Consider the following 144,179-nt stretch of genomic DNA (forward strand, 5'->3'; position numbering starts at 1 on the left):
ATCAAGCGCTGTCTGAACTGCCGCCACGGATTCAAAGGTTACGTATGAGGCTCATGACCTACTCCTACACAGTCCACCATGTACCCGGTAAGACACTACATACAGCTGACACACTTTTTGCACCAGTAAACAATAGCACCAGAGCCAGCAGCACAGCCAATAGCCTAATGGAGGACACTAACATTTATGTGGATAGCATCATGTGTAACTTACCTGCCAGCGCCACTTACCTTGCAGATAGCACCTGTTCACAAGTCATGGCCATGTGCCAAAGTGGATGGCCAGAGTATAACACACTGAATGCAGTCCTTAAGCAGTACTGGTGAGAAAGAGCAGAAAGGCAAAAGATCCTTACCTGTCACTGCTTGCATATAGAGCAACACCACTAGCCAATGGCTACAGCCCAGCACAAATGCTGATGGGGCGCAGGCTCAGGACCACTGTCCCGCAACTTCCTTCTACATTGCTTCCCGAGCTTCCTGATCGAGAGAAGTTGGCTTCTACAGAAAGGGAGAGGAGACAGCAGGATGTGGCAGCGTTCAACAAAAGGCACGAGCACGCGACCTGAGGCCACTCACACCCGGCACTGAGGTGTGGATGGCGGATGTGAAAGCTGAAGGGACTGTTCTGTCACCTTATTCAGCCCCCAGATCGTATCTAGTGGAAGGACCACAGGGAGTAATGCGCAAGATCAGAAAACACCTCTTACCTCTAGAGGGCGCAGCCAGCCAACAAGGCGCATCGGAGGGTCCTGCTCAAGTGCACACACCTCCACAACAGGCCCCTTCTGTGCCACCTCAGCTACCTCTACACTCAGAGTCTGCCACCAGAACTAGGAGTGGCAGAGAAGGAGTGAAACCCAAGAGACTGGATTTATAGAGCAGAATGCAGTTTTATTTTTTCTCTTGAATAGTTTAAAGTTAAATACTTGAATTCAGTTTAAAGTTGAAGTTTGAAGCAATCTAAGTTTAAAACAGCTAATGTGAAAATCATTACAGCAGTATTATGCAGTATTATTTCAACAGTCTCAGTGGTGTGTAACAATATAATAACAGAGTTCTGAAAAAATCAGTTAACTTTAATAATATCTTGCAGATATTTCTTACAAAGGGGGATGTTGTGTGATTGGTTTAAATACAGTGACGTAGTGACGTATGAGATATAAAAAATATATATATCAGTTACGCACCTCAGTAAACGGTCAAACGTATTACTTGTGTAGCCGTGTATTTTTTCCCTGCACCAACATAACATCTACCTTTCCCCTGTCTGTTGTGTGTGCATGTTTTACTGCAGGACATGGCTGGCAGGTCAGGTCCCGCCTCCTCCTCTCCTGAACACACCTGCATGCCATTAAGACTCCTGAAGAAAACACTTCAGTATTTTGAGATCTTTTACCTTGTCTGCTTGCCTGCTGTCCTGCCATCCTGACTATGTATGTATGATCAGAGGCACTTTAGGCTAAGGGACAGTTGAAGGACATGTCTTTTGAAATGTTCATTACTGAATTATGTAATGTGTTTGACCATCCAGACCTTGTGGGGAATGTCTATGGAAGATTTCTAAATTTGAAACAGGGAGTCCCGAGTGTTGCAGACTATTTGGGGTTCTGGACCCTGGCAGCGGTGTACTAGATGGAACGAGGAAGCACTCACCTATGTTTTCATCAGAAGTTTGAACGAACAGCTGAAAGACAAATTAGTCACCAGGGATTTTTCCCTAGACCTACAGGCAGTGGTCAGTTTAGCAATCAGGTTTAAGAGCTGAATCCAGGAAAGACAAAGAGAGACTCTCTAACTCATCTGCTCCTTCCTCTCGCTCAGTGATCTCATCCACCCCATCGTTAAGGCATTCTCCAATGTCTGAAGAAATGGCTTCTGCTGTCACCATCGCCAGAGAGGAACCCATTCAACTGAGGAGAGTCCGACTGTCTTTTGAGGAGAAACAGTGTCACATACAGGCAGTTGAATTTTTGTATTTTGTAGACTCAGGATACTGCGTTCTGATTCAAGAGATTCAAGATTCCTTTATTGTCATTGAGCATGACATGCCAATGAAATTTGCAATGTTAGAAACAAGATAATAAGAAAGATAAGAAAGATTCTCAAATAAAGTTAAGATACTAGAATAAAATAAACCAACATGCAGTAAAAATATTCGTAAATGCAACTAAAAATATACCAGAATTGAAAATATACTAAGGCAATAAAAATATACTAAACAATAAACAATTAACAATAAAATATACCAGTGAAATGTACCAACAGCAGCTGAAATATACTAAAATGTATTTAATTTAGTTAAGTGTGTGTGTATACCTAAATGTCAAGTACACAGAAGGTGCAGGTGGAGGTGGAGGTGTAGGTGTAAAGTGCGGTGTGCAGTGGTTCACAGTTCTCACAGTCTCTCACTGCAGTGAGGGGCTGCTGGGGGTGATAGCTCTAACAGCTCTGGGGAAGAAGCTGTCCCTCAGTCTGTTAGTGGTGGTGCGGATGCTCCTGTACCGCTTTTCCTGATGGAGGTGTTCATGGACCAGGAGAGATCTGGAGGAGTTGTCCACACGCTCCACCAGTTCTCCGCTAATGAGGAGGGGGGCGTGATCCGTCTTTCTGGACCTGAAGTCCACAATGACCTCCTTGGTCTTCCCTGTGTTCAGCACCAGGTTGTTGGCTGAACACCACTGTGTGAGCTGGCGTATCTCCTCTCTGTATAAGATGTGACCCACTACTGTAGTGTCGGTGATCTGTCCTGTCCAAAAGACTGGACTCACCAATAGCAGTAGGGGTATTGGGCGTGTCTACCCACAACTAAGACCTCACTTATGTCGAGGCTGCAGGTACCTGCTTCATCTTCTCTTTATCCCAAAGCTCTAATTTCTGCTCCGAGGAGCAAGGATCAAGAAGCGAGGAGGGATCTCGGAGGAGCCATAAGCAAGGATACATGAGTGCATCCTTCCTGGAAGTCTTTCTACTGAACTGTATGAAGACTCCGCCCCCACAGCTGGCACATTTGAATGAGGTGAAGAAACTGTTTAAGTGTAAGTATCCTGCAGTGAATGGCTGTAATTCAGACGTGCCGAACTTAACGTTACGTTCTCCAAAGATAAAGTTCAGGTCAGAAAATTACCACCTGTTCACCAGGAAGAGGCGTTCAGCCAAGAGAAGTGAGGGAAACGTGGATGCTATTTAAGAGAATCGGAATGTACCTATAGTCTCCAGTCCACTGCATTTCCTGAGAAAGTCTCCTCAGTCCGCAAAGCAATAGAACCAACAGACCTATCCGCAGTGCCTCCTAAAAACCATGATCTCAGTGAGATGTTTAGTGAAGAGTTAACCATCTCACTACCCCCCCACCACCCATATGACTGCTCCATCAATCTCCTTCCCAGAGCCCTCCTACCAAGTTGTCTCTACAACCTGCCACGCCCCGAGAGGGAGCCAATGGAGACCTACATCAATGATTCCCTCACAGCAGGCATCATTCGCCCCTTCTCTTCACCTGTTGGTGCTGTTTTTTTCTTTGTCTCCAAGAAAGATAAGTCTCTCTGTCCTTGCACTGACTACCGTGGCATCAGTGTTATCACTGTTCAAAACAAGTATCCCCTGCCATTACCCTCATCTGGTTTTGAGAGAGCCACCATCTTCACCGAACTGGACCTCCTGGATGTTTACCACTTGGTGGCAAAAAGAGAAGGAGATGAATGCAGGACAGTGTTCAACACACCACTGGGGCATTTTGAATATCTGGTAATGCCATTTGGGTTCACCAATGCTCCCGCCCTCTTCCAGAATCTGGTAAATGATGTCCTGTGGGATTTTTTTAACTGTTTTGTTTTCATCTACATGGATGATGTTTAGATGTTTTTCCAGGAGTCAGGAGGAGCACACTAGACACATGCAGCAGGTTTTGCAGAGATTGCTGGAAAACAAGTTGTTTGCCAAAGCCAAGACATGTGAATTTCATTCTGCCTTTGTAAGTTATTTGGGTTCTGTCATTGAAAGTGGACTGGTGTAGGTGGACCCAGAGAAAATTGAGGCTGTGGAGGAAAGGCCATGTCAGCTTTTACTGAGGACCATAGCAGGGTTGGGGTCCCCTTGACCAGATGACTTCACCTTTCTCCCAGTTGTCCTGGTCCTCAGAGGCAGCTGCTGTGTTCTCAATGCTGAAGGGTTTGTTCACATCAGCCCCAGTCCTCATTCAGCCTGATCCAGCACTCAAGTCTATGGAAGATGGATGCTTCCGACACCAGGGTTGAAGCAATGTTATCCTAACATTTTGGCTCTGACCAGAAGCTTCATCCTTGTGCTTTCTCTTCCAGAAAACCAACACCTGCCAAACGGAAATACAAAGTCGGTGACAAAAGTGCAGAAGTCCTGAATGGAGGGCAGATTGGCTCCAATGATATTATCAGCAGTCCTTATAGTGTGCTGCAATCTGTTGTTGGCCTGTTTGGTGGCAGACCCAAACAAGACGATGATGGATGTACATAGAACAGACTGGATTATTCCTGTGTAGAACCGGATCAGCAGCTGACAGCAGGGACTACCATGCAAGGTGCCACCAGCTCATCAGGAGAGATAACCATTCACAGACACTTACACAACAATGGCACAGCCTCCAGTAAGTTGACATGGAGACTGCAATGGGATCAAACCACTGACCTTCTGATTAGTGGGTGTGGTAGTGGGGTGCGGTTTGTGGTCAGCTGCAGGAGAGCGTTGGGGGAGCGGCTAATGGGAGCAGTGCCAGGAGTTTAATTGGCACAGGCGTTAGCTGTTGACTGATTACACTCAGAGAAGTATGGCTTTGTGATTTGGTTTGGAGTTAGAGAGTCTGGTCTTATGCCCTTCTGAGTTACCGGCAAAGCAGTGGAGGATACTAAGTATCTGAGGAAGGCTTATGTTGTGATGTAAGTGGGAGTGTAAATAAAAGCAGGTTGGCAGGACACAGACACATTCCTAGTCTAGTGCCACGGGGGAAATAGAGATGCAAGTCCACAAGCAGGGGCTGTGTTCGCCTTCAGTCCACTGAAAGATGTACACACTCTAGCTCCAACCACCAGTTAAACTTTCAACCGCTGTTGAGGGGCAAACAACAGCCACTACGTCACAGCCACAGACAGATTCCCAACAGTTATTGCCTGATGACAGTGACTAACAACGTGATAGCCCTGTTTCTTCTAACAACATTGCTATTGTTGAAGGCATTGAAGTGTGTGCTTTAATTGACTGCTCCAGAAAGTTATCCATCTCTATCCTGCAGTTTCTTTAAGAGTGATCCATTCACCACATATCGAACCTTCATGTTACATTTCAGTTAACAACCTATTGTGTTTGACTTTGTAGGTCTGAAAAAAAAATTATTGTTTTGGTACTCTTCCATACTGGTAGATTTGGGCTGTGGTTGATGTAAAGTCTGGTTTGGGACCCAGAGTTAATCCTGGGTGAAAATTTTGCAAGTTTTACAGCTGATAATGTAGCAGAAAGTGGCATGGTCTCTTTGCCTCTATTCTGAGCAACATTTCTTTAGTATTGCTGGTGGCTTGTGTAAAATGTGATTGTGTGTCTTTGAGCTTCGTACAAAGCTGAGGTTATCTCATTATCATAACAATGCTTGGCCAATTTTTTGGTCTTGTAATGCCTATATGATTACAATGCAGGCTACATGTTGTCTGGCAGCACTGGTGAATCAAATAGTAAAGAATAGTATTTGCCTTAAGCACTAAATCTCCTCAGAAATCATTAAAATGTCTTTTCCAAATCTATTTTCGCTGTACATGCTCTCGTTAGGTGTGTTCAGTGTTTTCTTTCAGCGTATTCGCAGTGTAAGATCTCTATGCAGATGATAGGGTCATCTGGACAAGGGAATGAGATGCCCCAAGTCTATTTGGTAAAATCAAGGAAGCAATAAAAAAAAACAACAAAACAAAAACAAAGGGCATTTAACAGGTCATTTAAGTTGTGCTACCTGCTTTTCACACAAAAGGGTTATGGGAAGGGAAGGGAAGTTATGTAGAGAAACCATGGGAAAGATGTTTAGATGAAATGGGTACGTGGAAAGATCTGCTGTACACTGATGTGTATATGTAGTGTTAATGTTTTAAGGCTCTACTGGAGACAAAAAAAACACTAGAAAATAAGGGTTGAAATCAGTAGTCCACAATGTTTATTACCAAGATAATTGCCATGGTTTCAAGAAGGAAACAAATTACAACATCTTGCCTTTAAATTACATTAAATATTGCACATTGAAGTACCATAAGTAGTCCAAACAGCTACTCACATTGAAGGTTATTCAAAAGACACATGACAAACACCTGGATCAAGGTAAACATGTTTGGAGACAAAGAGAAGGAAGTCCTAATCCAGACCTCTATTTAAAGTGGAGGTACTACCTCAAGTATGCTGAACCAGCACTTAATGCCTCCATGTGAAGAGTGCTTAGAATTTGCTCCGGTGCAATAAGGTCAACCTCGGAATGTAGCAGATTTCAAGTTAATTTTTTTGGCCGTGTAACAAATATTAAATAAGAGGCTAAAGGTAACAAAATATTTGTTTTAGCTCCCCTAACCCTAATAGTAATAGATCAGAGATATACCTTTTGGTAAAAGAGAAGCTAAGTTGAAGCTCAAGAAACAGACATTAAATGCCAGGAGAGATGAAGCCGGGACAATAGCAGAAGAGAATATTAAAGCGTGCAGAAAACTATTCATGCACAAGATGGGATTAGAAGATATAGGAAGAGACAGTTTTAACCCGACTAAGTTCCAACCACACAGGATTTAACAAAACCCTGTTTCTGCTTTATGAGATGGGTGCCCTGAATGGAGAGATACAGAGAATGGAGAACATATGCTCAGCACATCTAAAGCATAAGGGGAAAAGGGTAAGACTAGCTCCAAGGAATGGTAAGGCTAGAAATGTGGCACAAGTAGATAGGAAAGGAAAGCTTATCGATAGTCAGTTACCATAACCTTTGTAATAGACTGAGGTCTGACATATTGAATGCTATAGATGGGATGACATGATGACAGCATTTCCACTAAAAGCTCAGCACACACTGGGTACAAAAGCATGGACAGTTATCAGATAGAATTAGGCATAAATAGCAGTGAAATAGAAGAAGTGAAATAGCACAGTGGTAACATAAAAGCAATCAGTCATGAAGAAAAAGCAACTTCTAGCAAAAACATTGGGGAATGTGCTAGGAAAGACATTATGGAAAATGTGCATTAGTTAATTGATTTATTAAACAGGAATGATAGAAATTATTTAGTTCTGTGTTCTGTTTTTTTTTTCCTGCCAATCGACTGTCCACACTCCAGTCCAGTAGGTGGCTTATAAGGGACATATAAGCTGGTTTGCCAACCATTAAAAGTCGAAGAAGAAGAAAAAAGTCGTCACTGGTGTAGCATGGATGTTGCTAACAACCCAGCACAGTGACTTGGCTGAGTTAACTGCTGCCATTGATGAACTGTTTGATTTCTTCAGCAGGTGGGCCTCTTTTCGCTTAGAATGAACAGCCTATTCGGCTGTGATTCGGTCGGGTCAGATAACTCGGCGGTGTTTCTCCATTAATGTAGCTGTTGTGTAGCTGATGTCAGGTGCCAGTTGAGGTCAGACACGGACCATGAAGACGATCAAAACAAGACTAGAGCGCAAATTACGTCTCCATTTTATTGGTAGTCTGTAGTTTTAACAACATGAAGGTTTATGCAAAAGATTAACTTGGACTCAGACCTGGTTCCTCTCGTTTGTTATCGGCTTTATGAGACGGTAACGGTAACGTTTGCGATGGAAAAGAAGTGACCCTAGACCTCTAAAACTGTTACTAAACTTGTTACTTACTGTCCAGCAGATACGCAGACACTTTAGGCCGATCGGCCAGTCAGACCACTTTATCACTCTGCCTAAATTCCAAAATATAGATTTGAGTGGCACTAATGTGAAAATGTAACAGAAATCCAAACAAACTATTTTATCTGTGTATGTGTGCTGATGTTTAGCTGAAGCATGATGACTGCTGTCAGAGCCGCCAGGTGTTCCCTCAGACACTTCAGGAGCATCTCTAATTCTTCCATGGACTCAAGTAAAACACAAGCACACTCATGCATACATCTACTGCTTCCCTTTGTATAGGATTGGCTGCTATTGTTAGGGATGGTAAAGCAAGCACTTTAGAGATGAGTTTTCAAGGGTTTGGATTGTTGCAAGTAAACGTACGGGTTTAAATCAGCTCAGGAAAAAGTAAAAAGTTGCTAATTCAACAGGTACTAACTGGAACAGCATAGACTACAATTTCAGATGATGGTGATTTTGTTATACTATAAGAAGAAGTTATGCTTAGTGTTGTTTTAACTGTACCATTTCTCAGCATTTCCTGACTTTATTTTGTTTGTTCTCGTCTCTTTTCTCTGGCATGCTGTACTTGCCTGTTTCTACTGCAGAACCGACAAAATGTTGATGTAAATTATAGAAAATTGTTGAAGAATGATAATCGATTGCTGAAAATTGACTGATAGCTTATTTATGAATAGTGGCCCTTTCTGCACACATAACTAGCAGTAACTTTTGCGAACCACTTAACATTTATGTTTTCTCGACCTCCAGTGCAGCAGAAAGGCTCTAAACTATAGTTGAGTTTGAGTTCTGTCATCCCACATCCCTGAGTCTGCAAGTAACATACATCTGAAAGCTTCCTGTAGGTGAACAGAGCCACTGTCTCTGTCTGCCATATTTCCAGAGTAATGTGAATTCAGTCATTCACTCAACAGTTAGTAACAAATTCAAATGGGAGTTTATTGCAAGTACAGCAGCTTCCACACACAGGAAAATTGGAGAATGTTTGATGGTACTGTGCATGTAGTAGTTCTCCCTTTACCCCTTTCTGCCTCCTTCTCTCAGTTTTTTTAACTGTATCCAAGCCTTCTTTAGTCGATCATTAACCCGAGTTAAACTGATAAGAACATACCAGAGTCTTGGACAGGAGAGAGTCAGCAGCAGAAACCAGTTTGTCAGAGAATAGAAGAAAGTACACCTAGTAAGAGTTGGAGTACCTTAAAAAAGCATGTCTTCTGTTGTAGGGTATTCGAATCATTTAAATTCTTTGAGTCCTCGTGAGTTGAGGCTGTTGATCAGGCAGGAAAACCCCAGGATAAGAACGACAACTGGATTAGCTAACGGTAAGAACCAGTGTATCACCTGCAGGGCTGCATGAAACTATTATATGATGTGCTTAAACCTGCTTACACTAAAGTGTCACTGCAAAATTCTGACAACTCTGTTCACTAGCTGTGTCTTACTTATATTCATTCAAGTGTTGGGCTACCTCATCAAATAGATCACCCACTCCTTATTTTACCAAACATCTCACCATGTTAAACCACAATGTACACAGACACAAGCATGCATGGAGTGAGCATCATAACACACAGTTAACATCACTTACCTCCAGCTGATTAAATGTCCCTGTAACAGTTGTAGCCAGTCAAATCAAAAGTTGAACTTTCCTTTACTACAGTTTGTTGAGACCCTGTTATGTAAGTTAGAATTAAAAATGGGGCTCTTGCAATTTAAACCACTAGATTTGTCAGTGTTCTTTCATTTCTATCATTACAGAGCCTGGTATGTAGCACTTTGACATTGGCTATGGCAACTAACACCGTCAGAGCCATTATCCAATAGATTTAAAAATCCTGTTCCAGTGACTGAGAATTGTACATCTATTGCAGGCTGACTATATGCCTGTATGTTTGCCATATGTGTTTGTAGATTTTGACTAAAAGTACACAGTAGTATTGAAATGTTAATCTGTATACAATATTAAAGGACCCTTTTTTTCTTTGGAAGTTTACTGTCTTCAACCTGCATACTGCTTGAAGATGCACAGAGTACCCCCTTTCATTCTGTTAAAATATTTGTTGCAGCAAGAAAGAAGGCTGCCATCTGAATGAGCACGGCCATGTTCAAAAAATGCAAATAAGAAATCAAATGATTTGCATATCCTCTGAGAAGTACAGCAGCATTTCAAGAAATGAGAAATTGACTCTCTTCCTGGGAGCAAATGATGCTTGTTTCTATTAAAACAAACATAATAATTGTGTATTTGTGTGTCTGTCTGTCAGGTTACCAGCAGGCTAATGTTGTCATCCTGCCCAATCATCTGGCCAATGACTTTGAAGCATTCTGTCGCCAAAACCCTGCCCCCTTGCCACTCCTTTATCGCAGTCAATCAGGAGAGACTTCCTGTCTGCCTCTTGCTGAAAATGCTGACATAAGGTAGAACACACACAGGCACATACACTGCACTGAGCAGGTATTCACAGTATTATTATTATTCTTTGACATTGTGTGTTGATATTGTTGTTGATATTATATTGTTCTTCTTCTTGCTCCAGTGTGACAGTAAGCTTCTACATTGGTTGTGCAGTGTTCAATTAAACATTTAAAATGCAGAAAACTTCTGCCTCCTACTTCGTCAAGATAAATAAGTAACTGACTTATTCCCAACCGAATCCCAAATGTCAAAGTCTACATTAATTAGTCCACTAAGCCTTAAGGTGAATCTAGTTCTGCTCATCCCTCGTGATGAATGATTCACCTCTGTATAAACAAATGTCAACAGATTTCACATGTTTATGACTTTATTTTACATGTGTCTCTTGTTTACCGGTGTTTGCGAATGTCAGAGCTGATTTACTTTACTTTACTTTAAACATGTATGGGATAGAGATAAACCAATCAATTTATCTCTGTGCTGTCCTTTATCTTGCTGACTGTACACTTAACAAACCTCAACATGACACATAAAAAATGTGTGTCTTCCTGTGTCTCCAGGACCGATGTTTCTCAGTACTGTGTGTATGAAGAGGGTTGCCTGGTGAAAACAGTCTCTAATCTGCAGAGTTACAGCACTCAGTCAAGGTATTTTACCAAAGACAGCAGAGTGCTGGAAACTTGGTTGATTTCAAACACACAGACGAAACTATGAAGTGGACTTTAATCAGGATAACCGAATTGGAAAAGATCAATAGTTCATAGCTTTCTGTTACATTTATACATTGATAAACTCAGATAACCTTATAACCTCATGCACATTAAGTGAGATAAGGGCTGGGCTGCGATTAAAATAGGTCTGATACCTTGTTTTTCCCTTGAAGAAGGCTAACAGGTTAATCTGGCCATCGCATAGTCCTGTAGTGAGCGTGAAAAGAAAAATAAGTATGCATGGTTGAAATTAGATTAGGGTTAATTATGTTTTAATTGCTTATAGTGTTGCCTCAGTTTTTAAGACTCATTTATATTTTATGCATCTACAGCACAACACCTTCATTTTTAAACTACTAAAAATACATTTGTTATGACTTTAATTACATGACACCCTGTACTGGTCAGACTCTGCATTACCATTTGGTTAACTGGTAGACTTTATTTTCCTACATGTATCAAAGTAAATCACATCTCAACTTGATTTTTTGATCCTACCAACCTCACTTCTCTTTTTATTGTGCTCCCAGTATTGCACCAGAACTGCAGGCTGCACATCATGGCCCATGGTCAAACATGGTGTGTTTCTATCTGGGCTGCAGCTTTGGCTTTGAGGGCCGACTGAAGAAAGCTGGAGTCCCTGTCAGGAACGTGGAGCAGGGCACAAATGTCAGCATGTACAGGGTATGATACAAGTAATACAATGTATGTGTAGCCACACACCACTGTAAGAGTGACTAGTGAATTAGAGTACATCCTCTTTTTATCTTGGCCAAATAATTATCTATATATATATATATATATATATATATATATATATATATATATATATATATATATATATATATATATATACACAGAATGTGTGTATATATATATAGATATAATTATGTGTATATATACACAGAATGTGTGTATATATATATAGATATAATTATGTGTATATATACACAGAATGTGTGTATATATATATAGATATAATTATGTGTATATATACACAGAATGTGTATATATATATATATATATATATACACAGAATGTATATATATATATATACAGAATGTGTATATATATATATATATATACACAGAATGTGTATATATATATATATATACACAGAATGTGTGTATATATATATAGATATAATTATGTGTATATATACACAGAATGTGTGTATATATATAGATATAATTATGTGTATATATACACATTTTACATTTTTTGAAAAACAATGCAAATTGCAATTTCCTAAAGCCTGATGTGTCTTTTGAATAGGCCCACATCCACATGGAGAGAGTAGCCCGCCCCATAATGTAGGTCAATCAGTAAATGTAATGTGATTCATTCTCAGAGTTAACTGAGGGGACGGATTGGGCATCTCGACAGCATTCATTTGGCAGAAAACTCAAATTTTAAAATAAAAATACGGCAATCATTGTACCATGGGCCATGTCTATCAAGTAAATTTACATACGACACTAGCAACAGACACACATACCTGACTTGGCACACAGCGAAGGGAGCTTTTTTCTGACAACAAAACCAGCGGATTTTGTTATGCAGTATGAAATGTGGAGATACAACTTGAAAAAACAGTTGCCTACATCCAAGCTTCTACTCTTGTTATTTATTTGGCTTCAAATGATGTTCACACAGTTCCTCTTGAGTGTCCCTCTATATTAAATATACCAACATTGCTGCTCCAACGTGTTGGTCCACAATAGATGCTACCGGCCACATTAGCTGCAGAGCATGCTAACACCAAATTCAACGGGGTAACCAGCAAAATGAACAGTAAAGCAACATAAAAATCACAAAACTTAAAAGTTCTTAGTATCAGCTTAACTTATGAAAGACACAGAAGGCTGCCACCACACTGAATATCACTTTTTTTGCCTTTTTGCTGTGTCTGCAAAACTGGGATTAGGATGGGGATAAAATGGATACGTGAGAAAGATAATTTTATCGACCCTGTAGCAGCAAGTGTACAAGTGCTGACAACTTGTACAGTGCTTTTATGCACGTAGTTACATCAACTATATAGCATAGAGCAGGATTTGGCTGATACCCTGCCTTGGATTTGACCTGTCTTTACTTGATCAGCTGTTGAGCCTCCCAAACCAGCTTTATGTAGCAATGCTTCTTCCTGGCACAAAATCGACATGAGACCAAAAGCATAAACTCCAGCTAAGACTTGCTCTGACATTGTCCAGCACAAAGGGAAATCTAGTAAGAAGAGAGAGAAACCTGCGAGATGAGAAAGCACAAAGACTCCAGGGAAGAAGCCAGGTTAGTAGCATGCCTTAGCAGGACATGATTGCACACAGATGGAGAGGCAGAAAAGAACAGAGGAGGTTGGTGCATGGGAAGTCCCCTGGCAGTCTCAGCCTATAGCAGCATAACTAGGGGCTGGTCCAAGGAAAGCCTGTACCAGCCCTCACTTTAAGATTTATCATAAAGGGAAGTTTTAAGCCTACTCTTACTTGTAGTTAATGTTCTGTAATATTGTTTGAGTCACATTACTACTCTTTAAATTGCATGCTTGCTCACCAGTACCATGTCATCTGCTTTAAATAATGTTTGTCCACGAAAGGTTAAAAAGAGTTCAACGGACAGAATCTCCCCATGGTTGAACAATAACAGTGTTAAAGAGATGAAGAGGATCCATTGAGCAGCTGAAAGAAAATGAAGGAAAACTAGGTTCACATTTCACTGTAACATATACAAAGAAGCCATGGCTTTGTGTGATACAGCAACACAGCAAGAAATGATTAGTTTTCCAAGATTATTACAGAGAATGCTGGAATCTAGAATATTATTCCCAACTGTTGACCATCTACTCAGCACTGCCTCCACCTGTCCACAGTTCTTGTATTGTTCTACAGTGAGAAAATTACTTTGGTTCGAACTCGCGTTGCTGCTGATGTAAACACTCATGACCCCAGCAAACCCTAGAAAAAGATGTCAACTTGAAAAAATTCACCTGTAATACTTTAACTGAGCCCTCCAAAAGCTGTCACAGAGTTGCTTTGACCTTGACCCTGCAACTACAGCATTTTTACAGCAGTTGTTCAACGGTTTTAAGTCATGTCCTTTAAAGTCTCATTGTGGGGAATCGCCTTCCCTGTGGGGCAAAGCGGAACTCCCCCATAAGTTAAATCACTACATTTTAGCTTGAAAACAAGTTAAGGTTAGGGTTTTGGTTTGAGATAAGATGAGGTTTCATTAATCCTGTGCCGGATAAATTCACATGTTACAGCAGAAAATTAAAAAGAAGAGGTAGAAAACAGAAAAAGTAGAACAAATAGATGATAAAAAAAGATACAAAATGAAATCAACAATAAATAAAAAGATACAAAATAATATCAACTATAGAAGACTATGTACATTACATATATAAGAGTGTAAAAACAAATACTGGGTCCTTGGGTTACAGTATACATTGCAAGATGCTTTCTATATATTGCACAGTAGGAGTTGCACAGATGTGAAGATATTAGCATATGATGACATAATTAAGTAGTAGTAGTGCAGAAACTAGGTTTGTGATATTGTGATGTGTAATTGCAAATGCCACCACAGTCTCATAAAATGCTCTTAACAGTGTCCTGCACACTCCGAAGGACCTCAGCCTTCTCAGCTGATGGAGTCAACTTTGGCCATTCGTATACAGGATGTCTGTGTTGTTAGTCTAGTCCAGTTTGTGGTTGAGGTGCACACCCAGGCATTTGTACTATCCCACAATCTCAATGTCCAAACCCTGGATGCTCACCGGTGCAGTCTGAGGGAAATCCTGTGGAAGTCTGTTACCATCTCCTTTGTCTTGCTGCCGTTTATGTGCAGGTGGTTCAGTCCACACCATTTGGCAAAGTTGGTTATGACCTACCTGTATTCTAGTTCTTTCCTATGTGATACACATCCAAAGATGACTGTATCATCGGAGAACTTCTGGTGGTGACAGCAGTCAGTGTTGTGTCTGAAGTCCGATGTGTAGAGGGTGTATACTGCAGTCTGTCGGTGAGGTAGTTGATAGTCCACGCAGCTGGGTGGCAGTCTGCTCCAGCTCCTTCCAGATTCCCCCTGAGCAGTGATGGCTGGATTGTGTTGAAAGCACTGAAGAAGTCAAAACATGACCCTCATAGAGAAGTTAAGGCAAAGTAGTGGTTATGGTCATGGTTGTGGTTAGGGTACATCTCTAGTTAATGAAAGGAAGTCTATGATAAGTGATGGAACACAACTGTTTGTGTATGTTTGTGTCCAGACTGCAGTTCCCTGTATTCCTTCAGGACTGTTCAGCTGCCCTTTAGTGGTCACAATGCGTCCTGTTCCAGCTGGCATGTTAAATGCAGCAGTGGAGGTTACTCATTTCAACCCACTGGCACATGGAGCTCCTGTACACATAGGAGACCCAGGTACACACAGACAGACACACACACTCACACTTTTACACAGGGTAGTAACCTTAATGTACCAGTACATTACTACTCATTTGTGTATGTAGCTCTCCTAGGTATTCGTGACCTGTCCAGACCAGACTATGGAGACCCAGTAGATCTGCAGCCTGGTGATGTCACAGTGTTCTGGGCCTGTGGAGTGACTGCTATAGAGGCAATACTGAACAGCAGTGAGCAATATAATTGGCTTATTCTGTATTCTCCATGACCTTCATGCAGTGATCATGCATACAGTCTTCATGTTTTGTCTCTTTCCAGAGCCTTCTTTGGCATTTAGTCACTCACCAGGCTGCATGTTCCTGACTGACATTCCAGACTCCTCCTCCTCTTCCCAAACACCTTCACCCTCTGACAGTGTAAATCCATCCATCACGGACCCCAGTCCTGAACTGATCCCTCTCTGCTTTTTGGTATCCCATAATCCCTTATTGTACAGTTTGGCATCTCAGAGGGCCGTGGCAAAAATCAGACACCTGGAGACGATTATTGGAGAGGACCCAGGTAAACACGTGCAAAGTGATGTCAAGTGTTGCTTGAGCTTCACCTCATTGAATTTTTATTTCAGCAGCGAAACACTCAGCTGCTATCTATGTTTTTTTCATTGTAGCAAGGCTAATGGTGTGGCTCTAGGGTTGGCAGTGTTGTTCAGTCCACAACATTGGATCAGACTAAAATATCCTAAGAACTGTTGTAATAACAATGTATGTACAACAACTATGTGTATTTTAGTATATGTATATGTTATTATAAAACAGTATGTGTACATAATAACATGTGCATAATATTGATAGGAATGTGACTAATAATCAAAACCTGCCGGTTGCAGTGGGTCTCAAGTAGAGCCACAGCAGTAGGACTAACTGTGATCCACAATTCTTTTGCGGCTGGGATCCATAGGGCCTATTAAGCGTAAAAGCGCAAAGACTCTTTGGAAGAAGCCAAGGTAGTATCATGCGTTAATGGGACATGAATGCATATAGATGGAGGTGGAGAGGAGGAGAGAGGGGCTCAGTGTATCATGGGGAATCCACCGGCAGTCAAGCACAACCAGGGGCTGGTCCAAGGCAAACCTGAGCAAGCCCTAACTGTAAGCTTTGTCAAAAAGGAAAGTTTTATGTCCACTCTTAAACAAAGAGGCTGTGTGCCCCCGGAACAAGACTGGAAGATGGTTCCACTGAACCAGCACTATGTGCTTTACTTCAGTATCAGGTTGATTGTGGACAGATGTGAGTTTGTCACTTTCTGCCACCAGGTGAACGAGGGATTAAAGCTTTATTTGTTCAGGATGAACTTCTGAGCTCTTGTCTGGCACTTTCCCATGCATCCTCTGTTGCCATAATAACCGGCTTCCCTGCAAACTACGAGTACAGGTACCTACACATATACATACACTTCACACATAGATATATTTACAAACTGTCGTGCAGTGGTTCTCAAACTCATCTTAGAGGTACACTTTTCTGCAGCTCAAGGCACACTGCTGAAACACTCAGTTAATGATTCAGTGTGTGACTTGTTTGGTGCCAAGGTTCTGTTTTGTATCATACCCATATAGCATAACTTCTCTTAATCTAAACCAAAAGTGAGAACAGAGGGAGATCAGGCACAGCGCTCATGCGAACAGGTGAATAAACTGTGAGTCTGACATTTCTTGATAGTTCAAACTGCCAAAGTTGGAAACATTCAGCCCTAACCGTTACATCAGCTGAAACAGGAAGCAGTGCCACACATAATTTTGAGTTTTTCCCTTTAGCCCTCCAGAAGAGACTGACGGCCCGCCTGGAGCCATTGCCATGGCAACCATGCTGCTATCGCTAGGGAAACGGGTGACAATGGTGACAGACAGAAGAACCCTGGACATGAACCAGGCCATCATTGATGAAGCTGTAAGGACAGGTGGGCTGTTTTAAAACAAATCTGTGAGAGCTGAATAGAGGGTACCTCTAACCCTCTGAACCCCAATCAGCTTCTGGGCATTTTTACTCACATGGGCGCATTTTCACTGCAATATCCTGAACCGCTATGGAAATAGCACAATCATGGCTAAAGTAGGAAGAATCCAAAAATGATACTAACTTCAGAAAAAAATGGGGCGCCGCATGCTATACATTATGAAATATTTACATTTACAGCCTCTACAAATCTCCTATCTTCTCTCTTGGCTGCTAGCTTCTCCTTCTGCGTCTCAGTCGACTTTGCAGTATTTTTGTAACATTGACTGTAGATCTCAGTTTAATCATTCAAGGCTTTCCAGTTGCACTGAAGAGCACGACATTTTATGTTTTTACAGGATCTGTGGGTTAGTGCAAACAGTTTATTTTTGTAAAAACTTTAAATGAGACATATAGAATAAAGTGATCTTAATGAAATATCATTATTTTAAGGTTAGATCTGTTTCTGTTCATAGCACGATTTGTTCAGTGACCTGCAGAAATGTGAGAATCTGACGATAATTTCTGTTTTTAACAGTTTCCACCTATAATAAACGGTATAATTTTGATGATTTTTATTTATTTATTTATTTTTTTTACCTGCCTTTAAGCCAGCCGTCTGGTTGTGGGGTTCAGAGGGTTAACCCACAAGCAGAATCAAGAATGTCATTATTCTTCATCATTCCCATGATCCTTTATTGTAATTATTATCCTTCATCATTGCTCAAAATTAGATCTGTGTTTAAAGACAAAGCTTCAACTTGGTTTAATAACTCTGTAATTCCACTCTCAGGTGTGCTGAAAACTGCAATCCCATTGGTCACGTTTGAAGACAGGGGCCCAGATTCTGCACTTCATTTCTTATGTCAACAAGGAGACCCCAGCAAACCCAGGTTAGCTGACCTGTCGTGTGTTAACTGGAAGGAAAAGGACACAATAAATTACCTTACTACCCATATAATGAAAAACTATTTTGCATGATGACTGATTTTCTAGATTAGTCTGTTTGTTTTAGTATATTGTGTCATTGGTATAGACATTTGTCAGTGATTACATTGGACATTAATGTCCTGCTATCAAACATTGATTCTTACAATTTCAGTCCAGGTAAGCGGTCTCATCAACAGCTCAAATCTATTATCTAATCATGATTGTCTTGATTTTCTCCTTTAGAACTTAGTCTTTAGGTATTTTAGTTAGTATATACATGGAAATGCACTGGGCAGTAAGCATGTAATCTGAATTTTTTTTCGTAGACTTTTGAGTCATGTAGTATGTCTCTCAGTGAAAGTAATGTGCTGGTAATACCAGGTACGACCACCTTGTGGCAATAGAGCGCAGTGGACGTGCTACAGATGGAAATTACTACACCATGAGAGGAGTAAACGTCAAATATCTGGTCGATCCTATTGATAACTTGTTTATTGCTGCCCAGAATCTACCAGGAATTACTACCACAGGTAGGTGACACCTAATACATTTCACTGTCTTCACATTACTTTAAGATAACATAAGATAAAACTTTATTTATCCCCAGCTGGAGAAATTTGGGCAAAAAAGATAAAGTTTTGTCTATTGTTATCTTATCCCTTACAATTTGAATCCTTAAACTATGGTAATAATAAGGTAACATTAAGAAAGTAGTGATGAGGATAATGGATCAGTCATGTTAACAATTTCTATAGTCTGCCCAACAAAACCAGACTGAAACGTTTATTCTGTGTGTGATATTCATATATGTATCTTCATATAGTAATATTATTAAATAATGCTGTACCTCATAAAATCACTTCTCCTGCTGTTTATGTCAAAGTTAAGATTCAACATTAGTGCAGACTGATAAATGTTCTCAAGTTGATTGAGGATGAAAACTAGAAATTGGGAAAAACAAAAAAAAAATCCTGTTGATGTGCAATTAGAAAAAGTAAACTTACCGGACCACTATGGCCCTCTCCTCAACTCTGTTTGAGGCCAGCAGCTCCAGGCTACATGAGCTGATACTAGCATACCACACCTGAATCTTGAGTTGCATTGTGGCTAATATGGCAGGTTTTGACGAGAAGGAGGACCGACCATGCTACAGAAGAACAATGCTGAATTGGCGGAGCAGTGTTGTCACTTGATTTGAGAGGGACAAACAGTAGCAGCACCACTGCCTTTGTCCTCCCCAGCTGAAAGATCCTGGACTGCGTCACTTGTTGATTATTAACTATATACTTGATACATTCATGATAGATCTGTGATCTCTTTAACTGTGGATATAGATCATAGTTTTTAGCACTTTACTTACTTACTTTTAGCTTCATTTTAAATGGTTTTTTATGATGAATGGAAAGACTATGAGCACATCTGTTGCTCAGCATGCTCTTCAGCAGATACTCTTCTCTGTGTTTTGTAGGAATCGGTGATGGTGGTAATGAGTTGGGGATGGGTAAACTGAAGGAAAAGGTGAAGGCCCTAATGCCCAGTGGGAGTCTCATAGCCTGTGATGTTCCTGCTGACTACGCTGTCACTGCTGGTATGGACTTACAATCATCATCCTAGCTGTACAAAGTAAACACTGAAGTGTAACACTGTTACTGGTGTTATGGTCCAGCACAAAGTGCTTTTAACACACGTTATGACGTTATGACCACAGAATGCATATGCAGTTTATCAACTAAAACACCTCAACTTTTTTGACTCAGTGTGTAGTCTGAGAAAGCGCTTGTCAAAGACCAGAAGTGGTCAGAAAGTACATGCAGTCTTTTAATTATTAGCCATTTCAGCTCTACAAATGGGGAAGTGAAAACAAAAAGAGGAAATAATCGAGAAAAAAAACACTTTCAGCTTTTTGTCTCAGTGATGCATTTGTAGATAGTCAGTACACGAGTGAGGGGATCTACAACCCCAATTCCAAAAAAGGTGGGACACTGTGTAAATCATAAAAAAACAGAATGCAATCATTTGCAAGTAAACTGTTTACCTACAACAGTTTTACAAAGTGTTCCTGAGCCCATGTATTCATCTCCTTTATACAGTCATGTGATCACAAAGTGGTGAACATGATATTATAACCTGTTCACCTGTGGAATGATCCAAACAGGTGTTTTTGGAGCGTTCCATTAACTTTGTCACTTCCGCCACTTTGTGAGTGTTTTGCTGTTTTGAAAATTTGATGAGGTAAAATATTATTAAATAGTTGTATTGCCTTTGTACTTTTTTCAGTAGATTTGTCAAGAAGGATGAGCAAATTATCACATTCTGTTTTATTTATGTTACACAACATCTGTAGCATTGTCAGAGTGTGATCATTCAGTCCTTTTGCTGACCAGAGTTTGTCTATGGATTCATTTCCCTCAACCCAAACTATGGCAATATTCTGACATTTAATGCTAATTTCCCCTTTCTATCGTGGTTAAAAGGGTAAGGTTAAAAGACTGATGAGATAAACTATTTAGGGCCAGTGTGCTTAATGTTTTGGTGTCTGTCACCAAAGTGTAATCCTAAAGGAAGCATTTTATTTTACCATGTTACAGTTGTCAGTACACTTCCTTCTTTTTATTACATTTATTTTAAGGAAATACAGCTTTGAAAGGCCTAGAAGCAAACTTAGGGGTTTGTCTTGTTGGGATGTGCTAATGTCTCTGGTTTGTTCGCCTTCTCGCACTCTCACCGTCGTCCCTCCATCCTGCAGGGGTGTCTAACTGGGGAGGATATGCTGTGGCCTGTGGGCTCTACCTGCTCCACACCTGCCCTTCCCACCAGCGATATCTAAAGAGAGGACTGGGACTGGAATACACAACCCCCCAAGAACAACTCCAGGACTGGACTGCTAACCTGCCATCTGTGGACAAGGTGACAGACACACGCATACACACTTTTCTTCAAATATTACCCTGAATATCCTCTTTTTTTGCTAATTCCTTCTGTTTCACTTAACACAATGAATCATTTTTGTAAACCACATAGAAAGCCGAAAGCTTATTTAAGATGGGCTTTATGATCTTGATTTACATTCCATAATTGTATTTAACTGTAACTCTGTTCAGTAACTCTGAATTCTTGTCTGTTTAATTTACTCTGAAGTTGTAAACTAGAGCCAGTATTTGTATGCTTACGGATGCTATCATTCACACATGTTGTCACTGCTGTTCTCAGTTTAAGACTGCAGAACTGAGATCAGAGTTTTAGAACTGCGTAATTCACGTGTATCATGTATCATACATAGTTGTTGCATGTAAAAAAAACTGGACAAGGACTAAATGAAAATATGTAGCTGCAGTTCGTGGTTCAAGCCCTTATGACCTCAGCAGACGAGCAGCAACCAGCAGGCTCCAGGTTAGCAAAGTCAATTCAGCTAGTTTCATTCTGTTAAAGTGAGGAGGGAGATCAATCACTAGGTTGTTTCATCATCAGAAAGACTGCAGCATTTGCACACTCAAACTTCTATCATTTTCTTTATTGGATTTGAATGAAACTCACTGTGGATTTCTCAAAGGCATCTTGTGTTACAAGCAAATATGCAATAGGCCCCACCCACTGGCACCAATCATCGGCACAAATCCGACAGGTTCTATTCATATTACTATGTTTCAAAAATGGCAGAAAATCCATCATGGCAGACTATTCTGATTTAATGAGTTTTCTTTTGTAGAGCACGTAGAGCTGCATTTGTGTGTCCAGTTTCAAGCAGGTGTGGCCTTTCCAAAACTGCAAAGCTTTTTACGTGCAAAACCTGCACGTAATTTCCAGTTATGTGGCCAAGTTTCACATTTCTATTTAATTTCGGCTTACAACAAAGTTCAGTGGATGTGGCAGAAAGTAATAATAATAGTTAATAATGATAATAAACCAGTACAAACACGATAGGCTCCTGCCCCTGCAGGGCTTGAACCCTAGTGATGGCCTCATTTTAAAGCTTTTTGAACTATGTACAGTATTTTTCATCAAATGACTATGTTTAATGTGAAAAGTTCTCCCAGATAGATAGATAGATAGATAGATAGATAATTTTAAATGAACACCTGGCTCTACAGTTCCCCCAGGCAGCTGTTATCAATGACAAAGCTTTAATAAACACTGTACACAACCTGCCCAGTACCAGCCATCAGACAGACTAAGTTAAAGAGTAGCTGGTCAAATAGTGGAGCATTCATCAGCCAGAGACAGAGATTTTCCTCAAAAACTGGAGGAGATAAAAACAGAGCTAAACGGAGAGTAGTAAATACTGAACATTTGGCAAGTGGTGGCAAGAAAGACAGCTCCAAATGAAGAGTAATGTAAATATCTGTCATCACATTCTAACATGTTCACCAGAAAGACGTTGATATATAAATGTTGTGTTTTCAGCGTGTTCCTGCTGCCCCCAAGTGGCTTAAAGATTAAGGACTGCAGCTTAAAGATATATAAAAACTTCCTTTGATGTCACTTAAATAAATGAATGGAATAAAATGAAAAAATGTCTACAATGCCATTTACACACTTTCTGTATTTCTCTTTATCCTCCAGGAGGAGTCTATCCTTTCCACTCTGATGAGTTTTGGGATAAGGAGTGGAAAAACTCGTCACCTGGCCATGGAGGTGGATGGTTTGACCTTTCACCCCACGCACTCTGACATCATCACCAGACTACTGGAGGTCACACTGAGCTCCACCACTTCAAACCCTTAATAAACGTATCCTGTCCATTGTCAGTAGTATCATTGTAGCACACAGCTGTATGTACACCAAGGCGGTCACAGTGATGCTGCTGGTGATTTTGTGTTTTGACTGCTGCAATTTCCCAGCTTGGGATAAATAAAGTATATCTATCTATCTTGACACTCCAAGCATAGGTCCAGTTTAGTTGCAGTTAAATTCAGTTAAATCCTTTTAATTCCAGTCTCTGCATTTGCTCGAGACAGGCGTCATCATCAACACATTGTCACTAACCCCTCCCACATCTTATTACACCTGGCATTAACATGTGACCGGTGGGGAAACTCCAACCCTCAACTGACCAGTGGTGTAATCATCTGTCACTTAGAAAGTCAGTGACAGATGTTCAGGTGTATAGGGCTGGCCACTTTAGTGCGGTCCAGCCAGAAACAATAGAATGCATGGCAATATTTAGGAGCACGGATGTGTCCTGGAGACTCACTCAGGCATAGGAGGGATATAATTACAAATGCAACATGTACCCTGACTCCAGCATTAAAGAAGAAGAAACAGATTTGCATGCATTGCATACAGCTTACTTTCTGCACATGGCTGCTCAATAGTGTCAAAAAACATCTTAATATTCCAGCATATTTTAAAGGACTAACCATGTGGCCTGCTTATAATGCAATAAATAGTGTTTTTATTTTGGTGATGATCAAAGGTGAATGGACTGTATTTATGTAGCGCTACAACACAAGCCTGCATCCACCCATTCACACAATGGTGGCTAGGCCACCTGCTCATTGTGAGCATTGACACTGATGCACAGCATCAGGAGCAACTTGGGCTTCAGTATCTTGCCCAAGGATACTTTACAGCCTACATGTCAAAGTATCAAGGGATCAAACCACCAACCCTCTGATAGTTGATGCTTCATGAACAGGCTTTTAATGTGAAGTCCTGAACAACACTTTAACAGTGCCTCAATCCTAAAGCAAACATTTCACCTGTAAAAGAGGGACCTGGAATATCTGCCACACACAGTATGTGATGATGAGACATTTTTAAAAATGGATGCTTATGATGCAGCTTACAAAATGATTGTTTCTTAAAAATGCTCCTTTTTACAGGCAACGTTGTGAATTGTCATTCAGTAATTGTTGAATGTGGTAAAAAAAATTGCAGGAATCAACACTTAATTTCAATTGTCAGGAAAAATATTTAGTACAGGTTATAATGTATTCTCAATAAAATACTCTGCCACTAATCTGAAGTGTTTTTTGTGTGTTATTTCTCTGTTGAGCTTTGATGATCTTTTCTGCACTTAATAGCAGTTGAGCTGGATTCTGTCACCCCTGCCTTAATTCATGAATGATGGATATGTTTCTCTTTGTTAAACCAAAAATACCTTTGCTTGTCTGATATGTGCAGGTGAACCAACTTTCCCAACAAGACAATGATCTAATGTGGGTCCGAGAGTTAAACACTGGAGCACCATGTGTTTTGTTTCCACTTGTTCAATATTAAATATCAAAGTCATAACTTACTACTTTTTGAGAGACATTTTTTTCTTCATGTATTTGCAGAGGAAGGACATCAGTAGCTGCAAACATTCTTCGTTTCTCCAGAAGTTGGACTTGCATGATCATATTCTACAGTATGTGTCAGTAATAAGTGACTCCAGTTCCCTTTGTGATTTGGAATATTGATGTTTCAACTGATCTCTGTAACTGAGTTGAGCCTCCAAAACAAATTTAACTGAACATCATGGTTTTCTCCCAATAGTTCCTGATAACCTTTCTGTATTCTGCAAATGCAATACATGACAAAAGGAGAACTAGCATCTTTCCTCATGTACATCTCAATGTTTCATCGCTTCCGGCTACTTTTCGTCTTCTTTCTTTGGCTACTTGCCAGGTGCTCTGTTGAGCTCTTGATGCCAGATTGCCTCACTTATTACAACACAATCCAATATGATAAGGTACTTCAGTATCTTTTCCTCTCTGCTTCTGTTTTGTCATGTTGTTCTTATCTCCCTTCATCTCCTCCTCAACTGTGACCTTTGACCCCCACATGACCCAAGTTTAATGCGACTTCCTGCAGGATGACAGCAGCAGCCAGAACCAGCTGATAGAGCCAAGATTAATACACACACATTCACATGCATATTCTGCCTACACAAAACACATACACATCTCTGTCTGGACTTTTTCACTCTGAGGAGACGCACATGCATCGTGTGTCAGCAGAGGAAGGATTCTGGAACAAAAACAAACACAATGAGACACTTAGATCACTTGTTTTCACACACCAACATTTTCATTTTCAGCTCCTGATTCAGCTGTATTTATTAATCTCCTAAAACCAATAAACACTAATAACGCACAACCAGCCAACTATAACATCACTTCACCAAGTACTGAAATAATGACTCAAAATACTGTAGCTGTTGAGAGAACCAGATTCCTTCAAAATGAAACGCTGCATTTCAAACCTGTCCTGTCCTGGATTACCTTGTATATGTGTGATTTTACAGAAAGATGAGCAGACGAGCATTTAAACATGTATTTGTAACATGTGACCTATAGTTCAGTGTTTCTTTTTGTAAAGTCTTGGAGTGATTTGCTTTTTACGAAATAAAAAATGATGATTAGGAAATGCAATGTCCCTGCAGCATAGTCTAATTAATGTGGTCAAACACCTGTTAGCTATAGCCAAAATGTTATTTTATGACAGGCTTAAGAACCATAACAGTGTTTTATCACTGGTTTTATGTCTTTAAACCTAATGATTTGCAACATTTACACATTTTCACCATAAGTTGATTTGAGCTACCATTTGGATTTGTTTCTGTCCATCTCATGAAAATAAGTCCAATAGTCAGTCTCCTTTTAGCCCTGGTTTGGTTTCCACCAACCCCTGAGAAAAATATCCATTTAGTTACTAAATGCTCCACTATGTCCACCAGCTAGTAGCTAACAGTGTCTGTCTGGATAGATATATAATCAAATGTTTTCACATAATTATGTTTCCTTAGGCACATAATTAATTACATAACTAATTAATTACATGATGAATCAACTCATTGATTAAATAATTAGATCCTTAATTGTCACCGTAAAGTCACAAATTAAATGAGGCATTAAATATATATATGTTATATTTATTTGTTTATATTCATTATTTTTTACTTATTCACTTATTTATAGAGAGAGCGAGATAAAGAGAGACATTGAGACAGAGAGAGAGAGACATAGAGAGCGAGAGAGACAGAGAGAGAGACAGAGAGAGAGAAAATCTCGTACTCATAAGGTCAAAAAGACTTCCCTCTGTTGATGCTGGCAGCATCAGAACAGGAAGGCTGAGGTCAGACTGAAACCACACAGAGACATCTGTACACACACACACACACACATATACGACACAATGATTTGACCATAATATTTTATCTCTGTAACAATTCAATCCTCCACTATGAAGTCACAGTTAACATTTTTGCAATTTGGACGAAAAAGTAATATTTCCACAGCAGATTACATTTTGACAATAATTTCATACTTTGATGACATTTTATGTTCTGTTATACTACATGATTATGGAGCAAGATTTTGTTGAGTTACTTTAACAAATGAAGTTCTGACCTTGATATACTTCCAAACTAATTTTTCGACAAATTTTATAGATCCATAACAATGCAAGTGGTGAACATAATACTTTTGTTAACTTGTAGATTCTTAATATAAATGATAATCACTACAATATAGTTCCATTCCCATGCATGCAAGTAGCCACATGTAAACGTTACAGATTGTTTCCTTTGATATTTATTGTCTTTAGGCACAGAAGCAGACCTGGACAGATGCATGTCAGTCATCCTAAGCCTCATAATTTCTTAAAGTATTTCATAGAATATTGAACCCAAAATAGCAACACTTTCTTTTTAGAAAATGTAAGGAATAAAAACCTTCCTTCCATGTTAGGGCTAAAGTTGTGAAACAATGACAATGGAAGGACAGTCCAGTCAATTTATTTAAAAATTAATGTTTAAAGCCAGACTGTGTAACTTCTGACGAAGCAAATAATAATCTTCCTCTTACAAATTCAAAGTTAAATTCATAAGCACTCAGTAGTTTGCAAGAGGTGTTTTTCTGCTACAGCCTTACTTGGTCTGGTAATGTTACCAAAACTTTATACAGCTAATGCTGTGTGACAGCAACAACACTGGCATGCTGTGTACTGACTCAGTTTGCTGACTTGAATGATTCTTCTTTACTTGTGCTGCAGTTCCGCATGTTTTAGCATTTATATCAAGTATTGGCATCGTTTGCTGTTTACACACAGTCTTGCTTTAAAGCTAATGATTTCTCAATTTTTACTTCTTACTTACTTACTTCTTGCTAAAGTCTCAACTCCATGGTTACACTGTGATGAACAAAACACTGTAGAAGGTTGGCAGAAAATAAGATTTCGTATTCAAAATTTCCATGGCATGCACCAGTTTGATATGGAAGCCCATGAGGATGCTAATTTCCTTCATGCACTGATCAAAACAATTAGCCACCATGCACTTAGGATGTGTCTAGGTCAAGCAGCAACATCCAGGTTTGACAAATGAAGCCAATCCATAGTGACAACAACTGCAGTTCCTCGAGTGGCCACTTGAGGCTGGCTCAAAAAGCTCCATAGACCCAATAAAAAATGGTCCACTTTACAGCAGAAATAAACACTATGGTACAAAAAAAGATTTGGGCTGTACAGGTGGGAATCCTTTAGTAGTAAGCTGTGTTCCAAGCGGGATAATGAGGAAGAATAGAAGCGTGTCAATGTCATCCCGTCAGGGTTTATTTCTCTATAGGAACCTGCTCACGCTACACTATCACTTACATAACTCACTCATTCAAATTATATTAAAGCTTTAAGTTGCGCCTAATTATGGTCATTTTTTGATCATTTTGATCGACAGACACTAGGTTTCAGCAGCAGTTTTTGTTTGGCGCAGTCTATCAATATGGGTGGCTAAACCCATGGATTACATCACAGATACTACATCATGTTTTATATAGTCTGTGATCTAGTTGTGATGTGGTATCAGCTCAATCCAATTCAATTTTATTTATATAGCGCCAAATCACAACCGAAGTTGTCTCAGGACACTTTACATTTAGAGCAGGTACAGACCAAACTCTTTACAACAGTATCAGGACCACTTTCAGGCAGTGCTGGTTATACCGCCACACCCTCCATCAGGTGTTATGATTTTTTTTGTTTGTTCACGCCGGTGCCTGTACTGTAAATTAATTAAATACTAGTGATACTAGTGACAATATGGTTTCTAGCCACGCTACTGCTGCAACTCAAACATAGTTGATAATCCCTAAAGCACGAGTGGGTGATTTATTAACCATTAATAAAGCCATTGGTTACAACTAACTTTATAAAGGGTACCTTCTTAGAAAGTGGTACTAGTTAAATACAATTAATTACAAGTTCAACTGTGACCTCTTGATGCAAAAGGATCTTTTGTCAATCTCAAACTCCACCTCCAATTAGCTCCCATGTCTAGAAAGCAGAGAAATGTAAACAGGGCATTGAGAGTGTAAAAATAGACCTTGGATTCATGTTGAGCTCTCACATCGTGTCTGCTATATCAGAGCTCAGAATAAACACTTCAGAGAGTTTCAGTCCAATGCCATTGAATGATCATGATGTAAACGCAGCTGGGATAGACAACCAGCTCTCATCAGGGTCACTGCTACACTGAGGCTACACTTGTAGGCAGGTTAGTTGTGGTGGGTCTCTTGTGCATTTTCTACTCACTCTTATCTCAGTTCATCTAAAAATCAGTCTTGTCGTCATAATCCCACCACCCCGCAGCCTGGACTGAAATGGTTCCTCGTTGTTCCTTGGATTATATTAGCTGGTGTTCTTGTCACTCTCTTCGGTATTCTCTGTCTTTTGGCAATGCTCTTCCATGGCTATGACACAGCTGGGCTCCACACATTTGTCAGAGAGTCTCTCATTTTGTACAATTAAGGGTTTGCCAGTTTTTTCATCAGTCTGTGTGATTAAAATTGAGTTTTCCCTGGAAGCGTCGGTTTTTAGGTTGTTGAGTGTGCTGGTGTGTGTGAGCAGCATCACAGTTGGATGGCCATTGTTCTCATCGGTGGCGACTTCATGGGAATCGGTGGCTGGGTTGCCTGGGCTGGCATTGCCACGGCGACAGCAACAGCACAGTATCCTGGCAACAGGCCGCAATATGGCGCTGTACAGGCCACGGCGGGCACTTTCGCTTACAAAACAGTAGAGAGCAGGGTCAGCCACGCAATTCAGGCTGGTCAGCAACAACGACAAGTGGTAGTAGTTAAATATTCCTGGAAATAAGAAGACAGGCCACACGGTTAAGTGAAGCAAGTTTTCATCCTTAGTCACTGGATCACTTCTAGAAAAGAAACTGTACCTGCGATGAAGTTGCAGTCCCGCTCCAACAGGGTGCGCACTAGCAGAAAGATGTGGTAGGGAGAGAAGCAGACGAGAAAGATGAGGATCGTGCTAGTGACTAACTGCCTGACCCTCGTCTTCTGATCTGGCTGTGTCCCAGCGCTCCGACCCACGGCACGAAGGACACACAGGTAGCTGATCTGGAAAACATGCACGAAGATCACTGTCAGCATATCAAACTCAAATTGCAGATTCCTTTTAATCTCCCTCTCTCTTCTTCTCTGAATGCCTCTTTTTTTTACACAATTGAACTGAAAGGTTCAAATAAGGTAATTAATCAATTCATCACACAAGGCTGTAACTATTTCACTTTTTCTGATGTTTTTAATGTGTCCAAGTAAGAGTTTTGGTAAGGCATTAGGATATGGATTTCTGTGTTCAAATTATGGAATTCTGCATATCCCCTCTACCAAACAGCTGCAGATGTGGCCATAATTGGCACTTGTAATCGTTACTGAATTTCTTTTGATTTCCCAAGAGTCTCTGAAATCTGTCGCTTTAAGGACATCACCATTAGACAGTCTGACTGAGAGAGAGTGGAGAGTGAGACCACAGGCTGGGAGGAACAAACGCGTCTGCTGGTCCGGTGCATTTGTTACATATTACTTTTGCAATGAAAGCATGAAAATATTTCTGTGACACTACACTACTCTTGCAGCTCCCTTTACAGCAGCTAATGTAGAGAGGAATCATAAAGTCTGTGAACTGACTCAGTAATGTCTTTCAATAGTTTTAAACCTGGAATACAAACACACTGTATTAAAAGTTCTCCTCAAAGGCAATCCAATTTCACAGCTGATGTCAGCTTCCATCCATTATCAAAACCAACTTCAACTGCTTTTCAAAGACATCTCTGCCACTGGTTTGTCTGCCATCAGTGTGTTGGTATTGTTCCTACATCATAATTAATGTTGCTCCGGGACCATCATTACAACTGACAATGGGGAGCAGGTCATGGTGGATAAATAGGTGAAACATAGGCCTTTTAATTGGGAGACTGGAGTTCGTCCCCATGTGGAACATATTGTTGACTCTGTCACGATGTTAACCATGTGTTAGAAAGGCTGACTTCTCCCATCTGCATATTTTTCCAGTCTTTTTTCCAACTCACAAAGCTTTGACATCAAAACGGCATGGTTGGTCAGGTGCAATGATGGTCCTGGAGCAACATAATTGTAATGTTGTAGAAACAACTCCACCACAGTGATATCAGATAGTGCATCTCATCCATTTTCATAATCAGCCTCTTCTATGGCCTCTCTTGCCAGTAGCTTCTCTCAAAATCACAACTGAAGCATAATGTTAGTGATGTGTACATGTCCTTCAATAATACATATTTAATCTAAGTGCTGAATTTATATGCTCCTCTGAGTTTTCTTTTATATAATGCAGGGATGTTCAGAGCATTGCACTTTCACCCAGGTATCTGATTACAACCACCTGACTGTGGTCACTTAATTCACTGGTCACTTAGTCACTAGATTAAGTAACATTTAACTCACCGATAGAATGGCCAGTGGGAACATGAAGCCAATAGTGAAGCGGTAGTAGTTGATTGGATACTCCCATGGCTTCATGGGGTAGTGCTCGAAGCACACTGATTGGTTCTTGCGGTCTTGGCTCAGCTCTTTATGGCGGAAAAAAACCACACCCACAGCGATCTCTTTCAGCCAGATGATGGTGCTGACGAGCCACGCTGCATTCATAGACCGGAGAGAGGTGAACCTGGAGACAAAAAAAGAGATTAGGTCATTAGCATTAAACAAATTATAACCACCTTTTAATTTGATAAAACTGCATAATCACTGAGGACCAGTTGAAGGAACTTCAGGTAACAGTGGTGGTGACCTAGTTACCTGTGACCTAGTGCTTGCCAAATCAACATCACCTTAAAGGATGGACCACAGCCAGGTAGCGATCCAGACTGATACAGCACAGGAAACCAATGCTAATATAGATGTTCTCATAGAGCAGGAAGCCACACAGCTGACACAACCATTCCCTGTGACGCCAGTCATCATCCTGAAACAACAATGCACATGAAACTGGACTCTAGGTGGATGTACAAAACAGCAGGCAAGTGACATGTGGATAAAAGAGGAAACAGAACTATTGCCTCAATAAATCACAACTAAAGGTACAATTAGACTAACAGAACATTCAATGATTAAAATAAAATATGCATACAGTGTGACCAAATATAAATTGGTGTATAATAACTTTTAAGATATTCACAAGGCATGAAAATGCTGCATGTGGAATCTGATAACATGATAAGTGCATATGCAGTAATGTCATAACCAGCCTTTAATGTAATGCCAAAAACATGATGGCCACAGAATTACTTTTTGTATATAATGTAACAACTTTTACATTGTGTGATTGTTATTACATTCTGATTTTAGTGGCAAGTTTTAATGGAAAATGTGATATATATTTCAATAATAAAAACAGACAGCTTCCCTCCGGCCAACACCACTGGCTCTGGTGTTCCAGGTAAAGCAGGTGAGATACGGTTATAATTTGAAGTGAGTTTAATAGAATCATTAGAATTAGAATCAACAGTTTGCACTATCCAAACTTCTACATTCAAATCAAGCTACTGAAGTTGGAGCATTGTGGTCCTTTCTTGACAAGAAGAGGATAATTAGTTTACTAGGGAACCATTGTTCAGCATGAACAGAACATTTTTAAAAATACTCTACATGCTAAAAGAAAACAGGAAATTGCCATGTTAAAGAGCTATATTCAAACTTAATTAAGTTTTTTTGTATTTTACTGTAACAAAGAATTCTTATGTCATTATTATAAAGAAATCTGAAATGAAAGAATGACTAAATAGGAAAGAAGGCACTCAGCAAATCACATGACAAAATGAATGACAAAATAAATGCTTTGTTTTTAGTTTACCTGAAAGATGTACTGTAGCCAAAGTGGTAATGATGCCAGGTATAACAGATCAGACACGGTGAGGTTCATTAAATAAACTCCCAGCTCATTCTTCTGCTTCAGCTGCAGAGCAGCGTGGTATAAAGAGTACAGGTTGGAGGGAACACCAATCTAGAATCAAGATCATTAACTGTGATTACTTTGATTCTCTGACACCAGGCCGTTTTCTCAACACTGCCCTTTTCATTCATTTATTACTAAAGTACATGTACACATGCCTCCCCTCTGCACAGATAAGAATGGCACACTTTTTACAACATCTGCACATGGCAACTTTGCGTTTATATTATGGTTAGAAGTTATGGAGAGATCATGTTCATGGTAAATAATCAGTGGCAGGCTGCCATTAGCCAACCCATGAGTATGGGTATGGTCATGGGTCTGTAACAGAACACAAGCTCTTGTCTTCTGCATGAAAGTAGGATTCATCCACCACGCTGATCTCCACACCTCTTCACATAAAGGGCACACTTCTCACTGTTTCTAAGGTTTTGGCTCAGATTTGATGCCACAATCCCATCTATGCATGCACCCACTTAGTCTTCTCACACTCTGTACTCAGTGACTCAGTCACATAGAGATCCCAATGCGAACTAAGGAAAATCAAAACAGATTTTTTTTATTTTCCTTCAATTTGTATTTTTGTGAGCCAACAGATATCTACTTTCTGCTCGTAATGCTAAAATGTTTGGGTTCAGTATTTCCACAGACTGCGAGCCATTGGCCTGTACGATGGACAAATGTTTACTTGTCAGGGCAGAAAATAAATCTCTGTGGGTTGACAAAAACACCTTTGAGGATGCAACTGACTGGGGGATAAAACATAAAAAAACACTTTCCCCCCTTAGGTTTGAGTAGGGAACACTATATCACCAAATGACAGAGTAAAGTGATACAGCTGATCAGAGTGCTGAAGTCATAGATGGAGCTAGCTACGTCACCAGGCCATTACAGTTTTGACTCAGACAAACACATCAGAGTCGCAGGAAATTTCGATGTTCAGTTCACCTAACCAGCATGTCTTCAGATTGGGGGTGGAAATGGAGGCACACAGAGGAGGCCCCATAAGGCTAACAGGTTTAAACCCAGGACCTTTTTGCTGTGATGTGACACTGTGGCATGTCACACCTCATAAACTCTAACTGACTAGTCAGGAATACCACAGGGACCATTCTTGTCTACCAAACATGACCCCATCTGCATTAGCTATTACTTTTATAAAGTATTCAGACACCTCAGCAGTTCTGTTGTAGTGGTGATACTTACCAGCAGTACGAGGATATAAACACAGGAGAAAAGGTACTGGTGGATTTCATGGCTGATAGTGCAGTTAATCACGTCCTCCTCAGACATAGTGAACACCATCACCCCCACTCACAGTCACGCTTATCATGCACACACTCACATGAATGTTTTCAGACATGTTCACACATACAACTAACTATAATGTAACAACACACACAAATCACACACACAAATCTTTGTGTTGGTTGCAGCACTCAATGGCAATGGATTGAACGTGTCTCATCCGGTTGAGTATTTGTCTTCTCTGATTGGGTAGTCCACAGAATTTGGCCACTGTGGAACAAAGAAGAATTCAGCGTATTAGACATTTTACTGCATATTAGATATGATCCTGTCACTGCAATGCTACTTTGATATAATATGTGTGCAGTATGGTTCCTTTCAGAGTTCACATTTGACTGACAAAAAGTCTCAAAAGTCTAGAACCACCCAATCATCATAAAAGTAGCCAACATACAGTGGCACTAACCCTCTGACACCAAAACATCCACTGACTGGCCAGTTGTCATCCAATAATGCTGTAACACTTAATTCATCACTCACCTTCTTTCTGTCACTGTCAAAATAAATACCTGCAGATTGTAAAAATTTATTAAAAAGTTTATTTTATATTTTTGCACAACTGACTTATTGTGAAGTCTTTTGGTTTGTTTTGTCTTTTTGTTCTCGTTGAGCTGTGTGTCCTTTTTTAATGCAAGTACATTAAGTGTTTTAACAGGAGTCCAGTTCCTTGTATGTGCACACATACTTGGCCCAATAAACTGATTCTGATTCAGCTCTTGATTCAGCACTCATTCAGTAACCATGTCCACTCAATTCTGCTTTATTTTAACTTAATTTCATTTTGTCAGACTTTCACTGGTGATCATGTCCATGATGAAAATGTAGCACTGCCTGTCATTATAGAGTTACGCATGCATGCACGGCTATTAGCATGTTCAAAAGCAGTGATGTACAATTCATACTGTCCCTGAATGCACACACAGATGAGTCGGAGATACAATGAGAAATGGTTTTTGCTTTTCAGGATCACATTACCAAACAATAAATCTAAAAAAAAAAAATGCACCATTCAACTAACTGAGAACAAAAAGAAAATCCTATACAAGCCTCAAAGTCAACAATAAAATCAAAGTCAGGATGTTGTACCGACTGCTAGACCACATTACATTTACATTACATCTGAGGTCGGGACCCTCCAAGGGATCGCAGGGTAAATCTGAGGGGTCTCGAAATGATTAATGAGAAAATCTGTGTTGTTGAGTAGCAAAAAGACAATGGCTGCAATGCAAAAAATCTGCTGCTACAAGTGCTACATTTTGAACAGTTAGAGATTTTTTTATGGGCCAAGGACCAGTCCGAGCAGATGTGTAGAGTTTCTGCTGTCCTGATGTCTGTGGGGACAGCAAACAATCGTGACCACCCTCATAGTGAGGAGGTAACAAACTGATTCAGAGTAGCAGACCATATTGGACAGGCAGGGGGTATGTCCACACCATATTCACAGAACCAGTGTCTTGAATAAGATAAGATAAGATAAGATAAGATAAGATAAGATATTACATGCAGCAGGTAATGGCAGTTAATGGCAGCAAAAAAAATAGCAACAGAAATAGAGAAATACAAAATACAAAATAAAAGCTTATACAAATTGCACAACGGTGGATAAGGTGACTACAGCATTTCTGATATTGCACAATAATAAATAGATATATATGTCACAGTAGAATACCAGTATGTACTGATAGGTAGAGTACTCAATGAGAGTGACTATAGAAAGTAATTACTGCAAGGTAATACGTGTATAATAAATCATAAATCAGTGTAAAAGACAGTCTGAATATGATTCAGAACAGAATCAATCTGGACTGTCTGACGACCAACAACACAAGCCTACCATTACAAGCATTAACACAAACCCCAATGTACAGCATCAGGAGCAATTTGGGATTTAGTATCTAGAACACTTGTAGTGCTGCCATGGCCAGGAATCGAACCACCGACCTTCTGATGAGTGGACCACTCTACCGCCTGAGCCACAGTGGCCCAGAGCAGTGTAGTGTGGGGGGGGACCTGGGAAAAAGAGTTGCTGGGCTGCTGCATTCAGGATAAGTCGGTAATCAGAGGTTGGTAAAGCACGAAAAAACTATAATTTTGAGAAAAAAGGTCTAGTAAAGAGGGGGGGGGGCAACCTTTTCGGTAAAAAGAATATTTGACAAAACAATCCCAGCTCCACCTCTAAACGTATTTGGTGGGATACCTACATCAATCTTACAACAACCAAGCTTTACTGTACTTTACTGTACTTATGATGTTTTGGCATTTCTCTCCTCTTTAGGGTGGAGTAGTGGTGCAGCAAAAACATGCAGACAGAAAGTTATAGAGTAGAGTTTTACATCTGTTTCTGCTCATCCTCTGTGTGTTTTATCTCGCTAACATCAAACAACTGACACAGCACAATAAGTATTTGTTTTCAGTTACTTCTGTTGACACTGCTGGAATAAACCGTTGAGTGAAAATGAGCCATGTTTATGAATAGCATCGAAAGGCAGTGTTTCTTCTTTTCAGCAAACAGCAGCTCAAATGTAAGAATGGAGTAAGTCAATGAACAGTGAAGGCTCTGAGTATAGCCTCCACTATATTTCTTTGCTTTGGCATCCCGAAACTTTAGAATGGCTCCATAATAGTATACTATAAAACAATTTAGAGCCACTTTAACACAACTCACTTAAACCACAAGCATCATCTCTCGTTCTCTCACCCAGCCTGCCCTTCAGTGTGACTCTCTCTCTCTCTCTCTCTCTTTCTCTCTCTCTCTCTCTCCCTACCTCTCTCTGGTCCTTCAAAATGAAACAGTCACATTAAGGCACTGTTGGATACACTGTAATATTCATTACAACCACTACGAACCAAATTTTTTAAACCTCACTCTTTAACAAGGTCACTGCAATAAATTAGTATTTATGTTTGCTTGTTTATGTTACAAACAAAGACTGTGACATTTCCTCTTTTGTAGAAAAATATATTTGCCCTGCACAGCTTCACTTGTTGACCCTGCTACACAGGAATGAAATGGGTGGTAAGTACACAATCTGACCATAATTTGTGCCAGAGTAATGTAACCAGATGTTGGATGCAGATGTAGATAGATCTAGTGAGCAAAATGTGCAAGTACATCCAGATCAGCTCAGCTCTATAACATACAGAATTATACTGAGATGATGACATGCAACCACTGCCAACATAACACCAGTCATCTAGTACCAGCTATAACACGCACACACCTTGTACCTTGTACAATCTGTTCAAGTCACAGATGGATGAGATATTGGAGATGACAAGGCAGAAGGACTGAAATCAGTCCAGGGAGACTGTCACAGGAGGCAGGGAAACAGAAAACTGGTGAAACACCACCACAGCAGACTGCTGCAACTCAGCAGGATGAGGAGATGGCTGCAGGAACTGCCAACGGCTGCAGCTCTGGCACAGTGGCTCACTGGAGGACAGGAACAGGGGACTACTGCAGCTCCTGGGAACCAGTAGCAGATCTCAGCCGGACTGCTGACTGGAAACCAGGAGCAGATGTTGACCATGCGCCAACTGAGAAGCAGGAGCAGGTGTCAGCCAGCCTGCCAATTAGAAACCCGGAGCAGATGTCAGCTGGACCACAGACTACAAACCAGGAGCAGGTCTTGTCCTGGCCACCAGCCATGAAGCAGGTGCAGGCGTCAGCCGGGCTACCAACAGCAAACCAGCAGCAAATGTCAGCCACGACACAGACGGAACCAGATACAGCTGTATGCCAGACCGCCTGCAGGGAACCAGGAACGGTTGTTGGCTGGGATGCCAACAGGGACATGGTGTCAGCCAACCCACAAGTTATAGAGATGTCAGCCAACTCTGACTCAGAAATAAGAAAGATGCCAGCTGGGGTACCTCCAAGGCTGGGCAGTATTCAGGATGAGGAGCTGGGTTGTGGTGAGGATGAGGAGCTGGGCAGCTGAGAGGCACAAAGGTGGTGGGCACCACACTTCTTTCTGGAATCAGAAGGTGGCTCCAGGGCAGGATCAGGCAGAGAACTGTCTGGTTTCATGCTAGCGACTGGTTAATAGGCTAGAGTCTAGCAGCCTGGGTGCAGTCCAGCTTTAGAGCTAGGTCCAGCAGAGAAGAGACCAGAAAGCTAGACAACAGGGATAAGAGGGAGCCTTGCTCTCTTGTGTCGGCCATTCTGATAGCCGAGAAAGGAGACTCCTGGGAATCGTCACAGGAGGAATCCAGCAGGAAGCTAGCCAACTCAGAAACAGGAACTGGCAGGAGGCTAGCAGCCCAGTGGTTAGCCGATACAGATGTGTAAGTGGGGGTGCAGAGAAGCCAGGGATTGGACTGAAATGCACGACTCGAGACAGACAGGCAAAAGAAAAAAAAACTGAGGAAGCATGAATGCAGTTCCGACTACTCAGTTGAACTACAAAATCTAAACTAAAAACTACAAAAACTAAACTAAAACCGACAAAAACTAAACTAAAAACAAGCAAGAATAGCATACAGGCAGGAATACAGATAAGCAACTAAAGCATCTGAGGCATCCATGTTTGTCTGGTTTTCAGGCTCTTCCATATTATTAAGTGCCCAGTAGGCAGCAGGATATATCTGAGCATCATAATTGTGACTTGGATGTTGGCATGAATGCAATTTAGAAGTCAAAAAAAAAAAACAAAAAAAAAACAGAAATGCTGATTCTGGAAAGATGTTTTTTGCATTTTGTGTGTTGTGTTTTTTTGTTTTTTTTTGTGGGTGAACCACCCCTTTGAGATCAGAGCAATAACACACAATACACTAATACACATGACAGGAAGCGTGACATTGGCAGTGGTGTGCTGACAACACCAGTGTACTTCTGACACCATGTAAACAGCATACTGAGTTTTCTACCTGTGAGGGATCAGTGACTGCAGATGCATCATCCTTCACAGAAACCCGGAGTGTACTGCAATTAAATAAGTGAAAACAGCCCCATACTATTGACCTTTTGCAGGAGAATAATAACTCTAGTGGATCTCACTTGATATTTACAGTGTAAGGTCTGCTTGACAGCTAACAAAGAAAAAGAACAACTTGGAAATTCTGAGCAGCATTTAGTGAACTGTTTACACATTGTCAACACAAAAAAAAAAACCCATCCATCCTTGTCTCTTTCTAACATCCCATACCATACTTTGAAGAATTCCAACATCTATCTTGATGCCTTCAAGGTACCGGTGCTATAGGAAGTCCAATTCATTACATCTCCCCCTCAAAGATATATTTTTAGAATAGCAACAAACTCTTTTTTCTCTCTCTTTCTCTTCTTTCTTCTCTCTTTTCTCTTATAAACTGAGAAATTGGGAACATTACTAATGGTAATAAAGAACTTTTCTCTGTCTCTTTGACAGTCTTTACATGTGACTGCCCTTGGTTACTTCATATTTCACCTTTAACAGTTTATATTACCTCACTAACTTCTGAAACAGTTCTCACAGTATATTCATAACCCAACTTCAACACTTAGCCAGTAATTATTTTATTTTGTGAACATTTTTTTGTTTTTTGTTTTTTCACTTTTTTTGTTTTTTTTCACAAGCCAAGGAGGTGGTTTACTCACTTGACCGGAGTGAATGACAGTAGATGTCCCCCGTGAGCATATAGCAGCTGATCCAGCCAAAGAGTCTGCCTTTCTGAGATCATTGTTTCAGTCCCAGAATTCGCAGACACCTCTGCAGTAACCTGCTCCTTAGATGTATGTGAATGTTACGGTACTGTGGGTTTCGTCTGTACTGTCTCCCTTGAGCTGTGTTTAATGACAAAAGCTCTAGGAGAGGACTGCCTCCTCTGACAATGTCTGATGCTGTCCATTGTTTTTTAAAGCCCAGTTTCATGGGAACATTGTCTCCTGGGCTCAGTTCATCTTCACAGACATGGGTAGGTGTAGGGTCTCTAAGTACTTGGAGCAGTAGCCTCACAATACCAGATAGGACTGCCTCTTGTACTCACACAGATATATGCCAACTGTTTGCCATGCCCTGGAAGGTAATGCAATTGGAATGTGTGAATCTTTCCTCTGTGTGCTTTTGTTCTCTCTGCAAAACTTGCACATACTTATTGGCCACCACACTGACTGGTTGGCTCACTCCCTGCATTTCACTCAGCCTTGGTGACCATTGTGAACCCTTTCTTCAATTGGTGTCCTCACAGAGGTGGGAATCACAATGTGGTTTCCCCTGACTACCAAATGAATAACCACTGTCAACTCTCATCTTGAAGAAGTTCCCGACTGTTTCAGTTATTCTCCTGTCACAAGCTGGACAACCTGACTGGATGAACTGCCTCACTACCTGGAGCTGGTGGTCTGTGGCTGTGTAGTCTCTGAACTTGCATGCTCTGTGTTGTAGCTGGGACGTGCAGCAATGTCATTGCTGGACACCTCATCCCTAAAACTCCCCGAAGAGAGCATCTGCTACTGTTAATGTCTTTCCTGGTGCATGCAGCCTCTGCATTTAAGCTAGGAGTCTCATCAAAAGCCTCTGGCACCTTATCCGGATGGTCAAGGTTTGGGTACTGGGTTCATTAAGGTTACCAGAGGCTTGTCATTAGTAATCTGTCAGGGCTCATAGAGGAGGTGGACTCACCAAGCAGTCTCGACACAAATGAGGAGTTTAAGAGGATTTAATGTCTCTTTAGACAATGACAGTACATCCGACAAACCAAGGTATCCAATGGCAAAGGCAGAGAGAATAGACAAAATCCAAAAAGGGTCACAAAGAACACTGAAATCACTAGAAAACACTGGATAAGAACACACACAGGATGAAGATTATCTGGCAAGAGCTTTCTCTTGGCTAGGCTACGTTTCAACTTACACATAGTTGGTACAACCCATTGCTGGCTTCTCCGGCCTTGAGTTTCCTGGAGCAGTAGGCCACAGGTTTTCAGTCATCACCATGCTATTGCTGCAGGGCATCAGCCGACACCACAGTGGGCCTGGTAGTATCATAGAAGGGGAGTACAGGTGTAGATGCTAAGGCAGACTTCAGTCTCTCAAAGATGGTCTCCTGTGTACGTCCCCACAGCTGTCAAACCTTCACCTTCAGCAGCTTGTAGAGTGTCCTGATGTAAAGAACTCTGGGAATATGGGATGCACACCCAGACCCAGAGGAGACCACTGGCCATGTGCCATGTCCTGCCTTGGACCACTCCCAAACCATTTTGGAATGAGTCTGTCAGGCTTTTTTAAGAGGGAGGGGTGCATTTCCATTGTTGAGACTTATAGCCCTTTTATCCAGGCTTACTACCTCACTGACTTTCCCCAGATAATGAAACTGTCCCATATTCTCTGTGACTTCAACCAGTATTTTGGAATGACACACTCATGCACTTTAACATGAAAACTTAAAAGCATAGTGCTGGTGCCACAGCTACCACAGGTCTGTGCATTCTCAGGGATGCTTGTTACTTCTAATGCAGTGTTTTATTTTACTGTGTTGCTTCCTTTTCCATCTCCCATCAATAATATTAGCCACCTGCAGCCTTAGTGGGTTGGGCTGGAGGCTAATTTGTTGTTCACTACCAGTCTTCCTCACCTGGTAACTGCCTCCTTTGCATGCCCTCTCATGTATTAGGAATGAAGTTGTCATCCAATTTCTTCAAAATGGCATTGTAGACTTTCTCATACTAGTCTTTAAACTCTGTTGAATATCTTTTTTTAGATATATGGCATATATTAGCGGGCAGCAGCTGGATTTCCCTGTCATCTCTGTTTAACTTGGTAGCTATCCTGAAGTGTAAAGTAATTCAGTCTCATTACTTTACACTTTAGGAGTTTATTTCAGATAATTGGAAGGTGGTTAAACTTTGTTTGTCTGTGTAGGTGTGTGTGCATGTGTGTGTTGTATGTACACAGTAGGGGGTGTATCTTTCTTCTACAAACAGTTTTACGAAGATAAATTTGAAAATTACTGATGTTATCACATAAATATACCAGTACATCAATGCTTTAAAAGGTTTTGAGATCTCCAAACTGGTTTTCTTTGGAACTTCACATTGATTACAGTCATTGACCTAAACCATGACAACTACATGCATGATGTTAGGCCACTGCTCAACAGAATTCTAAGGAAAAGAAACAGAAAATCAGATGTAGCTAGCAGATGTCGACAGTGTTTACTGGTCCGGATCAATGATATAAGCTGATATTGCTTCCCTGACTCTCATTCTTGTACTTCTGACACCATGTAAAGATCGCTCCAGAGGTGGTTTTGTCTTTCTGGCTGTTTAATGACAACTCGTCAACTCAACAGCACAGTAGGTACACTATGATCGAATGCCCCCCACATCTCCTTGTCTTCCTGTGTATTACCCTTGATTACCGTATATGACACAATACATGCGCAGTCGCATCTATGACCATATATGACGGTGGGAATCTTCAAGAAGTTCAAACCAAGTTGTCAAAGAAGACATAAACAAGCAGTCCGAGATTTAATGCAGGTGCATTAGTGAGGTAAGCAGCCTGAGAGATGGAAGGTTTCCAACCTATCTGGTCCCCTTGGACCTCGTTGACTAAATCTGCAAACACCACTGTTGTGCAACCTTCACAGGTACATCGGACATACAGTCCTGGCAGTGCAATTCTGATTTTCTGCATCTTGAGAGCCAAATCCCCATAGCAAATGTGCCAAGGTAGCATGTCTATTAAAGATGAGGGAACAGAGACAAGAGTAGAATGGCCAGCAATCAATGGCTTGTCAGCAAAAATGCCACTGAAGTCCTAATGTCTTAAGGCCACTATGATACAGCTATGATTTAACCCTACCAAACAAGACAGTGCAAGCCACTGTGCACATTGATAATGTTGTTCTCCATCATCTCAACGTTGACAGACATGACTTGGAGATTATGGATGCATTCCGAGGTCACAACCTCACAAATGATGACAATTGGTTCAGTTCAGTCTCAAACCATCTGGACTTCTGCCACATTTCCTAGTTATGCAGGTTGTCATCATTGATTGCCCTCGGGCTTCTTCCTAGCACCTCCTCCACACTTGCTTGTATTGTATAGTTATAGTTGTTTATTGAAGGATTATTGTCTCACCTTCACCATAAATTTAGCTGAGGCCGGACAATGGGCTCCTAGTTTCCTTCAGCCACTTGTATAGCAGCATCTGATAAACCATTACCACAAGAGAAGGAAGAAAAATGTCTTCGTGCAAGGGATAAACCCCCCTTGCCTTAAAGGGTGAAGCCTGCACTCATAAAGTAGAATTTGGAGTTACAATACATAACTTATGTTACGACAACAAGTAATTAGTTAATCAGGTACACTATTGTTTACAGCTTGCATTAGCTTTTGCAATTTTGTGATTTTGGTTTTGGACAGATGATAAAAAAGACATCAACCATCAAAATCTTTGTATAGTAAGTATCTCTCTTACTCGGGCACATGCAGACATGTGGACACATCAGAAGAGTGACAAATATGCTGTGCTTAGTTATGGTTGCTAAGCTATTATTGGCCACAGGGGGCAGCAATAAGCCCATTCCAGCCACACTCCATTAATAGAACTTGGACAACGCATCTCAAAAGAGCATCACAGAGAAGACTTCCCAAACTTTTTAATGTAATCAGTCTGGCACTGGCAATAGGAAATTTTTTCCTTTCCCTTTTTGTTCAATTCTAAGCTACTTAAGTGATTCCATCATATGCTACTCATTTAATGCACATGCTGAACGTGTATCATCCACGGCTTCAGCTGCCATCATGCCAAACTATGCAGCTCCAGTTTTCCCAGTAAACAAACCTCTAACTGAACATTGATAACCTTAATCGTAATCAATCTCCCAGACACCAGGAACAATGAGTTAACAAAATACCCTGTGATCAATACCTTAACTTATTTCCTTAAGGCAGCTAGAATGCCATTGCTGCTCTGTGATCAGTTACCCAGGTACTGGCAGCAGTAGCCATAGCAACAGCAGCAAGTTGTAAATCAGGAGCTAATGAGGGTCCTGACACTGCTACAGGGACCATACTGGTACCACAGCTGTTGTCTAACTCTTTCCCATGACTTAAATAATCTTCATCCCTAACTATTAACACCTTAATTGCCTTTACCTTCATCATCATCATCCATCATAACCAAATATCTCCACCACTATCATCCATGATTATCCTCAGCGTCATTATATAATCGTCTATTAGAATATCGATGCAACATAATCTACTAAACACGTTCTGATCCCACAGTGACAGACATATAAACTCTTTCAGATCACAGAATGTTTGTGTGTCACTCTCCAAAATCGTCACTTTTCACTTGCTTACTCCAACTTGGAAACTTGAAAGCAAACCACACACTCAGTGTTTGTTTTAGTCCACCAGACAGCAACAATTATGCCTACAGTTCTGGAATGAGAAGTTTTATAAAAACACCGGCTGATGTGAATTTAGGCTTTGGTCCCATGCAGTGGCACAGTTGTGAGCTTATCAAGATAAGATAAGATAAGATAAGATAAGATAAGATAAGATAAGATAAGATAAGATAAGACTTTATTTAACTTTATTAATCCCCAGCTGGGGAAATTCAGTATTCATGACCCCAACCTAGAATCAGAAGACTTTATTGATCCCCAAGAGGAAATTAGGTCTGATGCAGTTGCTTCCATTGTAAAACATGTAAATAAAACAGAAAAATGAAATAAGAAATATCTGTTTCATTTAATTGTCCTACAGTGGGAGCAACTGCAACTCCCATTGCAGAACAAGTAAATAATAAAAAAAATGTTCTAAGGCTGATAGCATTAGCACAGTATCAGTTTAGATCATGTAAAAATATGTGTAATTCTAACTACAAATTTGACTTTCAGGATGATTATATCTTAATCACCCCTTTTCATTATAATCATCTCATAATCCTTCATGACCAAAATAAAATTATTTTCTAAGTGTGAGATGTAACCAATGTGAAAATAAATCAACAGCTGTATGGTTTCCTCCCTCTTCCCCTCAAGGGAAATCATCTTTGCTTTGTCCAGCCACTTGTTTTTGATTTACAGTCTGCTTGTACTCCATTGTACTGCTCATCCATCAATCAAGAAACACAAGTTCAACATAAATGTTGAACTTGTGTTTGTGGGTGATAAGTACTCTGCTGGTCTGTCCCACTGCATCCACACATGTGGAGATGATCCATTCTTAATCAGGCATTTAAAGAGTCAAACCACATAGTATGTCTAAATTCCTTTACTGTAAAGGTAATCAACTGAAATGGTGTTTTTCCTCCTGATGTTGTATCCCACAGAGATCAGACTTTAAAGACGTGCTACATTATCATCTATCTCCACAAACCCTTTTCATTCTGTTGTTTGATAAATGATTTCAAATAGCAGTGCTTGGCCATTGCAGCCAGATGACTGCCTCTGAGGCTGCTGAAACCGTCACTCTGAATAACATCAGTCTATTACTGTTTGCCTTTTTGATGTACAAAGTCAGTGTTTGCTCTTTGCAGATTTTTTTCTGATACAAGCTACCATGGCATCAAACTAGTGTGGAATTCAGCATCAAAAATAGCTGTTGGTGTTTTTTGAGGCTGAATTCCACCCTGTTGGCTTCAGAGTATGTTCTTTGTTTTTCCATTCCATCAGTGTTTAAAATCAGAGGTCCTTACCATTTGTGTGTTGAAAGGCCCTTGCCATTTAAATTTCAGTTGAAAATACAATATAGTGGTCAATAAAGTAGTCCACAGTCACAAACACATCTGCAATTAATGAAATGCCCACAGATTGACAGTCTGAGAAACACCACCAAAGCCCTGCAATTAGCATAGCTACAATAGCCTCAACATAGCAGTTACAGGTCGAACGCAAAAGTATTTCAAAAGTAGTAAGTTTAGAGAATAGTGGTCAAATTCAACAGTTCTCATTACTGTCTAAAATCAGAGCAGACAATGTGGAGTTACAATTGGATCAAAAATAACAACCTCTGATGGTGAGTACAGTCAGCTTTAATAAGATATGTCCTTGCCGGTATTCAGTAGGTGACGTTTTGCCAGACCCTCTACAGCTTTTTGTTTTCATCTTTTCTGCTAATTATTGTGTTTTGTTTTGTTTTTTTGCATTTTCCCACAGAACATCTGCCCACAAAACAGTAGTGAGACACTTTTTCTTTCTTTCTATCCAAGATGCAATTATGGCATTGTGTTAACTGTTTGCACTCAAAAGATGAGCTATATATAATTAGGATAGTCAAGCAGCGACATTCTGTCAAATAATTAACTGGAAAGCTCCATAGAGTTGAGTCCTGTGGTGCAAGAAGAGCTTAGTTCTTCAACCTAAGTACTGTTGTAAGTCACAATATCACAGTGTAAAAATATTCTGTTACAGATCAAAATTCAAAATTCTACTTAACCAAAAGTACATAAGTATGACCAGTAAAGCAAAAAGCTTGATTAAATGTACTTGTGTCATTTTCTGTGGGCTTGTTTCGACAAGTGACCCCATTCACCTGAATACAGTCCTACAGATCAAACAGATCTTCAGGGTTCGTTTCATTCGATTCAATGGTTTGAAAAATGCAAGTGGAACTCTGTTCACCTCCACAGTCTCAAAACTACAACCATCAAACATCATGGCTGGACACCAAGTGCGAGTTCATTCTTAGCATGTACTGTGGTGAAGTGACCCTTAAGATATGGTCCAGTCATCCATTCACTTAATCATCAGCCAGTTACTTGTCTTCTGAGAGTAATCATAAGCTAAAACAGCATGTTTCTGTTCAGCAACACATCAGTCGGTCCTGTGAGGTCTGAAACGAGCTGCTGAGGTGAAGCCGCAGTCATCAGTCATCTCTAACCCGGAGCCCAACTTCCTGTGAGCAGAGCAGCACTAACACTCCCAAATCAACACAATACAACGATTAACAAATGCATGTGTCTGTGAAGAGAAGCTTAGCTATTCTTATGTGCAGTAACATCCCATCATGTTCCTGTGATATTCCTTCTAGAACTGTGCTTTGCCTGAGATCAGCAGCAGCTTGTTTCCAGCTGTCTATCACATTGTTATAGAAGCATGTCTGTAAAGTTTGATATAGAAAAGGACAGAAGACCGATGAGGCACATGCTGTGCTGCTCACTTCCTCACCAGCAACAGTGACTCTGAGGGAGGATCACACACACACACACACACACACACAGAGAGAGAGAGAGAGAGAGAGAGAGAGTCCATCAGCCTGATAACTAATAATGAGAAGAGGCGTTTGAGCCGCAGCCGCGTGCTGCAGCTTCACTCACTGCTTAACATCACTGATGAACTGCTGTGAGGAGCTTCTGCAGGCATCAGGAGCATTTCACTCCTCAAAATAAACAAATGATCACTTCTTCGTTTCATGCGCTCAGTAATGTTCCGTACTGAACTGGGATCAGCTGGTCTGTCACTCCAACTACAACAACCAAATGTCGAAGACTACCGCTGATGACAAATATATCATTCAGCTCCACAAACAGCAGTGAATACAGCTGACATAACTCTGTGAGAGGCAGCGACACACACACCAGCTCTACTGTGGGAAGTTCAGGCAGTTATTTACAGATTGAAATGAATTTAATACGCTGCTTACCGAACCTCTCCGGTCTGAAGCTCTGCATCAGTCTGACCACCAGCTCCGTCCACCTTCCCTCTGTGTGTCTGTGTGTCTGTGTGTGCGTGTCTCCATCACACACGCGCGTGGTTTGTCTCTTCCTTAAGCACGCACTCTGCCTACACACACACACACACCGCAAATGCCAAATATGTGTCAAATGGAAACCGAAGCATCATGTGGGTAGGCAGTATAGACCTTGTATGTCTCAAGAAATATGAAACGTTTCTATATATTTTGACTATTCTACACACTAAACACACTAAAATATATACTGAAAACTAAATGTGCAAAATATCCTAACATCACTATCACACTAATATGTGTATGTGTGTGTGTGTGTGTGTGTGAGAGAGAGAGAGAGAGAGAGAGAGAGAGAGACCTTTTTCATGAACTTCTTAAAGCTGTATTCATTGATATTGTTTGGTGGCTTGAGGCAGGACAACATAATGTGACCTTTTCAAGTCGTTGCTGTACGGTGAACAGTTGTCTATTTGCACATCCAGCAGACACAGGGTAACGTTAGGTTCATTCTGAGTCAGATGTCTGTCCACCTGACGAATGTAAGACCAATACTCACTAATATGCCCTCTCTGTTAGGATGCCTGTGCCTCCTCCTCCTCCCTTTCCTTGTGTTTGCCTGTGGTTTTACTCTGTCCCTTTGTGTCATGTTGGTCTTCTCCTTGTGTCTGTCCTTGTGTGTATGTGTGTATGTGTGTGTGTGTGTGTGTGTGTGTGTCTGGACTGGGCAGTTCCTCCACGATCATGGCCCATTCTCCTTTAAGCTCTGTTTTGGTCCCTACCAACTCCTGAGAAATATACCTGGCTTTTTCTGCTAAATGGTCCACTAAGTTCACAAGCTAGTCGCTAACATTGTCCGGTTGCTTTTTAGTCCTGGGCATTTATCGTTAGACAGCTAGCTGTGACCAGTGAGGCCGAGGACAGCGCTGAGACTTGACCGAAACAGTAAAGTTGTGCCCCACAAAATCAAACAATTAGCCGTTAAAGACCTCTGATTAGTGCAGCTTTATATCCAGCTGTGTACAGACAAATATTAATCCTACTTTCACAGAGACGATGATGTTCAGTTTTGGTAAACTGTTAAAGCTGCATTTGTTGAATTGCGCTGTGTAATACTCAAAGAAACAGCCCATGTATGTATACTAAGTAATTTTATACACAGATATTTATTTCAGGATGACACAGTCTGCCTGTAAATACAGCTTTAAAATTTACTGTATGTTTGCTACAAGTTACACATTAGGCCTGTATAGCTGTGTGTGGCTCTCCTAACGAGAGGGGAAATAGTGTGAGGGAGCTCCAGTGATTCAGATTTTCACAGATCAGTTTTCCGTTGCAACACCTCTGAACTGTGAGTCTGGGTGCTTTCCCTCCCATCACCTAAGTCAATTTCTTGTAACCACCACACACACAGAATTAGTCATCTCTCCATTTCTATTGCGTGGACACATACTTCAAATGTCACACTCTCCTCTAGTGGAGTGTCCCAGTATGTTGTATGTAGGGATGTAAAAGCAAGTAAGTGCACATCAACATCTCTAAATCACCATCTGTAGCATCCTGGGAGATTGTGCTGTCAGGTGTTCTGGGAAAAATTAGATGTTACTTCCAACTCCAGGAATGAGGAACTCTTGAATGAAACCTCAAATCCCAACATGTGAGGAACAGAAAGGAATTTAAGGTATAAGACCAACAAAAGTATGGTGAGCGTTTGTTCCAATTTTGGTTCCTCTGGTGGCGATTTTCCACAACTGAAACTTCTTGGTTAGGATTAGGTTTGAATTTTGGACAAAGCTCCATTAAGGTTTTAGTCATGGTTACACCCTTGTCTCATATAGTTCTACTTCATACTAACAAACACTCAGGCTCGAGGGTTTTGGACTCAAATGCAAAACTCAAAAACACCAAGGATAGAAAAAGCTCAAAGGCTGGTTTTAATAACAGAAATCTCTCACAGATTTGCAATGAAGAACAAAAGTCGCTTGGTCATCAAAAATACAAACAAAAGACACTAAGGATATCATTTAATGAAAAAACTAAGGTAATCAAGAATCATCTAGGCAAGGCAAAAACTGGCAAGGTCACGAGACAGGGTGCACAAGGTTCACAAGACAATCAGGCACAGGACAAAGGGAGACGGGGACTATATATACACGAGGTAACAAAGAACAGGTGGAAACAGTCAGGGCGGGGCAGACAATCAGACAGGCGGGAAGGACACCAGGAAGTCAAGGGTCTGAAACGAGAGGAGAGTGACGTTTCACGATAAAACAGGAAGCGTAGACAAGACATGATGCCAGTGAACAAAGCACATTTTCAGTCACGACGAGACATAACACACACATATCATGCAAAAATATGACATTTATAATAATGCAATTAAGTATGTAATTCTAGTGATATCAGGCTGCATTCTACAGAATTAATTCAGAACTGCATGCACCTGACAGTTTGTATCCAGCATCCAACTGATGCTGATTTCGAGAAAAACTGTCTAATAACATATTAATAAATAAACAAAATACAGTTTGTGATGTGTCTGAGTAATATATGTCACAGCTGAAGACTAAACTTTACAACTGCAGCTAATGATTGTGTTCATTATCAATTAATCAGAATTTTTCATGTGTTTATATTGCTTGTTTTGTGTGACAAGCATTGAAAATCCAAGTATGTTCAATGTACTATAACAAGGTCAAGACAAGAAAGCCCTGCAAATATTCACATCTGAGATCCTGGTATAAGGGATTTTTTTTTTTTTTTTTTGCCACTTTTGCTTAAAATCAAGGGTCCTTCTATTGTGCTGTATATGGTGGTTTACTGTCACCCTTGTTTACTCTGACACTTGAATAGAATTAAGCTATGTCTGATGGAATATGAATACCAGAAGCACTTTCTTGTGTGAAAAAGAACTAGTTGCTTGCTAATTTAGCATTTAAGCTCTGTTTATAAAGTTGTCTTTGGCACCTTTGAAGAGCACCTAATAGAGTCCTAATAGAAAGACACTCTGTTAAACACACCAGCTGACGCAATGAAGAAGGAGCATCAAGTTTATAAATCTTTATTACCAAAAAGCTTTTGGATGTAATAACATCAACCTCATTTTCTATTTAATCACACTAGTCGCCTTTTAACAGTAGTCACATCACAGCATAGCATTCAGCAAGTCATAAGGTGAACTATAGTAGCAGTTATTCCAGTTACAGCAGGAACTATCAGTGACGTCAGATCCACTTTAACTACTGCTTTCACTTCTCTCTTTCATATGACACTGCGTTATACTGCAGCTGTCTGCTGTCCTTTGTCGTCATCCTTTTATTCAGTATGTTGCACAATGGGGCTGAAACCCACAGACAGACGACAGCAAGATTTAGGGAAATTGGCCTGTTGGTCCACTGAGCCTGAAGCATCAGTCATGCTGATGATTTTGGTGAGGTTTCTCTCAACATTGAGCAGGTGAGTTGACCAAGAGAGACAATCTCCCCTAACAGTTTTTATTAGGATGCAAATAACGGGCCAGGTCAACAGATTGACAGACAGGCAGTCAACAAAGCAGACAGACACAAGCGTGCACACACAGAAAGCCAATGGCATAGTAATAATGTGAGACACGCACACAAGAGTGTGTGATGGTGTCGCAATAAAATAAAAATTGCTTCTGGGAATCTAATATAAATTTCTTCTCACAGGTAAACAGGCAGGCTGCAACACTACTGACAGCATCAACCTACAGTGCTTCACGTCATGTCGCTTCATCTGCTGCCATGATCTTGCTACTATTATTTTTTAACTATTTAAAAACAATCTACAAATATTTAAGTTTTACAGTGGAATCACAGTTGTTGTTTTTTACCAGTTTACAGGAATTGATCTGGATTGGGGATTTTGGAATCAACAAACATTTTCAAAATAAAAGTCTTAAATATTTGACCAGTTTACAAAATCTAATGACATGCACAAATGTTACAGGTAGAATAATTTAGCTCATTGCATATTGATGTTTTTTCAAAAGGCGAGTGGATGGATTCCAGTCAAATCTTCATTTTCACATGTCCAGTGTTACATCTTCCTCCTCCTCATCATTATTCTAGTGTTTCTAGTGCTTTTAGGGATGCCTTTAGCTGTCAGTCATTTATAATGCAGTAAGTAAAGGTTTGCATTACAAACAATAGTGATGGCGTTCAATTCAGTGAGCCGTGTTGGAAATGTAACCAAAACGTCACTATGTCCAACCTCACTGAATAAAATACAAGGTAATCATGATGTAAAGTCATCTTAGCACGAATAGTATTCCAGGACACTTTGATGATTAACATGATACTGTTTGCTGGGACATTCTTTTCTCACAATAATTGTAGCATGAAAATATAATCCCTAGTTGTGACGTCTATGTAAAAGTGTGCTTATTCAGACATGATATCAACATTAAAATGCCATCACATTTACACAATGCTGTGCATTTCTGAAAGAAGCTTAAGTTGCCATGTTACCCAATACAGCATGTGCCAGAGTAAAATGTTAGCCTGGTGCACCACAGTCAGAAATTCACCAGAGACACTTGGATTACTTAGTCTTACTACATAATGGGTCTGTTTGCCAGGAAAGTGATCTAGCAAACACCTACATTAAGTTGCACCAGTTGTACAAGTTCAAACGTGGCCTAGTTTAAACATAATATCAAATTCAGGACGGCGTTCCGTGCTACTAACATTGTAAAGGTTGCACCAGCTGAAATAATTCCAATGTAGACATAAGTTACAACTTAAACTTTACACCTAGCCCTTAGTAGATGTAAAGTCCTCCCTTAAATAGGGGTTGGCATTGAGCATTGTTTTGAATGGCCGGCTAACTTGAAGGATGACAAGCAGCAAATGATACTAATTGTTTTGTGACGTGTCCTGCTCCTTTATCAGCACACAGCGTAACACCAACATAGCACTGCACTATGTTATAGGGCTACCAAAGATGGCGACTTGATTACATTTGACATTGCATACTGATGTTATAGTGTTGGCAAACAAATATAATGGGTACAATAACTTTCTCATTAAAAACTACTAGTTTATAACAGTTTGCCAGTGTAGACTTTTGTGACTATTTGTGTTTTGTTAAAGTGTTACAATTTCATTTGCCCAATAATAGGGTACCGTTATACTACCCTATGTTGTAATTGATGATTTCACCACTTGATGCCACTGTTGTTACTATGCATTAGCTGTAGATTAAGGCTGTGTAGTTATGGCCTAATCGCGATGCTTTGTTACCTACCTTTTCGTTTTTGTTTGGTGATTACATTAGATCTTTTTATTTTTTTAAGTTATTCTATTCACTATTATGAAGCAACTGTTCAAATACGATTGGTCAAGAGAGACAGACACATGATAATAAACACTGCATTTAGAACAGTGCTTTTCACTGACTGGCAACAGGAAGTACAAATGTAATTTTCTGCAACAATATTTTGGTTAGTTTGGATTTTACGCCAGAGAAATTAAAATGAACCTTACGTCTGCGTGGTGCAACCAAACATTGAATGTTTTAGTATCAAACTAACTAGTTTCAACATGTCTTTTAGCACGGACTTTGCACACTAACTTAGGAGAGAACTCAACAAACTACTGGTGTATTTATTCAGTCATAAAGCTCATAACTTTTGCCAAGCCTAATTCATTACATGCAAACTGTTAACTATTCTGATCACACTGGGTTTGAATTCAACTTGAGTCTCTCTCTCTCTCTCTCCCTGTGCAGTGCTTACAACTGTCTGGCTAACTTAGCGTGCAGCAGTACACCCTACCAAAACACAGTGGTTAACCCAGTTGTGTGTGTGTGTGTGTGTGTGCTCAATGGTTAGCAAAGCCACAACCAGCCCCCTCAAGGACAATGCCTCTGTGTCTGTATATATCATTATATAGATGTGTGTGTATGTCTGTGTGTTTGTGAAACTAGCGTTGGCTCGAGCCAAGCCCCATTTCCAGTAAAGTGTCAGAGTGTTGCATGCTGGGACAGAATCTAAAGATGGAGGGAGAAAGACTGTAATTTAACTGGGAGGAGTCCCTCCATCTCTGTCCTGTTTATCTATTTGTCCTCCCGTCACTATATCTGTCTCTCCATCTGTCCACCAGTCTCTCTCATCCCTCCAGCTATTCTGATCCACTATACCCCTTTCTCCTTCACGTTTTCTGTGCCCTTCCCTCCTCTCTCGTCTTTGCCTGTGTTTGTTCTGGTAAACAGAGGACAGGAGGACAGAAAAAGGAGAAGACCTCGAATACATTCAGTTGCTTTGGTGCTTCCAGTCACTTTTAGTTCAATCACCCCTCTCAGTGACAGCTTTGCAGAATTGGTGGCATCCAGGTTTAGATTAGCAGGGCCTGACAGTGTGTCAGTCAGCAGGCGAGTTCCAGCTCATAGACTGAGCCCTTAGTATTCTATGCAGTTAGTACATCCTCTGTTCTGGTCAAAACATGCACAATTATTTTTTCAAACAGCCAGTAATAGCAACAGCATTTAAAATAATAGGGTTTTTTTGGTGGCTCCTTTGCCCCAGGACAAAAACCTTCAATGGGCTCAGACTGTTTCCTGAATCACAGTAAACACAGTGATAATATAAAACAGCAGAGGCCATTGACTTCTAGCATTCTCAGAGACCAATAGTGTTGTGATATTCAAATGAAGTCCTTCAAAAGACCATCAATGATTGAGCTCAAATCTGTGTTAATCTGTGATAATAAATGGTGAGAGGAAACGGACTTCAGTAGCTGAGGTGTGACCGACTGAAACGTGATTGCTTGTATACACAGTTGTTGAAATCCCTGTGAGCTCCTCAGTTCCTATTGGGAGGCGGCGTCTGGAATCAAGTTTGTTTGTCCATCTCAAAAAGTTTGTCCCAGAAAATACAAACTGAATCCTTTAAGCAGAGATGTTTGCCAGTTTGTATTTGTTCTAAAAACTTATTTATCCAAAATACAAAGAGCACAGTCCAGAGACTGGCTACTTGTGTCTGAGGCTTTGGACGCAGCGCATAAAGCTCCAGTTGCAGTATTTACACACAGCCATACTCATACCACACAGTCTGGGGGTCATTGTTGGGGTCAGGGGAGGCCGGTGTACTTTTTGGGCAATCGACAGATCCACACCTCACTCTCTCACTTTCTTTCTTTAAGTGGGAGGAGTCACCTGACCACCCCTCCCTTAACACCTCCCCATGCTCAGAGGCTTCGTCCGGCCGTGTGGCGGGCACAGGCCTGACAGGGGTTACCATGGCAACCTCTCCACGGTGGTGGTAGGGGGAGGATGAGGAGGGGCCGTTTCGAGAGGCGGCAGTCCTCCCTCTTTCTCTTTCTCTCTCTGCATATCTCTCTGTTTGCAGGTGGAGAGAAGATGAATGGTGAATAGGCGGGTTTAGGAAGCTGCCATCTCCATGCTGATCATTCGGACCAGCCAGGCGAGCGGAGAGAGGCCGTTCTCTCCCGTTAGCCTCTCCCCCTTGTCTACGAACGACGACATCTGACTGGCCTTCTTTTCCACAGAAACTGTCAGGTCCGTTGGCCCGGAGCAAATCAGCTGAGGCCAGGCTGAAAGCCCTGCTCAGTGACTGGCCAGTTCTCTGGGTGATGGGCTGGCCTGAGGCGGGGGATTGGCCTACAGGCTTGCGGGGCGAGGGCTTGACGCTCTGACCCGGCCTCTGGTTGGATGACTGTACAGTGGGAGTGACATAGCTGGTCGGAGTCGCCTGGTCTTTGCCAAGTGGCGCAGAGGGGGGGGGGCTTCTGGTGAAATAGTCTGCCATCAAGTCCTCCCTGCTTCCTGTAGACACCTTAACAAAAGGAAAAACAAAAAAGAATGGAAAGAATAAATAAAGGAAACTTTGTTTTTATAGGGTTTAGCTAACACTGATGGTCTTGAGTGATACCGACATTGAAAAGCAGCTAATGGCATGTGACACGTCAACAGCATGTCACTCATATTCCACTGGAGCACACCACTGCCCACCAGCATATATTGATAACAGACATATGCCATATTTGACCACTGGCCTGCCCCTGTGACTCATTTTGACTTCTTTCACTGTACATCCTGTTACCTCCAAGTTCCAAGAGGCTAGTGCTCGTATGCTGGATAACACTACTCTCAGGTTTTCAGTGTATAAAATGGTTTGGAATAATTTGGGGTAATAATTAAAAGCAATTTAAATAAAATTAATCTTAATCTAAGTTCTTTTTTGAAAGAAGTACTAAATGAGAGACTGCATTGAGTTACAGAGGCTAGAGAAACAGAGGCTAGCCCGGATGTCATATCATGACTTTTGGCTTGTGTAAAGTGGGTGGACGGCTGTCAATGTTGAACAATATACTTTTGCGTTGGTTAAATAAATGGGCTGTAGCTATGGCTAATTAACATTATGTTGGATCATGGACTTGACTGACAAATCTAAAAAATGACCACATTTTATGGTAAAATGGGTATGCAGGGGGCGTCCTCAGGCTCAGTAGTTCACAAGCATGGGGCGAGGTTCACCACTATGTGAAACACATGATTGTACATGATTGACACCGTGTTCATTCATTTATTATACTAATTTAAATTTTAGTAAACTTCAGTAAATTTTAGTTTTAATTTAGTATTGTTAACTCATTTTTCATAGTTTTTAGTCCTGGGAATATGTCTGTAAACGTATCCCTCTCCCTCTCATCAATAAGCAGTATGGCTATTGAAGTTCTTGAAGTAAAACAGGGTATTGGACTTAACACATTGAAGACAGGTAAGATGTTCAGTGACTTCAAGTCAGTAATAGTTAGTAATCACATCACAGTAATAGTCTACCACTGATTTCACATCTTATATATGCAGATGACAGTCAGGCTGGCATGAAACATCTGACTTCAGGAGTCAGCTGTGTGATCTACTCTGTAGTGATACCTATCATGGAAGATTAAAATGGTCTTAATTCTAATTCATTTTTTTTACTTGTTATCAAATCAATCAAAAGCCAAAAAAACTTTGAAATACTGGAGCATCATTTCCACCATAAAAGCTGATCTAAAATGTTCATCTCTTTATGGCTCATTCAGAATGATTCACGATCTAGAATTCCTTCCAGTTTGTTAATGGCTTTTTTGTTGGTGACTGTCCAGTTCAAAATTGACTCCAGCTGGGCTAAAAAAACACCATCAAACACAGTGAATTTGTGATTCACACAGAATACATACTCTACTGTTTTCTTTTAAAGTGACTCATTCCTAATTTCTCCTTCTCCCAGATCATTTATCATTTTCCCTGGCTTGACCTGTGCAGATACCCCTCTGAAGGAAATCAATGACCCATGGGAACCCTTTCATAATGATTTGTCCTCTCTCACTAGTGACTGTTTGTTACGTTCTGCAACGCCTTTGACCAAACTTGCCACAGTAACTGCTCTAAAAGCCAGAATAAAGAGGTGTGTGCATATCAGAATACACATATCATCAGTTTTTATTGTGTCTGAAGATGAAAAGTGGAAACTGAGTGTATGTGTTATTATTTCAGTACATGAATAAATTTCACAAACACATATATATGTGTGTGTGTGTGTGTGTGTGTGTGTGTATAGTATGTTTGTATAATATATACATACTAGCATCGAAAGCAACGTTTTTATGATGTATGCATATATTACCATCGGAGGTGACTGTACGTTGCTCTCTTGCAGAAACTCCTCCAGCGTCACCATCTCACTTCCAGGAGAAGACGGGCGGGTCTTAATCCTAACCCCAACTCCACGCTGCGGTTGGGCCCTCTGGGGTGTGTGATCGTATGGAAGGGTGGAACTACGTGACAAAGTCTGCTGTGACTGGCTGAGCCCCATGACATCATCACTAGAGAGGCTGGCTGAGCGAGCCTGACGATCTAAAATGGATAAAAACATTACTGACTGAGACCGGGTACCACCTGATTACACTGAGTTTTTAGGACAGAATACTGTATGAGGAGTATAAAGACAGTCATTTCAGTTTATTATTGAATATCAGTGATAGATAACAGCTAAATGTATATCTGTTCATTGCTCTGAGCGATAGCTGTTGCGTGTACCTCTGCAGTTGACAGGTGAGTTGGAGGCGGAGGTGTTGTGGCTGAAGTCTGCCGACCCCGGGCGGACTCCAGTGAGCCCATTGTGAGCAAACATGGAGTCGGAGGCATTGTGGTGAGACTCTTCATCAAATAATAGGCCTGAAATTTTGTATGTGCCATAATGAATACACTCACACTCTTGCTGTTTTATGAATAAGGTCTTATTTATTAATAACCTGGTTTACCTCTGGTCCGGCGGCTGGGGCCTTGTCCCAGTCTGGAGCTGGAGTTGTTGTTAAGGCCCAGTGAGGATGCCTGATGGCTGGGAGTGAAACTGGGTGCTTTAAGGGTCTGACCTGGAGCAGGAAAATCAAAGGGGTTATTTTGTCAGGAACAAATCAATGTCTTATTGTAAAACAACTCATTTGTTTTGAAAAGCAGGCTATCTTTCACCGATTATTATGCATCTGTGCTGATGTGTTGATCATCATGGATGCAAAGGTTTGGACACTCCTGGTCATAATTTCTGTTACTGTGAATAGTAGAGTAGCAGGTGGACCAAACCCTGAGAGTTAAAGTTGAAACATCCTCTTCAACATTCTAAGCAAGATTAGTGCATTATTTTTGTTTTGTACAATTTTTGAGGAAAAAAGGAAAGGATCACCATATAAAAGTTTGGACACCCCAGAGATTTGAGCTCTCAGATAACATTCACCAAGGTCTCTGACCTTGATTAACGTGATAATGCTTTGGTTTATTCACAATCGTCATTAGAAAAGGCCAGATGACGCACATTTCAATGCTTTAATTCCTCAAAACTTGTCCCAACAATCAGCAGCCATGGGCTCCTTTAAGCAGCGACCTAGCGCTCTGAAAATGTCAATAATTCATGGCCATAAAGCAGGAGAAGGCTATAAGAAGATAGCGAAGTGTCTTCAGGTAGCCGTTTCCTGAGTTCGGAATGTAATTAAGAAATGGCAGCTAACAGGAGCGGAGGAGGTCAAGCTGAAGTCTGGGAGACCAAGAAAGCTTTCAGGAAGAGCTGCTTGTAGGATGGCTAGAGAGACAAATTGAAGTTGAAGATGAAAAGAGGATTGCTTCTACAATAGGACAATGAAGCTTAACCTCAAAAGTCTCCCAAACAAGAACTGACAGACTTAGCTGGCCACAAAAAGCCTTTACAAGCTGTGATACCTGCCAAAGGGGGTGTCACTAAGTACCGACCATGCAGGGTGCCCAGACCTTTTTTCTTATTTTGAAACTCCAAAAGATGGAAAGAAATCTTGCTTAAAATATTAAAGAAAGTGTTTTACTCATTCAGCTGTTCACAGTAACTGGTATTCTAACTAAGGGTACCCAAACTTTGCTACTGTATTCAATATAAACTTGTAATATCTCCTTTCACCTTACATTTTCAAGCATTAATGAAAACCACAAATATTTGCAAAAGGCCAGTTTCTTACTGTATTGCTTCCTTTTACAAAGTACTCATTGCTGAATTATCTTCTGTTTCCCTCCCAGTGATTTAATTTAATTAATAAGTCAACACTAAACCTCCGCTGACATCTACCAGGTTATAATTTGTCAACTAAATGAAAAGTGAAATGATTCAAATTGCTGATTGCACACTCAGGTGGTTTACAAAGTAAACACTGTACAGGCTGCCCATAAATATACCGTTTAAAATGTGTGTGAGAGTGACAACAACTTAAACCTCAGTTTCATCGTAATGTCCATTACCTTGCCCATCTTCTCCATTGATACTCTCACTGCTGCCTCCTGGAGTGCTATGATAAACACCCCGGCTCCTGTCAGTCAAACCTGCCAACCAATCAGAATGCTGTAAGGAACCACTCTGGACTTGTATGCCATAGTATGACCACAAGGCATGTTGTGTGCATAACATGGATTAGCAAGAAAGCTGAGCAAGATGTTAGAAAGCAGTTTATTGATCCAGGCACGCTGGAAGCTTACAAATGAGTTATTATTCAGTGACTGTATCTGATTCTAATCAGACATTGTGAGTGGACATTTCTAATCAACTTCGAGGAACAGGGGTCACTGACATCCTGATGAAGGATGCAGCTGCCTCTACAATGCTCACTGTGTGTCCCAGCGACATCTAGTGATCTCACTCATCTAAATGACACATGAATGTAGGTGTGGAAACGGATACACCCGACAAAAACATAGCTTCACTGAGGTAGTGTCCTGCCCGGATGTTTATTCAGAACCCAGGAAAAAAAATCTGAGCCAAACAATTAATGAATAAAATTAAAAACTGGAATATGCAGTTTTACATGTTGATGGCTGCAAACAGCAACAGCAGGTACCTGTTAAATAGTCTCCTAATTTAGAAACATAAGGGCCATCTGTAAACTGAGATACTACTGGAGGTGACTGTAGTGATGACAATCAACATAAATATATATATATATATATTTTACTACGTCATCATCATTTTTAGGTGACCTGCAGAGATTAAATAGCATGGGAGCACAAGCAGGTGATGACACAAGTCTTGGTGTTTTTACTTCCTTTGCTTTTCTCATTAAGTAATTGAAACGTTTATCTGAGACACGCTATTACACAGTTTAACAAGAGCAGTAGCAAAAGAAGAAAGTCTTAAAGTCAGTGAACTGAGTAATGTCAGCTATAATACTGTATTTATGCTAACACTGACGCTAATATTAGCCACCATAAGCTATTGGTGCTGTCAGAGTAAGTAAGGCTGTAGAGACAAATCCCCTGACTGTAATGGATTTAGCAAAGGTGTGTTTCATTTCTTAGGAATTCAGCTTTTCTTTTGTAGGGGGGAACAGTGTCATTTCTTCTTTTAAAAGTGATGTCTCATTTTTATGCAAGCCAGTGGAGCTTTAAAGGTCCAGAATGTAGGATTTAGGGGGATAATCATGATTTCATTAGTGTATCATCACCTGAAAATAAGAAACATGCTTTCAATAAGTGTGGGTCCTCTTCCGTGGTGTCCGCCATGTTGCACCATCATGTTTCTACAGTAGTCCAGAAAGGACAAGCACGGGCTCTAGAGAGGGCCTTTTGCATTTTTAGCAGCCACCATAGGTTCTCCTACACACTTAGAAAGGAAGGGTGAAGGGAGGGGTATTGAGTAGGTCGCAATCTGCATCCTCACCAGCAGATGCCACTAAATCCTACACACTGGTCCTTTAAATGTGCCAATGTTCAACTCAGAACTGACAGATATGAGATCTGCACTTAAAACAGAAATCAAGCCTTGCAGAGACACACTCGCCAGATTAAAAATATTACGGGAGGTGACAGCAAACACACATACAAATATTTTCCATACAGGTACGAGTCAAACACGAACAGCTCTTCAAGGACATGCAGGTACTGCTTATGCGGACAAGCCTGGCGTGCTTGGAAACAAGCAAGTGCGCGCACACTCACACACACACAAACCATCTGTGCACATACTACTTACTAGTAATACTGGCTGGATCACAACTGCAACATGTCTGTGTGTGTCCTGCGTGTTCACATGTATGCTTAAGGACTGTGCAGTTGTGTTTGCATTAATATCATGAGGCGTATGCATGTGTGATATGTGCATTTTTGTGTGAAGTACTGCGTGTTGAACTATCTGATAAGGAGGTGGCAGTGAAGATGAGATGATGATGATGATGATGATGACGATGGTTAAAAACGATGGCGAGGAGAGGGATTTTGGAATACTCCATTGGCTGACATTGGCTGGCTAGTGACACCATCAGCTGTAATGTCAGTGGAAGACCAGAATCGCAGTCTTCTGGTGAGAGAGAGGGAAGGGCGGGAGGAGGAGGAGGAGCGTGGGGAGAGGAGCTTGTCTTGACTTTTACTGCGTAGGAAACAGAAGTGTTTTGGAGTGGGGGGCGCTAAGATGGAGAGAATGGAGAAAGATGGGAGGGAGAGATGGAGAAATGTAAAGAAACTCATGACACAATGACAGTTAATAGAGAAAACAGTTGGTTGAAAGTTATTATGAATGTGATTAACTGAAAATAACAGATACCATGCAAGAAAATCCACCAGAATAAAACAAGAAAACAGGAATCCATTGCCAAGCATTAGACTCAAGACTGACCTCAATCCACTCTGAATTTAAACAAAGTATGACTGTCATAAAGCTCGTGAACAGGAAATAGCAGATAAAAACTGCGGGTGTGACACTGGCCTATGCTGGGGAGTTATTTATGCCGATAAACAAGACATACGTAGCTGTATAGATCAACTGATTTACTGTTCATTTTTCTCCTTAAATAAAATTATTATAACACTTTACACGTGCCAGTGGAATCCACTTGTTGAACCAAGAGTGAACTGAGCTCAGCAATGAGTAGAATCCCATTGAAGATTAGAGCAATAAAAAAGACAACCCACAGAAATAAAACAAGAACACAGTTCGGGCCATGCATTAGAAACCGTTTCTCCATGACTCTCTCCTCCAGATAGAGTCATGAAAAGTTAGCATCAGGTAGCCACAGCAGTTTTTGTATGTGACCCTCACAAAGCAGTGTCTACTTGGCACAAATCTCATTAAAGATGTGGTTGTATACTGGTTTCACTATATACTGTTATGAAACATAGTCACTGTCATCTTGACTAACCCTTCAGCCAGTGAGGCTGAGCAGCCACAGCGGGGCAAAGTTGTGTTGTTGACCATAAAGTTTTTGTGACTGCCTCGGGATCACTCACAATATTTTCCTCCACAGGGTCAGCTTCAACTCTGCCCGTGGCGAAAGTTTCATGTCAGTTTTGAGAGAAAACACATCAGCAATACATTGTGTTGCTCTGGTGAGGAGGCAGTGTACAGAGGGGCGGGCAGTGTTACTGGCTTGTAGGAGCCCAATGTCACTATCCTATGATCCACTGCTGTTATGTTTGGACGCGGAAAATTAAGACAGCAACACTATACTGCATTCTCTGTAATTCTCAGTCAGCTGCCCTAAACATTCAACAACCAGCCTGCTCATGTGTATGGTGTTTCATTGCTTTGGCATCAACAAGTCTAATAAAGCTGAAATATATGACTAACTTTTCATGTTTCATGTTCAAGTTTGCTTAAACGTAAACATGGTATAAAGACATTTTACTGTACTTCACCTTTAACAGTAGTAATTAGAAAAAGTTTGATGAATATTAAATAATCCTGTGACATTTGTGTCTGCTATAATCAAAGCATGAAAAGTTGATACTGGCACATCCCTACTTCAGATATTTATGATTTTTGAGTAGTTCAATGAAAAGAGTGATTTTCCCTGTTTAGAATTTTTAATTTGAAAAGGCAACCTTGACATAAAAGCCACTTTCTCTCCTCGTCTGTGTGGGTTTTCTGTGGTTGGTCCAGGTCCTCCCAAAGTCCACGGACATAGAGGTGCAACACTCATAGGTGTGAATGTCTCCGTGTGTCAGCCCTGTGACTGCCTGGAGATCTGTCTAGGATGTACCCTGCCTCTCGACCACTCAGCTGGAATCAGTTCCAGCCCCCCCACGACCCTTCAAAGGATAAGCGGGTATAGCTAATGAATGGATTGATGGAAGGAATTTTGTGGAGCCAAATTTAGTTTTATCCCATTTCCCAACCTTATGATCGAGTATGTATAGCAGACTATAAACACGTTTCTGGATTATCTGTTCATGTGTTCATTGGATTTTCAGAATGTTCACCTATTGTGTTGACTCAAGTGTAACATTGTGATCTGGGAATTCATGTTGCCATTTCAGGCTGCTCAGAGTTATTCTAAAAGCCTGCTGGCATTCCATTCCTCTCTCGTTGTCCTCAGTGACTGATGGTCTTCCATAACACTAACAATTACTGTTACTTCACTGAAGAGTCACGATAGTATTGTGAAGGCACCGAAAATGGTGAAACTAGAATTGAATCTCAGTGACGGCCAATGCACATACTTTATGTCAGCTTGATTAAAGTATCAGGAAACAGCTGAAAGTGTTGAAGAATGCTGTGGAAACCTTTAGTAACACCTCCATGTATTATTAGTATTTCTAGTGTAGGAGCAGACCCTGATTAACGTGGAAACACAGCAGAGAACAAATACAGTGGCTGTTAATAGATGTGAGATGTAAACAGAGATGTAAAGCAGCTGTCAGTTAGTCTATTATGTGATGGTCAACAGCACCCAGGCAGCGAGCTGCACTTGATCCAACTCACCATGCTCCCTCAGTTTTCTGGTTTTTATTGGATATATTGTTAAATGCTCTACGTCCATTTTATAATCCATACAGTTTGCCTCTCTACCACACTTTCTTCTTTACTTCCTCCTCTGATGTCAGTAGAAATATCTTTTCTGAACTTGTGAATGTGTCTTTGACGGGGTGAAACCCTCAGGGTCCTGAGATGAAAATGACCCACTGAAAGACATCCCATGGTAATTAATGCTATAAGAAGAGGGGCTTTGTTATTTTGGATTTATCTGTACCTTGACTGATGGGCGTGAGTGCTGGACTCTGGGGTCCCAAGCTGGGGCTGCTGGTGTGGTTATTGTGATTGCTGTGGGCATGGCCGCTGTCGTGCGTGTCACTTGCCATCCGCTGGGAAAGTGGGTGTGGAATTTCAGGGGGGAGGAGGGGAGGTGGGGCAGGTAGTGGGATGTCTGGGGCACTCTTTGCTCGTTCTCTCTCTTTGCCTCCTTCCTTGTCTTGGTCACCCCCTCTCTCCCTGTTGTTCTCCTTTCGGGGTTTAATCAGCTTGGCTAACGCTTTAGCTCCAGACCACTGGCTCCTCCTGACAATGCACAAAAACATTTACAGCGTATCTGTCATACAGTACACCAAACATCAGTATCTCACAGACTTTTAGCTGTTAAATCAGGATGATACTGCAACACTACACATAACTATTTCATGTTTTCTGTCAAAAGAAAATGAAAAGCTTTGATAAAAGCAGTACTTTTTGGGTGTGGGGTCGTAGAACTTGTACTGGTCCATGATCTTCTCCTCTAGTTTCTCTTTGTGACGACGAAGAGCGTTCAGCTTATCACTGAACAAAGAGAGATACAGAAAGAAAGAAACACAGATAGATGTTGTCATTTGTTGTCCTATCTTTATGAAGTTTCTTTTAACACATGGGTATCAGTGCCTTTTTTTTTTAAAGCAGTTCTGGACAATCACATGTGAATGGTGGTGTCTGTATACAGTACATGCATAATTTGTGTTCCTATCCTACATAAGTAGGTGTTTTACGGTGTGCAGCTAGCTAATGTGTAGTTTGTACTGCGTTGTGGTGTTGTGTACAGTTACATGTATAGTTTCTGTTCCTGGTGATAGAGCTCTTTGCTCTCCATGCTCCTCTCCAGCAGAGTGTGGTTCTGCTGACTCAGCAGGTTGACCTGACTCAGGAGGTGGTGGTTTTCCTCTTCCAGATTCCCTTTGAGTCGACTCAACAGCTAAACACACACACAGGAGTCACAGATGGAAGGACAGATGTTGAGACTCATTCTCCAAACAGAAAGCTCAAAAATATATACATATATATTGTCACTTGTTTCTCCCCAATCTCGAATATAAAAAAATAAGAAGGTCCTGTTTACCTCACAGTGGTTGTCTAATTTGGTCATGGTTAGGTCCAGGCCCTGGTGTTGCTCCATAAGCGTATCATATCGTGCCATCCATCGACTCACTTCCAGCTGGGTGGAGCTTAACGAGCTCTTGAGTTCATTCATGCGCTGCTGGAGCCCGTCACTTTGCTCTGACTGTTGTGATTGGCTCTCTGTCAATCTAACGGAGGAAAGAGAAGAAGTCAGAAAGAAGGGAAATAATACCAGTACGAGGAAAGTCCAGTGATTAACTAAGGTGACATTAACCACACCATGGCTGCACTGCAGGGGCTATTTGATTGCTGATAAAATAAATGAAGAAACATTGCAATCTAATGATCTATTTCTATGATGACAAGCATGCCCAGTTCAGCAGTGAAATAGCTGCAGAGCAGGCATCTCAAACCGGTTCCATAAAGGGCCGCGTGGCTGCAGGTTTTCATTCCAACCCAGGAGGAGCACATCAGGCCAACCAATCAACATCAAGGGATCACTTAGTTATCAGCTGAAGACTGAGATTAGCTGATTAATTGATTCCAGCCTGGTGTGTTCCTCCTTGGTTGGAATGAAAACTTGCAGCCACACGGCCCTTTATGGAACCGGTTTGAGATGCCTGCTGCAGAGTGTTTGTATCTGGTGCTTTTGACGTTGGATTTTTCTATATTAATAGTCTGAATCTGCAAAGTAACTAGCAAACTACAGTTTTCAAATAAATGTAGTGGAGTAAAAACTACAATATTTGTATTTGAGTATAAGGTCCAACCCTGACACCAAAAAGCTAGGCTGCTGAATAAAACAAACAAAAAAGAATGTGATCATTTTCTAATCCTTTTTGACTCAATTGAAAACAGTACAATGACGATGTATTTAATGTTTGACCTCATCAGCTTCATTGATTTTTGTATATATCTGCTTATTCTGAATTTGAAGCAGGAACACATTTCAAACAAATTGGACAGGGGCAACCAAAGACTGGGGAAGTTGAGGAACGCTCCACAAACACCTGTTTGGATCATTCCACAGGTAAGGTTGATTGGTAACAGGTGACAGGGTCATGACTGGGAATGAAAGGAGCATCCTCAAAATGCTAAATCATTCACAAGAAAGGAGGGGACGATGTTCAGCATTTTGTGAAATACATGATTGTATACAGGAAGCTACTACATGGGCTCGGGAACACTGTAAAACCGTTGTCACTAAACGTAGTTAATTTGTAAATGTTTGCATTGTTTTTAGTTTAGGTTTTACACAGCGTCCCAACTTCTTTGGAATCAGGGTTGTATAAAGCAGTGCAACCTGGAAATAAGTAGGTCAAATTAAAAGTACATCAAAATTGTACTAATGTACAATACTCAAGTAAGTAAATGTAAAAAGTAAATGTACTTAGTTACATTCCACCACTGGTTATTCTAAATTTTCACATTAAGAGTTTGTGCAGGCATGCCTATGTCAGCTCCAACCTCTTATTGCTTTACTTGATTACTAATACTCAGTGCTGGCCCTGAAGTTTGCCAGTTATCTCCATTGTGTGCCAGTTTGACAGTGAGTAAACACAGTACCTGTCCACTTCTGTTTTCAGCTGCAGATTCTCTTGCTGTAGTAGCCGATTCTTATGGATGTGCTGGTTTAGTTCCTCCCTCTCTTTCTGACCACGCCCCTCATGCTCCTCCCATTTCTCCTTCTGCTGCACCAAAATACAATACCTGCAGGTACACACACACACACACACACACACACACACACACACACACACACACACACAGCACAGGGGTTATTTCTTATCCACTGATATTGTCTGCGATCACAACTTCACAGACACTGCAGCATTGTAGTTCCTCTGGTCGGGGTTATGGGCGGCTGTGACTGCAATCACATAGATTTTCAGTTGCTCAGCTTTTTATTGATCAAGTAGTGCAGTAAAGTCACAATATACATTTTCCCAAGCATTTCTGAAGCTCAAATGCGGCGGAGCTTTCTGCAGCAGTGTGATATAAAACTGCTAAGGATCACTGCCATACATGGACATGTGATGTAATTTTGAGTTTCAGTTTGTCCTGCAGTCAGTCTAAATTGAACATACCCATGCAAGCACAGCACTTGAAGTACACACATAATGAAGTTGGTTCGGTGTAAAAGTAATAGCTTCGTAAACTACATTTATTTTTTATCATCTTTCTTTCCAGAGTTACGTTGCCTTACATTGTTCATAGAGTGAAAAGAGGTAGAATCATGTTTTGAGTGGAGTATCCCTTTTATTTTCGGGGTACTGTGATATAATACCGTCATACTGTCAAAAAAAGAGGGGTCCGAGCCCAAGGGGGCTGGAGGCCACACATGCCAATATTCATTTTTTTTTGTTGGTTTGTTTTTTTAAACCTGCTTTTCAAACTACTCATAAGATCTGAGTTTGAGCTGCACAAAACTGCACATGACGATTAAAATCTATTAAAACTATTTTGATAACGCAAAAAAAATGTACACATTTCTGTGAGTTCTGGCCAAAAGAGGAATTTAATAGTTTGAAACCAGGACTTTCAGGATATGGATTAAAGCCTATGAAAAAAAGGGGTGTCACTGGCTACAGCTGTTATTTCAGTGTAGTAGATACAATTTTAAATCGACACTTCTGTAAATATAACTATTGGCTCAGACCTGGTATTGGAGATAACTAATATTTAGGCAAAAAAAACATGATTCTGAAAAGAATGAGAAAAATATCCTGGTAACCATAATAACCAAATAATTACAGCAAACTGTATGAGTTAAGAGTGCTGGGCTGTGGTTATATAGTGGCAATGTGTGGGTTAATGCCCTTGTCACTGATCAGTAACACTGTGAACTACAGCCATTGATGGTGGTGAAATACAATGTGAGTACAAGCTCTCAACAAAACTTCACTGAGAACCGACAACAAGTATGTGTGCGTTCATGTGTGCTTCATGCGACTCCATGCATCTGTTGTGGGACTGCTGAAAAACGACTGCTGAAAAACGACCACCACTGAACAAGAAACACAAGATAAAACGTCAAGACTGGGCCAAGAAATATCTTAAGACTGATTTTTCTAAGGTTTTATGGTCTGATGAAATGAGAGTGAGTCTTGATGGGCCAGATGGATGGGCCCGTGGCTGGATCAGTAAAGGGCAGAGAACTCCACTCCGACTCACACGCCAGCAAGGTGGAGGTGGGGTACTGGTATGGGCTGGTATCATTAAAGATGAGCTTGTGGGACCTTTTCAGGTTGAGGATGGAGTCAAACTCAACTCCCAGTCCTACTGCCAGTTTCTGGAAGACACCTTCTTCAAGCAGTGGTACAGGAAGAAGTCGGCATCTTTCAAGAAGACCATGATTTTCATGCAGGACAATGCTCCATCACATGCATCCAAATACACCACAGCGTGGCTGGTCAGTAAAGGTCTAAAAGAAGAAAAATGAATGACATGGCCCCCTTGTTCACCTGATCTGAACCCCATAGAGAACCTGTGGTCCCTCATTAAACGTGAGATTTACAGGGAGGGAAAACAGTACACCTCTCTGAACATAGTCTGGGAGGCTGTGGTTGCTGCTGCGCGCAATGTTGATCATGAACAGATCAAGAAATTGACAGAATCTATGGATGGAAGGCTTTTGAGTGTCCTCGTAAAGAAAGGTGGCTATATTGGTCACTGAATTGATTTTGTTTTGTTTTTTGAATGTCAGAAATGTTTATTTGTATATTTTCAGTTGTTATATTGGTTTACCTGGTGAAAATAAGTAAGTGAGATGGTTATATATTTGGTTTTATTAAGTTGCCTATTAATTCTGCACAGTAAAAGTTACCTGCACACACACTCCTAAGATAGCCCAAACTAAAAAAGCCCCACTCCAAATTCCAGAAATATTCAGCTTTGATATGCGTCTTTTCGGTTGATTGAGAACATAGTTGTTGTTCAATAATAAAATTAATCTTCAAATATACAACTTGCCTAATAATTCTGCACCCCCTGTATAGCTACTAGACGGGCCAAATTTTGTTATGACCTTAATATAGATGTATGTCTACTAAACACTTGCTGATGTCTATGTTTGGAACTTCTAAGAAAAAGCAGTACATATTGGTTAAAGTAATTTTTCTGCAAGCTTATTTGCTTTTTGTGTGTTTGTTTTTTTGTTTTGCAATTTTTAAACTCTCAGCAGCACATTACATTCCTTAAAGGAAAAAAATATTTTTTTATAACCGTTTACAGTTTTAGTCCTCAACTTGTTGCATGCTAAATTTTTCTGACTGATACATTTCTGGTCATACATTCATGCTATCTTAGAGGATAGTCTGCAAACTAATGATTTTCAAAACTCTATCTCTACACTGGTAGTAAGGTTTATATGATATTCACTTACTTGCTCTGCAGTGTCCTGTGTTCACTCTCTAGCGCCCTCTGTTTGCCTTTCAGTGTAGTGTGCTGACTGATGAGCTGCTCGTATTCATGCGCTTGCCTCTCATGAACGCCCAGCAGGCGTTCATGGTCGCTGAGTACACTTTCTCTGCCACGCCACGCTTCCTCACGCTGTCGCTGCCACGATTCTACCTCTGTCTCCAGGGCAGTGACTTGGCCCTGCAGTACAGCATTCTGTGCCATTAGAGATGCACTCTGGGAGGAGAGAGTGGAGTTCTCCACCTAAGACACAGTGAGATCCATTAGAACTCAGTGATTGAAAAAAAAAAAAAAACATGGTCTGGAAAAGTATAGAGCAAATTATGCCTCTGCTCTTTGCCCAGTTATACCAAAACACTGTGCAACTGAATTGTTTAATACTTGCCTGTAGTTTTGCTGTCTGTGTGTGCAAAGCTGAGTTCTGTTCCTGCAGGGTCGTGGTGTGTCGCTGCAGTGCCACCATCTGGTTGTTTAGAGATGTGTTCTGGTTCTCTAGCAGCTTGAGCTGCTCCTTCAATAGACTGCTCTCTGTTTCCAGGGAGGCATTCTGGAGAAAATAATGACACCAAAAAAAAAAGAATACAGTGAATTATGAATGAATTATAGGAAAACAAACATATAAAACATTACATATGCTCCGTAAAACAGATGTAAACATAATATGTGCAATTGCTAACAATCAAAAATATAATCATGATAATAATGATGATGAATAAAGATGTACTGTAGGGTTTTTATTCGGGAACTACAAAAAGAAAATCTTACATTCTTTTCTACATCAATAAGATGGTCTTTGATTCGTAGCAGTTCAGCAGTAGCTGACCCATGACCCCAGTTGCTCCCTGAGCGCTGCTGGGAGTTGTGGTTTTCTTCCTCCTCCTGTTGCTGATGTAGGGCAGACACTGTCTGTCGGGCCTGTAGCAGAAAAACAAATACTGTAACACACTCTACAAAACAATTATCTTTATAATAATAGGGCACACATCTAAATATTTCCTCAGGCCATTTACTATGCATGACCTATATTTATATATTGTTGGGTATCTACACTTATATTTAGGCTATATATCTTACATTGAGGCCAATGACTATACATGTGATTTCAAGCTCTGTGTTATATCCCTATTTGCACTGAATTCCTTGATTTGGCTATAAATTACACACTGAAGCAGCATATCCTCATTTTTGGAATGTCATTGGCTGTACGACGCGCCAGTCATCTGAACAATCAGTTGCACTGGGCTTGATCTTTACACAGAAGAAGAGAACAAGGCATTTCTGCTCAATATGGCTATTGTTGGATATTGCTGGCTGTGGATGTGACATGGAAGATACCAATTATTCAAGTGATGTACAGATAACATATTGCCTATGCATACATGCACGTCACCGGCTAATTTGAAAAGACAAAACAGTTTTCAATGGATATTAAAGTGTTTTGGACAAAATTTGTTACAGGACTTGATTGTCTGAACCTTTGCCAATGTAACCAGACCATTTTTGTCAACATGTTATCGTTCGGTGGATTACTTGATTGGTGAGTTGCCTTAATTGAACTGAATCCTGAAACAGTTTGCATCTTGAATCTTAGCTTTCCAACAATGTACAAACCTAAATGTAGCATTTGTATCAACAAACAGCAGGACTATTTAAGACTAGTCTTGAGAGTCTCATTCCAGCACAGTGGGCCACATCAGATAGTTGGTGTAACAGTACAATGGTTTGCTTATTTATGGGTTTATCTCTTGCCCACATTGATTGTTTTTATCATCAACAGAACAGAACGTCCAGACAGTGGGGAAAGTGAGGGGTTTTTTATGCATGTCCTTACGGTAGCTAATTCAGCACGTAGTGCAGCGTTGAGTGTGCTGCTCTCTTCTACTTTCTTTTCTAGACAGGAGATTTTCTCCTCTTTAATCTTCATTGTCTGTTGAACAGTTTCCTCCAGTCGAGACTCCAGCAGCCTGTACCTGCTAACACAAATGTTCAAGAAATCAAGTACAAATCTGAGATTCTTTTCTACACGTGAAATAATTCTAATCTGATTTAATGGGGCCACAATAGCAGCACAGCGCATCGGAGAAAACTACCTGTCCTCCAGAGTGTGCTCCTGCAGCAGGAGGTTTTCTCTGTTCAGTCCAATCTTCTCCAGTTCTTGATTGAGCCTCTCTAACTGAACACTTTGTTGCTGAACACTCAGCTTCTCTGACACCAACTCCTGCACACAAAAGATACATGCATGGACTGCATTTATAGAGCACTCTACATATACATTTCCATACAGATTGTACAGTGCATGTCAGTTACAGTAAACCTTTAACTGACAGTTGATTGTGCCTCTACTAACCACTTCAGCAACATATCGTTAAGCTGTACATCTTGTGCATGCGGGCGCACTGACTTCCTGATTTCATCCTGCAACGTGTCTTTTGAGTTATGATTTAGTGACAGACAGATTTAGAAGAATACTTTTGACTCATAATAAAAAAATAATCATAATACAATAATATATCAAATCAAATTAAATATAAAGAGATAAAAAAAGATGCCCCAACACCATAAATTAGTCTGATGGGTCTGAGCTCTTCCATCCTGACGAGAGGAACATTGTGGGGAAAGGGTGCAAAATTGTATTTAGTTGACCGTTTAAAGTTTGCTCATTTCTTTATTCATGACATAAAATGAAAATGTTCACTCCATTAAAATCTTGTACCTCATGTAGGAAAAGTTTTTCTTCTCACCTCTCTCAGAGTAGCCAGAGTCCTTTTATCAATAGTCGCCTGTTTCTGGAGCTCCTTATTCTCCCTTTCCAACTCCTTGGCTTTGACTGCTACCTCCTTCAGCTTATCCACTTCCTTACTCAGAGCCGTGCCCTCTTTCTCCACTGTAGCCAATCGCCTGCCTTTCTCCTCCAGCTCCATCTCTTTACCCTCCAGCTGTGTCCTAATCCTCCAGCTCTCCTTTTCTAAGTACTTCCTGCCCTTCTCTGACTGCTCCAGGTCCAATTGGAGCTTCATCCTCTCCTTGTCAGTTTTCTCCCTCCTTCTTCGCTCCTCTTTCAGCTCTTCTACTTCTCTTCTCATTTCCTCTTCTCTAGTCTGCATCTCTCGTCTGTCTCTCTCTACCTCTTGCCTCTCGTCTTTGCTCCTCTGTATTTCCTCCTCTAAGTGATGCTTCTCCTGGTTAAGAGTGGCCACGTTCAGCTCAAGCCTCTCTACCCTCTTCCTCTCTCCTTGTGCCTCCTCTCTGGCCTCCTCCAGCCTTCTCTGCAGCTCCTGTCTTTCTCTCTGTGCCTCTTTATGCTCTTCCTGTAGGGTGGTCAGACAGGCGGATGAGGAGCGCAAGTTTTCCAAGGAGCAGCGCAGGTCCAGATTCTCCTTTGACAACCGGCTGCTCTCTGCCTCGTGCCTCCCCAGTCTCTGCAGCTCCCGCTGGGCCTCCTCTGCCTCCCTCTTCAACTTGTGCATTTCTTGCACCAGGGAGGACATCTGCTCCTCTAGAGCCTCTGACCGCTCCCTGCATGCGTGTAGGGAGGCCACCTGGAGGTAAGGTATGTCATTTAAGTTTGTCAATGTCGATTCAGGTAGCTTTTAACAGAAAATAATAAAGAATGTGTCATACATGAATTGTATATAAAATGGTTAAAGATTTTTATAACCTCTCTGCTCAAAGCATCCCTGCTTCTCTCCAGCCTTGTCGCCTCTCTCTCCACCTCTTCACACCGCCCCGCCCTCTCCCTCAGCCTCTCTGCCTCATCATTGGCTAATTTGAGTTGGGTTTCTAAACTGGCCAATCGGGAGCTGGTGTCAGTGATGTTCTGGTGCAGCAGGCGGTTTTCAGTTTCCACCTCGCGGACCCTTGCCTCATTGTTAGACTGAGCACGCTCCTGAAGGGACGCCACCACATCAGAAAGGTGCTGCTTCTCACTCTTCAACTCTGAGATCTGATTGACAAGTGGAACAGTGTATCAACAAAAGTCTGTTCAAAGAAACATTAACAATGTCTTCCCCGAGTGTGTGTTGACTACCTGTCTGTCTCTCTCAGCCCTCAGGGTGTGCATTTCTCTCTCCATACTCTGCTTTTCCTTCAATATTTCCTCTCCCAAAGACTCCATATCCTGATTGGTCAGTCTCTCCTGATCCAATAAACCCTGCAGATGCTCCAACTAACAAACAAACAAGATGAAAGTACTGTAGTTATTAGTGACATACAAATGTTACAAGTAATATAACATTCAAATCTGTTCCTCTCTGTGACAATGTGAGATATTTTGTAGATTGTGTAGTTTGTTATAAAGCCATACTGTACACGTAGCTTTAACATATTCAGGGGTCGTACTTTCTTGCTGAGGCTTTGGTTCTCCCTGTCCAGCTGCTGGGTGTTGAGCTGTTGCTCCTGCAGGAGATGGTTCTCCTCTTTCAGTCTCTCTATAGAAGCCTGAAGCTCCCGGTTCTCCTTCTCCAGCTTCAACACCCGGCTGGAAACACACTCGTTCAGCTCATGCACCAACGATTTGCGAGCTGCAGCAGAGAAAAATAATTGGTTCGGACAAAATATGTAAATATAAGATTTTTAGACAAACAAATAGAACAGGATATAAGCTGAATATAATATGGGAATATATATACACAAACACACACAGAGTTGTATGAAAAAGTTTGGGCACCCCTGACAATTTCCGTCATTTTCATTTATAAATCTTCGGGTGTTTGTATCAGCAACTTCATTTTGATCTATCAAATAACTGATGGACACAATAATATTTCAGTGGTGAAATGAGGTTTATTGGATTAACAGTAAATGTGCAATATTAATCAAAACAAAATTAGACATGTGCATAAATTTGGGCACCCCAACAGAAAAATCTCATCAATATTTAGTTGAGCCCCCTTCTGAAAAAATAACAGCCACCAGACGCTTCCTATAGCCTGTAATAAGGGTTGATGGTTTCCGAGCATGGACAGCCCGCTTCAAATCATCCCACAGATTTTCAATGATATTCAAGTCTGGGGACTGGGAGGGCCATTCCAGAACATTGTATTTGTTCCTCTTCATGAATGCCTGAGAAGATTTTGAGCAGTGTTTTGGGTCATTGTCTTGTTGAAATATCCAGCCTCGGCGTAACTTCAACTTTGTGACAGATTCTTGAACATTATTCTCAAGAATTTGCTGGTATTGAGTGGAATCCATGCGACCCTCAACTTTAACAAGATTCCCAGTACCAGCACTCGCAACACAGCCCCACAGCATGATGGAACCGCCACCAAATTTTACTGTGGGTAACAAGTTTTTCTCTTGGAATGCTGTGTTCTTCTGCCGCCATCCATAACGGCGCTTGTTATGCCCAAATAACTCAGTCTTTGTTTCATCACTCCACAGCACCTTATTCCAAAATGAAGCTGGCTTGTCCAAATGTGCTTCTGCATACCTCAAGCGACTCGTTTGTGGCGTGTGCTCAGACAAGGCTTCTTCCACATCACTCTCCCGTTCAGCTTTTCCTTGTGCAAAGTGCGCTGAATTGTTGAACGATGCACATCCACACCATCTGATACAAGATGATCTTGAAGGTCTTTGGAGGTGGTCTGTGGGTTGCTTTTGACCATTCTCGCCATTCTTCGCCTTTGCCTCTCTGATATTTTTCATGGCCTGCCTCTTCTGGCCTTAACAAGACCTGTTAAGGCCTTCCATTTCTTCACTATGTTCCTCACAGTAGAAACTGACAGCTGAAATCTCTGAGATAGCTTTTTGTAGCCTTCCCCTAAATCATAATGCTGAGTAATCTTTGTTTTCAGGTCATTCGAGAGTTGTTTTGAAGCCCCCATGTCGCCACTCTTCAGAGGAGAGTCAAAGAGAAGAACATGTTGAAATTGGCCACCTTAAATACCTTTTCTCATGACTGGATACACCTGTGTGTGGAGTTCAATGCTGAATGAGCTCATCAGACCAATTTAGTATTCCAATAAGAAGTATTCAAATCAGTGAAATGACAAGGGTGCCCAAATTTTTGCATAGCCTATTTCTAACCTCTGATTTAATTACATACAATTGAAGAGAGAGAGAGAGAGAGAGAGAGAGAGAGAGAGAGAGAGAGAGAGAGAGAGAGAGAGGGGGGGGGGGGGGGGGGGGGGGGGGGGGGGGGGGGGAAGTGTGTCTTACTCTCTGTGTTAGTGTTGTCATGGTTTTTGGTCAGCTGTTCAAGCTCCCAGCCTAGATGAGCAGACTCATTCATACTCTGTTTCTGTCCAATCTCCAGCAGCATGTTCTCCTCCACCAGCTCCTCCAACCTTCGACGTTCAGTGTCCCTCTCCTGCACAACAAACACACAAAAAGAAACTATGGCCCCATTCATAAATCATATGGCTGCTTTGTTCAGATGTTTAGGGCCAGTAATGTGCTAGATTTTATATAACTAACTTATATTTATAATATAAATATGTTTATGTCAAAAAATGTGCTGTTTCATTGTCTCTTGTTCAGCGTAGTGCTTTACCATTTCCAGGTCATGTATTTTAGCTCGAAGTAACAGGTTGTCTTTTTCCAGTGTGTGCAATTTATCACAGCGCCCCCTGGAAGTCGACAGCTGCTCCTCCAGCAGCACCTTTGTCTCCATCAGAGTCAAGTTGTCCTCGCGAAGTTCCTGAATGTCCACACACACACACACACACACACACACACACACACACACACACACACACACACACACACACACACACACACACACACACACACACATTAATCAAAAGAAAACATTAAGTGCAGCATGTACAGCCCTGATTCCCAAAAAGTTTGGATGCTGTGTAAAACATAAATAGAATAGAATGTGATAGTTTGCTCATCCTTTTTAAAATATTCTCAAACTGTGCAAATCTGAAAACTGTACAAAGACAATGCACTTAAATGTTCACTTCATCAGCTTCTGATTTTTGTAAATATCTGCTTATTCTGAAACAACACATTCCAAACATGCTGGGACACAGATTTTCCTCTGCGTTTGTGCTGTTTTAGGTCACTAAATAAAAATGCCTTCTGAAGTGCAGAGTACGTGTTCGTGTAAAATAAAGCATTTGGGAATTATGTTATCACCTCAATATGGGCATGCCACTTGTTGCTTTGCATAATGGCATGCACATGCAGCAACAACAATGGCAGACTGATGGTTCGTTCACATTTGGTAAGCACTGCCAGGCTGTGTTTTGTAATTTACTACACCAAAGGAAAATAAGGTCACTGCGCATGCTCAGAATGTACTACTCTGGTATTTGATGGAGACTTTTTTGCCACCTACTGGTCCGGCATGCTTGTTTGAGCATTTGGAATCGTTTTTGTGTGCATGGAGATGCTTTGTAAAAAGGAAGCTGCTGTGGACAGATTATTTACTTTTTGTAAACAAAGGGGGAAAATGTATCCTTTTAAAAAAAAACTGTATACATGTGGACAAGCCTCACAGCTATCACTACATGGGCTAAGGACCACTAGCACAGTTTGTCTGCAAAGGATAGCATTCAGTTTTTATTTACGTTTGTCCCACCTTGGAATCAGGGTTTTAGTACAACATGTACTCTGACAAATGATGTGTAGTGTGAAGCTGTGTTTGTACCTCAACTCTGGTCTTGTAGAAGTGAACATCATTGAGTTTCTCTTTACATCTGTTCAGTTCAGTCTCCAGTCGGTCCACCCGGGCCGCTCGTTCCCTCAGTGAGTCTACCTCGTCCCGGTACACTCTGACCGATCGAGCCTCATAAGACAGCAGCTGGTTCTGAACCCAATAAAATTATCATAACTACTATGGTCAACAAGCCATTACTGTGTTATAATTCATCTGTAAACAAGGGTGTCCCAAGTCAATCAACAGGATTGTGCCAGATCATCAACCATATAAATTACAATTCATTTTTAATATTCTGTTTATTGTAACTCCTTGTGCTAAAGGCATGTCACCAGTCTAAGCCACACAGACAAATAAACAGCTGCCATTAGTGTGATTCATGAATTCATTCATTCATGATGAAGAGAGCCTGTTCAAACCTGGTCCAAACCATTCAGCTCTGACACTACTGGTTAGAAGTGGGTCCTGACCTCCTGTTTCAGTCTCTGAGACTCCTGATCCAGACGCTCTACTTCATGTTTTGAATCCATCAACTGCTCCGTCTTCTCCTCCCTGCACACACAGACACACACACACACACACACACAGACACACACACACACACACAGAGACACACACACACACACACACACACACACACACACACACACACACACACACACACACACACACAGAAAGGACACTTCAGCTTCAATATGATCTGCCCAACGCCCTGGTAATGTCTAGATGGGTTGATTAATCAAAGAGTTTGACGGCTAACAGTAATAAGACTGATAAGACTGAAGAAAGATGCTGTAGACTTCTCTTACTATAAGTCTTTACTACATCTAGGTAGAAGTATCGAGACAGTATATTCTGCAGAATGACTTCTGTGTGTTAAGTAGGAGTGTATAAGTAATCTCCAAACAATGGATCCTCTTTTTAATTACCTTATAGATCGGAACTAGACAGAATAATAAACTATGCTGTATGTATAATGACTTCCAGCTGCTGATTGCATCACCACAGTTGAGCCTTAAACCAGTGACAGACACAGAAACGTTTTGGTTTGTGCAACAGTATGCAATGAACTACTGCTTTAGTCATATGGGAAGATTTCTTTCTGTGGGTTGTCACAAACAGCTTTCATACTCCAAGTAGTCAATAAAAACATAATTGAAACTACTTGATAGCTTGTGTACAGGTTTAGGACTTTCTTGTTTGCCTAAGTTAGAAAAGACTCACAGTTCTTGTCTGTATCTGCGGAGCTTGGCCTTGGCATCAGCGAGTTCTACAGACAGATGCTGCTTCTCTTCTTTGGTCAACCCAGACACAGCCACAGCTGATCCACCATTATTCACTCCCACACCTTCACAACTCTGTCCATGTTTTGGGCTGTTCATGCCCAGGGTCCTGCACTCTTCCTGAGGCTGTTGACTGGATAGGTAGTCCCTCTCCTGGGTCAGATCCACAATCATCTGGAACACAGAAGTGTTTTTGGTAAAGTCATATCCAGTTCTCATTTTCCCATTGAAACAATGCTTTGGACAGACTTCTGTCTCTAAATTTGGCCAATTTTCTACATAAATGTATCTATTAGTCTTTAGCTAAAAAAACTTCTGATGCAGCATTACACCATTGAACACTACAAATTGGACTTTAATCCCAATAAGCAGACATGTGTACTGAAATTAACTGCATCATGTTCATCATATAGGAAGTAGACAATAGTGACTGGCTTTTGATATTAATAGAGATTTTGTAAAAAAAAAAAAAAAAAAGTGTATTTATATTTATATTCTGATCATTATTAGTAAAATATGAATATCAGCCTGGCAGTGTTTTTGGATGTGAGTCTTATGACGGGCCCTTGAGCCAACCCACCTGCCTGACAAACAAAAATATATGACAATCAACACCCAATCCGACCTGCAAATCACCAACTTTATGCATTACAGCAGCAGAAATATAATAGAAAAACACATGTATGCCTCCTCTTAAAATGTCCACCTAACACAATAGTCGACTGTTGTAATTATTTAGACCAACATTAGCTAGCTAGTCATGCTGACCCAATGTACTGCTGCCAGATGGGGGCTTATCCGTGGGCTGGCAAGTGTTTGTAAAAAGTCCAAAAGAATCTACTCTTGCAACTACTTTTGTGTTTAAATGGCATGACTGCTAGCTTGGCTTGCTACCTTGGTTTCACCTACCTGGAGTCTTGACATCTTGTCACATGATCAAATAGAGATTTAAGATTGGTCAACAACATATTACCCATCAATCATCGTTGCATCTGTATATGACTTGAATACCAGAGGAAATAAGAAAACATTAATTCTATTGAATCATTGGTATCAGGTGGGGCCCGCTTGTGATTCGGGCCCCTATACAGCACAGGCCCCAGGGCAGTTGCACTGTCTATAGCTACGCCCCTGAGTCTGAATACCTCACTGGCTTTATCTCTCTGCTGAATCAGGTGCCGTAGCGACACAGCCATGTTGCGGGACAAAGGTTCCAGTTCTTCATGTGCGAGCTCTGATCCCTCCTGCAGCCAGGACAGGTCAAGAACATTCAGCTGGTTATGAGTCACCTACAACAAACAGACACACACACAAAACATAATGTTGCAAAATACAGCATAAGGTAGATTGAATATAGTAAACTATATCATACTCCTTGTATAAAGTAGGACAACTGTATATTTAACCACTTTAATTTTTATGTGCCCAACAGTCCCCTTAAATGTTTTGCCAGAGCAGCCTCAAATTTAGATAAAATATTTCACTGGACAATTTTTCTCAAATGTGTTTACACTCATTACCACTATAATTTGGCTTCACTTGTTTGACAAATTTGGAAACATTGGGATCTTATCAGGAAATTAAAATAATGAACTTCTGAGTCTGACCAATGTCAACAGCAGGTAATGGCAAACTGTCCAAAGTGTCTGTGGGGCTGGAGAGGTTAACTAGCAAGGTAACATCATTAGCATGATGTCTTCATCCAAGTTGTCCAGCATAGAATAGCCTGTCTGAGACTTAAAGGCCTGACACGGCTGTCAGGTCGGGCCTTTACTGAAGTACATAAACAAGGTGTCTGAAAATAGGAAGGAAATATATATGTCACATCCATAACAAAGTGTTTAAATTGATTACTGCTGAACAAGCTGGTATTGTTCTTTGATGTCAGCTGATGTTAGCCGTGTTTCATGCTGCATGGAGAGACAATACACATGGTGTCAGGCCCTTCTAGGAGGTTGTGGAACTGAGCCTCATTTGTGTCCACAAGTGGAGCAAGTAAAAATACTGATGTGTGAAAACTTTTCGCACATCAGTATCTATCTTTCCCCTGAAAAGGTAAATAAGGATGTGTATGTAGACACTTTACAGCGTACTGATGGAGTGGAACTAAGGTTCATGCATGTCTTCTCAGTCCCATCCCATACACCCGCCTGACTTGTTCCAAATTCTGCACTTATTTAGATCACATGAGGTCAACTGAAGCATATCCACAACAAGTGAGGAAAACCTCTTTAAAAAAATGAAGGGGACCTTGAATTAAGATTATTTTGTCAATTTTCTGCTAGTCTTTACAGTGTAGAACACTGGTTAAAATGCTATCCGTGAAGTTGACAAAACACCACAACAAATATTAGAAATTGTGATCTCCAGTTTATCACTGGTTAACTTCTATCACAGGCTACGATAGAGCTCTACAGACCTCCTGGATGTGAGAGACGATGGCAGCCTGGGTCTCAATGTCCAGCAGCTTGATCTTCTCTATCATCTCCTCTTTACGCTCACACTGACACACACACACACACACACACACACACACACACACACAAACAAACACACAAAGGAAATTAAAAGTGAACGAATAAAATCATGGCTGTTAATGTTTCTCTACATTGCCATTACATTAGTGCTAAGCAAAACGGGGAAATGTAGGGACATGTAGTTAGTTGAAGAATGCATATGGTAAATGTTTATTTGACCACTACTGGGATGGAGAATTACTCTGTAGAGCATCAAACATATTTCTATGTGGCCCCTCCCATCTTCTGTTTTTCCATTTATTGCTCCCTCATGGCCTTCCTCTTTCCTGGAACCAGTAGAACCAGTAAAGTGAAGGGGGGAGAGAAAAGGAGGAAGACTGAAAGAAAGGGAGGGAAATTAGGAAGGAGGGAGTAAGGAACAGAGAAACAGTACAACCACGTGCAAAGGAAGACAAAAAGGCAAGGCGGGTTCAGAGCCGTGGGAGAGGTGGGAATGAAAGACAACAAAAAGGTGAACTAACAAACACACAGACAAAGAAAGCACCTGTGCCCAGCCTCCCAGATGACTAGCCCCTCCTCTTTAATTACAGGTAACCCAATTAACTCTTAAATTGCCATATCTGTCTCATCATAAATTAAATTCAGGGCTCCTAAACTTGTTGTTGATTTAGCTATCACATACAAATATGCATACATAAAACAATATGGAAATAAATGAACAACTGTTATTGTGCCCTCAAGCAGTTTACCATCAGACTGTGCCAACCACTATATCAAATATTATACAGTACCATAGTTCTGATGGTTATTACTATCAATAAATGTGACTCCATGTGCATTTTGACACCGCAGTCCCGACCTACACCTCGTCAGCAGGCACGCTGAGCGGCTGTGCACAGACATGCAAAACTAAACAGACAGGAACACACTTCCTGGGAGGGACTGTGAGTACAGCATGCTGCTCTGTTTGGAAGTGTGTGTGTGTGTGTGTGTGTGTGTGTGTGAGCATGTGTGTGTTACCTGGACAGCACAGCCTAGTATTAGCAACAGAAGTCTTTTCAGATCTTCCATGCTCTTAGCTGGAGAAAACAGAAACATACTATATATCAGATTATAAGCATGTCTTTGAAGAGAGTGTTTAAAGAAATGATCTTAAGGGTGATGGTGATTGAGGGTGATCACAACTCAAGACAGTGTTACAGTATACAGCACTATGCTCCAGCTCACCTTTCACTGCTGACTACAGACTCTATATTGTTATTCAATTTAACAGCAACAGCACAGTTTGTCTGCCACAATGATTATTTCACAGTACTCAGTAAGTAAGTGAATGGAATTATATACTGTAAATACGATGGTAGCCACCCAACAAGTTCATAATATATGTAGTATATATACCATGGCCATGAGTGAGTGGTTGTTTTTTCCCTCTACATGAAGATACATGTGTGTATAATGTATTTATATTAAAGCACAGACAAGCAGGTAGTGGAAATATGTAGAACTTGAGTAGTAACAGGGTGTCTGATGTGTGGGAGTGTGTATTACCTGATATTGGGTCTTTGGCGATGCAGAGGATGTTGGGAAGAGGCATGACTATTAACTGCTGTAAGGTCTCCTGCAGTGGAGGGGGGGGGGTTGTGGGTTGTGGGTTGGTAGGGCAGAGAAATAAAGAACAAATTTTCAAATTTATGATCTTAATCATAACTGTCCAAAAAAGGTGAAAATGCCCCCAAAAGAAAGAAAAAAGAAAGAAAGGGGATTCCTTCAATTTGGTTTCTAAAGAATTGTGATCAAGATATGTACTTCAACATTTTACAGTTGTTTACAGTATCAGTGATGTCTGGTTGGCAAACTATGTAATGGAGACTGGTTCTAAATGACTTCTAACATATCTTTTGCATTTTCTGCATCAAAAACAGAAAAGATTTGTTGAGTAATAGCAATCACTCCTCTAACAGCAGCTTGTTTCCTGTGGTGGTGTATAATGACACAAACAGAGTGCGGAAGAAATGATTCAAAGTCCAACCAATGACTAACCCAGACTCACGAGTCTGGGTTAGTCATTGGTTGGAGATGTTTGCATAGGCGAGCAGCCAACAGGAAAAAACCCTGCTATCAACAAAGAGTGTGTGTTTATGCATGTGTGCATGTCTGAGAATAAGAAACACGAATCAGCCCGTTAGGAGGGAATGCTTTCCATTAAAGAACATCCTCTCTTGTCTGCCAGAACACACCTGATTGTCCAGAAGGGCCAAGAAAATATGAGACAAATAAAAACTTCCTCAAATATTTTCTTATTAACTTGAATGAATCAAGATCAATTACAGAAACCAGTGTATCGAGGGAGCAGAGGTGCAGTGTCTTTACCAAAATATGTACTATAGGTCAGCCAAAGCAGGTTGTTTTGAGATGAGGAAACATGACAAGAGCATAAAGTCACATATGAAGACATGAAGTCTAGAGAAAGGATACACGGGGGAGACATGGTGATGACTCCCAATGTGTGCGTGTGTGTGTGTGTGTGTGTATTCTGGGTGTTTTGGGATGAGGGAAGTGACTGTCAGCAGGGAAGGGCTGTCACAAAAACACAGCACACACCTTCTCACGATAGGAAAAGATATCAAAATTCACATGTTGGGTGGTGCTGTTTCCACAGCAACCATGGACTGAAAAAACACTTTTACATTTAATATATATTTGGTCACTGTCACAACTCAATGAGTTATAGGGCTCTGATCTAGAGTGTCATCTGCTAAGCAGGCAAGTATCAGCTTACTCTAAAGTCACAATGGAGCTGCACAGACAGCGTTGAGGTAGTCAGTGTAGACGTAGTGCGATACCTGCAGATACTGTTACACCTGCCTGTACACAGGTAATGAGAGACCCAACCACAACACAGTGTGAATAAAACATGTGAAATGGCTACCAGATGTCTTCACGGCTCAGCTGTAAAAGACTGTCAGTCGGGAAGCTTTGCCAAGGAGTTTTTTTTTGTTTGTTTCATCGAGGCACAATGTACGAGGTCAACAAGCACCACTAACATCACACTAAATCCATAAACATAAGCTCATCAGCTTACTGTCATACAGGGCTCCATTTGAATCACTCTACGCTACACTGGGCTGTCGACAAGTATCCAATTTATTGAAAATCCATACAGTCAATTGTCAATTGAAGAAAGCAGCACCGCTGCACTGCACTCATTATTTCAGCTGAAGCAGAATTGGTGGTGATTGTTAGATAATGTCAGACACTTAGAATAACAATCTGAGCCTGTCTGCAGCAAAAACGAACACTTTAAGTGGACGTACATTGACAGTGCTCACACACCCGGGCTGATTACACTGCAGCCTATTTCGTGTTTGTCGGCTGCAGTGCTCTCACTAAATACTGAAAAACTTCAAAAATTGCTGTTTCCATTCATCACTTGGACTGAAACGCATAGGAAAATAGGGTCAGGAAAAATCAGACAGTAAGTGATTCCTCCTGTTTGTCCAGGACACATGGATCAGCACCAACTGGACACACGTCACTTTCATGGATTGAAAATGAAAGGTAGGTCAAGCTGATAATAGTAATAATAATCCAACAACACCATATAGGACATTGTTTTATTTGTTTATTTTTTTAATGTGCAAGTATGTAGATCTTTAAAAAGACATGTTTACGTTGAAATAATATACAAGCGGTATGTCTCTCATTGTATTTCTTTTCCCTCTTATGGACATACTGCACACAAATAGATATTCAAATGGTTCAAACTTGTTTTTTCCAGAAGGAATAACTGACTGTCATTTTTGGACAATTTTGACAGTCCCAAGCCACAGTTAACACAACATACCTGACTTGGACTGTGTTGAGCTGTGCTCTGAGCTTAATGCTGCAACACAATATGCAAGCATGCAAAAATGTAAACATGGTCCCCTGATGGGTCCATCTTCATTTGTCATGATGATCCTGCAGCTTGAGCTTATAGCCATGTTCCACCAATATTAGCCTACAGATCCCACACTGTGCAAAGTTAGACTCTAGGATTAAAAGCATAGCATAAAGATTAGCGACGGGTTTCCACTTCCTCTCGCTATACAAAAATGAAGCCAAAATATCCTGCACACAGGCGCTCACATCCTGCGGTAATTATGTCACTTGGAGCCAGAGTCAAACATGAGCACACATGAGCTGTCAATCAAGATGCTACACCACTTTTCTATAGCATTAAAAAACTAATTGAACCTGTATAACTTGACTGTTATACCATAATGTCACCCTCAGCTCCATTATCAGTGCTGGTCTCCATATCTGATGTATAAGAGTAGTTGTAGTGGCCACACATTTAAAAACAGCTGGCAACACACAAATAGCTTTTCTAAATTGAGCTTTTAATAAACTTTCAGGTGTCAGAGATAGGTCAGTGTTACTGATACCAAATTCTTGCAAACTACTGAAATCAATGGAAAATCATTACATCTTCAAAACAAACTTTAAACTCACGCAGTTTGGCAGCAACTGTCTTGCTTGTATGTATGTATGGATCAAATATTAGAAGTAGAGATGTGTCGAGGAATCCCAGTACCTCAGCAGGTGCAAAAAGGCAAAAAAAAAAAGAAAAAAAGAAAAAAGACAGAAGTAGAAATGTCAGAAGAGTGTGTGCAGCACAGAAACATGTTTGCATTAGCCCTCAGAGCTAGTGTATATTCTATTTCTTGTGCAAGCACTATGTTAGTGTTCACCAATTGAATATTAGGACAGTGTGAATAAGGTGAATGTCAATGTCTGGTCAAAGTCTTTGTGACTTCCGCTGTGTGTGTGTGTGTGTGTGTGTGTGTGTGTGTGTGTATTCTAGCGATAGCTCAGATCTATAAATACTGTATTCACCTGCAGCAGCAACAGCGGGATCAAACACTTAACTGACAAGGGATCAATAAAGCCTGCCACATGACCCATTTAGACACACACACACACACACACACACACACACACACACACACACACACACATAAACATAAGGCCTAAATCCATGGCCCACTAACACACTGGGCTCACATTTCTAATCCAAGATCAATGAAATGGTAGCAGCTAACAGCAGATCTGACTCTAACTGAGCTACTGGGCTCTGTGTTGTACAACTTTCACACCACTTTAAAATTCAAATCAAACCCCGCTCCTTTCCTCCAAAGAACCTCTGTCGTAGTTTCCTCATGTTCCATCAAGTCACATTTATTTAGACAGGCAGAGTATCTCAGTGAGCTTTACAGGTCAACATTAGGAATGATTCATGAACCATTCAGGCTCAAAATCTCCCCACTGTTGGACGAGCTGGAGACCCAGCGGTCTAAAACAGTTGCATGTGAAACATCTAGAAAGACTTATACTGTAAGGGGCCAGGCCATTTCAATTTATTTACACTCATTGCCAAAATGCCACTTGTGGTTAAAATGCAGTCACATTTTGTTTGTCATCTAAAATTAGCTGTATTTGCACAATGTGTTCAAGAATGAAAGGCATCTCGACCCTGACTGAGCCGTTAAACCAGGCCTACAAGACATATCAAAAGAACAAATTAATAACTATTCATCAGGATCAAGTATAAATATGCTAATTGCCAAATCAGGATGTCAAGTGAAGATGAAGTTTGTAGGAATAGTGAAAATGGATGCTTCTATGTCTCACAGTCTGGGAGCTATGAGGAAAAATATAACCTGTTTTTGTGGGCCTCCGATGGCCCCATATGCAGTCTTTTAGTGGTATTTTCTGCAAAGGCACAACAAGAACAAGTCTATATTCTCAGGGCCAAGGTCTAACGCTCTATCTAATTTAACTAAAATATGGAACGATATTATACTGACTGTCAGGTTGGGATGGGATCATTAAGATTCTAGTGGCACTACTACTGCTTATCAATCAGGTACTTTAACGGCACTGTTGTTGGGTCGTTCTGTTATATGTTAAGAAAAAAACCAAAACAAACTAACAAATGCTACACTATGTCAAATGTACTGTATATAAGTTCAAATTCTTTAGTCTCAATAGCAACAGTGATGTAGATGCAATAGATGAAATATATTCCTGGACTCTCTCTCCTTTAAAATGTTGTGTCTTCAAAATAAGTAGAATTACTACCTTGTGGTTGTACGCCTCTGTCAACCAGTCAGGTTGCAGTTTACATCCGTGTCAGTCCAGACTCATAATATATGCAGTGAAGACTTGAAGGCATTTAATAAAAATGTATTAAGGTATTTAGTGTATATTTTGGGTGAAGTTAACACTACATTGACGAGTATAATTCCACTGAATGATTTCCAGTAATAAACTACCTGTCCTCAGGTAGAGACTGTTTTTACAGAGGAGTACAGAGGACTGACGACAAAAACAATGAGCTTGTGGTGGACTACAATGCTTCAAATGAGGATGTTGCTGCAAAGAAGTTAGAAATTCTAAAATGTGACTGTTTCTGGGAAACTGGGAGACAAGTATAGGCTAATTCCTTCCTCCATAGTAACTCCCTGCTTTCTTCTCTTTGTGCTTTTTTCTATTGACACAGGGAACATTAGCACTTTCTCTGAGCCCCCAGTTGTTTCCCTCCACCAATCAAAAGGGCTGGGGACAACCACATAAACACACATAGTCACACATAGTATCTAAATAAAAAAGTAAGACTCTTCTTTAATAAAGTCATAGTCCAGTCAACACACACACTCACACACAGAACAGCACTCATTCCTGACAGTAGCTGGCAGCTAGCTGGAACAATAAAACACCACTGATGAGTTAGACCAGGGTCAGTCTGCACACACACACAGTCAATACACATGCACTAATGCACACACACAGAACATTACAATCCACCCAGCCAGGCTGTGTGTGTATGTGTATGAAGTAGGCCAGAGGATATGGAGTTCAAAACATGTCATGTAGGCTCAGAGCTTTGTTCCACAGTTCCCATGGTAACCAAGGAGGGGTAAAGTGAGAGGGGAGAGAGGGGAGCAAGAGGGAGAGTTCTGCTTAAGTTTCTACACAACAATAAAATGTCTTTGACAAGAGCAGAGTTTCACACGGCTAAATGCAGACAAACAGATCAGACAGACCGAGAAGACGAATAATGTCCTTCTCCTTCTGCTACTCAGCGACTGACAGTGATGTCTGCATTGTCTATTTTTTTTTTTTTTACACCAACAATAAAGCTACTTGTGTCAGAGCTGGGGTACATCCTCAAAAATCCCTCATACTCATTCATGTTACATTGTGAGGTGAGAAAACGGACTGCTGGTTCTGCTTTCCTTTGACAGCTTGTAAATACGCAGAATGTGAAAAACCAAGAGCTGCGGCATCCCTTTTTCCAGCAGGAAAAACTGAAAACCTGTACCTGTTTTACTATTAACATTCAGCTTACTTTCACAGGTCTGATGTTCACATCAGAACAAAGCCATCATATGCTGGCAGCATACACTGTCATTCATTCTCATGCAATTTAAACTGCTGCGTGTATCGTAGTTTGTTGAGTGCTACACATAGTGGTAGTTGAGGAATTGAGTATACTATGATCTGGAGCAGAAAAAATGGTCAATCTACAGAAAAACAATCAACGGGTTTAAAAATTGATTGTCATTTATCAAGCAAAAATGCCAAGAATTCTCTAGTTGCAACTTTTCCACTGAATAAGGATTTCTTGCCTCTCTCTCTTTCAAATCATTGTACATTTGATCTGGGATATAAAAATAACATTCATAACTGTTCAATCGATAACCTCTAAAGGATCAAAAAATAAATCTTATAACTGCTTATCTTTGTTGACTAACAGTCCACCAGTAAGACAGAAAACCCAGCACCAGTGTGAAAAGAGAAAATAGCTTGTGATATCATGTTACTGTGTACTGTGTCTCAATAGAAGAGTGGAGAGGGAGGTGACAGACACCCCTCCCCTCACTCCTTCACACAAACACACACACATAAATTGTTAGTCCTTTGTGGAGGAGACACCCTGTACGCCTTCTGAGACATCATCTAATTAGGAAAAAACAAACACTTGGTCCCATATGAACAGCAGGATATATATGTATGGAAGCTGTATGAGTGTTTTGTTCTTGCTAAACTAAGCTGCATTCTAAGGCTGACTTAAGGTTATACTGTTAGGTGTGTGTATGCAGCTGTGTGTGACTGAAAGCGTGTCAAGGCCAGGGTATTTGACTGTGGTTAGAGATTAACCATCATGGATGGATTAACGGCATGTGGCTGTGGCTCAGGGGGTAGAGTGGTCGTCACTTATCAGAAGGATGTTGGTTCAATCCCTTCATGTAGAAGTATCCTTGAGCAAGATACTGAACCCCAAGTTGTGTCAATGTGTTAATGCTCGTAATGCGCAGGCGGCCTAGCTACCATGGGTGAATGCAGACTCATGTTGCAAAGCGCTTTGAGTGGTCGCAAGATTAGAAAAGCGCTACATAAATCCAGTCCATTTACCAATGACCCCCTACTGCCTAGATGACCCCCTTCATAGAGGACACACAGAGTCAGCAGCAGATGAGCATGGTCAGGCTGATTTCTATCTAGCTATGCACCGATCAATCGATCAATTTTTCAGCATGACTGGCCATGACTAGTGACTGACTAATCAGTGTCAGATATATCTGATTCTGTACCGGTCAAATTTAATTTACACACATGCAGCCCACCCCCCTACCAGGACCAAAAGATCCCCAAGAGGACAGAAGCAAAATATGTTTTTTGTTATTTACCAAATTTATGTGCACTCATACATATACATATATACACAGACACACACACACATATAGATATACATATATACATGTGTATACACTACCAGTTCACCTGTTAACTGAAAACCAGGTGACTGCCTCATGAAGCTGGCAGTCACCTGGCAGTTCTGGCAGTTCTTGAGAATGCCAAGAGTGTGCAAAGCTGTCATCGAAGCAAAAAGTGGCTACTTCGAAGAATCTAAGATATAAAACCTGTTCTGGTTTGTTTAACCCTTTTCTGTCTAGTTCATAATTCCATATGTTTTCCTTCACAGTTTTGATGTCTTCAGTATGAATCTAAAGTAGCATGCCATGACCTAAGCATGTGAAAAAAGCTGGCATGAATCGTCTTTGGCAATGAATGACTGAACCATGTAAAATTTCAAAACAAAACAATGCAGCAGTCAGGAGCAGTCCTTTTATAAAATAATTCAAAGAGCTGCTCCAACGGTTGACCACATCCATGATCGGTGTATGTACTGGCAGGTTTAACAGTCTCTGTTTGGTGGTCAGCTCAGCTGTGGCAGTTGAACTGTGTAGAAAAAACCCTGCTACACGCCTCACTCAATCCCGTGTCCTACACAAGACGCAGTATTGGCTGCTACCCATCTGAGGAGCCCTTGCCAGCGTATGCCATGCATCCTAACACAGACCCATCGATGATGAAGTTAGTTGGCGACTGCTTTTCTAATGGATTTTAATGTAGAGTATTAGAGTTGACCCGCTGTACTCTTAGGCCTCATTGCAATAAAAAAATTGGAAAAGTAGGGAGATGCTGAAAGTCTCTGGGGACATTGGAGACACGTTGTAAGATGAGATGTTTAGATGAAATGCAGCTAAAGAGTATTTGCTCCCGATGCTGTGCGTGAGTGTGTGAATGTCTTAATACTCGTAATGCGCAGCTGGCCGAGCCACCATGTGTGAATGTTGGAAAGCGCTTTGAGTGGTCAGAAGATTACATTTCTGTATTTTTTTATACCTCTGCTTTAAGAAATGTGCTGGCTTTTCAGTTTTCAGTATCACTTTTAGAAGAAAGTGGTGACATTTTAGCTGACTTATACTGTATTGTGGCTCATTACAAGCCTGTTAGGTAAGGGAATAATTTCACTTATTTACTGAATCAGATAATGTTATTAGGAGAAGACAAGCATCTCATCATTGTACAACAGCTGCTGTTCACATGAAAAAGAAAATCAAAGGGAGAGGGAAAAAACATTTTACACTAAACTCATCAGTGTGTTAAAAGCTAGACTAGGTTTAAACAAAGAGGCAATAAAAACAGCACTGGGGCAGAAGAGGCAGGCATTCCACTAAAAAAAATTTTTTTTAACCTATTTACTTAGGCTGTGTTGTGAAAATAACCCATATCCATGTCCTGTCCACTCACACAGGCCTTCTCACGTTTGTCTGGATGGACCTCTTCTCAGGACTGTGCCAACATGTACAGCCTGTGATGGGTTGATGGACGTCTCACTGACTCTCTGTCTTTTCATTATCTCATCATTTACTGTGAATAAGCATTCATTAAACCACAGCTACAGAGAATAGCTGCCAACACAACTGTATCATGTAAGGACTGTTAATCGGTTGTCATTAAGATGGATTCATTGTCATGTGATCAGCACATAGTCATAATAACCATGAGCAGAATAGCGCTTTACTTATGATAATAGTAACATTACTTCTACACACAAAAACACTGAGTAAAGTCAATGACCTTGAGAACCATCTGTGGGACAAAATACTCTCAAATTAAAGACCGGCTGACTTTTTCTGCTTTCCAAGCTGAGGAAGATCATGTGATGTTGCTGAAAGATCTGGACAAAAACTAAACTAAATAATATAATATAAATAATAACTGCATTATTTCCTGTGGTCCACCTTCATGTAGAAACAAGATAAGTTTGTAGTCGTGCTTGTTTTGGCGGGGACAACATGCTTATTGTCGCATCATTGTGACAAGATTCTGTATGTATTACGATGCTTAATTACTGCAATTCTACAAGTACTGCGATTATATATTACAATGTTTGACTGTTTAACACTAGACCATGGGAGAAAGTTGAAAGATGCTTGAAAAGATTGTTGCAAATGAACTCTTTTCTTAAAAATAAAAATAATATTGTGGATGAATTTCAGTCAGGCTTTAGATCATACCACAGCACTGAAACTGCTGCTACTAAAATAATCACTGACTTCAGATTCAAATCTGACAAAAAGAAGGTCTCATTTCTTCTCCTCTAAAACCAAAGTGCAGCATTTGATACTGACCATGATACCTTATAATCATCTTAAAAACTTGTTTGGTCTTTTTGACTGTGTGTCCCAGGTTCCCAGCAACAGCAACAGCTCTCCCTCCTGAGCTACAGCCGCCCCTACAAAACTATGGAACTCACAGCCTATAGATATCAGCGCAGCTCGCTCAATATTTTTTAAATACAGCTAAAAACGTCTCTCTTCACTCTGGTCTTTTTCCAGATACGGCCTGACACTTTGCCTTTTGCCTCACACTGCTGCACTTATTGTAAAATGTTGAATCTTACTTGATTTTATGCATTCTCCATATTCTATCTTAAAATTGCATTACTACTATTCAGTGGATTTTACTTTCCCTCTCATGTTAGGCATTCTCTTTATTCTGTTTTCATAATTACGTTTGTCTTATTTTCAATATTATTTTCAGGTGGGTTTTATTTGCCATCTTATTTTACATAATCTTGTATCCATGTTTTAAATTCATTCTAAAAACACTTGGAGATGCAATTCTTGTATGAAAGTTGCTCTACAAATAAAGTTTATGGTTATTCACAAGAGCTATAGCATTTCTAATATAACACAATCAACCACTGTGAATCCAAGCTGAACACAGCCTCCACAGTTAACGTAAAAGGCTACAATGAGCCTGTTAATAGGAAAATATGTGTAAATTCTGTGGCAGAGGAGCGAGTAAAAGTGCTGAGACTGGGTGTGAATGATGCTTATCTTGTTATGTCTTCCTGTGCAAACTGAATCACTGATGCACACACCAGTAACCATTTCTATATCATTTAAATCAAAGTTGATTGATTGAATTTTTAGTATAACTACCTTTATGACAAAACTTTTGGAAGATGTGAGTGTGTTTTAGGGAAACCCGATTGCAAACTCTCCTTTGTGAGTATCATCAAACATCAAAGAAAATAAGAAACATCTACAAGTGCAGCACTAAATATTCATGTGTTACACATTAATAAATAACACTGAACACAACATTTGCGTAAGATTTGTTCACCGGCATCCTGTCATAACATGTTGCTTTCTGCTAGTATTGATCACTGCAGATTGTTGGTTGTCAAGCAATAATTAAAAAATGATTGACCAGCAAGTTCAAGGGTGATCTATGCTGATGCATACCATCATCAATACAGCCCATAACTGACATACACACCCACACGCGCACACCCACATGCGTGCACGCACACACACTCACGCACACATGCATGCATGCACGCATGCACGCACACACACACACACACAGACAGACAGACAACCACACACACACACACACACACACACACACGCGCGCACACACACACACACACACACACACACACACACACACACGCGCGCACACACACACACACACACACACACAGGCAAAGTTAATTGGCTTATGTTTACAATAAAAGCTGCATGTCCAAACAGAAAGGCAGACAGATATGGAACAGTTCAGTAAAAATACTGCATGCCTGATCTAAAAATGCAAAAAATATGGCACAAATAATGAACTCAATCGTAGTCAATAATGTATGAGTCTACTTTCTGTATGGGTAAAAAAGAAAAAGACAATGGGGATGATGTGGACTGCTGCTTGGCCACTGTAGTGCAGTTTGACCCATGAATGTTGCAGTAGTTGGTAAGCAAACTACCACTGTGTGTGTGTGTGTGTGTGTGTGTGTGTGTGTGTGTGTGTGTGTGTGTGTGTGTGTGTGTGTGTACATACCTGGTAGTATGTCCTGATGTGTCTGGTGAGAACGGTAAGGTTGTGAAGGCGAACGGACACATCATTGTTCACATTTTTATTCAGCCTCTGATTGGTTGGACTGGGGTCACTATGGACATGGATACACAGACACATAGTCACGTATGTAGGTACATACATGCACACACATGCACACACACACACACACACACACACACACACACACACAAGAACAAGGCAACAATTGTGTTGGAGAACAATTTATGTTCACATTAACACATGTCAGCCTGGGCCAGATTGATTTGCATGTGAACAGTGGGTGTGTACCACTGTCTGACCTGGTATGACATCATGACGTCAGTTTGATATCCTCTCTAAGAGAAACAATCCTAAATATAAAGAGGTTAGACTTTCATTTTGGAATGATTTTACCAAGATTTCACTTCCTTCAGTGGTTACACTCTAACTGACATCTCATTCTCAAGTCTTTCAGGGCTGCAACTAATGCTTATTAAATCTGTCAATTATCTTCTTGATCGATCGATTAGTCTACAAAATGGCTAAAATTGTGAATAATGCTCCTCAAAGTTTCCTAGAGGCCAAAATGACATCTTCAGAACATCATCCTCTGCTTCTTTTGTCCAACCAACAGTCCAAAAACCCTAAAGACACTTTATTTACCACCATAAAAAAAGCTGGAACCTGCAAATGTTTGACATTTTTGCTTGAAAAATGACTGAACAGACTAATCGATTATCACAATAGTTTGCAATTAATTTTCTTTCAATCAACTTATTGAGTGACCGACTAATCGTTGCAGCTCTTAAGTCCATTCAATGCCAACACTTCAACTGACACATTTTCACTTTTCTCAACTATCCAACTCATCTCAACCCTATTTATTCAACACTTTGTCCAATGTTTCAACTGCATATTATCAATAGCAAGCATTTTCACTATCCTTCATGAAGTTTAGCCTTTTATATTCCCACTCAACAAGACAATACACTCAGTGCCCACACAGGTGCCCACATTCAATTTCAATGTTATTGCACATTTCAAATTTCTGCCCCAGCTCAGAATCTATTTTTTGAAAGGTCAGAGAAAATAATAAGTTGACAGGCTGTCGTTGGTTCTGTGACTGACTGATTTTCCAACTGCTTCTTAGTGGCTACCCTTTGATATTCCTCATGGCTCTTGCATCCTGGCCTCCTTCTCTGTAACCCACTTTCCCATAAACCCCTACCCATTCCTAATCCCTCCATACCCCCAATCAGTTAGCCCAGCCTACATTCAGTGTGTGGAGAACAATAGAGTGATTACCATTGTTTCTGAAAACAGTGGCTAACATATGAACATGTGGTCTGATTGGGGACAGAGAACCGTCTGTATGGGAGAAGATTCAGATTCCAAATAAGTAGGTACGTTTCATTATTATCATTGTGGACAGTTTTAGTACTCCTATTCCATCTTTTTGTCAACAAATTCCACGAACAGGCCAAAACCAACACTGAAAGTATCTACTAACTAGTATGTAAGTGTCAAACCACACTTTTACACTGGGTGACATATCCCTTCATCACCTCAAACACACACAGTTTATTTGGAGTCAAAAATACACTGCTGTGGTGCTGCACATACTCACGTTCTGCCACTGAACTAACTCTTTCATTAAATTACTGAGCCTTTTTAAACAAGACTAAGACTCTAGCTCTATAAATACTAGCTCTAACAATGTCCAACCAAGTCGGAAATCAAAAATGTTATGCTTGTTCAAAACAGTCACACTAGAAGGTCGAGTAAGATGCTGGGCATTACAGAGAGCAGGGAGACGTGAGGCTATTGGTCCAATAAGGGTAGAGTCACTCCTGAAAGACAATCATAGTGCTGGATGTTCATGAACATGGACGTTCACAAGAAAAGTGACAAAGTTCAAATACGTCACAAAGGAAAAAGAGTGTGAACAGCCATTATAGTGGCTCTGACACTGTATTTAGGCACAATGGTGCTTTGAGATAAGTGCTAAATCAGCATGTTACAATGCTAAGATACTGACGTTCAGCAGGTATAATGTTTACCATGATCACAATCTTAGTTTAGCATGTAAGCATTAGCTAACGGGTCACTTAGCACAAAGTACAGCTGAGGCTAAATGGAATGTCATCTGTTTTGCAGGTGTTTGGTCATAAATAATGATAAATAAAGAAATGGACAAAATATGACCTGATAACGGACTGATAATAGAGGATCCAAGGGGCTTCAAACTGCCACACACAGATTTCAGAAGTTGGATAATATTTAGAGATTGCTGTTTTTGGTTGATTGAATTTTCATGGGATTTGTTGACAGCAAGAAAAATATAGATCACCACCACCACCACCACCACCACCACCATTTCAAACCTAAAAGAAAAGCTTTGGACATGCAGGGAGTCATGTATGTTTTCTTGGCATAAAAATATATTTACAAAACCTGGATACTGTCACAATGTACTCATAATATAAGAAGTATCTGTCTTTTAATAGCCTTATCAAACCATATTTTGCATCTTGCACTAATGTTCTATGTCAGCATTACATCAGCTTCATAATCATTCATTTTTGATCTCTTGATTCTGGAGATCCAGCTGCTTCATACTGAATCCGTTGAGAGTTGGTGCACCACAGTCTTACCTGCTACTGTGCAATATCTGAGTCACAGTACAAACTGACTAGCTCAGTTCTAAAGGGTTTATCTAACACAGGCTTTCTCTTATACTGTGATGTATTTCTTGATGCAGACTTCACCGGCATGTCTGGCTGTGACATTTACAACTTGAAACCAGCGCGTCAGGATGTGGTCGCACAACACACATACAGAAACACACACCAGACACACTAGATTACACGCTTACCACTTGTATACCCAGTCCAGACACACAAAAATACACACTAAAAAATATTTTTCACTGACTCATGCGAATAAAATGTGAAGCTCTCTCTCTGCAGGGTGACACTTACATGTGTGTCATGATCTTGTGAAGGAAGACGCCGTCCACCAGCTCCATGAACATGTTGACCCGCTCCTCTGAGCCTGCATCATCACACGAACCCAAGGGACCCAGCGTCCGCACCTAGAGACAGAAAGAGAGGTCAACTAAGATGAGATATAACTTTATTGATCCCACACGTGGGAAATTACAATGTTACAGACAACAATAATAGCAAGAATAAAAATTCAGTATGCTGGTTGACATCCTGCTGAGCTTTCAAGCAAGGTTTCTCAATCATGTTAAATCAAGTGGGCATCTTCCAAAGTCAGGGTCTTTTTAGAAGCTAACATAGAGAGCATTTCCTTGCCGAGCTGAAACAGAGGGATGGTAACACAAAGAGGACACTTGGCACTAAAACACTGTAACTTTGGAAGATACCAATTTGATATGATAAGTCAAACTGCTGAAGCTAAGGAGGACTAGCAACTCCACTGGAGCACTTAGGGATTAACTGCCTTGCAAAAGACAAGTGCTACTCTTTCATATTCTCAACACAGACAAATCCTAAAATCTGGTTCAGAGATCATACAGTCAACCTTCTGGTCTCTAACAAGTCAGGTGAGAGTCTTTCTACTGTGTGGCTGTGTTAGTTGTGTTTGTACGTGTCCAGCAAAGCAAGGGAAAACTGCTGCTTGACCAGCCAGGTCATCAGGATGTGAGGTCACAAAACAGGAAGTACCACAGCATTAATAATCTGCTGCTTATCATAGTCTAGGCTGGCAGCAGGAACATTAAAGTGGTTCCCAAGCAAACTTTGAAGACACAGGTGTCTATTAAAAAGTCTACTTGAGAATTAATACATTTTATCTTGTTTTTTTTTTTCTTTAACTGCACAGGAAAGTGTGATAAAACAAATGCATTAAATTTATAATTAAATCTGCCTGTACATAAACATTTCCATAAAAATAATGTGAGCAAAACACACATTTCTAATGTTTGCATTGGATTATAGTATGCTGCTTTTCTCAGGATTTATCTTGAATTAATTTTAACAAATTAATTGCCCAATTTGGGTTTGCTAAATTACAGAAGTTGTAAGTGTTGTTTGCTACAATGAAGATAGTGACTGTTTTTTAGCACATTCACCCTTGGACTTCAGTAAAACAGCTAAAATAAAACGATAAGAAAATTTGGAACAGTTAAAGGAAATTCTTAACTACATCAACATTTTGATGGCAAAAGATGATGAAGAGGGAAGGAAACAGCAGCAACCCAAGAACTGCAGCTGTAACCAGTGAAGCAGAAGAACCACAGACTTAACTTTTTTCTGTTTCATACTTAGTATGATGTCTAAATCTGGAAAGCCCCAGAGACTCCAACCAATATCACAATGATCACTTAATCTGATGATTTTACACTGAAAACTCTTTCCCCTTACACTGCAATTTATCAGTCCCAAGTGTCAATTAATGGGCTAACCGTGCACTGGAGCAAACGACTGTGGAAGTTAGTTAGCAGTTGGTTCTTTTAAGCAAATGTACCATAACTAAGAGAAACAGAAGAGAGAAAGTACATCAGAGAGAGGGGTCATTAGCCCGTGCACCATCCTAACGATTGTGTGTGCGCATGCTGCTCTACTCACCCACAACACCAGCGGGGACTCCATAAAAGTGGCCAGTAACTCGGACAGAGTCACATCCATGTTTGATCCAACGGCTTCCGAGTCCGACTATAAATCACCAACCAATCATCAATCCGCCGGTCACGCAGTCGTTATCACCGGCAGGCTCTCGGTGGGTCTCCACACAGCACAGAACAAAGCCCCCGCTAGGCATCGATCCCCCACCGCACGAGCACTCTACTATTGTCTCGCGCTGTCCCGTTTCCCTAAACACTGGATCTGATATAAAAACAAAGTTAAATCCGAAAAAAATACTCAAAATACTTCCACAGACGAGCATAAGAACATCGCAGTCAGTTCCGTTAGTTTAGCGGGTAAATATCCAGTTTATTTCCTGGCTGAAGGTACGACACCAGGTCCAAACTTCGCAGGATAGTTGTTCGCGTTGCCAAGGATACACGACTCGGATCGTAAAGCGACGAAACCGACGTGAAATTTGAAAAGAAAAGTTAAACAAAAAGGTAAAGAAACGTCAAATACACGACAGAGGAAAATAGAGAACGTTAAACCAGTTGCATCCGTTGCTTGCTACGTCTCTCTAACTCTCTCCTGTCTTTCTCTCCATCAACCTGACAGTGAGACCAGAGGTAGAAGAGGACTGACTGACAGGAGTACAGACCAGTCCTCGACTGCAAGAAACGCGGCTTCCGCCCACTGCGATGAATGAACCAATTACAGCGCAGTACATTGACACTGTTTTCTCTAAGTCTGACGTCACCATCAAACAGCCTTTACCAGCCAAAGACTTCAGGCGGAACAAGATGTGAGCATGCTCAAAAGCACTAGACCAGACTAGAAAATGAACTTTGTTGGTACAATTAAATTAGTGCATTTTTTTCTCAGGGAGAATATGTAGCTATACATACTGTATATATATTTAAATATATACACACAGTGCTTAACACATTTATTAGACCATGTGTCATAAAAACAAGAAAACACAAATGTTTTAGAAATCTGTCAAAAACTTGTTTCAAAATGAAAATCGTATTGCTATATATTAGGCAAACAAAAAAACTGAAACAACTAAATAGTCCTTATTCAGATATATTAACCAAAAATCTTAATATTTTGTATGACCTCCTTCGGCACTGATAACAGCTTGCATTCTTGCTGGCATTGTTTTTATGTACTTTTCTACAGTCTCTTTTATCATTGAGTTCCAAATAGTTTCTAGCTGCAAAATGCTAGATGCATTCCATCGGGCCTCTATGTCATCCTGTCGGGGTTTATTTCTCCATAGGAAGCTGTTCACATTATCCCTTACTTATTACATTTGCTGATAAAGTGAGCAATACTTACTTGGGACCGTATCAGCACACCTGATTACAATGAATGGTAGCTCGCTGAACTAGATAACATGGCTACCTTATATCCAGGAAGGCTGTTCCTTGGTTTATTCAGTCATTACACACATTGTTTGTTAGACAGTCCATGGGTGACAGCAGTATAAATGTGGATGGCCACAGTAAAATGAAAGTATAACTACAGATTGCTAATTACTTCATATATTTTTCTGTTGAAGGGCTAATGTGAAACCATGTGAGGCTAATTTTGTTGACCTCGTAAGCCAGTTATCTACAAAGGATCCAAAATGCAACAAGCTTTTTAATTGTAAATCAGAAACAGCTCTCTGTATCCTCCAAAATATATTTTTTAAGATTAATCAATGCCTCAAGCAACAAAAACTGACAAACAAACAAAAATGACCTCCATGAAGGGAGAATTTATTGTGGGACTGTTAGGCTGCATTAGTTTTAGCTCCGTGTACCTAATAAACTGGCAACTGTATATATGCTCATAGGCCAACATTGTATATTTGAACGAATAGTGGAGTTCAGATATCCCAACAATTATGACCTAGACAAGCTCTCTTCCTCATTCTGGCAAATATGTATATGGTGTACATGGGACATAGAATTTATTTGTGTCATTTACAAATTCTGTGTGTGTGTGTGTGTGTGTGTGTGTGTGTGTGTGTGTGTGTGTGTGTGTGTGTGTCAAAACACAGTCCTAATGCAGTGGAAGAGCTAGAAGTCCCAGGCCCAAGACCTAATGGATGGGTCTAGGGAGAGAAGACCTGATACTGAAAACAACCAAGGCACGTGGAAATGTATTCACCCTCCTGTGCTCTCCAAACAGTCTCTTAGGCCCGCTGCTTGTGCATAACCACAAAACAAAAAAGTTCTATTTTTAACAGTTGTTGAATAGAATGCAGTGATAGATTTTAATGACTAGTGACTAATAATGGGGAAATTTTTGATTTTATTTCACAGAAAACATGGTATACTCGTGAGAATGTCACAGAAATGAGAGAAAGATCTTATACTTTCAACTTTTTTTGAAAGAAGCACACTGCTGCGTCAGGAACACTCTGAACGTGCAAAGTATCCCCTCAGAAAGTTGAAATGACAAGTGTGAGATGTTTCTTTCATTCATCAGTTCCTTGTGTGGAAAAAATGTCTACACCTGAAACTAGAAAATTTCTTAGTAAATAGAGCAATTCTACCATAGAGTTGGACTTGTAGCCCAACTTTGGTTAGACGTAAACAATGATGAAACAGTTAAATGGGTACATCAAGATTTTGTTGAATGCTTGTTTGACCAGCTTCACTTATCACCACTATTTTTTGAATGACATTTAACACCTTTTTTTCTCTCTTTCAGGAGGTGATAGAGATGTGTGTAACAGCTCTGCCATGAATTCTACTTCTGTTCATTTCATAATGTTCAGCTTTTGTTGACACAGTCAGAAATGTGTAAATTCAATTATAAGTTTATTACTGAGGTTATAGTTGAAGTTGGTGTTGTCCTAAACTTCATTATATTGAGAAGTGTTTCAAATTTTTTGTCCTCCATAATTACATACATGAGGTGGGCAGAATATTAGAAACACCTCTGAATATAATGGCACTCAGAAAAACACCACTACCAACTATGAACTTGATAATAAAACATTAATTGAATTAACACCTCTATGACAGCGTAAAAAACCCTGAACTTTATAGGCAACATAAAAACAGAATTTATGGCTGAGCTGCTATTGGATTGCATTAGATTATACACATGTTCCTAATAAAGTGGCCACTGTGTGTATTTCCCTGCACACTCAAGTCATGGATCCCCCTGTATGCTCCTCCTGGGAAGTGTGGTTGAGACTGTGGTCGCTCAAAGCACTGAGGTGGCAGGTTAGCCACCTAAATAACAGAAAATCTCAACAGTGATGGACCCACAAAATGCAGAAAGGATTGTTTCTGTGTTGTTGCTTTTGTTATTAGGAAGATCGTTTGCCACCAGATCCATCCGCATGGTGTTGCCTAGTAGTGGTCACACTTAGAGGGAACTGCTGAAATGTTGCCAGGAGTTAACCTCTGATTCCTGATGGTGAAGAACACACAAGTTTAGGTGTTGGGCTACAGGTGTGAGGTTGGTTTGGGATTTATACAGATAGGTCAGTGTGTATTTAGACATTTTTTGGTTATTTTGGCTCGGAGCTTCAGCCTATTGGATTTGAAAGAAACAATGATTAGGAATTTAAAGTGCAGACTTTCAGGTTTTAGGGGTTTTAACAGACTCTAAATACCAAAGCTCAGAGTAGACAGGAGACAGGAGTAAGTAACAATTTAATGAATGTTCAGCAAGTAGCCAACAAGGAATCCAATGGTGAACTGAATCCACTGAGCGACTAGTCCAGGTTTCCAGGAAGGGCACACAGACAAGGCACAGACAAGGTCCAACAAAGGTTCGGATGATCTAAGATTCTACATAGAGCGCAGACTGGCAGGGCGCAGACAAGAGCAGGTGCGCTTGGTACACCACAAATACAAACAGAAGGTAGGCAGACTGGTCATAAACAGGTAGCAAACTGAAAGAGAGACTAAACACACAACAGGGTCTATCATAACCACACTGGTAGGCAGACAATTCAACAAATACTGGAGGATTTCCTGGGGCTTATATACTGTGTAGTCAGGTGGGTCTTGATTGCTTCATTCAATCAGAGAGGAGGCTGGCCCAAACTGTCAGTCACGCCCTGCAGTGGTGCCACTCAACTAGACAGACAGGGGAGAGACAGACAAGACACAAGAAGAGAGAAAACATACATTAATTATAAGACAATGATAGTGATGGCAAGTGGAATCCTTAACTCCAGTACAGGGGCAAGGAGAGTGCACGGTCTTGACTGAACACTAGGCCTAGGTCATGATAGACAGAGGTAATGGTAGACAATTCGGGGAGCTTAGGGCTGTGCCGATCTTTATTATCTCCCAAGGGGAACAAGGTTGACTAGAGACAAGTTGAATAGCAGGTGGAAGTCCATTTATCAGTCTCACCATGGCCCAGTTTATGTGTGGATTGGAATGTTTTAGCCAGGGATGACCCCTGTATATTTACAGAAATAAACTTGCAAGTTGGAGCCAAAGAGTGAAAGTGTGTGGTCATTAATCAACACAACACAGAGAGCGTACACAGCCGCTACACCTCCACATCGCCCATACGACTGTGCCACGTGTTTGTTTATGTGGATGGCATACTGATTTCTTCCCAGAACTTTTCTGAACTTTTCCCAGAACTCCGCCAGGTTCTCCAGAGGCAGCTGGAGAGCAAGCTTTTAGTTAAAGCTGAGAAATGTGAGTTTTATGCCCAGCCTGTGAATTTCTTAGGCTACATCGTGGAGACTGGGTTGGTGAGGAGGGACCCTGACATTTCTGGTGGCCCTCTATGGAGAAACACACTCATGGACACGCTTTGTCGCAGCCTGTATAGTGTGTGACTGGGGAAAGTTGATCGATGATATCTTTTTATGGCAAATCAGGTCTTCCGCCTCCACGGCAACCTGTTGGCATAGTTTCAGATTTAGGTCCCTAGTTCATGTTGTAATGGGTGTGCTCAGGACTCAAATGCAGTACCACCAGCACCTAGAGATTTTTTTTCTTTGCATTGCTATAAAACATCCTTCTCTCTCATCCATGCTATAACCTGTGCATTACTTTTTCCATATATACTACACTATACATATATATATATACTGTGACAGATATATATGTATATGTATATATATGTGTGTGTGTGTGTATATATATATATATATATATATGTATACTATGCAATAGAGCACGTACTTAATTTATCCATAACCACATGCAATTTTTGTTTCAATTCCTGTGCAGTTCTCTTTCAATATTTCTCAAGTACTTTTCATTGGCAATGTATTTTATGTAGTCTTTTGTATAAAATGTACGTATACATAGTCAATTTTCTTATTTTGTATAACACCATGCCACTGCACCATCAGTGCACGTGGCACCAGGACACTCTAGGCTGGAGGTCAATGATCGACTTTCTGGTCGTGTCATCTGACCTTCAGGGGGCTGAGCTGTCAAGTGATCACCACCTGGTGGCGAGTTGGAGGAGGAGAAAGCTGGACAGACTTGGCAGGCCCAAACGGGTAGTGAGGGTCTGTTGGGAACGTCTGGCGGAACCCTCTGTCAGAGGGGTTTTCAACTCCCACCTCCAGGAGAGGTTTGACCAGATCCCTACATTAACTTCTGTGTGGACAACACTGGAAGTCGCTTCCAGGAAGTCGCTGTGTTTCCCAAACAACAAACCCTGGGTGTCCCCTGAACTAAAAACCCTGTTAAATGAGAAGAAAAGGGGTTTTAGATCTGGGGACAAAACTGAGTTAAAGAGGGTACAGAGGGAGCTGAAGAAGGAGATTAGAAGAGGTAAGGAGAGTTCAGGAGGAAGCTGGAGGAGTGCCTGCAGGGGAGCAATGCCAGAGAGGTTTGGAGGGACCTGAAAACCATCTCAGGCCACAGCAGTGACAACGGTAGGGGGCCTGAATCTGGAGACCGGGAATGGGCAAATGAGCTGAACCTGTTTTTTAACAAGTTTTATTCTACCCCCATTCCCTCTGCACACCTTCAACATGAGCCTCTGGAGAGAGTTCCAGCCTTGAGGAAAACTTCCTGTGTGGTTCCAGTGCCAAAGACTGTGCATCCCAGGGAGCCCAAACACCTCAGGTCGGTAGCCTTAACTTCCCACCTGATGAAGACACTGGAGGGGATTATACTTAACCATCTTTGTCACCTGGTGAGCAGCGAGCTGGCCCCCCCAGTTATACTGACAAGACATTAGTGTGGAAGACAATCATCTACCTGATCCTTCACTCTCTTTCCCACCTGGAGAGCACTGGGAGCACAGTGAGGTTCATGGATTTTGACTTCTCCAGTGCTGTCAACACAATCCAGCCATCACTGCTGAGGGGGAAGCTGGAAGGAGCTGGAGTAGTCTGTCACCTGGCTGCATGGACCATCGACTACCTTACCAACACTCCACAGTATGTGAGGCTTTGCGACTGTGTGTCGGATGTGGCAGTTTGCAGCACTGGGGCTCCGCAGGGTACTGTACTCTCTCCTTTCCTCTTCAACCTCTACACATCGGACACAACACAACCAGCTGCCACCTCCAGAAGTTTTCTGACGATGCAGCCATCGTTGGATGTGTATCGCAGGGGAACCTTTTTTGAATACAGGGAAGTCATCACTAACTTTGTCGACTGGTGTGGACTAAACCACCTGCACATCAATGCCGGCAAGACCAAGGAGATGGTGATAGACTTCCGCAGGAAAGCACCACCGACTACACCGGTCATCCAGGGTTTGGACATTAAGCTAGTGGAGGAGTACAAATACCTGGGTGTCCACCTAAAGAATAAACTGGACTGGACCACCAACAAAGATGCCCTGTACAGGAAGTCGTCTCCATCTGCTGAGAAGACTGAGGTCCTTTGGAGTATGTAGGACATTACTGAGGACTTTCTATGACCCTGTGGTTGCATCTGCAATCTTTTACACAGTGGTCTACTGGGGCTGTGGAAACTCTGAGAAGGACAGGAAGAGACTTAACAAACTGGTCGGGAGAGCTGGTTCTGTCCTGGACTACCCTCTGAACACCACTGAGGATGTAGGTGAGAAGAGGATGTTAGCCAAGCTCACATCTATCATTGACAATCATTCAATTAATGTGCAATTTCTGTTAAAACTGTGAAATTCTCTACAATTTTTGGCAGTATATTTTTATGGCAATATTTTTCATTGTTCTTCGCAGCAATATATATATATATATTTACATATTTTTTATTGTTCTCTGTATAAAATGTACATATATATAGTCAACTTCTATTTTGTATTTTGTATTTCTCTATTCTGTTGTTATTTTCCTACTGTTAATGCCTGCTGCCTGTAACACCTGAATTTCCCTGGCTGGGGATTAATAATGCCTTATCCTAAAGGATGAACAACTGTGAATACTTTCATATTTGTATTTCATATAATGTTCAATCAGTAGTAACAGGCATATTTCATGTTTCCCCTTGTAAATCATGAATTAACTGCGATTACCCATATTCTTGGAAAGCTGAGTTCAATTTCACTAGCCACGTCAAGGCCTGATTACTGCCCGACCTGTTGAATCAAGAAATAACTTAAATAGAACCTGTCTGAGAAAGTGAAGTCGGCTAAAAGATCTCAAAAAGCCATACATCATCTGCAATCTAAAGAAATTCAAGAATAGATGAGAAACAAAGTCACTGACATCTCTCAGTCTGGAAAGGGTTACAAAGCCATTTTTAAGACTTTGGGACTCCAGCGAACCACAGTGAGAGTCATTATCCACAAATCGAGAAAACTTAGAACAGTGGCGAACCTTCCCAGGAGTGGCCGGTCTACCAAAATTCCTCCAAAAGCACATTGACGACTCATCCTGGAGGTCACAAGAGAACCCAGAACAACATCAAAAGAACTGCAGGCCTCACTGGCCTCAGTTAAGGTCAGTGTCCATGATTCAACAATAAGAATGCATGGGAGAGTTCCAAGGCAAAAACCACTGCTGACCAAAAAGAACACAAAGGCTTGTTTCACCTTTGCCAAAAAAACATTTTGATGATCCCCAAGGCTTTCGGGAAAATATTTTGTGGACTGACGAACCAAAAGTTGAACTTTTTAGGAAGGTGTGCGCCCTGTTACATCTGGCGTAAAAGCTAGCACAGCAGCTTTGCTGGACCTGGGCGACTTGCCATAATCAATAGAACCATGAATTCTGCTGTCTACCAGAAAATCCTAAAGGAGAATGTCCAGCCATCAATTTGTGACGTCAAGCTCAAGCGCACTTGAGTTATGCAGCAGGACAATGATCCGAAACACACCAGCAAGTCCATGTCTGAGTGGCTTGAAAAAAAACTTCTGGGGGCCGTCTTAAAGGCCAGCTGTGTACCCCCGAATGGAGACCCAGGCAGGGAACTTGCCAAATCAGGAAGAGGACATGGCTGAAGGTAAGGAGGCTGTTGGCTAGCTAACTCAGGGGCTAGAGCTGGCATGAAGGTAGCAGGCCGGTGGCTAGCCAACTCAGAGGAGACCACCAAAGCTGCAGCTCATCCACTCATCAGCCTCTCCAGGATTAATACCTGGTTCTTCCCACCTGTCTGGATTGATGTTTTGCCTGTTTAGTAAACTTGCTGTGGCCACAAGAAATTGCTTTAGCTTTTGTCCTAGTAAAATTTATTTCTGAGCTGTTAACCCTTGTGCTTTTTTCCTTGTGCTTCTAGATTACCAAACTTGACACCTCACAGCCTTGCCTGGTCAGCGCCAGTAAGTACCTACACACACACATACGTTGTGTAGCAGTACAAAAAAGGAAATACTCAAAGCAGGAGTACCTTGATATTGAACTTGGATATTAACGCAATTGATTAGTCATTTTCCACCACTGTTATGGGAGCGGCCCCTCTTTCCTCCAAACTGATTAATGCTGTCTCTCAGCCACTCCCAAGACAAATGCTATATTGAATATAAGCGTAGTTATCAATGCACATTAATAATGTGCGAAAATTGCTCCAACTAGTCCCTCTTGCTGTTTGCCACACTTGGACCATGTGACTTCCTGTCATGTGACTAAGTGTAACACTTATGGTTAAAACTATACAACACCACAAAACGAATTACCAACTTAGACCACCACATTCTGAACACACATTACAAACACTATTGTACTCATACAAACACTAATGTTTTAATTTTTGAATATATAAAACAGCAAACTTAAACTACGCAGTCTTTAAAGCATTTCAGTACAAGTCCATTCAACAGTAATTATAAGGCAAGCTAACATTGCCATAGAGGTTATGCCGAGGGTGTGGTAGATATAACAAACCATAATATAAGTGCACATCAGGCTTAGAGAAACACCTAAGCCGTTTTCCCCTGGCCAGGAGTGGGACATGACTCGCCCTTGACAGGCAGCCCCGCTTCCCAATTGACAATTTCTACAACTCTTCGTGGTGTGGTCCACCAAGGCAAAATCTGTGCTCGTCATTGAGCTCCCAGTACCAGCAGAGGAGGGGATTGAAGCTGCCTATGAGCGAAGGAAGGCCAAGTACTCAGAGTTGACTGCTTAGTGCAGGGAGGCTGGCTGAAAGACTACCATCTATCCAGTAGGGGTCAGATACCTAGGCTATGTGGGGCTGTCAGCCACACGCCTGCTGAGGGACCTGGGAGTAGCTGGGGGGGGATTTTCAGCAATTTTCTTAGCCAGGTCTGCTTTGGAAAAACTGTGTTTGAATAAATAAAGAAAAATACATCAGACAGGAATTTTTTCAATCATCGATTTATTCATTGTGAATATTCATACAAAAAGCAGGTTTTCTCAGGAAGAAGCAATGTCAGATAAACAAGAAGTGGTGTCCTTAAATTTAATTCAATAGTTAATTACACTTAGTCTCACCCCCTCTTCCTCCTGGATCAACAGCAGGGAGGCAAAATCCTGCAATCCTATTGGTGCTTTCTGGACTTAATAAATCTATTTTTAATATACAAATATATATAAATGCTCTACCAAGTTATAACAGTGATGTGGTGTCAGGTCTACTTCAGGTCACAATACTACTTCACTGTCTTCAAAGACAGGAAGACACGTCCATTCACACAAACACTAAATACAGAATGAATACAGCATCATGTCCTCCGATCAGGAGCACAGCTAAAAACTACAACTTACAGGTTTTTGTTACACTTCAGGCTCAGAAGTAATTTCTACTCAGATGTGATCAGGGATAGAACGAGTCAGCTGACAAGTTAGTATGTCATGTCAGTCAGACAAAACTGGCAGGAAATAAAAGTCAGCCAGGAAATATCAAGTGCTGTGTCCTTTTAGCATTTATTGCAATAGTGTATGTTTTAACAGTAAGAGACCAAATAGTCAGCCAGGGTTCAAAAGGCTGCAGCTTCAGACTCCCCAGTACAAAGGAAAGTCAATATCTAATGCACTGTTATGGTGTACACAGTATATACACAATTTGTGGTAGTGAGTGTTCCTCATTGCAATAAATGCAGTGGCTCAGTGTGGATTCAGACTGCACTTGATGTCTGTGTAAATTTCACATTTACTCCTCACCAGGGGCCTCATTTGTACAGTCTGCGCTCCAAGCCAGAGTTCTTTAAAATAAAAATTAAGAAGCTTGAATACAAAATCAAATGTTTACATTGATTCTCAGCACTGCAGAATATTAAAATAATAACAAAATAATTGACTGTCATAATTTAAATATTTTTAATCATAATGGTTGAAATAAACACAAGATAAAATCAAAGAATCTATCCTAAATGAGGCCCCACATCTCTGAGAAAGAACAAAAATAAAAAGGTCCATATTTTGATCTAACTAAGAATTGTGATGACAAAGGTATCATCCATCCATCCATCCATCCATGCTGAATAAAAACATTGGAAAACATGGACCACAGGCACTATCCAACATCAGTTTGTTGTGAATGTCCTCCCTTTCAGGACTGTCAGACAGGAACATGAAATTCTATGTATTTCTCATGATGAATGCCACCAGGTCAAGACATTCTAAAAGATGCTGATTGTGTGCTGAGTATCTACTCTCTGCAGTGCATTACAGGAAGAAGGTCAGTGTTAAACACTAAAATCTGAGGTTTCCATTAAAGTATGTTATGAGAATTAAGTCTGAATTACAGGAAAAGTCATGGTGTTTCAACAATGAAGTTGTAATTTTATGAGAAAAAAAGAAAAAGAAACCAAAATCAGTTTTATGTGGAAAAAGTCTTAATGAGAATTGTAATTTTACAATTTTGAGAAAAAGTCATTACCTGAAGTTGTTTAGAAGCCGTGGGATTACTTTAAGTCAACATTTCAGAAGAAAAAGACATATCACAAGAAAAAGTCCAAATGATGAGAATGAAGTTACTTTGAGTGAAAATGATGAATGTCAAAATATCCTGATACAGTAGTCCTGAGGACATAGTCAAACATGCACATATCATCTAATCAGCATGATTTTATCATAACATTCAGAATTTTGCTCTCAAAATCACCACTTTTTCGATGTAATATTATGGCTTTGTTCTTTTGAAATCAAACTTTTATGAATTTTTCAAGTAAACAACTTCTTGCTCTTACAGTTTGAGTTTTTCTTATCAAACTGGAAAATTGTACTCATATGACTTAATATTACAAGATGGTGCAATTTTATTAAGAAGAGTCAAAAGACAGCTCAAAAGCAGAAAGCATGCCTTAAAGGGCAGTATATATAATAAAAATTACAACTTTATGTTGTAACATTGAGATGATTTCTCATAAAATTACAACTTTATCTCAACACTGTGACTTTCAAAATTTCAGATTCGTTTTCTCTTAACAGTGGCTTTACATTAATACTCCACTGAAAGTCAAACAGCCTTTCAAGTTCCAGTCTGTTAAATCTCTAGAAATGTGTACTTCATTATCTTCTCTGTTTGTGGTGTGTGAAGACGTGTCGACATGTTTTCAGCGCAGCCAGGAGCAGGGCACCCACTGGGGTTCAGTGTCCAGTTTGTTGATGAGTCGTAGCAGCTCGTTGTAGGCTTTGTCCTGGTCCGTGTTGACGATGACAGCGTCAAACAGGTGACCGCAGTTCTGCTCCATCTCCCGAGCTTTCTCAATAATATCACGCAGTTCCTCGGGCTGTCCACAACACACACACAAACATTATTGAGGAAAACATAATGGAAATGTAAACACCAGTGATATTGATCTTTGACAAAGTGTAAACAGACAGTGTAGACAGCAAGACAGAAACCTTGGGGCTTTTGTTGTCTTTAGCCAATAGGGCTCTCAGTCTTTCCTGGGAGGGTGGAGCTATGAAGATGATGTAAGGCTTCAAGTCTGAATTTCTCAGCACCTTTAGAGCCTGTACACACACACACACACACACACACACACACACACACACACACACACACACACACACACACACACACACACACACACACACACACACACACACACACACACACACACACACACACACACACACACACACACTTTTTAGTTGGAAAAATACTCCTCCCACTTACGATGCCAACCTGCACAGTCAATGTGTGTACCAACCTGTGTGTGCAGACAGAGCACACAGATTTTTCCAGTGTTGATGACCTGTCTCACAGAGTCAGTACTCGTCCCATACAGGTTCTTCTCAAACTCACCAGACTCGATCAGCTTTCCTGGGGAAACACAGGGGGAATGTTGGAATTTGTTTCAATAGTTTACATGGTATCATTTCTACACATTAGGACCAGTGCCAGATCCCAGATATCTATGTAGTACTTAGGTATACTATCTTTGTAGCACTTTACTGCACTGTGTGATGTACCAGAAATTACTTGTAAGGTTGTATCATTTAATTTTCTAAAAGTCTGAAAATCATATTTAATCTTCTTGATCAAGATATGTCATTTAACTCCCACGTAAAACTAATTTCAAGGACTGCCTTTGTCCACCTACGTAACATTGTAAGAATCTGGCACTTCCTGTCTCAAAACCATGCAGAAAAACTAGTCCACGCATTTGTTACTTCCAGGCTGGATTACTGCAATTCCTCACTATCAGGATGTCCCAATTCCTTGCTAAATTATCTCCAGATAATCCAGAATGCTGCAGCACGTGTTCTGACAAAAACCAGGAAAAGAGACTATATTTCTCCGATATTAGCCGCGCTACACTGGCTGCCTGTAAAATCCAGAATAGAGTTTAAAATCCTTCTCCTTACCTACAAAGCATTAAATGGTCAGGCACCATCTTATCTTAAAGAACTTATAGTACCCAATTACCCCAGTAGAACATTGTGATCCCAGAATGCAGGCTTACTGGTGGTTCCTAAAGTCTCTAAAACCAGAATGGGAGCCAGAGCCTTTAGTTATCAAGCTCCTCTCCTGTGGAACCATCTTCCAGCTATTGTCCAGGAGGCAGACACCCTCTCTACATTTAAGAGCAGGCTTAAAACTTTCCTCTTTGATAAAGCCTACAGTTAGGGCTGGCTCAGGCTTGTCTTGGACCAGCCCCTAGCTATGCTGCCATACGATCAGGCTGCCGAGGGACTTCCAATGACACCCAAAACTCTGTTCTTCTCTCCCTCTCCATCTGTATGCGTTCCTGTCCTATCAAGGCATGTTACTGAGTCTTTGTGCTTTCTCGTCTCGCAGGTCTGAAGGGAGAGAGGCTGAGCCTGGACTACTGAGTTCACCTGCAGGACATCCACTGCAACTTCTAGAACTTAGATCATTAGTGCCGTTCTATGTTCATATACTATCTGCTATTAATATGTTAATACATCACATACATAAATATATCACATAGACATGTACCATGCCATATGGACTTTGTATACCTATAAATCTATTACAGCTGTCAAAACTGTGATTTCTGTCCATTGCCTGCCTGCCTGCCTCTCTCTGTCTCTCTCTCTCTCTCTGTCTCTCTCTCTCTCTCCCACCCAGAGCCTGGTTCTGCTCGAGGTTTCTGCCTCCTAAAAGGAAGTTTTTCCTCACCACTGTCACCAAGTGCTTACTCATGAGGGAGTTGTTGGGTCTCTGTAGATAAAGAGTTTGGTCTGTTCCTGCTCTGTATGTAAAGTGTCCTGAGACAACTTTGGTTGTGATTTGGTGCTGTATAAATAAAACTGAAAACTATCAGTATGTGTAATTACTTATCTACAGCAACCTAAATCCAATTCCAAGGATGTACGCCGTGTTGATGAAACATTCTGAGCCTTAATACTGTTAAAAATAGTGATTGTGTAAAACTAAATATGGGTTACACCTGAGTTATATCTTAACTTTGTTCACATTTTGTTTCATTTACTCCACGCCAAGTCATGCTGCTTTCCTCGTGTATACAGTTCCTGTTTAAACTGTCACCATGGATATACTGACAACACTCACTAGATTAGTGTTTTTGGTATTGATACTGAAGAAATGGCAAGGCAACGTCTGAAGTTAGTAAGGGCAGACACTGGCACAGACAGTGAGCCTAAATTCTATTCTACATTATCTGTACACATGAATACATCACTCTTTCCACCCCCACTGTCACAGTGCTCATTGTGCATATTCCTACTGCAGACACTGGCTGAAGAATGTCAAACCAAATAATCCATTTACATACACTGAGTCAAGAGCATTCAGCAACATGAAAAGCTACCTGCCGACAGTTCTGCCTCAAAGGTCTGACGAGACACAAAGTGGTAATCTCGACCATTCAACTCGCCTTCTCGACGACTCCGTGTAGTGTCTACAACACAAACACACAGAGGTTACTGCACACATCCACACACACATACATGCAGAAGCATGGGCTACAGGTTACAGTGTGTGTGTGTGTGTGTGTGTGTGCGCGCGCAAGTCTTACGAGGTACAGCTCCAGCAAACCGCTCTGGTTGGTTGTTGAGCAGTCTCTGTCTAAGCTCTGCCTGTCCGCAGCTGGTTGGACCGATCAGTGCAATTGGCCGCTTTCTGTTGGCTGGCTGGTGGTATAGAGCCATCTCCTCATAGGTGAGAATCTCCTCATTATCAACATCTGGACCAATGGAAAAAATAAAACAAATGAAGAAGTTATAATAAGGAAAAACAATACAAGAGGACAGGCTAGAGGGACAAAGTGAGGATTTTAAAAAAAAAAAGAAGAGAGAATAAGCTCAAACTGTGCAAAGAAAGGAAATGATCGCTGATGTGATCTAGCCTTTGTGGTAATGTTTTAATCAGACCATAGTGTAAAAAGATTGGACTTTCCACTTTCTGTATCATTTTCTCTTGTAACCAGAGTAAATACTTCCTGCATTTACATTTGGAAGCCTTTATACTAGTGGGTTTGATCATGTGCCAACTATTCAAACTTTAAAGATGATACTAAAATACAAACTATCATTAAGTTTGAAGGCATATGTAGTCCATTAGAATAAAAAACGTGATACATACTCATGCCTAATTCAATCTTATTTCCTCACAGTAGCTCATCAATGACAACACATTCATGACACATGAATCATGATTCCAAGTCGTAGCACTACATGTACTCCAAGTACATCTGATGGTACGTTGGTGAGAGTTACAGAAAGACGGACAAACAGCTCATACATACCATCATTCCTGTGAGTGTTGTACAGCAGCTTCTTTCTCTTCCTCTTGTTCTTCTTTGCACACCACAGCTTCCCTGCAGACAAGCAAACAACTTTCAACACATTTTTCAGCTCCAAACCTTATTGTATGTACTGTATAGGAACACGTGTTTAGCATGGGAAACCTAGCTCAATTTCATCTTGTCCTTGGAATTCATGTGTGTGTGGTAGTGGAGACACACACTTCAGAGAGCTAATAAGTTTAATAAGATGTTTCCTGTAGTCCCTCTGGAAATTCCCCTTCATCAAATAATCATATATATATTGTACATTGTATGTATTATAAACAGTGTACAGTACATGCTATAATTACACTATCACCTTAAACAAGTTAATGACAGTTATCAAGTTTTAGTTTCATAGAGTGAACTGACCAGACTTCTCAGGCTCCCTGTCTTCTTCTATGGTCTGTTTCATGGCTTCTCTCTGCTGCTGGAAACTCTTCCCTATGGAAAAAATAGACAATATGAGAGAAAACAAAGAGCAGTCACAAGGTGCACTAGTGTGGAATACACGTCTTTATAGTGGAGTGTCACATCGCATTTGCCTAAAAAAATCTGATGAAGCAGTCTTCAAATACTGTAACAACTATTACTAGCTCGCAGTTATATGGCTCCACCAACCAGACAAGTTACAGTTTACATCCTGTGTTGAGGACTGATGTATTTATTTTAAGTGTATTTTTGGATGAAATGGGAGTTATCACTATATTGACATGTATGATATGATGCAGTGAAGAGGAGGAGAGGAACAGAGGAGTACAGAGGACTAATAGAGAGCTTCATCACATGGTGTAACATCAATCACCCGAAGCTATATATCAGCAAAGCCAATGAGCTTGTAGTGGACTACAATGCTTCAAATCTGGATGCTGCTGCAAAGAAGCACAACAACAAATTGTATTGTGGCTGCTTCACACACATCTTCAACCTGGCAGCAGAGAAGACATAAAAAATCAGCACAGTTTCAAGGAGGACACACAAGATTAGTGTCACCAATGTGGGGGGCGACTGTGGCTCAGGGGGTAGGGCAGTTGTCCGCCTATCAGAAGGTTGGTGGTTAAATCCCTGAGCAAAATACTGAACCCCAAGTTGCTCCGATGCTGTGCATCGGTGTGTGAGTGTGTTAATGCTCGTATTGAGCAGGTGGCCTAGCTACCATGTGTGAATGGGTGAATGCAGGCTTTGTTGTTAAGCGCTTTGAGGCGTCAGAGGACTAGAAAAGCACTTTCAATACAGTCCATTTACCATTTCATAAATTGATTATCCATCCAAATGTAACATATGGCCACAATGTCCCCTTCTGTTCCTGACCTTGACATTTGACTACCAAAATCTAATCAGTTCATTCTTGAGTTCAAGTTAACGTTTGTGCCGAATTTGTGGGATGGGAAGGGGACGGAGCTCATAGTAGGGCTGTCAAAACCCTAAAAACACCACACAGTTTCAAACCTTTCAAATATGTGTTTTTGCTCATTCTGTCCATAAGAGGGCGAACTGCTGCTAGTACTTGTATGATATTTGAACATAAACATGCCTTTAAAAAGATCTATATAACTATGCATTACAAAACAAACAAAATAATGTCCTATACTGTGTTGTTGAATTATCTAAATAATTTAATTATAAATCAATGAAAGTGACTGTTGCTTCTGCTCAAATATTTTCTGTGTATGGACCCTGTTTTTCCAAGTTTTTGTGTCCAAGTGGGTAATGGAGACAACAATTTTTGAAACTGGTCCAGTATTGTGTGAGGGCGCTGCAGATGGCAGCTATGAAACAGGCTGCATTGTAATCCCTCCAGGTGTTCACACACGATATCTGTAAGTTCACTAAGAGTGCTTGATTTTGCTTGATTGTATGTTCAAATCCAGAATATTTGTCAACAGTCCCAAGTCACAGTGATCTGGACCTTTGCCCACCAAAAATCGAATCAGGTTATCCTTGAGCCGAAGCGAACATTTGTGCCAAATGTGAAGAAATTACCTGAAAGCTTTCCTGAGATTGTGCGTTCACAATAATGGGAAAACACACTGCCTCCAGCCATGGCTGTTGCTGACATGGAGGTCTAAAAACACCCAAAACTAAAAACAAAGATTCCAGCCACCGACAGAAGGACAAACAGTTGTACCTGGTACCAGTCCAGCTAGTGGCTGGTTGTCCTCATCTCCGTCCCTGTAAGCTTGCCACCAGTTGGGGTCTGACTGGCTGATAATGTGGAGAATATCTCCTTTCTGGAAGGACAAGCCCAGCTCTCTGCACGGCACATAGGGGTCATCTGATGGGTCATAGTCAAAATGTGCCTTCACGTGGATCTAGAGGAGAGAGAGAAGACACACAGAAATGACAAAGAGGAAGACAGACATATTCATGAGATGAGTTTCCGTTTCAAAAAAAAAAAAAAAAAAAAAAAAAAAAAAAAAAAAAAAGACATTTTCCAACCTAATTTCTGTCCACACATTTTAAATCTACTCTTTGACTCAGAACTCACCACATTCTCTTTGATGGGAGGGGGTTTGCTCTGAGGGCTGGGAATAAGCACAAAGGTCAGGAGACCGTGCATGTCCGCCTGACAGACATGTGCACACGTGTGCAAACAACACATAGACACAGACACAGACACACACACACACACACACACACACACAGAGAAAGAGAAAAGTTCTTAAGTATTAGTCTCCATCACCTGGACTGTAACTGACTGTTATTTCAATTTTGCATTTAACCTAATCGTCCTTTTGCCCTTTTGCTGTTGTACTCTGTGTAATGAATACACTGCACAGGAAACTATTCTACAAGATCTGGCTATAAATCACAAATCAGTGGGATAGAGGTACAATGTTGATGTTGGACAGTAAACCATCTATGTGACATGCAGAATGAATATTCTTAGATACACTGGCCACTTCATTAGGTACACCTTACTAGTACCAGGTTGGATCCCTGTTTGCCCTCAGAACTGCCTTAATTCTTTGTGGCAGCATTCCACAAATATTTTGCTCCGTATTGACATAGCATCACAGTTGTTGTAGATTTGTCACTGCACATCCATGATGTGAATCTTCCTCCACATCCCAAAGGTGTTCTATTGGATTGAGATCTGGTGACTGTGGAGGCCATTCGAGTACGGTGAGCTCATTGTCATGTTCAAGAAACCAGTTTGAGATGATTTGAGCTTTGTGACATAGCACATTAACCTTGCTGGAAGTAGCCAATACTCAAGCTGGCTGCTGCATTTAAACAATGCTCAGTTGATACTGTTTGGCAAAGTATGGCAAGAAAATACCCACCAAACCCGCCCTTCATTACCACCACCATCAGCCTCACCCATTGATGCAAGGCAGGATGGATCATGCTTTGATGTTGTTTAGGTCAATTTCTGACCCTGCCATCTGAATGCTGCAGCAGAAATCCAGATTCATCAGAGTGTTTCTCTGCTATTCTATTGTTTCTGTGAAGTAGATTGTGTGAGCGACAGTCATTAAGGTTGTCACATGAGGCCAACTGTGAAAATTTTTGCATTGAGCCATGCCTTTGTTCAGTGGTTGCTTAGTTTCCTCGATATATTAGTCTGTGCATTCCTCACTGCATACATCAGATTGTTTTTCTAGTGTTTCGGTGTGCAGTCTTGTGGGTGAAACATTTTCTGTCTTAGTGTGTTGCTGGTTTTAAAATATGTAGTTCACATGCGATGTCCTCTGTTTCTCATACACTCCAGACAAATATATGGAATGATTTTGTTTTGTTTGTCCGTGTTTTCTTCACCTCCTTGTTGGTGTTCTTCCTGGATCCCAGTTGTTTTAAAAAAAAAAGTCCAGTTAGGGTATCCACAAGCTTTAACTGCAGCCCTCAGATGTTTATGCTCCTTCTCTTGGGCCTGGGCACTTGTCATTGTGTTCGGCACAGTTCAAAAAGACTAAGCTGTTCTTTCTAACGTCCTCTTATGTGAACTTGATGTTACTGTGCTCTGTGGAGGCTTGCACCTCCCGGGTTTTAACGTTTGATGTTGACCCATGTGTCATCCACATATCTAAACCAGTTCCACTGAAGAAGTTCAGGGCTCTGCCTTCTACTTCTCCCATGCAGAGGTTGGCTACAATGAGACATATTTAGTACAACGGGGGTTTTACAGACAAAAGCATGGCTATGCTGTGTTCAGACAGTCCTTGAACCTTGTTCACAAAGTCCACTGAGTTTTGAAGCAATGGTGAGGCGTGTTGCCGATCAAGGGAGCTAAAATGGTAGATATATATGTGGCAATATTGTAAGTAACTGAATTGATGCTGCTGATAATGGGCCTGAGGGGGGGTTCCTTCTTTGTGAATCTCAGGGAGCACATACATGCATGGGATGGCTTGTCCAGGATACGGGTGATCATGACTGATGGTTTTCTCTTTCTCTAGCTGTTGTAGACATTTCATGGGCTTTTTCTTGTATCCGCTGGTGGAATCTCATTTCAGTGTTTTATACAGTTTGTACTGGTGTCAGTGAATAGTGTGGCGGTTACCCTGGCATGGAAGTCTGCTGTGTTTAGGACCACGGTGCACCATCCTTTATCAGAATCTTCTCTTGTCCAATTTTAGTGAGCCCATTCCAATTACAGCCTCTGTTTCCAGTTCATAGGACAAGAGTGGCACCTGGTGTGGCCCATCTGCTTCAAGGTTCAACGTGTTGTGCATTCAGAGAAGCTCTTTCTCATATCTTGGTTGTAACTTATGTTTATTTTACTTATTGTCAGCTCGAACTGGTCTGGCCATTTTCCCTCGGCATCGGCCATGAACAAGGCATTTTTGCCCAGAAAACTGCCGTTGACAGGATATTTTTTCTTTTTCGGACCACTCTTTGTAAAGCCTAGAGATGGGTGTGCATTAAAATCCCAGTAGATCGGGAAAAAAACAGCCAACCAGGCTGGCATCAACAACCATACCACATTCAAAGTCACTTAAATCCCATTTCTTCCCCATTCCAATGCTTGGTCTCAACTGTCTTGACCATGTCTATAGGCCTAAATGCATTGATTTGCTGCCTTGGATTGGTTGATTAGATATTTGCATTAACAAGCAGTTGAACAGGTGTATCTTATAAAGTGGCCAGCGAGTGTATATCAGCTGTGTTAACATAGTAAATGTGGATATACTTACAAGAATATCAAATACTTGGTTGACATCTTTCCCTCTGATCTCTATTCCATTTATCTCCAATATTTCATCTCCTTCAGATAGAAGTCCACTGCGTTCAGCTGCTCCACCTCGAACAATACGGCTTATCACCACACTGTCCATTTCATTACGAACAGTCGCCCCCTACAGAACACATACAAAAAGGCAGATGGTCATGACTGCATGGCTGTCTCATTTACAGTCTATTATTGATGGTATATTGGCCAAGCTTGCACTTTGTGACAATAATATTCTAATAACAGAAAGTTATTTACAGACATTCATTATAGTGCACTTATCTTAAAGGGAAGTTTAACAGATCTACAGTCAGCAAAAACTGAGGTTAACATTTAAAACAGAGCAAAGAACATATTTTCTGGGTTATCTTCAGTTCCTACTGCTGGCATTTCAGATCCCACAGAAGTGCTAAAGCTTCTTAGCCTTACAGGAGTCTTAGTGGTTGATAGGGCTGGGGGCAATATGACCTCTGTTATCTATATCATGATAATTTGTGACATTTAACTTGATAGTTACAAATTAAACTATACATCTTTAAAAATCAGAATTGTCACTGTGGGAGACTTTTATTTATCATGTTCTGTAGTTTTATACTTTACACATTTGTTTGATAAAAGAGAAAAACAACATACAATTGTTTGTTTCAACCTTTATGGCTTCTGTGATCTCATTCCATCCATGTTCAAGTGTATAGAATCAGCAGAGACTGCTGCATCTAAGATGTGCATGAAGTGAGTGTGTTTCTGTCATGTTTTCTTACATACACTCACACGCATACACTCCTCATACTGCATTACTGTGTTTCAAGTCATGGAACAATTTCAAAGTTTTCTTTGAAGCTGCAAATACTTTCCAGCAGCATTTACATTTAGCTTCATTTTGTCCTGTATCGTGTTGATTAAAGCCAAAGGTTACACACATGACTGACAGGGCAGCTCTTTTTCATCTGCACCCATGCCCCCAGTCCCCTTTTCCCCAACGTTTGAGTTGTTCTCTCTATTGGAGGTAGGGCCCGGTCACTCCAGCATTTATAACATTTTGCACCAAAATAAATTCTTCACACTGTATTTACTTCAATCAATCAATTCAGACAGTGCTTTCACATAGCTAACGAAATAATTCAAATAGAAAAATAAAATAGAGTTTTATTTTTGTTACAATTCTGCTAATTAGTATAGTTGTAAAGTGGTAATATAAACAAACCCATAGTGGATAAATGGAAGGTTTTGTTGATCTATTACGCCTATTATCTGTACCCACTTATCCACTGCGAGGACAACTAGAGTACCTGAAGGAAACCCAAGCAGGCGGTGGGAAAATATGTGAACTTCACACAGAAAGAGCCCATTCGTCCCTCAGAGAGTAATTACACTTAAGCTAGTGCAATAAAGCTCAGCAGTGTGGTTCTATAAGAAGGGCCTTCTCTTGGCTTGGAGTGAGTGAATGAGTGTGTTAGTCTTACCAGTGGTATGTCTTGGGCCTTCTCTATGCGAACTATCTTGACAGTCTCCCCTCCCCACTGGGTCAGAGCTTCTCTTTGGGCTGGCAGCGGCTCAGGCTGCATTTCCCTCTCTGCTATGCTGTCATGGGCTAGGAGCAATGACTGTACAACACACAAGCACACAGACACACAGACACACAGACACACACACACCTCAGCTACAGGTGTTGTTGCTCACACAGCTTTGTGTATTTTTGTGTGTGTGCATTTCTACCTGGATGTGTGTGTCTGATAGCAGGCTGTGGAGTTCGAGACCCTCTTTGTTCTGACTTGGCTGGATGAGATTCCTGACCTGAAACCATGGCAACATAAAACATCACTGGTATCATGGTGAATGTTACCACAGCTAGGGTACATTATCACTGTAGCAACTGCAGACATTTCTGAACATAACACAATCCTTTTGCAGTCAGTGATTATTCGTCTCAATATGTTTTAGTGCTGTTACATGCCCTCAAACCAAAATCCTTCAAAATAATCATAGGTTAATCTAAAACTGGGCTGGGTTACAAAAAACTGGGTCCAGTTTATTCCCTCAATTCAAGTCAATTGTATTTATATAGCCTAATATCAAAAATTTGCCTCTGTACTACATACCAAACCCGCTATCCTTCGTCCCTCAATTCAGATGGAAATGAAGGAACTGTCAGAAACAGAGGATGTGATAATGTTTTTTGGGGGGTGGGGCAGTCTTAACTGCCTTGAAAAGAGAAAATGTGGCAGGAAGAGCATCTGTGAAATGTATCCCTAATTCTAAAACTGAATAAAAGGATTTAAATATGTTTCAATCTGCCCCTGGTGAAGCTATGAGCTAGACTTGATCTACATTAAGGTACTCTGAGTACTTAAAATCATCCTGCCCACTGTGTCTATTTTATTTTGATCAATTCTTCTCCACTCCATTAACAATGTTTCTGGGAGTAAAATGTGAACCAAAGCATTTCTTTTTTAAAGCCAAATGCAGGGCAGGGGGCAGAAATGCCAACATGGAGGAGAAACAATGTGCTGCTCTTTAATGAGATTCCACTGAAATCCACTGAGATCTACTGAGTCATGAAGCTCTCACAGCTAGCCAACAACACTGGCAAACAAATAATTGCAGCACTGATTGTACTAGCATTCTGGATGTTGACTTAACTTGAACTTGAACTTAACTTGGTTATCATCAACCTGGGGTCATCTGGTAGTCACCCCTGCAAAAACTCTTGCTTTACAGAGTTACCGATTCTCTACATTGCTTTCAAATTAATGAAGCAGAATTTGTCTTTCTGGCAAATTAAATACAGTTTGAGTTAAAACTGACACTGGTGTCATGCATTAAGTAGGCTGTTGTTTCAAAATATAATCACAAATTAAAAGAGTTGGCTGACAGGATTGCCTGTATGTGCATGTATGCAACAGTGTGAGTATGTACATGTACATAGTGTGAGCACCAGAGTTCCAGCTCTAATTGATGCTGAACAGAGCTGCTCTGTCTCTAACCTCGTTATTTTACACTCACTGACCTGGACTGTCATTGTGTGTGTGTCTGTGTGTGTGTATTTGTACAGCTATCTTTGTGAGTACCAATTTGAGTTTTCGGACTTTCGGACAGACTTTCAAATGGTTTTAAGGGTTAGGTTAGAATTAGATCAAGATAAGGGATAGGCTTAAGCAATGTGTCAACAAGGATAGCAGTACAAACGCGTGTGTGTGTGTGTTAGAATTAGCCTTCGTCTGATGCACATTTGTTTTGAGTAGAGTAAGGGTTTGATTATTTGAAATACAACAAATTTGGACAACCATGTGTTACCTCCATGGCCAGCTGAAGTGCCTGGTGTGTGTGTGGATATGGAGGAGAGGGTCGGTGCATGCTGGTGGAAACTGCATTATGGATCTTCAGCGCTGACTGGAAGTCAGACTAAAGGGGAACAAAGACACCAGCATGCTCTGTCAGAATCCATTCAACCGGAACCTACACATCAAGTATGCACCACATCACTAAACCTGTATTTAAATTGTTCATTGAATTAATGTACTTTCATTACTGTGTATGACTGACTGATCAAACAAGCGGTCCAGTTTATAGACTATTCACAGCTTTTCCATTTGCTTTACATAATCCATTTGTTTTTAAACCATCAGTGTCCACTAGATCCTTTTCAGAAAAAAAATGCATTGATCATTGATACTTCTTTTGGGGAAAAAAAAACCAAAAGAAAACATGCTAAACTCCCACCACAGAATTGATATGGTTGTGTGGCTGCAGATACATCTTTCAGTTCGCAAAAAGACGCACAGCTGCATGTTAGTTGATAGTTCAGTGTATCTTGAATCTGAAAATGTTTGTGTCCATACTAGCACTTTTCACATCATTTTTGCAACAGTGAAATGCCAAAATAATAGAAATGAATATTTCCTTCTTCCTCCTCCTCTCTTGATGGGCAAACAACAAAATCTTGCCAGAAAGGCCAATCTGAGTAATGCATGGAGGCTTATTAAGACACCAAAACACTGAAAAGTGGTTTATAATGCACATAGGAAGGATTTCATAACTCAAGAATTTTATCATAGTGACAATTATTTGATCCTCTGTCCTCTTTAAATATTATATATCTAAAATGAATGACAAAAAGATGACCAATAACATGCAGTGTTGCACCTGACAGGGGGCACTGTTGGAGACTGTTCTTGAAAAGCTGTTTTCATGTGATGAAATCGCCAAAATGTTTTGAAATTAAGCTGGCTAGGTGTGGACATGATTTAGGTCAAACAAAACTTGAAATAGCAGCTTTGTGTTTATTGGTGTCATATTTGTACAGTTAATGTTGCCTTCTGGAAGGGACAACTCTACCAACCAATCACAACATTGCTTAGAATAATACTGTTCTACCGGTGTTTCTCTAATAACCGAATCACACACCGGTGAAAAGCAGAGTTCCATTATTAATATTTTGTATTTGATTAGTCACCAATATTCAGTGCTGCAAACTCTACCCTAACAGGATATGCTAGGGGGAGGTGAGAACAAACGTGAAGTTTACTTAAATTTAGATAACCTTTCTGGTTTAATAAAGAAATGTTCCTGGAAATGTCCCTGCAGTGGGGTATTCAAGGCTTTTTGACCATGACAAAGGATATAATGTTCTGGATGAAAAAGTGAATTATTTGTAGGCTTTTGGACTAAAAATATTAAAATTAAGATGATTTAATACTTATTTAATTTAATATCAGTACCTTCAATTCCAAAAATATTTTAAATGTATCTATAGCCTCCAGCCTCCTGTCCCCATACTGAAGCCTTTATTGCAAATGTGGGAATTTTTGGGAGGCCCCTGTTGTCATGGATGCTCCAGCTCAGTCAGCAGTGACAACACTGCTTTGACTTTGTAATGCCCCTCTACCTAAAAGACCAGAAAGTCTTGAAAGAAACACAATTACATATTTAATTGAAGGCCATTGCTTCTAATTCCATTTACATCACCTTGTTTAGTAGTGCAAGAACCAGCTCTATGTCATTGTGACTTTGCTGGTCAGACAGGCAGCCCCGGACGTGCTTCAGCGATAGCAGCAGCTCCTCCAACTCTGCAAGAAAAACGCATGTGTTCACATGAATGACCTTTGACTTGTACAGAGCGACCTAAACAAACAAAGAGATTTACTTCACTATCAGATGACGGCAGAAGAAAGCCTGCTTGTCCAGGTTCCAAATTAATGTACAGATTTAATGTCCCGGGCAAGACTTTTGTTCTATATTCTGTGTTCCTGTTTGTGTGATGGTGTGTGTGTGTGTGTGTGTGTGTGTGTGTGTGTGTGTGTGTGTGTGTGTGTTTGTGTGTGTTTGTGTATCAACTTTACCACCCCCAACAGTTTTAATTAAGTCACCCAGTAGAGCCTCTCATGTCCTTCTCTCCCTCCCTGAGGAATTTCCTCCCTGATGGCAGGCATGCCTTCATTACATTCCTTTTCCTCAAGTCAGCTTTCTCTCTCTCTGTCTCCTTACTTTCACCCTCCCCTTCTTTTTTCCTCTTCTCCATTTTTATGTTTCAATATCAAGTTTTGTCATCCCTCTTATCTCTACCCCATTCTTTCCTGTACCCCTGAGAGCTCCACTATACCAACAATCTGCAGTTCACATCTGTGTGTGTATGTGTGTGCAGCTTTGTGGGTGCAACAGTGTGTATCAAGGGACAGTCCTAATGCAGTTCAAGGCAAGTTCTGGAAAAAGTAGACATTACGGCTGGTCCTCACGTTCGGACAGTCCTTCAAAATGCTGTTTCAGCATTCAGATTCGGTTTTAAGGGTAAAGTTAGAATTAGGTTAAAGGTAGGGGTTGGGGTTAGGCGTGTATCTCTGATGGATAAGCTTAAGATAAGGGGCTGGGGAATGCATTATGTCAATGAGCGTCGTCACAAGGACAGAAGTACAAATGTGTGTGTGTGTGTGTGTTACCCAGCAGTGTGTGTGGATGCTGACTGCCGAGTGCTGGCTGCTGTGGTGTGTACGTGTCTTGCAGGAATGTGGGGTTGTCGATTCCGATGTGGGGATGCTGGGAGAGCTTCCTAAGTCTGAGCGAGGCATTCAGGTCCAGCTGTCGACCCTCCTCCTCTCTACGACGACGAAGATCCTCCTGACACACATACAGACAAGTAAATGCATTATAGATATATTCCTATGTGATGTGAGGTTCTCAAAAAGCATGAATGTCTTCCATCATTCAACTTTTCTACTTTGATGCACTATTTACGTCATTATGCTTCCTTTGTAATTCCTTCTTACTACACTTGTTGCTGAGGCAATTATATGAGTGCTTGAGCTGCCCATGATCATTTTGCACAAACATTAGATTTCACAATCAACGTAGATTTAAGTCAATGTACAAATGTTGCAACAAACAGAATGCCAATTAGGTGCATGTCCATCAGCTGAGTCGAGGCAAATAAAATGTCTGCCTGAGCACATGGAAAAAACTGGCTATCTAGACCTTAATGCTGGTGGGCAGGTTCTTCAGGTTCAGCTCATGTGAAGCTCTGAGGGAAAGTTATTCAGTAGTTAATTTAGCTTATTTAGTTAATTTAGTCCTCCGCTGCTTCATTTCAGTGTGTTTAAACCAAGTTTGCAAGTGTAGCTCACCTGGAAGAACGCACGCCCCATGTACTAAGGCTGTGTCCCCAACTTCAGCTGCATGGCCTTGATTACAGCCTGGCACCCTTTGCTGCATGTCATCCCCACTGCCTTCACACTTTCCTGTCTTTCCCCAGGGCCAATACAAAGCAGGATTCACTTCAAAACTATAGCTCAAGGATGGATCGATACCGACCGTCACGTTGCTTTTTGTGTCATCTCACAATTCCAGACCAAACATTATCTCCACACCTCATAATGCAACGCAAGCTCATCTGGTTTTGTTTGTACAGGAAAGCCCCCTTTGCTGTGTGCCCCATCAGTATGTGTTTCTGTTTCTGTTCTGTGTTATTTGATAGACATGGCCCCATGGTACACTGAATACAGTGCTTATACAAGTTTTTTGTCAAAATATATTATGACACATATTATGTCAGTATGTGTGTCGGTCAGCAGCGGCGCTAAAAGTAGAGTGTTACTATTTTAATTACATATCTCAGTAGCGTGGTGGCTGTTTTCTTTCGAATAGCTTTGCAGTAGCTTAGCTCTTTTATTGATAAAGTAGTGCAGTTAGGGATGCATAACTGTTTTTTTTTTTAAACCGATACCAATAACCGATAACTTTTCCACAGTAAGTCAAGCGCCACGTCCATGATTAAATCTTCAATAACCTTAGCCCGTGGGTCATAAGCCTCGCCAAAGTGTGTAAGATCAGGTCGCTTCTTTGCCGCTGGCTTGCTAACGTTAGCATCTTTAGCAGCCCGGGTGGACTCATATGCTTTCCAAACTCCGTTGAAGCGATGGTTATGTTTCAGGTGGCTGATCAGGTTTGAAGTATTAAGTATTAATTTCATGTTTCTATTTTTTTATGTGTAACATGTGGCAAAATATTGCGAATATCAATTCAAGTCAGCAACTACCAAAACTATGATCGAGTTAACAAGTTGTTTTCTGGCATGAGGGGGTATTCTTGATTTTTCCCAGTGAGAAAGAGTTTTTCTGATTATGCCAACGTCACTTGAACGCAGCATTTACTGCAGGCCATTTGGGTCTCAAAGTGGGAGCGAGGCACTGCCGTGTTAACAAAAAAATATATATGTTATCGGGGCTGTTCCTCATGATATCGGAATGAAGTCATAATTTCCTGTTATCGGCTTGATAATTATCAGCCCGATAGTTATTGTGCACCCCTAAGTGCAGTAATGTCACAAGCTACTTTTTTACTTTTTTCCAAGCATTTCTGAAGCTCAAACGCAGGGGAGCTTTCTGCTGCAATGTGAACAAGATGAACACACACTCACCCCTGACACCTGCTTTTTGTTATTAAGTGGAGCACATGTTTGTTTTTGGGTTGCTTTTGTTGCCATATTGGTGTTCGAGCAGCAAGGGCAGAGATCTAAATCTGAATAGCAATGGAACTTAACATTTTTTGGCTGTCTCTGTTTGACCGACAGATTTATTGATCACTATGTAAAAGTAGCCCCGTAGTACACTGACTGTTGTACTTTTCTGCCAAATACATGCTGTTGAAATACCTAATCTTACTGCTTCTCTAACTGGGACAATTAATCATATTAATTATGCTATGTTGCAACTCATCTCTTTGGTGCAAGCACTTTTACTTTGGTAATCCATAACTCACAGCTTGGTAATAGTTTCCGTTACAAATAGGGCAAGTTTAAACCTGCAATAAGGCAAAGACCTTTTACTTAATGCAGGGGTCAAAGAAGGTTTGTGGAAGAGCGCTTCTCTATTGTTTTTGAAATTTGAAAAAAATAAGGAAAAGGCTGTGTCTTTTTGCTGTTCATAAAAACCTGACTGAAAGGTCTTTTTGTACATATATGATTTAGGTGAAGGCTGTCTGAGTGATTAGAAGGAGAGTAACCTGGAAGAACTTTAAGACAAAAACTTTTTACCTCAGTATGTATATAAACCTATTCTTCAGTGGCAGGTATAGAGGCAGATTAGGGCTTCACTGAGAATGAATCCTCTTTTTGAGCAGTATCTTGTGTTTAAATTAACTAAATTTGTACTAAAGAATAATACCTGAGAGACTTCGTTACATTCCATCACTGCCGTCAGCTCTTGTTAAGTCAGCTGGTGCAAAGATATGGAGACTGCTGACACTGGGTAGCACTTGTAATATAGCATACAGGTCAATTATTTGTAATCTATTTGTCACCACTAGTACAGCTGTGGCTGTTCTTAAATATCCTTTATGAATAAAGAAGTGAGTGTGTGTGTACATACCTGTTGCTGTCGTATTCTCTCCAGCTGCGCAGATCGTCGGAGAGGTAGTGTTCGACTCCCCAGTTCTCCCGGACAGTCGACGGCCATTTCCCGGTGCTGCTGTCCTCCCCTCATCTCTTCATCTCCTCCTCCTCCTCCTCCTCCTCCCTCTCCAGCCACATGGCCGTTCAGATGGGAGGTTGTCATCCCTCACACACACCAAGAGTCAAAAGTGGGTGTGTTTGTGTGAATTCAAGGGATGTTTAGGGATTTTTCTCTGTATATCAGGCAAGTCTAGGAGGGCAGTTCAGTAAACAGGGCAGCCATGATCCCTTCACCTGTGGAGAAGGCAGGAAAATTATGTCATTAATGTATTCTGACTGGTGAAATTCTGCATCTCAACATACCTCCAACATGAATTAGAAGGCAGGCACATAAAAGTAGGAGTTGTCTTTGTATCCATTCTGCAGTGATGTTAACTGAAGTAAACTGTCAGACCCAAAGGTCTATATTACAAAGCAGGATTTGATTAGCATGGTAACTTCACAGTTTAAACCATGGGTACCCACCTCTTACTGGGATATAGGGATATTGTCATATATGGCATAAGAACACATCTAAGAAACACATTAATTTTAATATTTAATTTCATAAGTATTTAATGGAATACATAAATGTATTTATAGTCAGATCTACTTGTGCCCCAACGATGGGGCAGTGATAGTATAAGCCTATTAATTAATGCATTCACACAGTGCCACTTTAAGCCTAGATTAAGTATTAAACTTCTCGAAAGTTGTCTGATACTATAGTTTGCAGGTTGTAGTGTTTCCAGATCACAGCAAAACACATGGTGAGTACAATGTTATTATTGTAGAAGATTTAAAAAACAAAAATGAAACAAAGTTGGCAGAAACAGCTCAAAGTAGGCTTTTTTTCCACAGAAGACATTTGGACTTCTCATCGTAGAACAAAATCATATTAAATCAAATATCATATACAATTAGGACTGCGCAATATGATATATATATATATATATCATGTGACAATAGAAAAACATCTATGGTTTCATGTTATGTCCTGTTACTCATTGTGTTACAAAACACACTCTTTAGGACAATATTTTTGGTCCTTTGGAAGATGCTTTGCATTCTTTCACACAGCACAGATGCAGACAGGAAATCTGCATGACGAAAAACACAAACAAACATGGAGGAGAGTGAAAATAACGCAGAATAAACAAGTAAACAACCACTCAAGTAGGGGTGGGCAATCTGCAAATTCTTCTATCACGGTGTATGTAACTTTATATAACAGCAACAGTATCACAATGCAGTAATTAAGTAAATTCAATTCAGAAATGATTTAAAATAATCATACCATACCATACTTCACCACATTTGATTATTTTCTTCTTTTATCACAGGAGTTAGCAATGTAGCTTGGTCCTAGTCAAGTAAGGGCTTTGTATAAAATGAGAAGGATCTTAAAATCAATTGTAACTACTGCAGAGAGTCTGACATGAGGGAACAATTCTTGTCTGAGGAATTGTTTGAGAAAATTATTTTGGTTATGAACAAATTTGAGCTACTGTTTGAAAAATTAAGATTGCCACAGATGAAAGCCCAGCCTGCACAGGTCAAAAAAGAGTCATCTCAGTCTCGATCCAAGTGATTTAGTTGTATGCCAGTGCATCACACATCAAGGGAGTCTGTGTGCACACACCTCGGAGCTCAACAATGTATTGACAATTTCCACTATAAGTTTAATCAAAAGCAAAGGGCTAAACAGCCACCACTTCAAGGTGCACTGTAACAGCTGAGTCATGCAAATATGCTCACGGGATTTTAACAACTGAGGTAAGAAGTAAAACAATTCATGGAGATGAAGGGAAAACCTGTCCTGCAACTCAGTGACAGCAGGAGGCTGTGTGATTTAGCCTGAATAGTGGACATTGCCCAAATACCTGTCCGAGATGAACATCAAGCTTCAAGGTCCAAACCTTGGGGACGTTCTCAGCTCTCTGCTTTCCAGTGTGAAACAAACTGAAGCAAAATTAAAGCTGTGGCAAGTGCAACTGGAAAAGGGGTTACACTGTGCATTTTTTTACTCTGCAAGAACAAAAGCCTGCCATGACATTGGTATATGCTGGTGAGTGTGCAGAAGTCCTTCGGGCATTTAGAGAGAGGTTCAAGGACACGAAAAGGAAACAAAAAGGACCTGAACATATTTGCTACGCCTTTAAATGTGAAACCAGCTGATGTCCCTGACAACCTTCAACACAAAATCACAGAACAGCAAAGCAATGAGTACGTGGTAGGAGGGAAGAGTGGATGGATGACACTGGTGGGAGGGCCACATGAGGGCAAGCAAGGCAGAAAATGAATGAAGCGAGAGTGAGAGAGAGCAGGTAAAAATAAACACACACACACACACACACACACACACACACACACACACACACACACACACACACACACACACACACACACACACACACACACACACACACACACACGGCAAAGGTCCCATGATGCAGCAGTGTGGAATGCCAGGCAGCCTGGGAACAAAATTCCACTGATGGGGGAAGGGAGAGAGTGTGTGTGTGCATTTGTGTGTGTCAGTGATCAAAACACGCTATTATTACATTCTCAGTGTGTTTGCACTGATCGCTGCATGAAGCTTGAAAAGTTGTGAATAACAGTGCAGTATTACCACTGTAACAAAATACTGATACTACTACTTTAAAGTAGGCATGCACAATCCTACTTTCTCATACGATACTGATTCAGATACCATGTTTCTTCTTCTTCAGCAATTAAAAAACTGGATCCACACTGCATAGAACTGATTGCCATCATTGTTCTACATGTAAGGGTAAGATGTAGAACATGACACTGAAACTACAGCTCACATAAAATTGGTGCCAGAAGTTATATAAAATTCCACCCTAAGTTACACAGCTGACTAAGAACCATATTAAGTGTGGTCACATCATATTTGATTGATCAATATCAGCAGTCACATTAGAATTTTTGAAGTGTCATTTTTGAATTGTCAGTGCCATACTTATGGCCAAAGTTTGTTTCAACACAATACAGTTCATATTTTTAATAACATAATTAATTTTGCATGTGAAATATTTTGCATATATGTTTTCTATCTACACTGTAGAGCTCTGAATCAGTGAAATATATCAATTAAACAAATAACCAAGTTTAGAAATTTGGGGTAATTTACCTGCCATTTGACATTTTTATCCTTCCCTGCATAATGTGAACCATAGAAAATGTCAGTGTACTTCTTAACTGTTTGACTAAAAAGACTGGAATATTGGTGCATATTATTTAAAACGGGACTTAGTTCAGTCCATTCCCTTGTCACGTGGGGTTCTCTGACTTCTTCAGTTAATTATTACCATTAACACTGCTGGACTGAGTACAGTAATATCCTCACTTTTGGTCCAAAAGACATTTTATTGTTCTGTGATCTAACTTTCCAATCCAAAAGAATTTTAATGATTAACAAAAATCCAGAACACAGAATGATAAAGAGTACTAACACAAAAAATCAGTTTGTGGTTGTGTCAATGCAAGGATTTTTATCAAATGCTTTTCCAGTCTTCTCTGTATGGTATTTTAAAGTTTATGTGTGGTCAAAGATATTTGTGGAAGCGAGGGAAGCATGTGATAAGGAGCCATAAAACAGCGATAAAGGCCATGCAGTCTGAGCAGTCAGTGTCTGATGCTGGGACATCACTGAGCAGAGGGAAGTACAGGAAAATTTAAGCAGCTCCTTTGGGGGGGCCGCCTTCCACCTACAACGACAAACATTTAATTGCTAACACTATTATGATGGATATAATACACGGTAGGGATAAACATGAGGCTGTTGAAACTCATTTAGAGGCCCCAAGAAAGGAAAACAAGTAAAAGGAAATCATCCTGATGTATTACTAGTTACTAAAAAGAAGAAGAAGTAAACAGAGTGAAATTTAAATAATTCATTTAAAGTGCTCATTTCAAACAAACTGTTCAACACAAAAAACATTTTTTTCCATACTGTCCGTACCTGCAGAACTTCCATACATCTCTGCCTGCAACATTTTAATGCCTGCCTCTTTAATATCCCCTCCCGAAAAGCCCCATCAGCTCTGAGAGGTCAGCTTCCACAGGGTTGAGAAGGTACGCCCACCAACTTCTGCATCAGTCATCGGCTGGTGTTTTTACAACCAGGGAATCACTGTCACCCAATCCAGCTGCACTTCTACCATGTATACAAGATCAAAAAGCATAAACTTTATAAACTGCAAACATATACTCTGTTTTACGTTTGTCTTTCGTAATGTGGCTGGTGTGGGTGGAGAGAGCTGGCAGCATGGACTGGTTAGCTGTTAGCTAACAGAGTTGACAGACGACGAAGCTGAGATTTCATCACTGTTACTACTTACTTAATTCTACTGTACTTAACATCGACCACACAATGCCAGGTCTCCACGGCACCATATTCCTGAGTCATACATGAGCAGTTGAACACAGATGGAAAAACGTGCACCAACTTGTTTCTGAGTAGAGGTCTGTCATGAGGATGTCAGTTGGAGTAGTGTGTCTGCTTATGTGCCTCAACTCTAGTACATCACAGCCAAAACAAAAAGGGAGGCATCATGTTGTGGTGACACTTAGCACAGCTCTGGCTGTTACATTTGTGAGAAAAAGCCCAGTGAAGTATAAAGCACTTCTTGCAAAGAGGTAGAGAGTTAGTTATGTAATGTAGATACTTAAAGTAATTGTCAGGGTGTGGAGGACGTGGAAAGTACGATATGACACAAAGAGAAAATGTGAAATAGTCAAGTAATTACTTCTTGTAAAAAGACGCCTTATAAATGTATGAAAATGATTACAGCAATAGTAGAGTGATTACTGCAGCCAACCATGTGTTATCATCTATGTAAACGTTAGTTCCATCAGACCAGTGACACCATACTGAGGCTGATATCTATATGGAATAAACTTTATCCTAGGGATGCACGATAACTGTTTTTTAAAACCGATACCGATAACCGATAACTTTCAGCTCCTAAAGGCTGATACCGACAACCGATAACATACACATATACCTAACATCATGACATCAATACCACGAACAAAACCAAAAACAGTTTTGACTCTTTAAATGAAGAGATATTTATTTTTCCAATGAAAAACTATTGGTAAGCCTCTCAAACATGTTCTTAAAGCTATCAAACAAACCTATTTGATATCTCACATCAATTTAAATAAGGTGCATTACTTACTGATATAAAAAATAAAGGCCCCTTGAAATGATGCAAATACAGGAATCAGCATCAGAAACTGAAAAAGTGTATTCCAGAAGTTTACAAAAAATAAATATACATTGAAAATTAATGCACTGACACAAGTTAGATTCAAACATTTCTATTTAAACAAACTGAAAAAGTGCATTCCTCAATGACAACAAAAATAATGCACAGTGCATATAATACTCAATTCTGATTGACCAATCGCGTGTTCCTAACAGTTAGACTAAAGGGGCAATCCCTTAAGGTACCAAGCTCAATAACAAATCGCCAGCTGATTTGAGTGGCATAATATGGAGCATTTTCCGTACATTATTTTTAATTTGTTTGGAGAGGACCAAACACTTGGCTGGAGAATGATGTCCCCAGCAAAAAAGACGAGAAAAGTAAAGAACAACGCTGGACCGACAGCAGGAGCGATATTAAGACACAAAAGACTTGAGGACGCAGAGATTGACCAGATTGAAGCCAACAGACACAAAAAAAACACCAAGAGAAACACAGCATGGACGATCGGTCTGCTAAAAGACTGCTGAGTGGAGACAAAACTGGAGACAGATTTTTTAATGTCTGACGCTGAAAGCAGAAATCAGCTGATGCTGGACTTTTATCCATCAGTCCGAAAAAATAGCGGTAAACCAAACTCTGTCTCCAGCTATGTCTCTCTCAGGTCTGGGATATCCCGCCACGTCTCCACATTTGACATGATTTCGCTGAATATCTGTAAAGAAATCAGTTTTCCTGCCTGCCGGCCTGCGCACAGTGAAAGGCGGTTGCTACGCAACGTACGTGTTTACTTTCAGAGCCGCTGCGCAATGACAGCGGTGACAGGCAAGAGTAGACTCATTTTAAATCAATAAAATATGTTTTAATCAGTATTTTGTGTCACACTATTGAAGGCTTTAGTAGTAAGCCGTGTTCTAAGCCGTGGGATAACGTATAGTGAGCAGTTTCCTATGGAGAAGCGTCGCGTCGGGCTTCTGTGTCATCCTGAAGGAAGATACATGATCCCCTTCTTAGACTTATCTATGTAAACAAACTGAAGAAGGGCAGTCCATAGTAAGGCAAGCACAATCATGTCCATGATTAAATCTTCAATAACCTTAGCCCGTGGGTCATCTTTGGCAAATTTCTTGGACTTGTCGAAAGCCTCGCCGTCGCGTAAGTCCCGGTGGCTTCTTTGCGGCTGGCTTGCTAACCTTAGCGTCTTTAGCGGGCCGGCCGTCCTCATACGCTTTCCAAACTCCGTCAAAGCGGTGGTTATGTTTCAGGTGACTGATCAGGTATTAAAGCTTGTGCAATTTCTCGCTCCTAGTGGAACTCCCTTGGATCATTTGTTATGAATAACCAGCGAACAATCTTCTTCGGAAACTTTGAAGAAGTCTGAACTTTGTTTTCATAAGCACGCTGTGCCGCATGCTGCGTGTGTCATGTCGTCACTAACATCACCATGTGATGTCAGTTAATGTCACTGTGTGATGTCACTGTGTTATTTCTGATGTCACACTGTGATGTCACACTGTGACATCACACACAGTGACATCACACACAGTGACATCACACACAGTGACATCACAGTGTGACATTAGAAATAACAGTGACATCACACAGTGTCAGTGACGTCACGCTGTGACATGACACGCTGTGACATGACACACTGACATCACACGCTGACATCACACTGTGACATCACATCACACACTGACATCACACACTGACATCACACACTGACATCACACATTGACAGCTGGCCAAAACAACAACAAACGGTTGCGCGTCCACGAGTAAACGGCAACTGGTGGTGTTCTTGTGGACAATGTTCATCGATGACAACAGAGGAGGAATGCCTCTGTTGCTCAGAGTGGGACTTGCGGCCAGGAGATACGCGTTTGTTGTTGTTTGGCCAGCTGTTCCTCTCTCTGCCTCCGCATCCTCCTTTCAACGAGCTCCTCGTCCGTGTACTCTGGCTCAAAACGGTAAGGACGTCCATCGTAAACAAAGTCATCGTCTACCACCTCAGAGTCGGAAAAATATTCATCCATTTTGTGAAAAATAACAGTCGCAAACTACAGCTAAACTAGCCGACCGCCGCAGAGTTACGTGTTTACTTTCAGAGCCGCTGCGCAGTGAGAGCGGTGACAGGCAAGAGTAGACTCATTTTAAATCAATAAAATATGTTTTAATCACTATTTTGTGTCACACTATTGAATGCTTTAGTAATAAGCCGTGTTCTAAGAGGGATAACGTAAAGTGAGCAGTTTCCCATGACAGAGAAGCGTCGCGTCAGGCTTCTATGTCATCCTGAAGGAAGATACATGATCCCTTACTTAGACTTATCTATGTAAACAAACTGAAGAAGGGCAGTCCATAGTAAGTCAAGCACCATCACGTCCATGATTAAATCTTCAATAACCTTAGCCCGTGGGTCATCTTTGGCAAATTTCTTGGACTTGTCGAAAGCCTCGCCGACGCGTAAGTCCCGGTGGCTTCTTTGCGGCTGGCTTGCTAACGTTAGTGTCTTTAGCGGGCCGGCCGTCCTCATACGCTTTCCAAACTCCGTCAAAGCGGTGGTTATGTTTCAGGTGACTGATCGGGTATTAAAGCTTGTGCCATTTCTCGCTCCTAGTAGAACTCGCTTGGATCATTTGTTATGAATAACCAGCGAACAATCTTCTTCGGAAACTTTGAAGAAGTCTGAACTCTGTTTTCATAAGCCGGCTGTGCCGCATGCTGCATTCATGGTGTAACGTACATTCCCCCCTTCCCTCGTTTGCCAGTCGTTCTTTCAGCCTATTTAAGTTCATGTTTCTATTTTTGTGTGTAACATGTGAAAAAATACTGCGAATGTTAATTCAAGTCAGCAACTAGCAAAATTATGACTGAGTTAATGAGTTGTTTTCTGGCATGAGGGGGTATTCTTGATTTTTCCCAGTGAGAAAGAGTTTTTCTGATTATGCTAACGTCACTTGAACGCAGCATTCACTGCAGACCATTCGGGTCTCATAGTGGGAGCGAGGCACTGCCGTGCTGACAAAAACACATATGTTATCGGGGTTGTTCGTCATGATATCGGACTTATTGGAATGACATCATAATTTCCTGTTATCGGCCCGATAACTATCGGCCCAATAATTATCGTGCATCCCTACTTTATCCTTTACCATGCAAGACAATAACTGAAGGTGGATCTTACAAAGTGACTTGCTTAAGCACTTGAAAAACTGCTGAGTTACCGAAGTCTCTGCAGCTAATGCTAGAGACTCCAGATACCAAAATGTATGTGTACAAGCACTGAAAAAGTTGTTCATAATATACCCGTAATGTTGTGTAAGCCCAAGTTTGAGGACATGGTGAGAACCTGTTTCCATGTCACAGACCACAACCTGTTTAACAGGCAAAGAGCCAGCATCTTAGCACTACAATTGTAATATGAGCTTTCCAGGGTTATTCGATCCCAACTATCATGCTGACATAAGCTATTACCTGAGTAACCAGGTCAGGGCCTGAAATTAACACAAATTAAATAAAGACTAATGGGGGTAATGGGTAAGCTTAGTTATCTACAGCCCTTGGTCTATGTCTGCTGTCCACCTTGCTCCCACTCTGAATTGGACAAAATCACATCAAAACAGCTGTGAAAAACGTATCTGATAGGCAACACAAAATTTACAAGGATAGTAATTAACAGTAGAGCATTCTGTCATCAAATGTGTGTGCAATCGTATTTAATAAGTTTCAATACAAAGTACCTGATTGTATACATAAAACAATACTGAAAATGAGTTGAATGCCTTCATCTGCAACCTACTTACATACCACTGGTAAGTAAACAACAGCCAACCATTAGGTATGGGAAGACATGGTCAGATTAGTCCAGTATGGCACTGAGGGACTGTTTTGACACCACCGACTGGGCAGTGTTGTGCAGTCCTCACAGGGAGGACATTGACAGTTTGACAACATGGAGGGTACTGTGCTCTCTCCTTTTGACTTCACTCTATACACATCAGACCTCAGACTCAACCCAGCTGCCCCCTCCAGAAGTACTCTGATGATACAGCCATCGTTGGATGTGTATTGCAGGGGAACGATTTGAAATACAGGGAAGTCATCACTAACTTTGTCGACTGGTGTGGATTAAACCAACTCCACATCAATGCCAGCAAGACTAAGGAGCACCACAGACTACAGTGGTGAGCATCCAGGGCTTGGACATTGAGATCGTGGAGAAGGACAAATACCTGGGTGTCCACCTCAACAATAAACTGGACTAGTTCACCAACACAGATGCCCTGTACAGGAAGGGCCAAAGTCGTCTCCATCTACTGAGAAGATTGAGGTCCTTTGGAGTATGTAGGACATTACTGAGGACATTCTATGACTCTGTGGTTGCATCTGCAGCCTTGTACACAGTGGTCTGCTGGGGCTGTGGAAACTCTGAGAGGGACAGAAAGAGACTCAACAAATTTGTCAGGAGAGCTGGCTCTGTGGATATAGGTGAGAGGAGGGGGGGCTGTTCACAAATCACGACTCAATCACAGAATGATGGTGAATTGAACCTTGAAACCCTGGTGCTACCCACTGCGACCCAAAAGTCACCCTGGGGTCAGGATATTTTGACAGATTAGAACACTGAGGGCCATCTGCTGTGACATTAAGAAATTCACACGCAACACTGTCAATAAGCACATGTAGACCATGTGTAGTAGACTTCCTCACCAGTTGGTGGTAAGTGTGCATATTAATTAGTTATAGTTTTGCCTTTGACCTCACAATGTGACATCACATTGGTAGGCTATATTGCTACATAATCATGCTATCGTAAAATGTCAGTGTAGCTAAATGTCTAAAGTTTCTTTAGAATGCTGGGAGCGCATCTGTGACCACTACAAGTCACAGAAGGAGCACATGCTACGGGATCCGTCTAGGGTTGGGCAATGTGTTAAAATTTTCCAACTGGCCACAACAACTGGCAACTGCCAATATTATTGTACATGTGTGTCTGCAGACCAATAAATTGCCCCCCCCAAAAAAAACAACCATTTATGAACTCAGCCAATCGCCATTGCCAATGTTTGTCAAAACCCCCAATCTCTTACATTCAGAGAGTGTTGCTGACTTGCTGAATAAATGGTAGCATGACTCTATGTCTCTTAAGAATGATAGGGTTGTGCAGCTGTTCTGATAAGGCTGTGCTGTCTCTGTCTCCCAGGGGAGCCAAGGTTGTAGCAGATGTACTGTAGCCCAGATTCAACAGACTGACTGTCTCCCATTAGCATGTATTATATGTGACCTGATCGTGCCATACAACATAACTTAGGTAGGTGTAGTTTCTTGTTTAGGATCCACACCCACTAGAATCCTAACATATGTATATTGGACATCGAGTAAATCTTGTGGTCAGGTTTGGTAAGGTTAACTACTCCCCACCAGGAAGTGTCCTTCAGAATTGGATGGCTTTATGCAGACTCTCGTTCAGCTCATCTCTATTTTCGAGTTGAACTTCAATAAACGCATCTGCATAAGACATCCAGATCTCCTGAATCCATCTTCAGTCAACCAGCTCTCAAGATTTCTTTCACATCATGTAAATGTTTTGTCTGCAGTCATCAGCTTTCCAATTCTCTGCAATATTTTACAAGCCACCAACTTGGCCACTAACTTGGGAAATTAACTACTTCATCCTGCAGCGGTATAGTGAGAGCTGTGTGTAAATTACATGCTCAACCAGACAAGTCAACTCTCCCGTTTTTCCTGGGTTTCTGCTGTATTTTACCCTTCCCACTGTCCTCCTTTTTGAACATTTTCTTGCTAATCTCCTGTATTTTTAACATTTCTAAAAAGAATGTAAGCACTGACAATAATATTTCTGGTGTTTGCGAAATTCCCTTCCGGTACAGCAGCTGCCAGTATGTAGAACATTAGCTGTAACATCTACTGATGAAAAGTCATTCACTGAAAGGGCATCTGCCAGAAGAAGAAGAAGCAGAAGAAGCAGAAGAAGAAGAAGAAGCAGAAGAAGAAGAAGAAGAAGAAGCAGAAGAAGAAGAATGAGAGAGTGCCAAATGGGATGAAGCTTTGCCATACTTAATGAAGAGCAACGTCATTCAAAAGTCATTCTTTTTGTAAAATATAATAATAGAAAATATGTAGAATATATAAAAGTGACAAATCCGCCAAGCATAAGCATGACTGCATTTCTACCATCTCTGCCATCAATTTTTTCCTCAATCACCTTCTCCGACTAATTGTCTCACTTGCCAGTAGCCTCTCTCAAAATCACAAGACATAAGTGCTGAATTTATATGCCCTTTTGTGTTTTTATTTGTATAATGTAGGAAATGTATAATGTTAACCCAATCCTTGTTGCTCTGGTATTTCCAAGCAGGCGGTTGCCAAGTGATGATGTTAGGATTCACTGTGTGTACCTGTGTCTAAATGTAAGGGTTATGTGGCCAATAGTAAGGAAGGTGGGACAGCCCAGAGAAGGGTGCCAGAAAATTTCCCTTATTTTCAAATTCCAATGGTGACAGATTTGTGCTTAACACTAAATCTGCCTGCCACATTGAATTGGTATGCGTGAACAAGTTTACACATTAGCTCACGGAAAATAGAAGCATCAGCAGAGTCAGAGTTAAATTCCCGTTACAACTTCTGATACCTATTTTTTAAATATTTTTAAATGGTTAGCAAAGAACATGTACATAATTAAAGTTTATATTGTAAAAAGTATTGCTAAAGGCCTGTTATGTCCTGGAGGAGCCTTCCATTTCCTCCTGTGGGTGTCAGGTGACTGATATGATGCAAAACATAATGTAAAGTAGGACTGATGTGTAAACTTGAGCTCTGAAGTTGAAGGTAGAGGATTATCTCAGTGTGGCATTTGTTTCTTTATACTGTGTAACAACGAGAAGAAGCAACTGGCTTCTTCTGAGGGTAGGACAGTGAAACCTGGAATGTCCAGCTACAGCAGCTGGAGTCCTCTTTCCAGCCAAGCCCTGAGGAAGACCCAGTGTGGGTTGAAACCAGTCAATTTTCTTCACTAGCGTGCCTGCAACAGAGTAAACACTGGACTAAACTTATCCATACCCACCAATTTCTATCCATGTGCAATTTCTGTTAAAACTGGGGAAATTCTCATCAAATTGTTGGCATTATATTTTTTAAGGCAATATTTTTTAATAGTTTTTTTGTGGCAATAAATATCTTTTCTATTTCTTATTTCTTCTCCCAGGACCTGAAGTGTGACTTCAAACATAGCCTCAATCATCAAGACAGCACAACAGAGGATGTACTTCCTGCATCAGCTCAGGAAGTTCAACCTGCCTCTGTCACTGACTATCCAGCTCTGCACAGGAATAATCTAGTCTGTTCTATGCAGATCCATCATCTTCTTGTTTGGGTCTGCCACCAAAAAGGAAAAGTACAGACTGCAATGGACTATAGGGACTGGTGAGAAAATCATTGGTGCCAACCTGCCATCCATTCAGGACTTACACACCTCCAGACTAAGGAAACGGACAGGAAGCAACACTGCAGATGCCTCACATCCTGGACACAACCTGTTCCAACTTCTCCCCTCTGGTAGGCACTACAGATCACTGAACGCCAATGAACCGTCACCTATCATGGACAGTTAGCTAGTCACACAGTTTAACTAACCATCTGGCACCAAAACATCCACTGACTGGCCATTTATCAGCCAATAATGCAGTTTTCAACATGCTTTTAACATGTACATTCATCAATAGTCAATTTACAACATATTGTAGATTTCTTGATTTTATGTCATTTGCCTTATTGAGCTGTAGGTCTTTTTTCCTATGCAGGCAGAATATGGGCAGCTGTGGCTCAGGAGGTTGAGCAATAGAGGAGTTGTCCACTTAAACATCACGTAAAACACTATTCCAGTAATATAACAACAAACTTACTGCACCTTTTAAGAGATTTTGACAGCAGCCATGAGGGAAATCAGGCCACAGATTTATGTTTTAGCATAAAATAGCGTGCTTTATTGTGGCTCTGGAAACATGCAGGTAGAGGGCTATGCACATACTCATAGAACAGGAGTTAAATCCAGTAACTACTATTTTCCTCACTTTCACACTGACTCCAGTAACATGAAGATGTAGAACATAAAGTTATGAGCAAAGCACTCCAATTTCTATGCTGTTGGCTGCAAGAACCAACATAAAAGTCTTAATCTACTCCCACAACCTAGGAAGTGAAGATCCAGTGGATTAACTTGATGGAAATGTCCCCACAACAATGACAACAACTGGGAAACTCTTCGCCTATATGTGTGCGCTACTTTGGATTGCTTTGAGGACAATATAAAGCAGGATTCACTTCAAAACTGAAGCCCAAGGATGGATCAGTAGTGACTTCAAACTTAATTTTGAGAACATGTTGACTTTTGCCATTTTTATGTTGCTTTATGGTTAATTTTGATGGTTAGCCTGTTGAATGTAGATACATTAGCACGTTCTTCAGTTAATATGGCTAGTAGCATCTATTGGAGGCAACACACTGGAGTATTTAATACTGATGGACAGTCAAGAGAAACCGTGTGAATGTTAAGTTTCATTTGAAACCAGTTAAATAAACAGAGTAGAAGCTTGGATGGAAGAAATCGTTTTTTCAAGTTGCTTCTTGTGTAGTCTCACGTAGCCAGACCTAACATTATTTCATACAGTATAATATACAGAGGGAAAGTAAGTGATAGAAAGTTTGCTATAGATGGTGAGGAAATCCCAACAATTAGGGAGAAATCAGTTAAGAGTCTAGGACGGTGGTACAATGTGGACCTGAATGATGTTGAACAGGTTGTGCAATTTAGAAAGGATGTTGCAGAAGGGCTGGAGAGAATAGATAAATCAGGGCTCCCAGGAAAACTGAGGTTGTGGTGCTTGCAGTTTGGCTTGTATCCTAGGTTAATGTGGCCAATGTCAGTATATGAAGTCCCATTATCTGTAGCAGAGAGAATGGAAAGGCTAGTTAGCTCTTATATTAGAAAATGGTTGGGTGCTCCCAGGTGCTTAAGCAATGTAGCTTTGTATGTGAAAGGAATGCTTCAGCTGCCAGTATCCAGTCTAACAGAGGAGTTTAAATGCACTAAGGTTAGGACAGAACTTTTATTATCTGGGAGTAAGGACATGTTAGTTAGCAATGTGGTTCCGAATCCTTCTGGGGGGAGGAAATGGAACCCAAGGGCAGCAGTGCAGGAGGCAGAGGCAGCTCTTAGGCATGCAGAAATAGTAGGAAATGTTCAATTTGGCCGGGGAGGCTTGGGGCTTGGCCCAGGCAAACCAGTGTGGAATAAAGCAGGTCTAAAGGAGAAAAGAAAGCTTGTAGTGGAACAGGTGCGTAGGCAGGAGGAGTTGTTAAGAGGGGCAAAAGCAGTTGGTCAAGCCAAACAGGGACAATGGTTGAATTGGGAAGGTGTTGAGAAGAGGAAACTTAGTTGGAGGGACCTGTGGAATATGGAGGAAGGCCGTATTAAATTTCTGATAGGGGCGACATACGATGTGTTGCCAACCCCGCAGAACCTAAGTCTCTGGGTACAGGGCGATCAATCGTGCCCACTCTGCTCAGGTACAGCAAGTTTAAAGCACATTTTGTCAGGTTGTAGAATTAGCTTATCACAAGGCCGGTATACATGGCGGCATAATCAGGTGCTGAGAAGCTTAGCCGCAGGCATTGAGGAGAGAAGGAAGCAGGTGAATTCTGGAAGTTCTAGAAAGGAGAGGTTAGATGTGCAGTTTGTTCGAGAGGGGGAGAAAAATAAAGCTGCTAAGTCAGGGAGAAAGCAGGGAGGTGGCTGCCTGGTAGGGGCTGATGATTGGCAAATGCAGGTCGACTTGGGAGGACAGCTAGTTGTGCCCCAGGAAATAGTTTATAGTAATCTGAGGCCAGACATTGTCTTATGGTCCATGAGTAAAAAGACTGTGCATTTTATTGAGTTAACAGTCCCTTGGGAAAATTCAGTGGAGGCAGCTTATGAAAGGAAGAAGACTAAGTATGCAGATTTAAAGACAGAATCTGAGCAGAGGGGATGGAAGACCAGGGTCTGTCCGGTTGAAGTGGGGTGTAGAGGTTTTGTTGCAGGGTCAGCTGTTTCACTGTTGAGGGAGCTGGGAGTGCATGGGCAAAATTTAAGAAAGACAGTGAGGGAGATGTCAGATGAGGCTGCTAGGTCTAGTCAGTGGATATGGATCAGGAGAAATAATAGTAGTTGGGGGTGAAATAGGGACAGTGGGGGGGCAGGCAGAGGACATGCATGCCTAACCCGGCAAGAGAAGAGGTTAAAGTCTGAACAAGACACCTCTCCTCTGCTCTGCTTTCCCCGCCCCATCTTCTCGCTCTGCCAATAGGAAGAGAACCAGGAAGTTTAGATAAGGTGGGGGTGTGGCCAGCTAGAGTCTCTCTTTGGGACCATGCGGCCTGTTCAGGTGAGTTTGCGTGGTAAGACACAGAGTTGGCTTGTTTTTTGATCTTTTTGGTTGTTTTCCTGTTTTGTCTGCTTCTTGAAGGAAATGTTAGGGTTTGTTTTCCTGCTCTGTTTGCTTTTTGAAGGAAATGGTAGGGTTTGCTGCTTCTTGAAGGAAATGTTAGAAGAGGCTGTTAAATCTAGTCTGTGGTTTAGGCCTCCACCTTCAGCACCTTCTAAATTTTCCACCCCCTACCCGAACAAGGGTCTGTATCCAATCCCTACTTTCATCTTTTGACTCTACCTCTTTATTTTCTATCCCCTACCCGAACCAGGGTTTGTATTCCCACCCCGCTTTTTCTTGGTGCAGTTGGTGAGAGGCAGGGGTAGATGATGGTAGTGTGGCAATCGGCAGTTACATGTGGCATCTAGGCCTGTGGTAGCATTGTAGCAGCTAACAATAGCTAAAGCGGTGAGAGTATGATAGTATCTTAGCAGTTAGTATTGGTAGCTAGCAATTAACATTAACAGTATAGGTGAATCTAGCGTTATTGTCTTCTTCTGTTCCTCTTAGCAGGTAGCGGTTAGCACATAACATTAGCTAAATGGTAGCATCGGAACTGTATCGTCTTCTTCTGTTCTTCCTAGCGGTTAGCAGTAGCATTAGCAATAGTTAAATGGTAGCATCGGTACTGGCCACTACCTGGAGCATCTCTGGG

At 40.9% G+C, this 144,179-nt stretch overlaps 4 protein-coding genes across 6 annotated transcripts in view; 1 reads left to right on the forward strand and 3 right to left on the reverse strand.

Annotated features, from left to right (window-relative positions):
• Window positions 1-7,388: 7,388 nt before the first annotated feature.
• On the forward strand, window positions 7,389-24,250 carry dglucy (D-glutamate cyclase). Its single transcript, XM_041953964.1, has 16 exons — window positions 7,389-7,493; window positions 8,006-8,088; window positions 9,083-9,181; window positions 10,124-10,277; window positions 10,836-10,922; window positions 11,516-11,669; window positions 15,247-15,397; window positions 15,487-15,609; window positions 15,698-15,940; window positions 16,692-16,809; window positions 17,193-17,335; window positions 18,164-18,263; window positions 18,682-18,830; window positions 19,769-19,888; window positions 21,047-21,207; window positions 22,861-24,250. The coding sequence occupies exons 2-16, from the start codon at window positions 8,013-8,015 to the stop codon at window positions 23,020-23,022; spliced, it is 2,040 nt and encodes a 679-aa protein (XP_041809898.1). The 5' UTR covers window positions 7,389-7,493; window positions 8,006-8,012; the 3' UTR covers window positions 23,023-24,250.
• A 1,962-nt stretch (window positions 24,251-26,212) lies between these two features.
• On the reverse strand, window positions 26,213-47,464 carry LOC121618271 (ovarian cancer G-protein coupled receptor 1). The gene is made up of 7 exons (XM_041953671.1): window positions 47,392-47,464; window positions 33,706-34,017; window positions 32,401-32,550; window positions 31,379-31,512; window positions 30,993-31,215; window positions 29,450-29,630; window positions 26,213-29,363 (listed from the first exon to the last, which is right to left on the reverse strand). Exons 2-7 carry the CDS (start codon window positions 33,802-33,804, stop codon window positions 28,906-28,908), a joined length of 1,245 nt encoding a protein of 414 aa, XP_041809605.1. The 5' UTR covers window positions 33,805-34,017; window positions 47,392-47,464; the 3' UTR covers window positions 26,213-28,905.
• A 3,014-nt stretch (window positions 47,465-50,478) lies between these two features.
• On the reverse strand, window positions 50,479-98,731 carry ccdc88c (coiled-coil domain containing 88C). 3 transcript variants are annotated; one of them, XM_041953232.1, is made up of 31 exons: window positions 98,160-98,731; window positions 96,546-96,658; window positions 93,568-93,676; window positions 82,378-82,447; window positions 81,850-81,908; window positions 80,772-80,855; window positions 79,498-79,641; window positions 78,294-78,526; window positions 77,540-77,621; window positions 77,061-77,219; window positions 75,954-76,100; window positions 75,620-75,770; window positions 73,802-73,983; window positions 73,491-73,628; window positions 73,122-73,406; window positions 72,205-73,002; window positions 71,554-71,681; window positions 71,295-71,433; window positions 70,229-70,378; window positions 69,849-70,010; window positions 69,429-69,706; window positions 66,611-66,754; window positions 65,046-65,232; window positions 64,756-64,901; window positions 64,406-64,495; window positions 63,936-64,240; window positions 59,221-59,301; window positions 57,726-57,836; window positions 57,502-57,639; window positions 57,089-57,318; window positions 50,479-55,249 (listed from the first exon to the last, which is right to left on the reverse strand). In XM_041953232.1, the coding sequence occupies exons 1-31, from the start codon at window positions 98,217-98,219 to the stop codon at window positions 54,476-54,478; spliced, it is 5,877 nt and encodes a 1,958-aa protein (XP_041809166.1). In that variant the 5' UTR covers window positions 98,220-98,731; the 3' UTR covers window positions 50,479-54,475. The 3 variants fall into 3 exon arrangements, 2 of the variants coding, with proteins under 2 accessions (XP_041809166.1, XP_041809165.1); XM_041953231.1 differs by having other exon boundaries at window positions 71,295-71,436; XR_006007427.1 differs by lacking the exons at window positions 50,479-55,249; window positions 57,089-57,318; window positions 57,502-57,639; window positions 57,726-57,836 and adding an exon at window positions 60,944-61,373 and having other exon boundaries at window positions 59,222-59,301; window positions 71,295-71,436.
• Window positions 98,732-107,851: 9,120 nt separating this feature from the next.
• pals1a (protein associated with LIN7 1, MAGUK family member a) overlaps window positions 107,852-144,179 on the reverse strand; it is a 42,228-nt gene continuing 5,900 nt past the window's right edge. Inside the window, exons 2-17 of the mRNA XM_041954442.1 lie at window positions 127,736-128,052; window positions 124,814-124,991; window positions 123,846-123,946; window positions 122,175-122,282; window positions 120,597-120,674; window positions 120,344-120,484; window positions 118,846-119,007; window positions 116,196-116,273; window positions 115,836-116,019; window positions 114,080-114,151; window positions 113,669-113,740; window positions 112,940-113,107; window positions 112,733-112,822; window positions 110,645-110,757; window positions 110,334-110,444; window positions 107,852-110,218 (exon numbers count right to left, since the gene is read on the reverse strand). Of these exons, the coding sequence (XP_041810376.1) occupies window positions 110,042-110,218; window positions 110,334-110,444; window positions 110,645-110,757; window positions 112,733-112,822; window positions 112,940-113,107; window positions 113,669-113,740; window positions 114,080-114,151; window positions 115,836-116,019; window positions 116,196-116,273; window positions 118,846-119,007; window positions 120,344-120,484; window positions 120,597-120,674; window positions 122,175-122,282; window positions 123,846-123,946; window positions 124,814-124,991; window positions 127,736-127,921 (2,019 nt within the window). The 5' untranslated portion in view covers window positions 127,922-128,052 and the 3' untranslated portion in view covers window positions 107,852-110,041. The remainder of the gene's footprint in view (window positions 110,219-110,333; window positions 110,445-110,644; window positions 110,758-112,732; window positions 112,823-112,939; window positions 113,108-113,668; window positions 113,741-114,079; window positions 114,152-115,835; window positions 116,020-116,195; window positions 116,274-118,845; window positions 119,008-120,343; window positions 120,485-120,596; window positions 120,675-122,174; window positions 122,283-123,845; window positions 123,947-124,813; window positions 124,992-127,735; window positions 128,053-144,179) is intronic.

This window comes from Chelmon rostratus, chromosome 15, assembly GCF_017976325.1.
Source record: "Chelmon rostratus isolate fCheRos1 chromosome 15, fCheRos1.pri, whole genome shotgun sequence".
NCBI classification, from domain to species: Eukaryota; Metazoa; Chordata; class Actinopteri; order Chaetodontiformes; family Chaetodontidae; genus Chelmon; species Chelmon rostratus.

Coding starts and splice junctions, on each gene's coding strand:
- dglucy (XM_041953964.1), top strand. CDS start 8,013: ATGATGACTGCTGTCAGAGCCGCCAGGTGTTCCCTCAGACACTTCAGG. Junction 9,182..10,123: donor GACAACTGGATTAGCTAACG/GTAAGAACCAGT, acceptor TCTGTCTGTCAG/GTTACCAGCAGGCTAATGTT. Junction 17,336..18,163: donor TGATGAAGCTGTAAGGACAG/GTGGGCTGTTTT, acceptor TTCCACTCTCAG/GTGTGCTGAAAACTGCAATC.
- LOC121618271 (XM_041953671.1), bottom strand. CDS start 33,804: ATGGTGTTCACTATGTCTGAGGAGGACGTGATTAACTGCACTATCAGC. Junction 31,513..32,400: donor GGCTACAGTACATCTTTCAG/GTAAACTAAAAA, acceptor TTGTTGTTTCAG/GATGATGACTGGCGTCACAG. Junction 29,631..30,992: donor TCCCACTGGCCATTCTATCG/GTGAGTTAAATG, acceptor CATGTTTTCCAG/ATCAGCTACCTGTGTGTCCT.
- ccdc88c (XM_041953231.1), bottom strand. CDS start 98,219: ATGGATGTGACTCTGTCCGAGTTACTGGCCACTTTTATGGAGTCCCCG. Junction 82,448..93,567: donor ACATCAGGACATACTACCAG/GTATGTACACAC, acceptor CCTCCACTGCAG/GAGACCTTACAGCAGTTAAT. Junction 70,379..71,294: donor TACGTGCTGAATTAGCTACC/GTAAGGACATGC, acceptor TTTCTGCTACAG/GCCCGACAGACAGTGTCTGC.